Here is a 144179-nt window from a genome sequence, read left to right on the forward strand (position 1 = left end):
AACACCTGCCTTAGAAGAATGGCCTAACACAATCAGTAACCTGGAACTGTGGCAGCGAACAAAGACGCTGGTGATGGATTGGCCACACCCTTCGCAAGCCTGCTGTTCTGGAACCCACAAGGGAGAAGGAAGAGGGGCAGACCAAGAAACACCTGGCACGCAGCGTGAACTAGATGCAGATGTGAGATGAGAGATCTGGCCACACATAGGGACAGCTGGATGCCTGGAGAGTTCTTATTAATGGCATGTATCCAAGGTTGGGCGATAGGCGTACCGGTAAGTAAGTAATTGTTTAAATACATTTTTGTTGTGTAAGCACTATAGAGGGTATGCGCATGCATAAAGTGAATGGGAAATTGAGTGGCAAAGTGACTTGGCAATTGCAAAGTGAGTTTAATGTCGATTAACGTTGTTTAATGCAATCAGATAGGACTTTTCTGTTTGGATGTATGAGCTGTCAAGGCCAGAAAAGTATTTTTTTTGCCACTCAGTAGGCATTCCCGCATAACTTCCGGGTATGATGATGATGTCACGTGCATACCCTCTATAGCTGCATAATGTGTGACGTACTGCTTAGAGCACATGGAGCTGCAGTTTCCACTCCTCTTTGGGATTAGGGAGTTAATGCAACGATTCAGACACTGAGCTCTGATCAGCTGCTTAATACTGTTTCATCCTCAATAACTCACACAAGCCTATGTATAGACGGAGACACACACACGCATGCACACACACACACACACACACACACCATGTACAGTATTTTGAACTGTACTGTTGTTTCTCTGATAAATAACAGATAATAGCAGCTGCTCCCAGGCCAATGTTCACATGCACAATTTGCACAGTGTGTTCCCCACAAGTTGCTTCCAACATCCAGTTTTTATCAGTGTGGTCTGGATGCTCATGTCACATATCTAGTGGAGAAATCTAATGATGATAATACTGATTAAATTGTGTGTCAGGAAGAAATACATGCTATAAATGACAGACAACTCAGTACACACAAATGCACACAGAAATACACACGGTATAAATGTGCACACCAAAAAACACGCACAGGATTATGCTAATCCATGTAAAAACAAAGCAATATACTTCAGCCAAGCCAAGTCAAGCGTGGGATGTCCATCAGAGATTTATCAGGATTATCAACATTTTATCCATAATATCGCCCCTAAGGCCCTAACATTACCCAACGGTTATCTAATGCTCACTGTTTTAAACAGTGTCAAAACACACCATGAGACACGTTGCCCCCCCCCCCCCCCCCCCCCCAAGGTCATACTACCACTGACTGACCACCATGGTGCTGCTAGACCATTCCCACCAGTGACCCAAGGTGACCTTTTGACCCCTAACAACTGACCTCTCAGTGGGTGGCATTCACTTCTACCAGTGAGGCGCATTGGGCCAACAGAAGCAGTGTTGACCACACTGTTTACTCAAGCACTTTTATCTTCTTCGCTGTCTTTTTTTTCTCAGCTTTTGCTTTCAGAACTTCGCTTCTTATTTGAATGAATAACGTACATGCGTTATACTTCTAGCTCGGTGATGTTGGTTGACTCCTTTTATGGCGTTCCAGTTTACAATTTGGGCTTCCCCTCTCGCCACCTGTAGGTTTATCTATGTCTTCGTTATTTACTGATCATTCTCCATGGCTCCCCATTTCTCCCTGTCAGCCTTCATCATTGGGCAGGAACAAGAGGGGTCATGGAGGTCACAGTAAACACACCCCACTCCCACAGGCCATTCTTAGTTTTTTTAACCTCTCACCCCACCCCAACTACTATTCATCCTGATTGAAGTACTCTGTGTGTGTGTGTGTGTGTGTGTGTGTGTGTGTGTGTGTGTGTGTGTGTGTGTGTGTGTGTGTGTGTGTGTGTGTGTGTGTGTGTGTGTGTGTGTGTGTGTGTGTGTGTGTGTGTGTGTGTGTGTGTGTGTGTGTGTGCGCGTGTGTGGTAGGCCTGTGGGTATGTGCATATGCATGTGCAAGTGAGTGCATTTGCAGGTGTTGGGGCAGGTCTAGGTATGCAGAATCGTGTATTATGTACATTATGTGGACAGCAGTTTGGTTGTGGTCTCAGGGAGGACCTGGGTTTAACACGATGGGACTACAGCAGTGGTTCTCAAACCTTTTGGTCCCCTCTAAATAATATAGAACCTTACATTTATGTCATATTACGGTACGTAAATATGTAATGTCTTTCCCCCTATAGACACAATATGTGTCACAAGGAAAACTTGAGAGAATATATGTTTCCATTACGACGGATTGAAAATAACTTCATATTTCACATTTAACCACTAACCATCCCAGCATCCCTATTCTGGGGGGAACATTCTCCTTTAGCTGATCTACAAGCTGATCTACAAGCTCACAAGCCGTCACAACGTGACGCGTTGTGAGCTTTAGACCTGCTATTTTTGGCGACAAGATTTAGTGGTCCGTCTTGCTAAGAAGTGATTAATTAATATTGATTAATTCCAAATGATTCCAAAGTATTCTGAGGCACCCCTGGACTTGCGTCACGGCACACTAGGGTGCCACGTCTGAGAACCACTGGACTGCAGTATATCATCCCAGTTTGAGAACCTCTCCCAACCCTGTTGCCGTGCAGCCATTTTAATCACAAACCTTTATCCTCCAATCCGGCCTCACAGCATCCACCCTTTCATTACAAGACAGCCAAAGGATTATGCGGCTAAAGCACAAGATCCAGGGAGAAAGATGAGAGATGAAGTAGTGGGTAAATAGGAGTGGAGGGGAACAGGTTGCATGCCACCCCCTCTCCAAGAGGTGTTTGGGATTTATCAAGCCATTGTTATGTGGGTTCATGTTCATAATATTATGCCATTGCAGTGTTGATTTCGTTGACTAAAACTATGGTGAAAAATGTTAGGGAGGGACTAGTGGATAAGAGATCCATTACAACGAAAAGACAAGTAATTTTATGCTTGGTTGCGATTTTCGGCTCTGAAAATAGCAGATCTACATGCTGACAACTCATCGCAGCGTGACTACTTTAAGTATGCAGCCAAGTGTAAAATCAGGCATTTCGACGCCATCAAGACACTGTTGACAAAATAAACTGTAGATTTAGTCGACAAAGTCTTATGATATTTAGTCTACTAAAACTAAACCTTTTGAGATGACTAAAATATGACTAAAACTTAATAGAATTTCATTCAAAAGACAAACTAAATCAAAATGTGCTGTCAAAATCAACACTGCTCTGCTCTTCTCCGTGTCCCTCGGCCATCAGAGACACGTCTTTCCCTCCTGGTCCCCAGAGACACCATGACATACACAACAATGGAAGGTCAGGGGTCAAGAGAAGGGCCAGACTGTGTTGATCGTGCAGCCTCCGTGGACTTTCAGCCATGCATTCATCATGTTTATGCAAATTAATTTACCCATCATTAATCCTCCATCATTCATTTATCATCGCCTATCATTTCGCTGGCCCTTGTCTGTCCCTCTGTCTGTATTCTCTATCCTTTTCTATGTGCCCGGGTTTGTCCTTTTCTCTCTGAAGGGGTGTGTGTGTGTGTGTGTGTGTGTGTGTGTGTGTGTGTGTGTGTGTGTGTGTGTGTGTGTGTGTGTGTGTGTGTGTGTGTGCGCGCGCGCGCAGTACCAAAGATACTCTTTTTTTTTTTACACCAACCACTTTTGACTGTTTTAACTAAGTTAACTTTAACCCAATAAATACATAAATACAGAATCCTGCGTCAACCATGAATTTAATTTCCGTGCTGGATCCATTTCCATATAGGTTTTATCTGAGAATGTCTTAATGTGTTAATTTGTTATGTTCAATTTATCAACATATCCTATCGCTATCACTGATGTCATGCTAGCAAAGTTCATCCAAACGTTTTTTTAAGTGCAAAACAAGAATGAATCGACAAAAGAGTAAAATGGAACACAAAAGAATGATGAGATATACTAACACAGGTCACAAAGAGAGAATACCACTACTGCACAGTATATACAAAATTAAAAGACAACTAAATAAACAAGAGCTCATATAAATATTTGAATAAATAAAGATACCTGCAATATCTGCATGAAGAAGTACGCATGTAAGCGACAATAACATCTCATCTGTCATGACTGCCAATACGGTCACAATGACAAAGTCTTCCCATTAAGACCTGGAAGGGTGTTCAATCATTTGGTAATACATTTACAAATCAAAAATGTTATCAAGCATTTGTTGATTCTCACAAAGTAAAGCACTATTCTACTGTAAACAGTGCAAATGCACACACACACACACACACACACACGCACACACACACACACACACACACACACACACACACACACACGCAGACATGCTATCTTTGTGGGGACATCAAAACCATTTTGTCATAAAACAAAATGCCACCTTAACTTAATTTAACCTAACTACAACCTGAATCTTTTCTTAAATGTAACCCTACATTTTCATGAATGTCCATACAATGTCGTCTGGTTTTACTATCCTTATGTTTCCCACAAATAGTAAAACACACTCACTACTACTGCTATAGCAGCTAGGTTCACTGAGATAGTCTGACTCAGTCTTCAAGTCCAAGCATCTGACACCAAAGTCAGTCCGTGCTGCAGGAAAAAAAACCTCTTAGTCTCTGTAGACAGTGGCCATCTGTTGGGGGACCATTTGCTGTGGATGGTAGGGGTCATAGGGCACGTCTAGGTGCACCTCATAGCCGGCAGTCTGATAGAGGAGCTGACCCTGAGGCCCAGCCTGCTCCATGGAGGGGGGAGTATAGTGGTGTGGGGGCAGGTAGTGGGGCGAGGACTCCTGCTTGGAGACCAGGTTACTGCCGATGCTGAGAGGCGGTGTCGGGGGGCCATCGTATGGCGGGGTGCCAACGCCACCGCTGTGGTCGTTTGAGGAGTGGTTCTCGTATATGACCCCCTTCATGGCCCTCATGTGAAGCAGGTGAGCGGAGTCCAAGGTGCCGTACGGGGGGCTCGGAAGACCCGGCGACGAGTACCCCAGGCTCCCTACCCCCATGCCAACCCCATTTAAAGCAGCAGATCCCCCCCTGGCCCCTTGTAAATCTTCGGGCCTAGCTCCTGCTCCATGAGAGGGGCCCAGCTGCAGGCAGCCAGCCACCAGGTTGCTTGTGGGCTGAGAGAGGCCCTTGCACAGCGTCTCCATGAAGGCCCTGCTATCCGTGGACTGGCCGCCCTCCAGCGCCTCAGACAGAGCACAGATGTAGTTGCGGGCCAGTCGAAGGGTCTCGATCTTGGACAGTTTCTGGGTCTTGGAGTGACAGGGCATGATGGTGCGCAGGTTCTCCAGGGCATCATTGAGGCCGTGCATGCGAGAGCGCTCCCTGGCGTTGGCCTTCACGCGGCGTGCGCGGAAACGCTCCTGACGCGCCTTGGTCATCCGCTTTCTCTTTGGGCCTCGTCGCTTGGGTTCGTTCTCGTCTCCCTGTGCTTCCTCTTCCTCTTCCTCTTCGTCGTCCTCCACATCCTCGCTCCCCTGTTCGTGGGCTTGGTGGCTGAGGCCACTTGTTCTGTAGTGTTGTGAGGCCATGGGTATTTCCCCATCAGGAGAGCTCATATCTTCATCCATCCACTGCAGAGGACTGACCTCCTCTTTGCCTTCATCTTGTCTCTCATATGGCTTGGTCATTATGCCACACTGGAAACAAGAGGATAGTTGTCAAACATTTACACAGAGGAGTAAATAGCCATAAAAAGTAGAAGAGCTTATAGTGCACTGCATTTACTGTGGTACAAGGTGTGCTGACCCCTGCAAGACTGTAATCCTGGAAGATAAAATGAGCCACAAATGAGCCCAGTGAAGCAGCAAGCAAAAGGCATTGCTAATGCGGTCCTGAATAAACGGGCTTGAGAGTGGGTAACTAGAAATGTTTGATTACTTTTTCTTGAACAATAATAGAGTCTTGGTCTTTGTTAAAACTATTCAAATTGTTTTTATTTGTATTTAAAAATACAGTTTGTTACGTTGCAGTGTCTTTCATCTTAACACTTTGACGCCATACTACGCGTTCCCCGCATTTTAATCAAATATCCAATGCTGCCGACATTGTTTTATTACCTTTGGAGCATACGCTGAAGTATCTGGGCTTTTGATCGGCGAAAATCCGCTTAAAATAGGTTCCCTGGTGTCTTGCGAGCAATCGCACCACCCGCCATCTTGGTACGCCACAAGCCGGGTGCATAAAACCACATTCCATGAAGCCGTGTCTTCCGTTCACTTGCATTGGACTCAATTTCCCAGAAGCCCTAGCAGCCCAGCGAATGTGTCGATTTCCGGTTTCGAGATCATAACAAGAAGCTCTCTCCCCCTGCTCCGCGGCAGAGACGGACTTTCGTTTTAATTATTAAAATAGGGCGATTTAGACACATAAAACAAATAGCGGGAATGTCGTATTATGCAGCGGCGGAACACTGGATCAAACAATTAGCGGCAGGAGAACTGTTTTAATATGCAATGTTGTTTACATGACTTGACTATATTGGCTTTGCACTTGACTGGACCAATATAGTTTCACAAGGCAGGGCTGGGAGACCTAGTCCTGAGGCTGCCTATATATAGCAGTCTTATCCTTTGTGTGGCCCACTCTGTGTGTCAAGGTGAAACTAGGTTAAACCTTCATTGCTACAGTAAATAAATTCAGGACAACTATTCCCTTAACTCCACTTCAAATGGAATGGATGGAATTTTATTTAATTGGAATTGTATAGTGACTGATCGATCACATTTTTCAATGAATCATACAAATAGGCAGCAGGCCTATGTTTGTGATTAAGGAGTCCCTCCAAATCGTGGCTGACAGATTCAGCACCGGACAGCTCCCTGTATGCTTTCTGCTGCGCTCTGCATGTAGTCCGGCAGCCGGGGGTGTGGAGTGGGAAATTTGGTGACTTTTAAAAAAAAATGTATTGGCCTAAAATATTGTCTATATATACATTCATGAATCCACTTGCTGACCGGCTGTCGTTATTGAGCAATTCTTTTTTATAGGGGTTTATATGTGACCATACCATTAACAACCTATATTATAAGGCAATAATGTGCCTATAATAAAGCATAAGGCAATAATAAGGCATCATTTCATTATGCTGAATGAAAAAGATGTACACTCACACACAACGTTTCGGACAGATAATACTGCCTTCTTCAGGGTGATGCTAGCTACTAGTAATAATTTCATTATGCTTCATGTGACATGTCAAACTATAGGGGTTTTCATGATTCTGAATCCATTTCCAAGCATTAGTCTTGCACAAAAAAAACACTCCTTGGGCTAAAGACGACCATAGCCGTCATCACAAATGTGATGAGGTCAGCACATTTTGGGAACATTTGGCCAATCTTTCGCCCAAGGAGTGTTTTTTTGTGCAAAACTAATGCTTGGAATGGATTCAGAATCATGAAAACACCCTAGTTTGACGTACATAAAGCATAATGAAATTTTGAAAATCTTGGCTTATATAGGTTGTTAATGGTATGGTCACATATATTCCCCTATAAAAATAATTGCTCAATACCGACAGCCGGTCAGCAAGTGGATTCATGAATGTATATATAGACAATATTTTAGGCCAATAAAACATATACCAAATTTCCCACTTTAAACAAAAGAAGCATGTTGGCTGCCGGTGCCAGACTAACGGTGCCACAGGTGTGATTGGGTTTGTAGGAGTTACATAAATGTCAGTCCTGCAAATCTCATTAGGGGTGTGTGTGTGTGTGTGTGTGTGTGTGTGTGTGTGTGTGTGTGTGTGTGTGTGTGTGTGTGTGTGTGTGTGTGTGTGTGTGTGTGTGTGTGTGTGTGTGTGTGTGTGTGTGTGTGTGTGTGTGTGTGTGTGTGTGTGTGTGTGTGTGTGTGGTCACATAATGATAGTTCTGTTTACCATCGCGCCAATCTCAGCAAACCCTCCACCCCCACCCAACTCCCATAAAACGGGGTTAGTAGACGACTAATCCAGGGAACTTCTAAAGTAGTAATTCCACGAGTAGCCTAGCTAAAGTCACACAACGACAGGATGCGACTCCAATCTGGGCCATTGCAGGATTTACTTGGATGAAGCGACGAGCAGGGGATTAACTCAAGGTTAGACATCCCCAGATCACTGACAGGGAACTCTCAGAATGAATTAGAACAGGCTTGACAACATTTGTTCAAAATGCTGTAATAATTTCATTCGTTCTCCACTAGTTGAGTAGCACTGCAGCCATAATTTTCTATCCAAACTTAACATGTCGCTGACACATTTACAGTAAATATTTTGTCAAAATAGTCAAATTTTGTTTGATATGGTTTGATGAAGGCAAAACAAATAGTTTTAAATACATGATGAGAAACCTTTAAGCCTATAGGCTTTCATTTGAGATTCATGCTTCCAAAATATAGAATGTCAAGCAAAGTGAATAAAGAGTTGTTGAGTCAGTTCATTATAGTTATGTAGGCTATGTTGGTGTGTCTGTAAAAAAAGAACTAATTTGAATGACAGTGATATCTTCATATATTGACGTTCAAACAAACAAACGAACAAACAAACAAAAAAACGCATGAGCCTACATACCTGAGTTGATGTGGCCAAAGACTTCGAAAGAAATAGCCTACTAGGCCTATCTGATAGGCTGCTTTTCTTTTTGATCGATTGAAATTCTGTTTGCCAACCAGTAGCCTATAAAAGATTAGCCTGAAACTTTTGTGCCGTCCGTCCGTATAGCCTGTTGAATTTGTCCCTTTTGCAGAATATGAGTTGGTCCTATAGCTCCTAGTCCAGATAGTATCACTGTGGGACACTCTGGAGGGGCTCATGCATGGTTATAACCTACGTAAAGCTCCTCCTCCTCCCACTCACTTCCAATTCATCCCTGTGTTGAGTGAGTGTGCGCGTGGCCGGCCCGTGGCCCATGGAAGCTCCACTCATCCTGACGTGAATCGTGTGTGGGGACTGGGGGGTGGCAGTGGGGGCTAAGCTCACTGTGGCAGGGGGTGGGGGCTTTGTTGCTTTGCGCAGGGCAGCCGCCAAATCCACACTTTTGCATTAAACGGTGGGGAGACGCGCTCACTCGTGTGTGAGCCTAACTGTATGTGACAGCCTGAAGATGCGTGTGAGCAGGTGTTCCCTCATCCATCCAGCCACCCATCCTTGCATTTGAGCACATAGGTCTGTTGGCAGAGAACTGCAGTCAGTCAAACAGTGCATCCAGTTCCACTCCAGTCCTGCATGGGACAACCCTCACGAGACAGAACAAGTGTCCTCACATGATGAAACTTGGTTTCAGTTAAGTGGTGTGACATGGGGGTCATTTACCCTCCCAATAGATTTGCTGTAGTCTAATACAGTGGTTTCCAATCATTTTAAAGGACCACTTTTCAACCTACCTTCATATAATTGGTCCTCATTAATGTACATGATAAAATGCCACAATGTTTTCATCCTCATTCTGTGTATCATAGGAGGGCTGTGGGCAGTTCAGAAATCCGTCCACCAGTGACATCATCAATCCAAGCTAATAGAAACGGCAGGCTTTCTATTCCTGAAAAGATGTAATGCGATAATGGAAGCCATCTAAATATATATAAATAAATATCTGCCTAACGATGATGTCACTGGTGGACGGGTTTTTGAACTGCCAACAGCCCTCCTGGAAATGGGATTTACTCGAGTCGTGACCTATATATATATACTATAGATCACATAGGTTAAGGCCCAATTAAATACGTGTCAGCACCAATGAATGTACAGACTAAAACTCTTTGCACACAGAGTCCAATTTTCTTTTGCAGGATCATTTTGACAAAATAATAATCGTTGACCAAATTGAAAAGTTCTAGATCTGCTATTTGTGTTAAGTATAAAAGTGTTTTTATAAAAGTATTTTGCATCAAAACAATTCCTTGCCTCATTCATGCAGATTTGATGCCTTTATTTGCGAAAAGCCCTACCTCATTCTGAATTAGAATTGCATCACTTAATTGGCACATATTATTTGCATTGTTTGGATGTGCTCATGACACAAACAACAGTTAAAATTTCTATTTTAAAAAACCCTGGTGTGTAAGGTAACCACTTTCAATTCTAATTCTCTAGTAAATCGGACCTGACTCACAACTGTACTTGGACCGCCTTTCTGTCTACACTAAATCGCTTTGCCAAAATTGGTCGATCTACAAGCTCACAGCATTGCGAGTTTGCTATTTTTGGCAAACTTCCCCCCCGGAATATTCAAGTGGTTAACTGTGCAGCAAAAGGATGGGTTCTATGGCCACACACTCCCAAGCTGACTGCCCTATCAACTGCGTCTCCCCCCTGGGTCTCTGCACTTTCCTATTCCACACCTGAAGCCCAAAATGGGAATAGCCCCAGCCTGTCACATCCCCTGAGTCGGAATAACTAGGGAATATCCTGACAGCTTATTATATAGTTATTCTCAGGGTAAATGTAATGATATTTAGTTGAGCCTCAAAGTGATGCATGTGTGTCTTTGTCTGTCTATAATGTCACTTTGTCTGAAAATGTGTGCACCAGAGTCAAGTATGCTGCAGCTATCCACATCTCTTGCTCGTTACTAAACTAACATTTCATGATGTACATGTTTTACTTGATTGGATTTACTGTGTCTGACTTTTGTTAACACCAAATTACACATTAGGATAGCATCTTATATATATTTTTTTGCACAGCACAAAGCAGTTAGATAACTGAATGTTCATGCTCCATAAGTTGATGCTGAGGGATCTCGTACAGTATACAGTTGGAGGCCATCGATATTGTCCTTTTCTTTTTGCTGAGGTTTGCGTGATCTGCGCAAAAGGACAGTTAACCCATTTTGGGCGGGAACCCCTTTTGGTGTTTTAAACATTATAATTTAGCTATTGAAAAATAGCAGATCTACAAGCTCATAGCGCGCCACCGAGTGGCGCGCTACGAGCTTTGTAGGTCTGCTATTTTAGAAAAATCGTGAAAATATTTATTTCAGAAAACTGGAGGATTTAGAAGGATTTTTTTAAATTGAGGTCAGGCCTAAATGGGTCAAATGATAATGGACAATATCGGTGGCACCCAACTGTATGTATGCCATACAGTGACTGCAGGGTTCCATAGTCCGGTCCATGGAGGATGATTTTCACTGGCAGACTGTCTTACAGTACATGAAGCAACCCCCTTGTTTCAAATGTCCAGTGGCTCAGATGCTCAAATTCTCTACGGAGTGCATGCATACTGACATATTGGTTAGGCAGTGACCGCTATGGGTTATACTATACTTACCTATTGTGTTACTATGTGGTTTGTTAAAGGAAGCATTTAACTAATGTTCTCACATATAAGAACAGATCATTTTTCTTCCCTTCACATATAGTACACACAAATCAGATGACCTTTCCCAGCATTCCCACTGTTCCCCAGTGTTTGTGATAGTGGGGATAGCAAGTTTTGTCCATCTGTCACACTGGAAGTCCTAGGAGAGATGCCAATACCTCAGCATAAGGAGCATTTGTATGTGTATGTGTGCACATGTGTTATGTGGGAGGCTGGGAGCCAACACATACAGTAGAGTGCATGTGTAGCTAGCCTAAAATGGGCATTTTAATATCGTAAACAGAGTGACCTTGGATTTAAACCTGTAACATTATAGCTACCTATCTTCTTCAAAATGTATGCAATGATCCAGATTTTCAGTGTACTGTAGCTTTAAGAGTCTTCATGAACCAAACGTGAACTGGACAGGGGTGTCATTTGGGGCATCAGGGCCTGGCAATTGTGCCCCCGTCCTAGTCTTCACATTTAACCTCGTATTCACTTATTTTATGCATATTGTTGCCGACTCTGAATTGTTTTTGCAGATTAATTAATATTTCATCGCAATCGATGCCCGTCCATCTACATGTGACACTTGTTATAATAAGCATTGTATCTGTTTTATTGTATGCAACCATTCTTTTCACCCCAAACAGAAAATAGTTGATCAACTATTTTTGCTATTTTAGAAATGGGGCTTAAGCGGTAACCTATTTCTTGCCAACCCCTATTTCTTTATGAAATTACGCCTCTGGAACTGGAGAGAATGAATGTTGCTCTGCGTTTCATGGTCTGCCATCAAGTTTTGAAATGACCAGCATCTCTAAGCCAAACTTGAACCTCCCTCCAGCCCAGTCCCAACCTTGGGGAGACCAGGGTGATGTGGGCCATGTGTCCTCCACCTAACAATGTCATTGATGCGACCCCTTCATGGAGTGACCCCACCCGTCCACCCCACCCGTCACCACCAGCATCAACCCCTAAACCCTTTAACCCTTCCCTAAACCCTCCGTTGGCCCCCTGATGTGCGTGTTCATTGGCTGACCGCCTTCAGGCGTCCCCTTTCCACAGGGTCCATTGTCTGGCCCCATAAGCAGCTTTGTTTCTGCATGTGCAGCTGGGGCAGCCCGCGCGGCCATTAGCTGCAACATGCTAAAGAGAGAGCGGGATAATATAATTACAAAACAAAAGTCAGGTGGCTCGCCAAAACTGCCAGGAGAAGCCCATTTGGGGGGAGATGAGGAGGGGCTGGCGGGTGGCCAGCCATAATTCGATTATGAAGTTGTGTGAGTGACAAAAGAAACAATTGAATCCCTTTCTTTCATTTTCCCTACTGTGATTTAATTTGATTTCATTTTGGGTTCCAAAGGAGGGGCCTGTGAAAAGGGAGAAGATTTACTCTTCTAATTTCAAGAGTCAATGGCACAGAACATTTGATATGGTTTGACAAAATCGCAAGGGGGGAATTCTTTGCTGGGCTAACTTTATTGTCAGGCTGCCATGAGATTCTGTCCGCTATGTGAGGGCCAAATCAGATGAACCACTGAAAGGGCCTGGTTTTCCTGTGAAGTGATGCTTTTACACTCCCAGTTTGCATGAATGCACACACAGTCGTGGACAATGGGATCAGTGGCAGATCTATCTCCGGTAATACTTTCTTTCAACAGTGGTGCAAGTGTGTCCCCCAGTTCAGTCGGCAGACCCCGAGTTTATCCCGTTAGTCACCCTAGATGAGTGAAAGAGTAAACGAAACCCCCATCCCAGCTGGAGACACACACACACACACACACACACACACACACACACACACACAGTCTTATCCCCAGCTGGGTTGGTAGTACACAGCGCTTTATAGACATGCTGATATGACCAGGTCCGGCTAGTGGCTACTGTTCAGAGCAGGTCAAGCAGAACAGGATCTGTTAATGTCATTTAGTGTCTATGGCTTAAAGTGCAGGACACTGCATTTTGTTTTTGTTTTGTTGTTTGATAAGCCTGTAAGCGACTGTGTCAAACTCAAACATGCACATGCTGCTGATGGTGGGGTGTCCGCATTCTGCCAGTTAAGGGGTGTGTAAATGCCCGTTCTTTTTCAGATCGTGCTCTCAGGAGTGGATTTTCATTTATTCCATTTTATTGATCTACTGTATGTATTTTCTGACGTGGAATTGTGAATTTCTGAAAGTTGTGATTCAATTTGATAGTTTTGGAATGGAAAAAAATATGCATAACAAGGGCAGATCATTGCATATTGCTTTGTTTGTTAAACAAATAATACATTTCCTCATACCATACATAACATATTATTTCCTTGTACATTGTATCAATGCAACCTTTTTTATTGTGCATTTCAGTTCAATTTCAGAATATTTTATGTACTACAGTAGTGCTACTGAGTGATGGGACATTTCTAGACGTCTAATTCATCTGGGCGTGGAAGGGAATGCGGAGCCAATGAACTTCTTCCCATTGCCATAGCTGGTCTTATCCCAGGTGTAAGTCTGGAGAATCAGCTCCTTCCTTCCCAGGCGTAGACTACACCTAAAGAATGCAGATCATGGGTCAAAAATGATGCATACGCAAGAATACGTTAAATCTTCATTTCAAGTGTACAGGTATGTACAGTATGGATACGCTTACCTTTTTCCAGGGCGGGTGATATAGCAAAGACTGTAAATGGCAAAGTCAAACTCAGGACTGCAGCCAATGACGGCAGAGCCCACCTGCTTGTAGTAACCGTCCCACTTAAACTGCATCCCCAGAACATCAGGGTAGGAGGTCCACTGATAGATATAGATATAGATACAGACAGACAGACAGACAATCATTAAAAGAAACCTACTGAAGCCTACAAAATTATGAGTTGATATTGTGGATGCTTACAGGCCCATCAAAGCTGTGGCTGTAGTAGTTAAGCAGGCCCCTTTTCTCAAGAAGGTAGAACTGAATCCAGTTGTGGAATCCAGACACCTTTCCACTCTTAACCTCTCCTGTAAGAGAATGTGTTCAACTTCAAACTACTTCATTTTCCTTTCGAAACTTTGTTTGTGCAGTGTTAAAAATAATATATTATCATTGCGAAACTAAAAACAAGTATAGTTTCATGATTGTTAACAATATCGATGGCATGTCAAACCTGCAAAGATGTGCTCAAAGCCACTGGAATCCATTTTGCCATTGTAACGGGAGTAGAGACCAAACCACATCATCTTGAGGTCCTTGATGAACTCCTCCTCTGATGAATAGCGACCTAAATGGTAAATGGTAAATGGTGCATTTATATAGCGCCTTTATCCAAGGCGCTTTACAGAGATTGTGCATTACATTCACCCATTCACACACACATTCATACACCGATGGCAGCGGAAACCATGCAAGGCACCAACTAGCGCATCGGGAGCAATTAGGCTAGGGGTTCAGTGTCTTGCTCAAGGACACTTCGACAGTAACTCTGTCCAGGCACTCTACCCCTGAGCCACCGCCGCCCTCGACCTAAGGACACATAATAACATTTAAGATATTTAAGCCTGATGTATGCTTTGAAAACGTGATTTTCAACTGAAAAATGATTACATTTGGCTTCAATCGGGCTTTACACTTGTCTACACATTTCTAGACCAATGTGAAGAGAACCAGCTTTAACTGGACCTACCCTTAGTGTAGAGGAAAGCAAATAGCTCCCTGCCCAGCTCAGTGTTGGACATGGACTCCCTGACAAAGGCATCCTGTTCAGCCAGCTGCTGTGGGGTGAAAGCCTCTGTATGTCCCGTCTCTCTCCGGTAGTTGTCCAGTAGAGCCACGAAGGCAGCATAGGTGGGCTTTGAGAACAGAGCCTCTTCATTCAGGTAGCGGAACAAGCTGGAAACCCAATGAAGAACAATTTACTGTAGAAAGGCAGAACGAGTAAGCACCAGTATACGAGAGGGAGACTATTATTACAATGGCGAAGTGAGCTTTAACCACTGAAGATAACCTCTAATCTAGACTCTGTACTAGGACTGCTTTAAAAACAAAAGTATACACCAAACCTCTATGCCAAAAATAGCCGATCTACAAGCTTACAGGTTGCGACGCGTTGTGACTTGTAAGCTTTTTGATCTGCTCTTTTTGGCTAACGTTCCCCACAAAACGTGGAGGCCTGGCGTTCAAGTGGTTAACCGGATCTCTTAAGCCCAAACCACACCAGTTGCAACTGGTTGCATTGGTGTGGTTTACCTTAAAATTAATATTGAAATATTTCCGCCTTACGGGCGAGGAGACAGGTCCTTCTGGGAGCTGGTCTGGGAGTCATGCACCTTGGCCTGAGGGTCAAGGATGACCTCTGAGGCTGAGGCCTTGTTTGAGTCCAGAGCGTAAAGAACCTCAGAGATGGCCTGAATCTCTGAATCAGTGATCACACTGCTGCCACCACCACCACCACCACTGTCCCCACCACCTGTAGAGTGTCACACACACACATATTTTAACCATATATTTATGTCCACATAAAGGAGAAACATGCAGTGACACAAATATTATAGGTGCAGTAGGGTTACATTCACTAAATCGTGGCATATGTTTTCATGATACAAACAGGCATGTCACTCAGTACTCTATGGGTATAAATAACAGTGTCTCTGCCATATATGGCGGCTGCCAATTATAGCAGAGACAGCAATCACAGCACAATACTTTGCCAGCCTTTTGCCTCCTTTTTGGAGGTTTTTTTCAAAACCTGTTGAAACCCTCTAACAACCATTCTGTGGGTATGTCCTAGACACACATGACACGTCGCACACACACGCACGCACGCACATACGCAGGCAGGCAGGCACACACGCGCACATGCACGCACACACGTAGAACAGGTAGTTGGTGCAGTGTGATGAGGTACACAAGAACACAAATTAAGCTTTAATGCATTACACAGCAGAACAGTGACATCTACTGGTCACAGGCTCAAGTGACTATACACACAGGCCTTCCTAAGTTTATGTCTGTACAGTCAGTGGGCCTACACATATGAGCCTCTTGACACTTGATTGAACTGGGAGGAGCATTAAACAGCATTTACAGGGTGGTAGATAGGCTGTAATTTTGTGTTTTGCCTTGTGGCACAAGAAAGGATAATATCTGACTAGCCAGTGTGGCCAGTGGCCACCATGTGAATTTCCACAGGTGTTGGCAAAAGAACAACTCTGTATAGAAGATAGTAATACAAACAGAGAGGGGATAGCTGATTAAGATTGCTGAGGTACTCTGCATGCAGAATCTGACCAATGGTCAACAAGGGACCGTGACTCGTGATCTATCTTTACTCACAGATGTTGGTGTAGTCATTGCAGCAGTTTTTGTGCTGCCCGCACTTGGAGTTGCAATGGCATTGGTTCTGAGAGTTGAACTTCTCATCACATCGACCCTTACAGGATGTTGAGTCTCCTGAAGAAAACGGTAGACACCTGAGTGAGTGGTCATTTGAAGCACACGGTAATACTATAAGGCTTTTTCACATCTATAAAAAGACACAATGGTCAGGGTTATCTTTACACATGTATTCTCATTTAACAACAGCCTAATAGTCATTCACCTTTGCAGAGGCTGACATAGTCAGAACAACAGTCTTTAAAGCGCTCGCAGTTTGGGTTACACTGGCAGGAGAATCTATTGTCTGTTCCGTATCCACATCTCCCCTCACAGGAATCAAGGGTGTCTGGCAGCCAACAGAATAGTTGTTACAGAAGGGCACAGTCACACAATTTACAACTTACAATTTAGGCATTTAGTAGACGCTCTTAATCCAGAGCGACCTGCAAGCAAGGTCAACACAAGGTAATACATCAAATGCATAGAAATAGTCATCTAGGATCATAGGTAGATGTAAACCAAGATCCTAGCAATCTAAACGTTTCGTGACAAAAACGAAAACCACACGTTTGTCTGTGGTGGAATGAGAGAAATGTCTTACTGCTGTATCCCTGACAGAACAGGGTCACCGAGAGGACAACAAGGAGGAGGATCTTCATGGTGCCGCAGTAACCAACCAAGAGTACTACACTCCCCAAAGTAAATATCTCCCTTATATTGTTTCACCTGGCCAATCCAGTTGCAAGACTCACTCTACGCCAGCCCCTAAAACAAGATGACACTTTTGTATTAACAGAATTGGTATGAGCCAATATTACTTGTAGACGTACCTAAAAAAGAAAATAAAAAGTACAAAAACACAACAAAACAGCTGTAATTGAACTGTTCCATACAGGTAGTTAGGCTACTAGGTAAGAATTGTACTGTAGGTCTTTAATAACAAACAAACTGTGTGTGTGTGTGTGTGTGTGTGTGTGTGTGTGTGTGCGCAAATTTACTCAGGATAAAAGGGGCTACACGCACGCACACACACGCACGCACGCACGCACGCACGCACGCGCACACACACACACACACACACACACACACACACACACACACACACACACACACAGTGAGAACCAACACACCTGAACACAGGTGGTGCCTATCAAGTGCCACCACTGTTTGAATATCGAGCAAGAGCTAGATAATTATGTGGAAAGCCTGGTCTGATGCAGCCAATAAATACAGAAAGAATATTTTTTCTTTTTTTGTGTAACTTTTATTTTTTGATTCCTTTTAATAAATGAATGTGTTTTGAAAACTATTTTCACAGTCATGTGTGTTGTGTTCCCATTCCTCTATCTTCAAATGTGAGTGCAGTGATAATACCTAACCCACAACAAACAGATTGACTAAACATATGGTACCTACTACCTCATGATATTGTCAATTCAATTCAAAGGAGCTTTATTGGCATGAGAAAACAAACGTTTACATTGCCAAAGCAAGTACAATACAATAAAAACATATTACTAACATATTACTAAACGTATGATATTGTCATGCTGATCAAACCATTCACTGCCTTGGGGATGGTGGCACTGACATTCTGTAATACTAAATTACCTAAAAAAACGAATCTTAGCCCCTATCCCCACCCAAGACAACATTGGTCCCCAGGTTGATTCTTAGTCAGGGTGGTACCATGGTCCCTGCTTCACAATCAGTTGAAAACGTTTGAATTAGAGATGTTATGTTTTTCTTCTTTTTTTTTGCATTTACCTTACAGTTTTCCCTCTCGTTAAGACATGTGAGTGATGATTCAGTTGAATATCGCAAGCTCTGAATAATGAGAATAAGATGAGAACATAGAGAGGATGAGAGCAAGATGATACCAGGAAACAGTATTACACGACAAGTTCAGAAGTTTATTAAGCGGAAAGAGCATGTATACATGTGCAGCGCAGAAGTGGCTGGAAGATATATGAGTCTTGACTGATAGAGATAGACAAGGACAGGAGTTAGGACAGGAACATACTGTGCTTGGCATGCACATGTGATAATTGAAAAGATAATATGTACATGACGTACAGTATTTGATGTTCTAGCCCAGTGGTTCCCAAACTGTGGTGCGTGCACCCCTTGTGGGGGTGCGCGACATGAAAAGTCTAATGGTGGTGCTATGGTTTTATTTTAAATATATTAATATATTATGCCATATTCAGGTTCATATATGTGCATATATGTGGATAAAAAGTAAATATATGTCTCTATAGCTTATGCAATTTATATTTCTATGTGTGTGTGTGTGTGTGTGTGTGGGGGGGGGGTGCATCAGTTAGGTCGGGAGGTAACAGGGGGGGGGGGGGGGGGTCACATGGCCAAAAAGGTTTGGGAACCGAATAAATAACTAGATGAGTTGTTCACAGTGACATCTCATTTGTTTGGGTCTGCCCTGCAGTATCTTTGATAAAATAGTGCAGGGTTTTTCGACTGATCGTGAATGAGGGACCACCACCCTGACTTATAATTAACCTGGGGACCACTGTTGTGTTGGGTGGGGGATATGGGCTAAGATTAGTGCTTTTGTAACACTTGCTATACATGCCATGTGTATACATCCCACTGTTTCTCTGCCAATGGTCCATGGACTAATACTTTTCTAATAATAATGACTCAACCAGACAATCTGGTGCACCTCCACCTCACCAGTGGTCCACGGACCACGTGTTGAAAATCCCTGAAATAGAGCATCATGGCATCCCACGCATACTGTATCTACATATACTTATACTGTAGCTAAAATGTATCAGCACAGTTCAGTACAGATGCTGGGTTGCAGGTCAAAGTATAACAGTAAGCAGTTACCAGTTACAGTATACACTATACAGTATACACAGGGTGGAGCTACAAGAAAATATATAGGCTATTACACGAAAGGAGCTAGAAGAACACTGCATTCACATCAGGGTACTACAGTAGCTACCAATTACTGGGATGTTTGCTTTAATTAATGTTACATTTAAATGTAAGATCAATCCTTATTGCAGGTGTCAGCAACAGCTGTGAGAATGAAACACAGGAGTGGCAGGAATAGGAGCCAAGATCCAAACCAAGATGAATAAGAATAAAAAAGAAGAATAAAAATTCTGATAGATATCGACACTGTGTGTCTGAATGTGTGAATGAATATAATATATCAATCTTTTACAGTATATCTATGAACAATGTCTATGAACAATCAATATCAGATATGTGCACTGTCTCAACATGAGACTAACAGTCTGACTTTAAATATATGAATGTACAAGTACTATTATGTACAATCTATAGGTGAATATAAATTATACAGTCTCTCTACAATTAGGCCTATCCTTAACTGGCACCTAGAAGCTGTCAATGTTCTGCAATTTAGTAGTCCATGTGCAAGATAGAGTCCAGACCAGGAGCCAGTAGTCAAGTACCGGTAGCTGTATTCAGTCACAAAGTAGCCTACTGTTTAATTTATCCTGCATCCATTCCAGTTGTTGCATTTCACACAGTTATCGAAGATAGCTCACTCAAAATAGCTTTCTGCTGACTTAGCTGGGCAGATAACATGCAAATTACAGGTGAATCGTTCACTTGCGGATACAAGCACCAAAATTGGTACACATACTCCTTAGTTCAATATGGCGGCCATTTTTCAAGATGGCCGCCATTGAATATACAGTAATATTGCATTTCGCAATAAATTCCCATAGACTTGTCCTATTTGAATGATCTTGGTGTCAAATCATACATTGTTCACTATGTAGAATCCACATTTGGACCCATGGACTTACTCACTGGCTTCCTTGTACAATATATCAGTCCCGGAATCCTAATATTCTGCTAAATTAGAGGTTTGTGTTATGCCTGACTCGGGTAAAATGGATGGTAGTGTATAACTTAATATTGTTAGAGGTTTAGTGTGTTTGTGTGTGTGTGTGTGTGGTGGTGTGTGTGTGTGGGGGGGGGGGGGGGGTCAATGTAGTAGCTCAACAAAGCGGATGTCAACATACAGCCAGGGCACACTGGTGGCACCGCTCCTGTGAAACTCAGCATGGGGTTCAGTATCAGCTGAGTAATTTGTTTGGTGTAGCTAAATAATGACTTCAGTGTCCCAAATGTTGTCTAATAAGCCCTGCATCTTTTAGCTGTGTAGTAGTGTACCATGTATGATGTTCAGTTAGACAACCGTGCCTGAATTGACAGGGTACCAGCACGGGAGAGCCGAGCCAATGGTAAGGGGGCTGTACATGACTTATTCATGGTCTTACCAACATGGTGTACAGATCGCACAGGACTTAAATGATACTGGATGAACGATCAGGCTAGGTGTAGATCAGATATTTTATTGTCAAACCTAGTCGTATCCCATACCTTATTGTGCATGATGGCGGTAAAAGGATAATCCCTCTGCCTTGATTCACTGAATACAGATAATGGTCATATACTGTGATACCTTGATTACCATTCACCAAGATTGCAAATATAGATACAGGACCGTCTAAATTCAAGACTGACTGGAGCAAGTGTTGTCTTTGCAAATAGAAGAATAGTAAAGAGCTCTCATCACCACATGCAAGACAATCACAACATGATGGCTACACTATGATTGCAACTAATATTCCCCTCTTTCACACAATGAATGAGATGCATATTAATACAATGTATCCAGACAGACTTGATGATGTGGTGGCATTGAAGAAAATCTGAGGAGGAACAAGGCGCAATATCACAAAAGTTGTTGCATTACGAAACTGGAGAGTGAGAATCACAAAACTAAAAGCAGAGTGCACTCAGCCAGTGGAATGCAGCTGGGTGTTGATGCATCTACTGTCAACTCCACAAGACTGAAGGAAAAACTGCTGTCAGAAATACCTGAGTTGGAGGCTCACAAGCAGGTAAGCCTAGGGATGTTCTTTTGGCTTTCCTTGGCTTGTCAGAAGCCTCTGACTCTTATAGTGAAGCTATTGTCCTTAGCAAAGCAGTTAACATCTTGTGAAGACATATGTGCTGGACCACAAGTCCCTCCAAATCAGGTATTTCTTACAGCAGTTTTTCATTCAGTCTTGTGGAGTTGACAGCAGGTGCATCAACACCCAGCTGTTCCAGGCACTGGGCGTACAGGTGAACTATGTCTGCAAGTCGGCGGACTGAAGGACCCTCACCAGATCTGATGGTCTCCACTAGATATGTGACTATAGCTCTGAGAATTCCTGTAGGTGGGCAACTGGGCATCCTCTTCGGTTGAATGTTCCTCTTCCAGTCTCTTTGTGGTTGTGAGGTACGACCTCTCTCTATTGTACAGGTCTGACAAGCATGCAGCATGGTATTGGTACAATCCTTTCTATATTAATATGTTAGATTCATGTTAATGTTTCAGACATTTAACCATTTAAACCCTCAAAACTTGACATTCAGCTCTGTAGTCTTGGGTCTTCTCTTTTTTTCCCTTGACACCTTGACACCAAACCTCTTTGCCGAAAATAGGCAACATGCTCACAACATGTCGCAGCGCGAAGCGTTGAGAGCTTGTAGATTGGCTATATCTTTGGCGAATGTTCTCCCCCAGAATAGGGATGCTATAGGGTTCAAGAGGTTAATGGTATTAAAAACATTGTTTATATATATATTATCATAAAAATCTTAGTGTGTTGCCAATTACGGCCCCAGACACATTGAGAACCACTTTCCGTCCTAAGCCACACAAACACATACACTTTAATTAACTTTGATGCTTCCTCGAACATCATTCATTCTTCCTGGCAAGAGACTGAAAATATGTTTCCTCATACCACAAATACACCAAGTGAAGATTCCCATGACTTCACCATTGTGAAACATCCACCATTGTTACATTCCATTATAGTTTTGCGTTTCTTCCGTATACCAACAACTCAATGTGGCTTATAATGACGGCACAAGGATGTCACGATGCAGCAGTACAAGCCAATAAAAATAAATAAATCAGTATCGGTGTACCCACCTGCTGTGTGTGTGTGTGTGTGTGTGTGTGTGTGTGTGTGTGTGTGTGTGTGTGTGTGTGTGTGTGTGTGTGTGTGTGTGTGTACGCGTGTGCATGCGTGTGCGCGTGCGTGCGTTGCATGTCTTTCCGACCAAGCAAGACGAGCAGGGTTTCAACAACATCACTTCATCATCCTACAATGAGAGCATGGATATTTCAATTACCTAAAACAATGAATGAGACTTATCTCTGCCAGTCTCTTTTCCAACAAAGATAAAGATAAAGAAAACTTTATTGTCCATTACATTGACATAAAACATAAAATGCATCAACACCCAGCTGTTCCAGGCACTGGGCGTACAGGTGAACTATGTCTGCAAGTCGGAGGACTGAAGGACCCTCACCAGATCTGATGGTCTCCACTAGATATGTGACTATAGCTCTGAGAATTCCTGTAGGTGGGCAACTGGGCATCCTCTTCGGTTGAATGTTCCTCTTCCAGTCTCTTTGTGGTTGTGAGGTACGACCTCTCTCTATTGTACAGGTCTGCCAAGCATGCAGCATGGTATTGGTACAATCCTTTCTATATTAATATGTTAGATTCATGTTAATGTTTCAGACATTTAACCATTTAAACCCTCAAAACTTGACATTCAGCTCTGTAGTCTTGGGTCTTCTCTTTTTTTCCCTTGACACCTTGACACCAAACCTCTTTGCCGAAAATAGGCAACATGCTCACAACATGTCGCAGCGCGAAGCGTTGAGAGCTTGTAGATTGGCTATATCTTTGGTGAATGTTCTCCCCCAGAATAGGGATGCTATAGGGTTCAAGAGGTTAATGGTATTAAAAACATTGTTTATATATATTATCATAAAAATCTTAGTGTGTTGCCAATTACAGCCCCAGGCACATTGAGAACCACTTTCCGTCCTAAGCCACACAAACACATACACTTTAATTAACTTTGATGCTTCCTCGAACATCATTCATTCTTCCTGGCAAGAGACTGAAAATATGTTTCCTCATACCACAAATACACCAAGTGAAGATTCCCATGACTTCACCATTGTGAAACCTCCACCATTGTTACATTCCATTATAGTTTTGCGTTTCTTCCGTATACCAACAACTCAATGTGGCTTATAATGATGGCACAAGGATGTCACGATGCAGCAGTACAAGCCAATACAAATAAATAAATCAGTATCGGTGTACCCACCTGCTGTGTGTGTGTGTGTGTGTGTGTGTGTGTGTGTGTGTGTGTGTGTGTGTGTGTGTGTGTGTGTGTGTGTGTGTGTGTGTGTGTGCGCGTGTGTGCGTTGCATGTCTTTCCGACCCAGCAAGACGAGCAGGGTTTCAACAACATCACTTCATCATCCTACAATGAGAGCATGGATATTTCAATTACCTAAAACAATGAATGAGACTTATCTCTGCCAGTCTCTTTTCCAACAAAGATAAAGATAAAGAAAACTTTATTGTCCATTAAATTGACATAAAACATAAAATGCATCAACACCCAGCTGTTCCAGGCAATGGGCGTACAGGTGAACTATATGTCTGCAAGTCGGAGGACTGAAGGACCCTCACCAGATCTGATGGTCTCCACTAGATATGTGACTAGCTCTGAGAATTCCTGTAGGTGGGCAACTGGGCATCCTCTTCGGTTGAATGTTCCTCTTCCAGTCTCTTTGTGGTTTTGAGGTACGACCTCTCTCTATTGTACAGGTCTGCCAAGCATGCAGCATGGTATTGGAGCAATAACATCTCCACCACTGAGTCTTGCAAGAAGTTTTTCGTCATTTAAAGTTTGGGCACATTCATTAACTCTCTTATTGAGATTCATCGTCATAGCTTTCTTGTGAGTTCAGAGTATGCGTCACATCTGAAACATCTTTGGCTTTTAATGCTGGTTCTACTCCACTTGGTCTGGCATTCCACTGGGTGATCACTCTCTGCTTTTCGTTTTGTGGTTCTCACTCTCTCCAGTTTCGTGTTGTTGAACATAATGCGACAACCTTCGTGATATTGCGCCTTGTTCCTCCTCAGAGTTTATTCAATGTCACCACCAGGGGAATTAGTTGTTGTTGTGATTGTCTTGCATGTGGTGATGAGAGCTCATACTATTCTTCTCTTTGCAAAGACAACACTTGCTCCAGTCAGTCTTGAATTTAGGCGGTCCTGGGTCCATATTAGACATCTTGGTGAATGGTAATCAAGGTATCACAGTATGATCATTATCTGTATTCAGTGAAGAGGGATTATCCTTTTACCGCCATCATGCACAATAAGGTATGGGATACGACTAGGTTCGACAATAAAATCTACACCTAGCCCATCCAGTATCATTTAAGTCCTGTGCGATCTGTACACCATGTTGGTAAGACCATGAATAAGTCATGTATAGCCCCCTTACCATTGGCTCGGCTCTCCCGTGCTGGTACCCTGTCAATTCAGGCACGGTTGTCTAACTGAACATCATACATGGTACACTACATGTAATCTAGCTAAAAGATGCAGGCCTTATTAGACAACATTTGGGACACTGAAGTCATTATTTAGCTACACCCAACAAATTACTCAGCTGATACTGAACCCCATGCTGAGTTTCACAGGAGCGGTGCCACCAGTGTGCCCTGGCTGTACGTTGACCCCCCCCCCCACACACACACACACACACACACACACACACACACACACACACACACACACACACACACACACATACTCACACACACACTAAACCTCCAACAATATTAAGTTATACACTACCATCCATTTTACCTGAGTCATACATAACACAAACCTCTAATTTAGCAGAATATTAGGATTCCGGGACTGATATATTGTACAAGGAAGCCAGTGAGTAAGTCCATGGGTCCATTTGGATTCTACATAGTGAACAATGTATGATTTGACATCAAGACCATTCAAATAGCACAAGTCTATGGGATTTTATTGCGAAATGCAATATTACTGTATTTTCAATGGCGGCCATCTTGAAAAATGGCCGCCATATTGAAATTTGATTTGGCACAATGGTTTTATCAAAAGAGCAATCCCTAAGGAGTATGTGTACCAATTTTGGTGCTTGTATCCGCAAGTGAACGATTATTTCCGCTATCTGCCCCGCTAACTGGACACTGACTGGAGCAGTTGATACCGCTTCATGGTCATTGGTTACTAATGGTATACTAGAGGCCCTTCTAGACTTACTCCTTTTTGACTGATGACAAATGACTGGCATGACTGTCCGCAAATCAAGACTGTTAAAAATACTTCTGTTTATGAATTGATAAATGAATGAATTAACATTGATGAATTAATTCATTACTTTTTAAATCTCGCACAGTCATGGGAGCTGCCTGTTTATCTACTTTTTTATTTAATTTAATTTAATGGTTGATTTAATCTGAACTTGAACAGTTTTTTGAGATGTGATTGTGGAAACTCTGAACGGTCTTAATGGTCAAGAGGGGATGTACCCAGGGGGCAAAGGGGGTTGACCTGCATTTGTCATAACATACAAAGTTGTCCACCAGAAATAATATCTATGACCCCATAGGATCACAACCTATATGGACAACTCGGTCAATTTTGTTGCGAAAGTCCAATATGGCCGCCCCCAATATTAGCCCCTATTAGTTATAATGGGTGGTGAATAGGGCAAAAATTTAAACTGAGAGATATTTCCACGAAACTTCTCAGGTTGATCAATGATATGAATACGAACATTTTTTGTATTGCAAGTTTCCATGAAATCCAATATGGCCGCCACAATATGGCCGCCACAATATTAGCACCAAGAAAATAGGTTTTGGCTCTAACTTCTGAACCAGATGAGCTATAAATGCAAACCTGGTGTCTATTTCATGGTTTCTGACCATGAGAGACTCAATGGAATACCTATTTTTATTATTGGGTGTGTCTGGACCCTTATTGTGCATATTTACAAGATGGTGGCTACCCGAAATAGTGCTTTACCATGATTTATACCATGATTGTTGACTGTTTTGGCAAACACAAGCAATATTAATCCATTGGCTAAGATTCATGGCACAGAAGGAACATATTTACTTGAGCTTGCATATTGTCAAAATGGCTGCAAACATGAAAAAAAACATTTCCTGTCAGATCCTATTACCCAGGGGGGCAAACCACCCCTTTTTGGATACCTGCATTTGCCATAACATCAAAGGTTGTCCACCAGAAATATCTATGACCCAATAGAATCACAACCTATATGGACACACCGGTCAATTTCTTTGCTAGAAATCCAATATGGCCACCACAATATTAGCCCCCATTAGCCTATAATGCGGGTGAATAGGGCAACATTTTTAACTGAGGGATATTTCCACGAAACTTCACAGGTTGATCAATGATACGAATACCATAATGGTTTGTATTGGAAGTTTCCATGATATCCAATATGGCCACCACAATACTAGCACCCAGAAAATAGGTTTGGCTCTAAATTCTGAACCAGATGAGCTATAAATACAAACTCATGGTTTCTAACCACGAGAGATATATAAATATTTTAGCCATAATTTCCCTCTATTAAGTATTATTGTTCTGGGGTGTTTCTTTGCAGAAAGACATCCCTCTGGCTGTATTTTGGTTTTGTTCTACTGTTTCTGTTGGCATTTCCTCTGTTTATGTTGACAATCATCCCTGGCAGGGACGTGCATCGCCAAGCCGGACATCCCTTCACTGAGTATGGATGGTCTCTCAGTGATGGTCCCCTGTCCATCTAGAGCCAGCCTGGCCTATGCCAGAAAATCTGTTCATGTGCCAGGGACTGGAGACAAGATGCAGCAGGAGCTTCACTCCATTCCTGACTGGGGATGCATCACCATTATCTTGGACTCTGGCTGGCATCCTGTCATGAAAGGACGCGATGAGAGAGATCAATGTCCCTGGACAGCCAAACTTGCCAGGGATCTGCCACAGGCTCTCACGATTGACTGTGTGAAAGGCCTTGGTGAGGTCGACAAACACCATATAGAGACCCTTCTGCTCTCTGCACTTTTCTTGCAGCTGGCAAATGGAAAAGATCATGTTACAGGTACCTCTGCCTCCGTGGAAACCACATTGGGATCCAGGGACAACATTCTCAGCATGGCTGATTAGCCGGTTGAGGATGATTCTTGCTAAGATCTTTCCTGTGATGTTCAGGACTCAGGAGGGCTATACCATGATGGTTATCGCAGTATGCCCTGTCCCCTTTCCTCTTGTAAACATGCACTATGGATGCGTCCTTGAAGTCTTGAGGGACTTCCCCCAATCCAGATTACCTGGTACAGGTGCCATGCCTCCATTCTTGTAGATGTCTGCGGGCAACCCATCACCTCCTGGTGCCTTTCCAGAAGTGGTTTGTTGGAGTGCTTTCACTGTCTCTGCACTGGTGGGGGGGGGGTCAGCCAGATCAGCTTTGATTGGCAGCTGGGGTATCGTGGCAATATCCTCTTCGGAAATTGAGGACTCTCTGTTTAAGACCTCACTGAAGTGCTCTTCCCAGTGTGCTAGGATGTCACTCTTGTCAGTGAGCAGGACACTTGTCAGAGGAGCGGACTGGAGTTGAGCCAGTGGTTTTGGGCCCATAAAGAGCACACAGAATGATGCATGCATCTGAGACATTCCCAGTCAGGAATGGAGTGAAGCTCCTGCTGCATCTTGTCTCCAGTCCCTGGCACATGAACAGATTTTCTGGCAGCCTTTGATACAGCTACATGATATTGTCTTGTTCATTGACATAGGCCAGGCTGTCTCTGTAGATGGACAGGGGACTGCATTCCCGTCACTGAGAGACCATCCAGACTCAGTGAAGGAAGGGATGTCCGGCTTGGCGATGCACGTCCCTGCCAGGGATGATTGTCAACATAAACAGAGGAAATGCCAACAAACAGTAGAACAAAACCAAAATACAGCCAGAGGGATGTCTTTCTGCAAAGAAACACCCCAGAACAATAATATCTGTCGTGGTTACAATTTAGGCATTTAGCAGACGCTCTTAATTGGTTAGAAACCATGAGTTTGTATTTCTAGCTCATCTGGTTCAGAATTTACAGCCAAACCTATTTGCTGGGTGCTAGTATTGTGGTGGCCATATTAGATATCATGGAAACTTCCAATACAAAAAATTATGGTATTCATATCATTGATCAACCTGTGAAGTTTTGTGGAAATATCCCTCAGTTAAAAATGTTGCCCTATTCACCCGCATTATAGGCTAATGGGTGCTAATATTGTGGTGGCCATATTGGATTTCCAGCAAAGAAATTGACCGGTGTGTCCACATAGGTTGTGATTCTATTGGGTCATAGATATTTCTGGTGGATAACCTTTGATGTTATGGCAAATGCAGGTATCCAAAAAAGGAATGGTTTGCCCCCCTGGGTAATAGGATCTGACAGGAAATGTAATGTCTTTTCTTTTTCATGTTTGCAGCCATTTTGACAAAATGCAAGCTCAAGTAAATATGTTCCTTCTGTGCCATGAATCTTAGCCAATGGATTAATATTGCTTGTGTTTGCCAAAACAGTCAACAATCATGGTAGAAATCATGGTAAAGCACTATTTCGGGTAGCCACCATCTTGTAAATATGCACAATAAGGGTCCAGACACACCCAATAATGAAAATAGGTATTCCATTGAGTCTCTCATGGTCAGAAACCATGAAATAGACACCAAGTTTGCATTTCTAGCTTATCTGGTTCAGAAGTTAGAGACAAAACCTATTTTTTTGGTGCTAATAATGTGGCGGCCATATTGTGGCGGCCATATTGGATTTCATGGAAATTTGCAATACAAAAAATGTTCGTATTCATATCATTGATCAACCTGATAAGTTTCGTGGAAATATCTCTCAGTTTAAAATTTTGCCCTATTCACCCCCCATTATAACTAATAGGGGCTAATATTGGGGGCGGCCATATTGGACTTTCGCAACAAAATTGACCGAGTTGTCCATATAGGTTGTGATCCTATGGGGTCATAGATATTATTTCTGGTGGACAACTTTGTATGTTATGACAAATGCAGGTTTCCTAAAAAAGGGTGGTTTGCCCCCTGGGTAATGGGATCACTGGGTGGAACTGTTTTACTTTTACTTTTCGTTAAGATTAACGAGTATATTCCCGAACTGTGGAGGGCAGCATTGCACTAGTCTGCAAGCCTGCCGGAAATCAAAAGAAGAAGAAGATGATGTGATTGTGATTCTCACTCAGTACTCAAGGACTGTCTAAAGAGGATGAGACGCGAAGACCGTACGGGCGACGCCATGTTGCTTATAGTGCTCCATGGAAGGAAAGAAACATGCGCAGTTGAGACCAAGGAAGCTGAACGCGGAAGTGTTGGCTGCATATAGCCCAAGGGGGCAGGCACATAGATATATATAAACACTAGATAGCTCACCCGCGCTGTTGGCCAATGGAGAGCGACGTCGTTACGTGGCGGCCGTCTTACCTCGGGACACATAACATTGTGTCTATGGGGCATGTACTCTTAAATGACCATAACTTGCTCAATTTTCAACCGATTTTCAAACGGTTTGGTTTGTTATAAACGTCGGAGACGTCCGCATACTTATATGATTTTATACGACGTTCATATAAAAAACATAAATTAAGCAGATAAGCGTCCTGAATAATAGCCACGTTGACAACGTTTGTAATAAACCAACCCGTTTGTAAATCCGTCAAGATTTGAGCGAGTTATGACTGTTTCTGTTTGAGCTGCCATTGAACATACTGTACTGTATCCCCGAAGTAAGATGGCTGCCGGGTGAACGACGTCAGAAACTCCGCCTTGAGCCATCTAGTGTTTATATATATCTATGGGCAGGCAGACTTTCCAACGTTGAAGCTCTGGGTCCTAGTGGTAGGAGGAGGTAGCCTGATTATCAGACTGTAGCTTTCTTGAAGCTTGATTGCGCATGTTTCTTTCCTTCCATGGAGCACCATAAGCAACATGGCGTCGCCCGTACGGTCTTCGCGTCTCGTCCTCTTTAGACAGTCCTTGTCAGTACTGTAGCGTCACTTACTCCCTTCATCCAGGCGGCGCTGTGAGAAACCAGTGCATCTGCAGGATTATGTTTGACCCTAGTCAGCCTCCTTCCACAGAGCTTTCACAGCGTGCATTTCAATGACATCCCCGGTTTATTATCTTTAATAAAAAATAAAGAATATAGGCCTAACTACAACGATGTCGTTAACCTTTGTTTTTAGAGCATTAAGAACAGAAGTTTCAAAGGTAGGCAAGTAAATACATATTCTTTGTTATATACGTGTGCCGTGTGCTGTCAATAAGAATTCGAGCTGCTGTCAGTCAGTTGATTTCATTCACTGACTGGTAACATTAGTTATGTGTGGTTTTCTAGCCTTGAATCAAGACAATCATAGATGTTTTCTTTCTTTTATCGGGTCTGACTTTTACTTTCATAGATATGCAAATGTGAAAAAATACCTATGATATATATATAATAGTCTTGATAGTTAAGTGGCTTTCCTTAACATTTTAACTGTAAATTATAATTTGGGAGTAGGACTTTAACCTTGAGCAAGTCTGGTATTTGAGGTAGCAACACACTACCTCAAATATAGTATACTAATGCTAATGCTAACTCTTCAAACTGACAGCCAGAGACATAATGACTCGGGAGTCTGTGATAACCACACTTTTCATCCAATGTCACCCTCAGGTGGGAGTTTGCCAGTATGTGCGATCCTTACACACAGGTCACATTCTGGCGGCTGAGAAAGCCCTACTGATGAAGCTGAGGAAAAGCACTGGCTATACCTTCATAAACTGCAAGAAAGCACTGGAGAAGTTTGACAATGACATAACACAGGTACCCTTTTTTTGTTCAGCACATTCTGGTTGTATATTGGGGCTAGCCGCAAGCAAGCGACTGTACTGTGCACTGGACTGATTTGACATGAACTGTAAAGGCTCATACATAGTCTGGATTTTCGGTGGTTCGGTGACCACCGAACTACAACATGACGTCAGGAGCCGCAGTGAAGAGCAAACCACCGCCCAGAAAATCCAGACTATGAATGAGCCTTAACCTTAAGTCTTAAGAGAAGGGCGGTGGCGGTGGTTTGCTCTTCACCGCGGCTTCACCGCAGCTCGTGATGGTCATGTTGTAGTTCGGTGGTCACCTCACCACTGAAAATCCAGACTATGAATGAGCCTTTACTCATCCATGTCATCTTCTCTGCCCCTAAGGCTGAGAATTGGTTACACGATCAAGCCCAGAAAGAAGGTTGGAGCAAAGCGAACAAGCTGGAGGGTCGGAAAGCAAAAGAGGGTCTGATTGGTCTTTTTGTAGGAGACAAAGCTGCAGTTATAGTGGAGGTAAGTCCAGTAGTGGCCGACTCTGGTCATGCACGTTCCTCCCTGCCAATTTTATGCTGTTTATTAAACAATATATTGTTCTGCCTACGTTCATATGGATATCTTATGTGTGGTCCTAGTATTCCATTCAAAAGTGTTTGTTCTGTTCTCATGCCTTTGTGAACCAGGTAAACTGTGAGACAGACTTTGTTGCCCGTAATGAGAAGTTCCAGCAACTGGTTAAGGATGTGGCATTTGCCGCCATGGCTCACCACCGGATGAAAACTCAAGGCCAGGACAGATATGTTAAGGTATGGATTGGACTTAATTGTTGAGCTATGTTTAGTGTATTTCAATTAAATATTAAAGAGCTCTGATGGTTTTAATGTTGGTTCTTCACACAGCTCCTTCCATATATTCATCAGAGCAGCCATCTGCTCGTGAATGCAGAAAAGTAATTTTCCCTCCTCCTGCAGCAAATGAATACTCCCTTTCCCATAAAGAGATAAAGTAACACTAGCCACCACTGGGATATCTCAGTGGTTCTCAAAGTGAACCCTTCCCAAGAAGAACATGTCCCATTACATTTTTTTAGCTATTCAAAACTAGCAGATCTACAAGCTCACAACGTGTCACATCGCGACACACCGTAGACACACTTGTAGATTGCTTATTTATAAAACCTGATGTTGACAAATCTTCTCTTATGGGGGTCGCAACTTCACTTCTTTTTTTTTTTGCGACTTACGCCTTTTATTGTTTTTTTTTTGAAGGGACAGACAGTAGGCTGACAGGAAACGGGAGAGAGATGGGGGAAGACATGCAGTAAAGGCCGTGTCGGGCTCGGGAGTCGAACCCGCGGCACACTGCGACTGGATTACCAGTCGGGTGCCCAGACGGTTACGCCACCGCCTGGGCCACAACTTCACTTCTAATGGGGGTCCGCAGCCAAATACATTTGGGGGTCCTAGACACAGGTTTAAGAAGCACTGCGCACTGCTCTGGGGTGCCCGCTGGCCTAGTGGTCCAGGCGCATGCCACGTTTAAGCTCTGGCCTGACAGCACGCCATGTGTTCGAGTCCCGTTCATGACAACCTTTGCTGCATGTCTCCCCCCGTCTCTCTCCCTCTTTACTTTCATTCTTCACTTGTATCTATCAATAAATAGGCAGAAAAACAAAAAGAAAAAAAAAAGAAAGAAGCACTGCTCTAATGCACCGAATGTTGTTGGTTTCAGAATATGCTGGAAGCTGATCAGCTGAGTAAGCTTAGTGTCACTGAAGGAACTTCACTGGCTGACCAGGTGGCTCTCACAATAGGTCAGGATTGTTACATGACCATATCTCATGTTGGGGCTGGGCAAAATTACTTCAAATTAGTATCATGATTATTTCACTATTTTTGTATTTGTACAACAAAGAAATATAATACAGGGTTACGAGGTTAATAACACTAATCGATTTAATAGATTATTTAAAATCTATGAGATTATTTTCATAGTGATAAAAAATAAAAAAGCTATGATAAAACTGCTTCTCAATTGGATAATCCAACATGAACAAGATTGAGTCGGATATTGGTTCTCAATATTGTCCAGCCCTAATCTTATGCATACAATTATTTGATTATGCAATTTGTTAGTAATGTAACCTCATTCTGTTGGCAGGTCGTCTGGGTGAGAACATGTCGGTGAAGCGGGCAGTGACCATGGGGGTCCCTGCCGGTTGGCACATTGGCTCTTATGTGCATGCTGGTGTGACTGGCCAGAGTGATATGGGCATGGGCCGCTATGGTGCCCTGGTGGTGTTCCATGGTGGAAAGGAGGGGTCTCAGGAGGCTCTGGGGCGTAAACTGGGTCAACATGTGGTGGGGGAGTCACCTCTGTCCCTGGGCAACATGGATGATCTGCCTTGTGGTGAGAGCGAGACTCGCCTGCTGGCCCAGACCTTCCTCCCAGACCCCAGCAGGACAGTGGCACAGTTCCTCAAAGGGCAGGAGGCCCGAGTCCTGGACTTTGTCCGATTTCAATGCGGCGAGGCAGCCGCAGGTGAAGGAGCAGAATGAAAGGATGGAATGATGTGCAGTGATTTGTTATTATTTCTTATGATGATACAATATGGAGATACCCAGAATCTTTCAAACGTTCAGTCTTATTGTCAAATATGTACTAACACTTGCTGTACCATTAAATCAATCTCCCAACCAGAATTTGTCAACCTATAAATGTTGTTAAATTACTTTTTTTTTTTTTTTACTTTAAGGATGTGAACTTGTGAAGGCTTCAGAATTTCTGTTTAAGGTCACTATGGAGATTTTGGGTCAGTTCTTTTATGGTATTTCTGATTAATATAGACTGTTTTTTTTGTTAATCAGTGTTGTCAATTGCCATACATGTTATCCAGACATAACTAACTTAGATGTTTGCTTGTCCACATGCTATAAATGTTATTTAGTATATTATGCTATTTTTTTTTTTAAATCTACTTACCATTAATTAGTTACTTTGTAGCATTGTTTGGCACTCACTGTATTTACTTCTGCTATTTATTTTCATGTTCCCCCCAGTTCAGACTTGATCAAACCAATCTGATTCCAATCTGGATAGGCCAAAAATCTGATTTGGGGTGCTAGTACTAGTGTGCACATAGCATAGCCTCAATGTAGGCCAGTGTAGTGAGTCAGAGATGACGCTCGGCAGAGGGGTGACACGAGCAACAGTGTAGCAGGCCTCCAGCTAGGGCGTCAAATGGAAGGTTAGGATTTCTAAAGTAAAGAAGAAATCACCCTGCAGGGCTGCTGAAGGGAGGAGGAGGTCAATTATTTGAACTCAACCCTGAAACGTCGATGACTCGCGTCATCACCAGGCTCCCCGCAGTACTCGTGGAAAGCCTGGTTTCTATTCCGAATTAGCCAGCCTGATCCGGCCTGATCCGATCTAGAGCCCGCCTACTGTATAAACACCAAGCCATAAATGCACGCTCATGATGCTCCGTTTCCGTATCCGCTCTAGACCGGATCAGCAACCTGCAAAGTGAATCGATCCCAGTCCAATTTCTTATGTAAAATGAACACACCTGATTGGCTGTTCCAGCGCCGAGGCAGTGACGGCACCAGGGGTGTTCCCAGTACTCAGGCTCAGTGGAAGAACAGTCAGGGATCTCTGAAGTCTAAATCGGTCAAACAAACCAAACACAAGACAATGGTAAGCACACATTTACACCATCATCAGATGCATAGGAATGAAGCATTGCTTTATTATTTATTTGAAGGTGCCAATGTGGCTGCCAGTGCCTAGCTAATGTCACATAGCTAAATACTGCTTTAACCGCAACGTTAGCTACGAGCTAAGCTAAAGTGTACCATTATCGTAATCCCACCACTAATATCTAGCCTTCTTTCCTTTTGCATTGTCTTCTTCGTGAACGCCGCTTCAACCAGTCTGACTTCTCAGAGGACCAAATTATTGGTGAGTTTAAACATTCACGGTCATGATGACGTGCGTCTCAACATCACGGTAATTTATTATTTGGCCACAGCATTTTTGAATTCCTTGTTCTGACTCTGTAGTGAAATACTCGTTTCATCACCCGCGGGCAGCTCACCAGGTAACATAAGATTGTGTGGTGAATATCTTGATCTAATTAACGCAAAGTTGATCTAACCCGAATGTTTGCTGGTTGATTTGTTTGTTTTGCGTGTCGATCACGACTCAACATAAATTAGAACTGGTAACACTAAGAAGTGTGATTAATGCTAGTGGAGGATGTGATGTGATGTTGCATGTCGACATCTAAAGTAAACATCACGATCTGCGTGACAATGCGTGAATGATCTAAACGTCTCAGGCCTAATGATGACAGATGTGTTCTACTTGGGATTTGTTATGGTATTTTGTTCATTTGATAAGCCAGGGTTTAGTTGAGTTGAGTTATTTCGTGGTCTGAAGAACTGAAGGCGTGGCCCCAAAACAACACTCCTCAAGAAGAGTTAAACTGTGTGACTACCGGATCGAGACACGAATTGATTCGTGGCTTGTTTGCTCTGTTTCACATGACGACAGTGGCCTTGTAAGGGGCTTTGTTTCGTGGGAGAGAGGGATGCTTTTTGAGCGTGTTTGCTTTCAGTGAAGATGGGTGACAGATTGCACGGTCAAAGGCGCTCGCTGACTTTCAATGCCATATAAGGGAAAATGGGCTACTTGTAGTTCTGTCTGTCCGTCGCTAGATGAGCTGCATGCCATCTCTAGTCTAGAGAGACCAAGAACTACAACTTTGGCTATGGCTATCATTTAAAAGTTTGGTCCTCTGTGTTCTATTAACAAGATAGTGTGCACTTGGTATTATTTATATAAATTTAAATATTTATATAAATATTATATAAATACAGGGCTCTCAAACGATAAAAGTAATCAGATTAATCACGTCTTAAAAAATAATGAATCATGATTAAAAACCATTCGAACTATGTCCAAAATATGCCATGTTTTTTGTATTGTTGTGGGAATGACAGAAGGTGGATATATATATATATATATATATATATATATATATATATATATATATATATATATACATACGTTTTTTTCTTTTATCTAGTATCAGCCATTCAGATACCAGAGCAATGATTAGTGCAGAATAGAGTGGATGGGATGTATGGGGCGGGTCATCTAAGCATGCATTAATTGCGTGAACATTTTTAATCTTAATTTCACAAATTAACCAATGCAGTTATTTTGACAGACCTAATAAAATGTGTGTATATATTAATTATGCAGCATACACAGGCACTGAGTTGCTCACTGTACGTGAATCATGTGTCTCCTTATCAGAGTTCAAGGAAGCTTTCCTTTTGTTTGACCGAACGGGCGATGGAAAGATCAGCTACAGCCAGTGCGGGGATGTCATGCGGGCCCTTGGACAAAACCCTGTCAACGCAGAGGTGCTCAAAGTCCTGGGGAACCCCAAATCAGAAGGTAAGCAACTGATGCTCAGACCAATGACTTGCAGTAAGCCACTTGACCTAATTGGCTCCATTTATCACGCTTGGATTAACATTTGGGTCGGTTGTCTTGAGCATTAACTCATTGTAGTCTAACGGAGTCGGTACATGGAGTCATTATTTGTCCTATTATGTCATTGACTTATCTCGTTATCTGCATATAAAGTGTTTCCATTTTGTGGGTTGACGATGCCTCAAACAGTCAAGTTCAGTCATGCTATTGACATGCGCACACATTGGCATGTCACGCTTACAGAATGCAGGTACCCGGTAAATAGATGAATGGCATTTTGTGCAGGCTCAACAAATTTCTTTAAACACGGATGTGTGTGCACACATTCCAGTTCACATTAACCTAATCCTTAAATTGCATACAACAGGTTTTCTTTTTTGGTGACTGAAGTTATTGTCATTGATTTCAAGTCTGACAAACTAAGGCATATGTCAATTCAGGCTAACGTCTGAACAATTAATTGAAACCCTTTTATAACATTTCTAGATCATGTTCTGATAAAAAAAATATATTGTGTGTGTATTTAATATATAAATAAACGCCTAAAATTGATCTCCAGAGATGAACCACAAGATGCTGGACTTTGAGCAGTTCCTGCCCATGCTCCAGGCCATCGCTAAGAACAAGGACCAGGGATCCTTTGAGGACTTTGTGGAAGGACTGCGCGTCTTCGACAAGGAGGGAAATGGCACAGTGATGGGAGCAGAGCTACGTCACGTCCTCACCACATTGGGTAACGACACGCACAGTATTAGACCACCGATTATATTTTGGCAAAACGTGCTAAACCAGTTAGAAATTGAATAAAATAATTCTAATATTAATAGAACATTCTGGATTGGGCAATAATTGCAGACACCTATGTCGTCAAATAAGTGATATCGGTCTGTCTGGCTCTACACAGTATGGTTTTAACTCTTGGACTTACCTAGCCCCTTTCGGGACCCTCGGTTACCTTTTCTGAATTTTGGCCGGCGGTACCCTAGGGTCTGTCCACGGAGCCCTGCGCAGTCGCTTGAGTGTTGGTGAGATGTTTCAAAGATGCATACGACAGCTTTAGGAGACAACGGAAATGTGTGCGAAGCGGCGTTAATCGGCGTTGCCGTTAAGTTTTTTTTAAATTATTTTGCTTTGCTGAACTTCTCTCCTCTTCAGTGACTTCCTTGTTGACTTCCCATTGTACCGCCTCCCGAGCGGCGACTGGCTAGCTGCACGTCCTAGTTACTGCCTCTGATTGGCCGACCGCGTACATGCAGGATGTTTATAATGCTGTTGTGTCGTGGGAGGCGGGACATGGGAAGTGAGGAAGAGAGAATTTCAGAGAAGCCAAAACTTAAAAAAAAAAAAACTAAATGGCAACGCCGCTTCGCACAAGTTTCCGTTGTCTCCTAAAGCTGTTGTATGCATCTTTGAAACATCTCACCAACACTCAAGCGACCGTGGTCTCCATGAACAGACAGTAGGTAAATCTGTGTCCTATGGAGGGTGGAAAAACCTACGAGGGACCCTAGGGTACCGCCGTCCACAATTCAGAAAAGGTAGCCGAGGCCCGAGGGTCCCGAAAGGGGCTAGGACTTACCAAGCAGCCACGCCTGTCTGCCCCTTGTCTGCTTGGTGCCAACTCCAGTACCCCACTGATTAGTGTGATTAGCAGTATCGCCCTTCATCAGTTGACAGTTTAATGTATTTCAATGACCTCATATCACAACATTACAAATCTTGATTCTGTTCCCTATTTGCCAAATCAGTTGATTCCTCATTGAATAAAAAATTGGATGCATTTATTTTCCTGTTATGTAAGACATGGAAGCTTGAAAGGAAGGACTAATTTGCTCTAATGTTGTGCTTCATTTCGGATCATAAATCACTAGTCACATTTTTCATACCTAGTGAAAGAGCACTGTTTTCACTCTGTTCTCCTCTATTATTAACCACATTAACCCTGCATTTATAAGTTAATAAAAGTGGTAGATCATCATTTGTGTGACACTGTCGTACGATTGTTGGCGGCTCTTGGAATAAAATGAACATTCCAATGGTCTTTTCTTTGACATAACTGTTAACAATAACAATATTTCTTTGTGTTGCAGGTGAGAAAATGACAGAAGAGGAGGTGGAAACTCTTTTAGCTGGACATGAAGACGCCAATGGCTGTATCAACTATGAAGGTAAAGCAGGAAGGGTTGTGTAACATGACTCGTGATGTGTTGCATTTAAACAACAAACAACTTGTATCATACTTCTTACAACGTACCAAATGGAATGTTTTTCATCCACCTACAGTACATAACTAGAGGTTGTATAAGCTTTTCTTATACAGATGTTTTGTATTTTAATCGATCATTACTTACCGTATGTGGTATGTCATCACTGACTCAGTGTTCACGTTCCACAGCCTTTGTCCGCCACATCATGTCTGGTTGAGCAGAGGGTATGAGCAAATCCCTAAAGCCCTGCCCACTATTATATCAGCTTCTAGCCAAGTAGTAGGGCCTCACCTAGTCATGTGGGGGTTCAGGGAAACCAGCTCAGGAATTCATCACTGCACAATGGCCTCCCGTAATGGTTACTAGATGAGTTAATTGTAAAGAGTAAAACAAGAAGGCTGTTAATGTTCAAGTAAAGTTAGATTGGCTGTTTTCTTTTGCTTGTTAATCTAAATGACTCGATACAAATATTTGACTAAGAACATTTAGAAAGGCAACATCTGTAAAACATACATTGTATAGATGCATTGATTTCCATGGCCTTTGTGCAATGATGGGATCACTACTATGACTGGGTGAAATGGTTTTCTCACCTTTAACTTTCGCTCCCTCCTGCTGAGCACTCTTCCGACAGTAGCATAGCCTGTGCACGTAGCGTCCCATGCATGTTTCTAGGTCCACCACTGACCCCCCCCCACCCCAACATGGGGTGCTGTACCAGAGTACAGGAGAATGGCTGATCAACTTGGAATGCAGATGTGGTGTTGGGGTTTTCCCACTGTAAAATGGTTCTTGACTAATGAGCCCAGAACGCTCATCTGTGTTCCACTGTTTGGAACAATCCGTTCGTGTGGTGTAGTGCAGACAGACGGTCACACTGAAGCAGAATTGTGATCAACTGCTTGTCTGATTTCTTGTCCTCAAACACTCCACAGAAGCTGCTGCTGGAACTGTAGATGTGCTAGAACTTCAAAATAGTGTATAACAATGTTTGTTTGGCATTTGCCAGGTCTCTGACCTCCCCTTTGTCTCTTTTCCCTACACTTGCCTTTGGTTTTTCTGTGGTACTGTAGCACAGTGTTTCTCAAACTATTAAATGTCAAGGTCTCCCCTTAACTCAGACAATATATTGTCAGAGTTAGACTTGTATTGGTCAATTTAGACCAACCCTGAAAGGAACCCACAGACTCCCTGGAATCTACTTTGAGAACCACTGCTGTAGTAGATATTTTCCAAATATGAAAGGGCTCGGTGACTGCCAATGTTCCTGTCATGGCTGGCCAGGAAAGCTTTCTTCTCTGTCCAACCGAGTCGCCCTCCATGCTACTCCGTTAGCTGCTCGCCTTTTTTGAAGTCTCTCCAAATGTATAATTGTTATTTATGACTTAACAGACTGGAATGGACACAAATTAGCAGCTTCTTGCTCTAATGCAACAGCATGTGACTCTGTGCTATATTTGATCATGTGTTTATGTAACTGCACTTGGGGAAAACCAGGTGGAAGGAATCCTCTAGCTTCCAGTGTTTGGAGCATGGATCGCTGTATGCCTTATGAGGCGAGGCGTCTGTGCAATGCTTGGGTCACTGTAACTTTGCTGTAGGTTGGTGGTGCTGTTCTGGAGATTCATCTGACTGTCAAGGCACTGTGCTAATCTTTTTTTTGTTTATGCTCTTCTCTTATTCTCAGAACTTGTCCGAATGGTGATGAGTGGTTGAAGATTTCAAGAACACACTTCCAGCTTAACTTTATTCCAAAATATTTTTGTATTATGTTTGTCATACACCCTGTCACAGCCTCTGTCACGCTGCCCTTAATGTGTCCCTCGTTTCTTTGTCTTGACATCTTTATTTTATTTCAGAAGTGCCTTTTCTGTGAGTGCGTTCAAGAGACCCTTCCATTTCACATGCCACATAAATGCATGTCCTCATCATGCCATTCCTATGGGCAGAATTGGCAATAACATTCCCTGGACCATTTTACATGTTTCTTTCCTGTCACTTTACCCCTGTGTCAATGTTGTACTTGCTAGCTATGTTTTTTTTATAGATGAGATGCATGCTAATTGGCTGAGACAAAACTGTATTGTAGAATTTACCTGGCCAAACAACAATGAAAGGGATAATGTACTGTCATCTAAAATTATTGAATAAAAAAACTGTTTTCTGAATTGCCCTTTCTTGTCTGAAGAACCCTTCATCTTTTTTTTTAATCATTTTTATGTAAAGAACTTTGGGCTGCATTTGACGTCATGAAAGGTTCTATACAAATAAAGTGTATTCTATTTTCTTGATCTTTCACATTTGACTTTAAATAACATGAACATCGTATTCTAAACAAACCTCAATAATGAATAACCATAGCAAGTATTGTCTCATTTCTCACATGGTAAAGTGTACCTCTAAGATGGTGCCAGGTCAGTCCTTTGAAGTGCAATGTTTGTTTTTGTTCCAGTTCCACTGGCTTTTGCCAAACAAGTGTGATATGGGAAGTGTAACTGCCAGTCTTTGTATATCGCAGTGATCTGATTTCGATTTAACTTAACTTTTTAACTGGTCAATATCAGTTTAACCCAGTGCTTGGATATGAGTCATTGTGGCAGTGGGGTGTAACTTGTCGCTGGCTGCAAGCTGATTGGTTGGCAACCTTTAACCCATTAAGACCTGAGGCAGGTAATACAAATTCCTTATTTCCTTCTAAAGTAGTTCTCAACCCCCAAAATGATATGTATTTGTGTTGTGGACCCCTATCTGAAAATTTGGGACAGGGAACCCCAGAAGAGAAGATTATTTGTTTAAAAAATATATTTAACATTTTTCAAACAATTCAAAAAGAGCAGATGTACAAGCGAGATTGTAGATCTGTTATTTTTGAGAACCACTGTTATAAAATGTCCTAAATCATAAGAGTTAAAATCTAGAATGACACAGATGCATTCCAGGTTTTACTGGGTCAAAAGTCAGTCGGTCCGCTTTCTTCATCGTTCGTGATAAGGACCTCATATTAAGCATTTTATAGTTCACTTTACGGTGTAGAGTAACATTTACAGTAGCTCTCCATGCTGTTTAATACTATTGCTTGCACTAGCATATTAAGCTTGACTCGCCACAATAATGAACCACTTTTTTGCAGTGACTCCTTCACGTTTTCATTTATTTCCCCACCCCCAACACTTTTTAAGTAAACCTTGGACATATTTAAATTTTGCCATTCAATACAAACTGCAAGAGTTAACTGTCAACATTAATTACGTGATGATTTACTGAGGAAAAGTTGATTTCTAATGTATCATCAATGCAATTGCTGCTACTTTCAGCATAGTGAAAAACATACTCAAACAGAAACTGAACAGTCACACTTATTTTAAATCACAAAATCCACACAATGTAGTAATAACAGACAAAAGAAGTCCATTTATGATCACAACCGTGGTGGGGTCTCTAATACTGGCTATCTGGACTGGACATACTGCAAGTTTGGACATACTGCAAGTTTCATCACCGATTATATTTCAGGGCACTGATGTGATGTGCCATGTGTGCAATTAAGTAGTTTGTATAAGAACATCAGCAATCATAAAACTTCAGCCTCTGTTACAAATAATAAAACAAATGGCACTGAGCAGATAAAACTGAAGTATATCTGGGTTACAGATCATCGTAATGGCATGCATTCACATATTCACACATGCGCACACAGTCACGTCTCAAAACTTGAAACAGAATCATACACATGATACTGAGTGGAGAGGGTAGATATAGGCTACAAAGGTAATAACAATATACAGTTATAATGTAGACATGAAAGAAATAAGATGGAAAACCTGACAGTAAAAAATATAAAAATTGATAGGATAAAAAGTGAGGATATTGTTGCAGATACTAACGACAAAATTCTCCATTGTCAGCTGTTTAAGGTGCGAGATCCCTTGTCTTTTACAGCTGAATTATTCCTTTGATCTAACAAAGACAAACTACTTAAAATGCATTGATTTCCCAAGCAACCAGATTTGGATGTATAAAAAAAATAAAAATCACATACAACACTTGAGATCAACATGATTCTAAAAAGATTTTGGTTCAATTCATTAAACAAAACAAAAAAACTCAAATTGTGATTAGAGATGACTTTCGCCATTGAATTGCTATTTGAGTCTTTTAGACCTGTTCAGTCATTTCTATTGAGTGAAAGTACATTCCTCACGAAACTACAACCTGGATGCTTTAATGTTCTCCAGACCAAACACAAGTGACCTCATCTGACGGCCCTGTGAATAAAATAAAAACCGTGCAGTTGTAGTTAATGCTATGCCAATGTAATATTACTTCAGATGGTATCAGTCTGTTTAAAAGTGAACTCGTTACAGGGGTATCGCATACCAAAAGTAAAATCCTTCTAGGACACTGAACTGTCCCCTTGTGCGTCACTAAGGGCACATGGATATTGAACTATCAATACTATGAATGGTTTTCATACTGTTATTCAAGGACAAAACATTTGCAACAGGATTGTAACAGAAAATTCAATTTACACTAAATATTTTCGTAACTGTTGGCAAATTGAGCTTATGTCATTTTAAAAGTGACTCTTATTGAAATGTTTCCACATCTGTCAGACAGAGTGGTGAGAGCAATTGACCATATTCACATGGCCTCAGGGGGTGGGAAAACCCACCCTACGGGCACCATGTGAATATGGTCAGTTGGTTTCAGAAATGTGACCACCAGCTAAAATCTACTCATCACAGGCCATTATTTGAACCAAAGGAGGATGAAAAGTAACATGTCAAATTGAGTTTCCCAAACTCTAATTATGAAGTAATAAGACAATAACGGGACAATAAGTGCTTAAGTTCAATGCCATTAATGCTTCAAGTCTTTGAAAAAGACTAGGGGAAACATATACAAAGTGCAAATATACTTTTTTCCTTCCTTATCTTTTAGTTAACAATGGGAACTACAATGGGACAATATTGTAGCTACTGCTGGAAAAGATTGTTGAGCATGGGAACTCATGTAAGTTGTTGAAGAAATCAATAAAGCACCAATGGTCAAAACATAAAAAATATCAAATGGGGTCATGAACTTCTCTTTGTATCCTTGGGTCAAAGCATATTTGTAAGACTCTTTCCCAGTTCACCACACCTCTAGTGTTATGGGGAACATTAGAATGCATCATACGTCAGTGTATGAGCTAAGGGCGTGTTTTGTTTGAAACCGAGTGTTCTTCATTGGCATTTTCTTGTATAGACTGCATTTGCAGGGATTTCTTTTTTACTGACTGATAATTCACATAGAGCTGGCTTGACCTTAACAAAAATGCTGCTTTCTTTCTCGTCAAAATGTCCTGTCAAAAAAAATTGAATATGTCAGAAATGTGTCCTCTTCCTTCAGTTCATAATTTCTTCATTTCAGATGATACAGGCAGGCTTCAGAGTGGTTAGAGTCAGTCAGTTTCCCAGGACATTGTTTCTCTCTCTGTCTCTCACTGTGGAGGGGGCACTGGCGCTGAGGGGTGCAGTGTGTCCCCTCCTGGCAGAGGGGCACTAGGTTCTGAGGGGTCAAGGTCAAAAGAGATACTTGTGACTAATTTATACAACATACACATTTTTACAAATGCTTCCGTCATACAGTCTGGAGCACGGAAGCTCTGAAAATGATCAAGAGATAAAGCGGATATGACCTCCATTGATGTAAATAGGTTTTCAATGTAATTGGTCCCGGGACCCAGGGGTGGTCTTTTAGATGGGTCCCAAGGACATTGTATGAGTCCCACTTCAACAATGTTACGAGTCATATTTTGATGAAGTCTAATGCGGCCATGCAAAATGATGGTCCGTGGTCCGTTTATTTATTTTTTACCGCAAATTTTCACGAATATTATTTTACGTGGATTCTTGTTACTGTACAGTGCTGAGTACGGTAGTGCGTCCAGGCAGGGACCCCCGGAAGGGGACAAGGTTGTGCTCATTATAAATATTCTGCGTCTAGGGACGCAAAACGCAGCATATTTGCAACACTGGACCCCTCTTTCCCACTTCCGTTTGGTCTTTACAGTCGCGCAAATTTATCAGAATCAAAATCATATACAGTATAGCTTTCTGGTTAGCAGAAAAGGAAATAAAATAATTGAATGTAAAGATATTTTAAGATATATTTTTGTGAACGGATGACAGCTTCCTGTCTCTGGTTTCGAGAGGTGCAGTTCCAGACTATATGGCATTTGAGATTGTGGAATAGTTGTCTGGCTAATGGCCCCTACACACTGTAGGAGTTTTAAAGTTGTCGGCGAGTCATCAGATCGTTATTTATTTCACACTACAGGAGTCTTTTTTTTTAAATCGACTGTCATTATATCGTTGTGGCTTTCACACTAAACGATTGGTCGCCAACTAGGCATCACCCACTGCAAGAGTTCACCAACTGCGATCCAGACCTGACATACAGTAGGCTACATCATTTGTTTTTTATATTTGTTTTTTATTCCAATTCATTTTGACATCGCACGCACGTGCAGGATGCTGTGATACACGTGCAGGATGCTGTGATACACGTGCAGGATGCTGTGATACACGTGCAGGATGCTGTGATACACGTGCAGGATGCTGTGATACAAGCGCGAGACCGACACAGGATCGACGCCTCTCTTTTTGTTTCCTCCGATGCGGTTTTATCAACATTATTCAAGTGAAATGAGTTGGTTTTATAGACTATTACAGCAACATTGGGCTAATAGCTACCATGTTGTACGACACAGGACAGGGATTTACCCAAGGAATAAAGGTTATATTATCATCTGATCATCTATTGATACAGTCGACAGACAGACAGATAGTGGCTGTGAGCAGTGAGCACATGCAGCTGTCTTGTGAAGTTGTGCTCTCATTGGCTGTAATACAGGACTTCTCGGGACGCGATTGCAACCCATTTCATACTGTACGATGTCCATTCGGCGACAGAGCCAAATATCAAACCAGCTTGATATTCAGAAACGGTCAGGAAGGCGTCGGCGAGCACTTTTATCGGCGCTATATCTTCTCGCAGAGCCTTTCACACACAGCGAGCAAAACCTTGGCGATCAAAGCCCGATCTTGCGTCAGATCGGGAGTTTTGTCGGCGAGAGCCAAAAATGGTCCCCGACAGCATAATCGGAGCAAATATCGTGCAGTGTGTACGAGCCATAAGCGAGACTACATTGAGTGTGCAGTTGGGTGTCCAATTTAGCCACACACATTAAATAATTGTTGACATTAATATAAAGTCAATTAAGTTATTAAACAGTCCGTACACTCGAGTCATCACATAGGGTAATAATGTAGGTTTCAGAACGGCAACATACTGCATTGATTTTGCTATTGTTGTGGTAGGTGTGTGTGCCATTCCTCACCATGGAGTGCTGCTGGGGTAGTGCTGGAGCTGGAGCTGGAGTGGGTGGTGGTGGTGGAGGTGGTGGAGGTGGTGGAGGAGGCAGCAACGGCAGGGGTCTGTCCTGGGGGACACGGGGGTGAAGTGTGAGACACTGCGGAGGACGGTTGGGACTCGGCAGCCGCACCAGAGGAGGCAGGCGGCGCGGGGCTGGGGGCAGGCTGCGGTGTGGGCGTGCTGGGAGCCTGCTGGGCAGTGGGCAAGCCCGGAGGCGCTGGGGTGGCCGTGGCAGCCTGGTTGGGGTGAGGGCCGCCCGTCCCCCCCGTCTGGCTGTGCTGCTGGTGCTGGATCTGCTGGAAGTGCTGCTGACGAGCCCTCATCTCGGCGTACTTCAGCTGTTCCATGTGGAAGGACTGACGGTCCGCCAGCAGCTGCTGCCTCTGGTACTCCAACTAGTGATTGATTTTGACAGCAAATCTTTTATTTAGTTTAGTCATAGTCTTTTGAATGAAATTCCAATTAGATTTATCTGAAATCTTTAAGTGTTAGTCTAGTTTTAGACTAAATGTAATAACATACAGTTGATTTTGTTGACAAAAATGTATTTTGTCAGTGCCTTGATGCCGTCATAATGGCTGATTTTTCTCTTGGTTGAATGCTGAAAGAGCTTGTATTTTTTATTTATTATTTATATTTTCAGAGCGCACCACCTGAGCACAACCAAACATAACATTACTTGTGTTTTAGTTCTACTGGATCTCATCTCCACTAGTCCCTCCCGAACATTTTAGTCTAGTTTTTATTTGTTGACAAAACTGTCAATATATTTTTAATTAGTTTCCGTCAGGTAGTCGACGAACATTTGTCGTAGATTTAGTTGACGAAATTAACACTGACTCCAACTGTACATGAGTTACAGATTTTCAGACGTCTACAACACACACACGATAATCGGCAAGCTAGAACTACATGCCACACTCACCGCTTCCCTCTCTCTGTCCATGATGGTTTCCAGTTCTTCAAAGTGTCGTAATTTAATCTCCAACTTCTTCATCTGGGTTTCCACCAGCAGCGCCACCAGTGATTTGATTTTCCTCTCCTCCACTGCAGCCAGGTGCTGTGGACAATAATACAGGCAACATGAAGAAGATAGTATACATATAGACGTAGTATACAGATATGACAAGCTTTTTAACTACAGTTGCATTTTTGTCACCAGGTGTAGCTAATCACAGAGGTCTAGTTCCATTAATTAGAAGTACATTATATCATGTTGTGCACCCCCTTATTAATGTGACATGTCTCGAACAATCAGAATGGTGTTAGGTGCCCTAGATGGTCTGTTAAATAAAATGAATGGTAAATGGTGCATTTATATAGCGCCTTTATCCAAGGCACTTTACATAGATTGTGTATTACATTCACCCATTCATACACAGGAAACCATGTGTAATAGAGTTAGAAATATCTTTGTATTAATTTCTACAAAATCAATGTGCTTGCCTTTTAATGTATTGTAGAGTACTAAAGCCACCTGGTGGATGAAAAGCGCAGCTGCATGTAGTGTCCCTTTTTGTGCAGGTAGGTGCATTTTGTACTTTCTATAAATTATTTTCTCTCTTTGTTACACAGATGTGTGTACTGTATGCACTGTTGTGTTGATGAGCAGTGTCATCATCATGTATTAATGTCTTCAAACCTGGTAGGCTTTGTTGAATGGCAAACATTTTTGTGTTGTAATTCCAGCATTGTGAATTCCGGTGTTTTGTAAGGGATGAGGGTTTTTATTGTCTGATAATAGGCTTATAGTGTTTTATGATCTATTTGTGGATTTTTGAAATGTTCTGTAAGATAAGAAAATAGCTCTCAATGGGCTAGGTGCTCTATGAAAAAGAAGAAGAAAGAAATTAATTAAATATGATCCTATGATTGTAGTTTGCCTCAGCAGAGGAAATCAATTCCATGCTGCAGATGTGTGTACTGTATGCTGCTGTGCTGTTGACGAGTTGACTAGTGTCATGTATCAATGTGTTCAAACCAGGAGCTACAAAGTAAAGAGTAAGAGCAAGTCCTGTGTGGCCATGTCAGACAGACACAACCCGTTACAAATGCAAGGCACCAACCTGCTCATCGGGAGCAATTATCCGTGATCTAACTGGTTCCCAAGCGGCCGCTCTACCCCTGATCCACTGTTATTTATCGGTGTATATGAGGACGTTGTACCTTAGCTTTCACAGCAGCAGCAGCCAGGGCAGATGCAGCAGCCGTGGCCAGGTTCCCCTCTCCCACTTCACGCTCCACTTTAGCCTTCCTTTCTCCCTCGCTGTCTCCTTCTCGCTGTCCCTCCTCTGTTCCCTCCTTTCCATCTTTCTCCTTCTCTCCGTCACCTAAGCAGATCAAAAAGTTCTTTCACAAATTGGAGGAGAAAAGAAAAATCAAGCACAAAATGGACGCACCCAAAATGGACGCACCCATCTCCGAGTCTGTTTTATCGGTGTCCCTCTCCCCTTCGGCCTCTCTCCCTCTCTCTTCCTCCTTCTTCCCGTTCTCTCCCTGTTTCTCCTCTTCCTCCATGGCTCCGTCTTTGCTCTCCTGTGGGCCGACGGAACAGGATAGAGCACAGTGAGGCTCGAGGAAATGGAAACAAATCACCACCACAACGGGAAAGCACAGTTTCCAACCAACAGAAACCCTACCTTGGGCTCCCTCTTCTCCTCTTGAGATTGGCTCTCACTCTTGCTTTCCTCACTGCTTTCTTCTACAGGGTGAGAGAAAAGAGAAGTCAGAAGCCATTATTTCACTTTCTCTCTGGCTTCATCTCTTCCTGTCTGTCCCTCAATCAGTTAGTCAAGCATCTCTCCCCAGAGTCTGTTTAGTCTCCTGCGTAGCGCGTGCCTTCGTGTGTGTGTTGGTCCGTCCTACCCGGTTTGTCTCCGTCCTCCAGGCCAGTACCTGCGATGCCACTCCCCTCCAGGCCATAGAGTGGGTCCTGTCTGCCGCTGGCTCTAGCTGCCTCCTCCACCCTCCGCACATGAGCCTCCACCAGTGCCGCTGGAACCTCTTCCTTCATTCGTGAAAACTCCTCTGAGATGGAGACAGAGGTGTGACATTGTTAACCACTTAAGTCTGTCTTGGAATTCTGGATCAATCGGCAATCGATGCGGCAAATAGGAGTCAATGTTCTAGGTGGTGATGGTTATGCTTTATGTAACATGATATCATGGGTAGAAATACATAACACAGTGCAAGTGTTTATCACGATGATAATGATTATCGGCCCATCTAAGTGGTAGATTAGTGCTGAACAGCTTCTCACCTAGAGCAGATTTGGCTGCAGCAGAGGCAACGCGTGGGTCTACCACGGAGGCGAGGAAGGCCACGGTGCTCATCACGGGGTTTCCTGCCTGGCTAAAGGGCACTGGCTGGTAGGCCAGCGGCCCCAGGGTGGTGGAGGTCTCTTCCAGGTAGGGGTCCTCGATGGGCAACCGCAGGAAGTGGAGGATGCACTCGTCCTGGGTGCGACTCCCCACGTGCTCCGACACCTTGTTCCAGTCATCCTTGTACATCTCCAGGCCCTGCGTGGGGACAGGAGGGCCTATCGTTTAGCCAAGTGATTGCTTCTCAACCTTTTTCATTTCAAGGACCCCCAGTTTGATATGCATTAGGCCACAAACCCCCATTTGATATACATTAGGCCAGTGGTTCCCAAACATTATAGCCTGTGACCCTAAAGAGAAATTAGAGGCCTGGGCCATGCTCAGTGGTCCAGGCACCTTGGCTGGTAATCCAGTCTGGCAGTGTGCCGCGGGTTCGACTCCCGATCCCGACGGCCTTTACTGCATGTCTTCCCCCCATCTCTCTCCCCATTTCCTGTCAGCCTACTGTCTGTCCCTCCATAAAAAATATAAAACAAAGGCGAAAGCCGCAAAAAAAAACATGAAAATAGCAACTTTTCTCCCCGCTGTGAGCGCTTAAACATTTGTTTTCTGATTTATGGAATTTCTTAGATTTTTCTTTTAGTTATTCATGAAATTACTTCAATTCATGATTCGTTTTTAGCTTTTTTGAGAATGTTTATTTATTATTATTATTATTATTTTTAAATAATATTAATTCAAATCAAAATGTAGGAAACAAAAAATAAATGGACCCATAACAATGTGACTACAAATGTCCCCCTGTGTTATATTAGGATGAGGAAATCCTTGCCTCGAGTAGCAACAGTGTCTCCTGTTCAGTCCATTCTCTCATGGAGCTCGCCGTGTTCTTACTCTGGAAAAGAAAAATGCGAAGACAAGACAAAAACAAATCAGGTCATTGTGCAACAGAGCAGTCGGAGCTTCACGTGTACATCTTCTCTGACTTGTACCTTTGCAGAGGTTGTTTTCTTGCTGTACATGTCCGTCCGCAGGCCAAAGTTCTGCAGGTCTACCGGTTTCTCCTTCACCTTATCTGGGAAGGACAGCATCTGCTGGGGAGCAGGGGTCTACGGGGGAAATAAAGAGGGGGGGAAAGGACAGATCAAAAATACTATGGTCTAGCCACAACAGTGTCACACAAAATACTGATTTTCAAATGAAAAACACAATGAAACATTTGAAACATCATTCCATGTATGGTAAAGATTTACCATGCACAAGGTTAGAGGACTTACGGGAGAGATGGAAAGATGTATTTGAAATTTGAAATTAGCTTGCTATTGAGAGAGTTTAAAATTATTGGATTGAATACGTCTCTGTCGTCTTTTACGGGGAAGTTACATTACAGCACGGATGGTGAAAAGTATCAAAGAAATAACTTCTGGTATTTGGGAATATTACGGGTTTTACTCAGATGCCAAAGGTGAAACATTAAAGCGATCTATTTAATATCAATGCCTCCTCTATTCAAACAACCGATTTTCCCTTCAATCTAATTCAATCTAATTAAATCACCAATCAGAACGAGCGTAGTGGGTGTGTGTGTGTGTGTGTGTGCATGTGTGTGCTGTACGTGCATGTGAGTGTGTACCTACCTGGGAAGCCTTGGGCTGCAGGGGCACCAGGCTGGATGGAGTGTCTGCTAAGACGTGGAAGTGAGAGGTAGGTGGAGGACCCATGGGCGTGGGCCTGCTCTCAGAGTCCACCTGGTAGTTGATGAGGCCCCATTGCTCCAAGAAGGCATGGACCCTGCAGGTAAAAATAGAGGGAGGGGATCAGTAAAAGAAAAATTAGTAGGAGGGTGACCTGAGAAGCCCATGCCTCGTGCTTAATGGATATCACTTAACCTTAACTCTAACCTCAGTAAAACTATGCCTGACAGGGAGCCAATCAGTCACAGGTAAGGTAACATTGGTGGAAGCCATAACACGCCCATGCCCTATAGACTGAAGAGGAGCACACATGCATACACCTGCTAACAAATTAATTTGTAATTGGACATTAGGGTTGCATGTCCATAAATAATATGTTTTGTTTTGTGTAGTTAAACCATGGTCATTAATTTACTGTTGACACCACCTGTCCTCTCGACCCCGTCCCGTCTCCAATCTTCCAGACCATCGCACCTGATCTCCTCCCCTTCATCACCCCCATCATCAACACCTCAATAACCTCAGGCTGGGTCCCATCGGCCTTCAAGTCAGCCAGGGTATCGCCACTCCTCAAGAAGCCAACTCTTGACCCCTCAGATGTCAAGAACTACAGACCGGTATCACTCCTTTCCTTTCTCTCAAAAACCCTTGAATGTGTTGTCTCTAACCAGCTCTCTCTCCATCTCTCACAGAACTACCTGCTGGATCCCAACCAGTCAGGATTCAAGAAGGCCCACTTCACGGAAACTGTACTCCTCGCAGTCACAGAAGCACTACATGCTGCCCAGGCTGCCTCCCACTCTGCCGTCCTGATTCTTCTAGACCTATCAGCAGCATTTGACACAGTGAACCACCAGCTGCTCCTAGACACCCTAGCTGATCTAGGCATCGGCGGGACGGCACTGCAGTGGTTCTCCTCCTACCTCTCGGACCGGACCTACCAGGTTTCTTGGAAAGTTTTGCTATCATCCCCCATACCCTCCAAACTGGGGTCCCACAGGGATCTGTACTTGGTCCCCTCCTTTTCTCACTATACACTAAATCCCTTCTGCACTATCATCTCTGCTCACAATATATCCTATCACTGCTATGCCGATGACCCACAACTGTTTCTATCCTTCCCCCCCTCTGCCACCTGGGTGGAAGAGCGCATCACTGCATGCCTGGCTGACATCTCACAGTGGATGTCTTCCAACCACCTCAAGCTGAACCCAGACAAGACTATGCTTCTCTTCTTCCCAGCTAAATCCTGCGCTATGCGGGAGCTAACTATCTCCGTAGACAACGCCCTAGTAACGTCTGTCCCGACAGGAACCTTGGTGTTGTCCTGGACAGTCAGCTCTCGTTCAAAACACACATCACAACTGACACTCGATACTGTAGGTTTACACTCTATAACATACGACGAATTAGACCGTTCTTCACCCAGGAGTCAGCCCAGCTCCTAATCCAGACAACAGTCTTGTCAAAACTTGACAATTGTAACTCCCTCCTTACTGGCCTACTGGCATGTGCACTTAAGCCTCTCCAACTGATCCAAAATGCCGCAGCTCGCTTGGTCTTCAACCAGCCACCCACACACGTCTCCCCCCTTCTCCGCTTCCTCCATTGTCTCCCGGTCGCTGCCGGCACAGAATACAAAACTCTGATGCTGGCATTCAAAGCAACCAAAGGCATGGCTTCCCCATATCTCACAAGTATGATCGAACCCTACAAACCCTCCCGCACACTCAGAACAGCCAACGCAGGGGAGCTGGAAGTACCTTCACTAAAAACGCCGGGACAACGCTCCACACGTCGCAAACTCTTCTCCCTTCTGGCTCCAAAACTATGGAATGCACTTCCCATTGCAGTCAGAACTGCAGCCTCACTCCCAATCTTCCGCCGTAGTCTGAAAACCCATCTTTTCAGACTCCATCATGGCCCGTAGGACTTGCCCTAGCCCCTTAGATAGCACTTTATGTAGACTTAGATAGCATTTTATACAGACTTATAGCATGTTACGTAGACAGCACTAGAATTGCATTTTATGTAGTCATAGCACTTTATAGTACATATGTATAGTATAATATAGTATAGTATGCATAGTTTATATATATAGTTTCATTATAGATACTCCACTGTTACGCTCTTCACTTACCCATGTTTCATGATAACTACTTTTTATGTATGTGTTGTATGCCATGCTTTTTTGTTATTGCTTATTGTAAATCGCTCTGGATTAAGAGAGTCTGCTAAATGCCTAAATTGTAAATTGACAAGGTTTGATCATAGGGGGAGCTGTGGGGAAAATCATGTTAGCAATAGTTCCAGGAAGTGTGGTACCAGGAATATCTATAAAAGTACAGGAAGTGAGGCGGCCAGGGTTTCCATTTTAGGTATCATAAAGAGTGTTTGGTGGTGTTTGTTTGTCAAAGAGACTCTTTTAAGGCCAATACTAAACCAGAATCAGAACTTGTTAGACCACTGAGTAGTTTGACCGAAGAACTTTGTGAAGGGGAAGAAAGGAAGTTTGGTCAAACATTTCTGACGGTAAGCTCGGTACCAATTAACATTAACATTAACATTAACATTAACATTAACATTAACATTAACATTTGTATTTGGAAATCTTGATTGTTCATTTGAATTGAATTATTATTTTTGTTTGATCCAGTTTAAGTCAGATAAAGATATTGCAATTTAATTTCAAAAGCAACAGCTTTGTGTTTTCCTTTTGGTCTGCAATACAGTTTTTGCCATTTTTTTCACCCAGTGTCAATACAGTATAAAGAATTACTGACTAAGTACAGGACCTTACGACGACATACAATTTTATGGTTCTGACTGTTATACCTGACTATGCATGGGTTTTAACAGCATTTCTGTTTATTGTAATTATTATATTACACTTCCCGTTCAGATATTCCACTGACCTCATGATGGCACACACATCTCCTGCCAGATTCCTGCGGCATGCAGTGGAGGTCAGATACTCCTGGGGGTTCAGCCGGTAGGTGTCAATCATGAAGTTCCTGTAGGCTAGGTAACTGTCAAAACACAGAAATGATTGACAAGATGTCCACAGCAGGATTTACCCCACAAAACTGAATCTCTGTGATTAGATAAATATCGTCACTGTCGGGTGGGAAACCCTATATGTTAAACGCTTTTCATGGAATGGAAATAAGAACCTGTGTTCCAGTGGACCTAAAGTAGTTATTTAGTCACAACTCACAAGCTCTTGTTAATACTTTCCATTGGTTCAATATTTATAGAACCCCACAGACAGACTTCACCACTTTCAAAGTGGTGTCTCTGTTCTGGCCTGGGCATTATTGGCGAATAAGTTTCATACCGACAATAGCTGTTCATGAAACATAGCATCGTGATGCACTGTGAACGTGTAGATCGGCTATTTAAGGGACCAAGCAGTCCCGACTTGGTCCCTTATTATTTATGACTGTTTTTTTCTTCTTCTCCTTCTCCCACCAAAAATAGCAGTTTTGGTGGAACCGTGCAGTCGGTTTTCGCGAAGCCCATGACAATTGCCCAAGCGGTGGCACTATAGCACTTAATGGAAAATGCAAAACTATGAAACTTTAGTTTACAGTATAGTAGAGGGTCATGCCAAATAGCACTGAAACCAGTTGGCCAAAGGAGGTCACTATAGCATTTCTTTTTAAAATGAAACCTTTGAACAGGCATAACTCATGCCTCGTTTAGCCAAAAGTCATGGCACTTGTTTCCACATGTTCCTTGACTCATGGGGAACACATCTGTCACTTTGACCAGTATGCTTATACCTGATTTTCTGCCTGCAATTTGCATGAAACGTTCTACACACAATCTATGGACCATTATCTGAAATCCCAGTTGAAGAGAAGTTTGTACATGAAAACATGAACAGCAAACACACTATAGTAATGGATAATGACATGTAAAAACAAACGGGAGACACATAATTGTCATCAAAAACACTGAATGATTTTGCTGTTAACAATACAACAACTGATTGTGTCCGGATAGCTCAGTCGGTATAGCTCTTGCCTTTGGAACACAAAGGCAAGAGCCCCCCCCCCCCCATAATTAAAACCGACCCTGTCACAATTACATGGTCTTCTTTTTCTCAAGTTCAGTCTTCCATGTTTCTATGGCTTATTGTGTATATTGTTCTTATTGCTTATTGCCTTCGTGCTTGGCTTGCAGCTATATTTTCTTTATTACTTTTGCTCAACACTTCGTCATAATGACAAAGTAAGCCACTAATTTAGGAAAAAGACTAAAGATTGGAGACAAGATTTTTAGTTGTTAAAAATATGTCAAAGAGAAGTGATACAAAATGATAATAGCAATTGTCCTAAAGAATACTCACATCTCCGGAGTTTTGGATTTGTTCTTGCCATTAAAGAACTCAGGGAGTGCTCTGCGCTCGATTGCATGAACACTGAGGGAAGACAAAACTTTACATCACAAGTCTGTACACCCGATCAATTGATTTGTAGCTTTGCAACTCCATATTATCCGTGCGGGTGACAGAGCTTTATTACCTGTTATAGTCGAACCACGCAGCATAGCTGGGGATGATGATGTGATGGGTCTGTTCAGTGACATTGTCCTCATGGAGGTCTGAGCCTTTCACTGGCTCACCCTTAACACTTGGAGAGCCTTCTTCCTCCTCCTGTCGGTACAGAAGTTCAGAAGCAGAGTCATACCAAATGTATGCTCTGTCACTGTCACACAAAGGGGTCGCCCACTGACAATAGGCGACCTATCAGCCCACGTGCTTGCCTATTGTCGGCCGGTGATGCTGTCTTGCGACAAAGTATGAATCAGGCTTCAGACTTCTGCAAGATTCAAAAGCATCACTTTTACAACTTTTACTTTCCACTTTGAGCTTACCTTTCCTGCCGTCTCCATAGACTCATCTTCTTGCTCATCTACACAAGTCAGAAAAACACATGGGTACATGAAACCTGGTTTAACTATACTATGATCTAATAATGAATGGTTCAATTCTACTATGATCTAATAATAGCAGTTAAACTGAGCAGTTTAACTCTGAATGAAAAGTAAAGTAATCAGATTAAGGAACTCACCCATGTCTGTTCCTCCTTTTACTGGGGTGGAGTCAGAGTCTCTCTTAGTGTTATCTATGAAGATAAAGAAAAAGCATTACATTCCCTTTCACGCTAATCTCTTTTTTTTAGTAATGGGTGTTCTTGTTATATTAAAGTTATTGTGCATGCGTTGTTTCGACAGAGCTGGGTTCATTGTTTAGCTTGTATCTTATTTTCAAAATAATCGAATATCGATTATATTTTATAACCTACCATAAATCGATTTGTTTGAGTAACTGTTGTTGCCGCCCTACTCGCACTTGTAAGTAAAAGCGTCTTCTAAAAGCCTACAGTTGTAAACTGTATTTGTTATGGATGAGGGTCTACAGAGGGTTCCCACACATTCTTAACAATGCATTTTCAAAACTTTTCCAATATATTTTACCCCATTTCCAGGCCTATAGCACATATATCATATGTTGCAATAATGAGGCTTACACAATGCATCGAGACAGACTCGAGCTAAGCTGTCAAGTGACAAACAGAACAGATCTACAAGCTAACAACATCACGGTGCAACATATCGATGTATGTTGTAGATCTATTATTTTTGTCACGTGACGTCCTGTATACATTAGGCATTTCACCTAATGCTAAGACATGTTTTTTGGTTTGTTAAAAAAAAAATCAATGGCCAAAAAACTGTAAATTATATTCCAAAACATTTGATTAATTCCAAACCTTTTCCAGGCCTGGATTTTTTTTATTATTATTATTTTTATTATTCATAATATCTCCAGGAATTCCATGACAGTGGGAATGGGAACCCTGTACATATACAACACAAAACACAGTGCTGTTTACTTGTATTAGCGTGGTTGCCCTCCTCTGTTACATACAACACAGTGCTGTTTACTTGTATTAGCGTGGTTGCCCTCCTCTGTTACATACAACACAGTGCTGTTTACTTGTATTAGCGGGGTTGCCCTCCTCTGTTACATACAACACAGTGCCGTTTACTTGTATTAGCGGGGTTGCCCTCCTCTGTTACATACAACAACACAGTGCTGTTTACTTGTATTAGCGTGGTTGCCCTCCTCTGTTACATACAACACAGTGCTGTTTACTTGTATTAGCGTGGTTGCCCTCCTCTGTTACATACAACACAGTGCTGTTTACTTGTATTAGCGGGGTTGCTCTCCTCTGTTACATACAACACAGTGCTGTTTACTTGTATTAGTGGGGTTGCCCTCCTCTGTTACATACAACACAGTGCTGTTTACTTGTATTAGTGGGGTTGCCCTCCTCTGTTACATACAACACAGTGCTGTTTACTTGTATTAGCGGGGTTGCCCTCCTCTGTTACATACAACACAGTGCTGTTTACTTGTATTAGTGGGGTTGCCCTCCTCTGTTACATACAACAACATAGTGCTGTTTACTTGTATTAGTGGGGTTGCCCTCCTCTGTTACATACAACACAGTGCTGTTTACTTGTATTAGCGGGGTTGCCCTCCTCTGTTTACATACAACACAGTGCTGTTTACTTGTATTAGCGGGGTTGCTCTCCTCTGTTACATACAACACAGTGCTGTTTACTTGTATTAGCGGGGTTGCCCTCCTCTGTTACATACAACACAGTGCTGTTTACTTGTATTAGCGGGGTTTTCCTCCTCTGTTACATACAACACAGTGCTGTTTACTTGTATTAGCGGGGTTGCCCTCCTCTGTTACATACAACAACACAGTGCTAGTGTTTACTTGTCTTAGCTGGGTTGCCCTCCTCTGTTACATACAACAACACAGTGCTAGTGTTTACTTGTCTTAGCTGGGTTGCCCTCCTCTGTTGCAGGTACAGGAGAAGCTTCGTCCAGGTCCTTAGTGAGGTCCTCTTGCTCCTCCTCTCTCTGACCACGTTTGGACTTGGTGTATGGAGTGGTCGGCCTGTCGTCCAACAGATAAAAGGTAAGTTATGTACAACACTGGTTCTTCAAAGGAGGGGTCCATGGATCCCCCAGAGGTCCTTGGCATTTAAAGGGATAGTGGTTCCCTATGGAGACACAAAGAGTCTCCTTTGTGTCTCCAAAGGTAACCACTATTGGCTTAGGAATGTGACAAAAACAAAAAATAATATCCATGAATTCAAGCCTCCATGGGGTGAGTAATAGGAAAATAAGTCATTTTGGGGGTGAACTATTCCTTTAAGCCCATTTGATCTTTCGTCTATTCAAAAATAGACGATCTACTCGCTCATGACGCATCACATCGTGATGTGAGCAATTGCCATATGTCGAGTAGACAAATCTTCTCTTATGGGGTCCCTGGACTCTGGCACCAAATCTTTTCAAATGGTGTTTTGCTGCACAAATGCACATCCATTTAGGTGTCCTTGACATGAAAATGTTTGAGAACCACTGATGCACAGACTCTGACACTAGTGGTTTAGCTGTGACAGCAACACAGGGTTCTAGACGGGAACATTGTCGTCGTACAGATGCACCACTGACGACACACAAAGTTCACACACCCTTTCTTGGTGTTCTTCTTCTTGCTCTCCTGCGGGGGAGGCGTTGGGGACGGCGACGGGGACCGCTTCCTCTTCTTGGCGCTGCCGGGCTTCTTGTCGCGCCGCTCGTCCGGCGTGGTCACCTCGTCCGTCAGGGTCTTGGCCGAGATCCTCTTCCTCTTGGGGCCCGCCTCTCCCACCTCGTAGTCCTCCTCGTTCATCCACTCGTTGTACTGGTCCAGGTCTAGGATCCACTTGGCGTGGACCTGTGGCGGACAGCAACAGCAGAAGACATGGAAGTTATTGTCAGTCACACACGTGAACTCATAGATTCTCTAACCAGCATTTCAGTGACATTTCATTCAAGTCACAAACTGAGCTGAGAAGCCGTTTACATTAGGGCTGCATATAGATTGTTTCTTAGCTATTATTCAATCAATTATGTTTTTGATTACCGGTAATCAAATAATCAAGACGTTTTTTTAAATTATTTTATAAATCAGTTTTATCAAATGGAACACATCACGCTGCAATGTGTTGTGAGCTTGTAGAGCTGATATTTTCATCTTTTTTAGGGATAACGTTTTGAAACAAACGTTTTATTCAACAAAATCGATTATCTTTATAATACATTAGATTAGTTTGTTGCATGTTTTTCAAAACAAGGTTACAAAGTTGCTTTACAAAGAACAGCCTAAAATCAAACGACATGCAAGACAGATAAAAATACATCTACAAATAGGACACCATGAAATAAACCTGATTAAGATCTAACCAAGAGAGGAAATAAGGTAATACTAGGGAACAAACAGGAGAGTTAGGACACAGCCAATATGGAAATAAAATAGTTAACGTAATTAGATTGTCTAGAAACTAGAGCTTAAAATAAATATAATACAATAGTAAAACTATTAAAAATAAAGCAACAGAACAGCGTGTACTACTGTCCATATAGAGATACTATCAGTATTCAAAGACTGGAACTATAATTCACAGCAGTGACATCCCAGTGTAAGTTCTGGTAGTCAAGCTGGCAATTTGCAATTGTACTTCATATTTGAATGGAGTAATATAAAAATGTAGTGCTTATCTACAGTATGTATACTACAACAGTGGTTCTCAAAGTGGGGCCCGGGGAACCTAGGGGTTCCAAATAGGAGAGAGCGAGTGCATTTTCCGGCACCAGCCCAGGCGCCAACTGTCGATAGTAGCCGCGGCAGGAGAGAGAGTGAGTGCATTTTTTCCACCACCAGCGGCAGCAGTCCGACACCCTACCCAGCAAGCCAAATGGCGTCATGATAACGTTATGATGACGTCCTCCGGTGACGTTCAGGACTAGGCAGATCACAGCCCATATGGGGATGATCTTTACATCATTTCCAGGACGTCTTCACCAGTTGAAATAATATAGCTTATTCTGGGCCAGATCTGACTAGTTATGATATGACCTCGATCGGACTCTCCGATTAATCCAGGGTGCGCATGTCATCCTGGCAGCACATGTCAGGAGCCACAGGTGAGTTTTAATCAGCAACACTGACACCCTACCCCAAACCTCACAGGGAAGACACGAGGGATTTTTAACCAGCAACGCTGACACCCTACCCCAAACCTCACAGGGAAGACACGGATGATTTTTAACCAGCGACGCTGACACCCTACCCCAAACCCGAACCCTAAATTCACAGGGAAGACACGGGTGATTTTTAACTGGCAAAGCATGTCGGGAGCCACAGCTGTTATCGGCAGTTGCGGCGTTGGCCGCCGAACGGATGGACACTCCCGTGGAACAGAGCGGCAGTGGAGTATCACCTTACACACACACCGGAGAATGCACTCGCTCCTTCTGCCAAATGGAACCGTACAGGTCTGTAACTCTGACAGTGTACACATGGACCCAAATGGACCGTTAGTGGTCCTTGAAATTTAAAAAAAGGTTTGCGAACCACCGGTCTATAAAACAACAACATACAAAAGGCACAAAGATATGTGCGGCGGGGGATGAGCTGTGATGATGATGCTGACCTTCCTGGGTTTTTCTGCGCTGGGAGCGTCCTCCACTGCAGCCTCCACCTCACTGGCCGAGATCCACGTGTCATAACTGAACAAACAGAGGAACCAGGTCAGAGGTCAGATGAGGGTCAGATGAGACAGAGGAAACAAGTGTGGGGGAAGAAAGGTCATGAAGGACAAATACAGATTGTAAATGGTGCATTTATATAGCACCTTCAGCCAAAGAGCTCTACAACGTGGTTTATATTCACCCATTCACACCGACGGCAGAGCGTGCAAGGCACAAACCTGCTCACCGGGAGCAGTTAGGGGTTAAATGTCTTGCTCAAGGACACTTCGGCAGTAAGCCAAGGGGAGCCGGGGAATGAACAGGGAACCTTTCGATAGGCACTGCCACTGCCACCCCAAAGGACATACTACAGTAGGATACAGTGCAAATACTGTTGTACAGTAAATTACATGTATGTGTGTGCGTGCGTGTGTGCGTGCGTGTGTGCGTGCGTGCGTGCGTGCGTGCGTGTGTGCGCGTATGCGTGCGTGCGATGAAGCTCTGTTACAGTGCTTAATACATAGATAATAGAAAACAAGTGTGGGCTTGCTGCAATATCACAGGAACAAAATATGCAGCTTCAATGTATAGAAAAGATGCCATACTGCCATAGCAGCTGAACAACACAGCAAAGCATTTGACACATTTTGGTTTGTACAATTAAAAAAGGAGACAGCAACTGTCACTCAAGTTATTATGGGATGTGGTGTTCATGTATAATGTGCTGGTGTTCTGTGCTTTTTCTCAATTTCTTTTAAATAATTTCCAACTTTTCGCCTACAATGACATGACCAAAACTGGGATCAATTGCTAATTACTACTGATTATGTTTTATTATAGATTACATCGTTTAGTTTGATTACCTAGTAAAAGAGGAGCGATCAGGGCTCCTCTCAGGACTTCATACTTGCCCTGATGAAGACCAGTTGCTGGTCGAAACATGTTTACGCCTTCTACTCCGTTTATTATCCATACTCAGAACCCACCTGTCTGGATAATAGCCCCAATGGAGCAGCACCTGCTTGTCTCTCTTCATCACAGGACGCACCCACTCTTCTGAAGCAGGACAGAAGAGAATATTATCTCAAAGCTGGACAGTTACTAATGCAACATAATTCACAATCAAATCTCCAGTGAAAAAATAATTAAGGCAATTCCTCAAGTTAGCCTCACCTTCCTCCAGACTGGTAGGAATAGGAACCACCACATGGGAGCTGGTAGTCTTGTCCTCAGTCACTGAACCCTGCAACAGAAAAGTCAAGTCACAAATAATGGAAAGGCAAGGTGAAAGCCAAATGGAACGGTTTAATACAGTGGTTCTCAAACCGTAACTGATTTTACTGATAGACTGATGATAGCTTCCTGGTTTACTCATGATCCTAGATTACTATTTGTATGCATTTGATGTATTACCTTGTCCTGTTCTTGCTTACTGTAAGTCACTCTGCTAAATGCGGCTGCCTAAATTGTAATTATTGAATTGGACACAATACAAGTACGTTTGAAAACCACTGGTCTAATAGATCAACTGGTCGAGCCTACATTCATGAATGTCATTTTAATGATTGGATATCGCCACTTGTTATGAAAAGTTACTTTTTAATCTGGGATCCTCTGTGAAACAAGAAAGAAGGAATAAAACTCCTACCTGATGTCTCTTAATGATGTCCTTCAGTTTGCCCAGTAGCTTGGGCTCTATGTCTGAACCCAGGCAGATGACGGGTCGAGTCAAACAGTTGTTCTGGTGGTGGAGAAACACAGAAAACGAGAGAAGAAGAATTAATTATAAAAATAATTATGCTGTGTGTATAGTGTGTACACAGGAGATTAAAAAAGGAGAGAGAAAACACTAGCATGTCTTCTATTGGAGTGACTAATGACTCTTGGCAGAATCTGCAGTGGAATATAAATTTGGTCTCTGCTAGATGTTGTTTTTTGGCTGCTTATGAAAAGGCTTCCATTTGAAAATTGCTTTGTCAAATCACTGTTAAGTGATGGAGGCCCGCAGTGCAGGATTACTGGTTACTGTAGTAGGTCACATGATTGGATGATGACTTTCTGTGAGACTCTAGCAGTTTTCATATCAGCAGATCTACTGTTGATTTTGACAGCAAATTTTGATTTCGTTTTAGTAAAATCTTTTGAATAAAATGTCATTTAGAATTAGTTGTAGTCATTTTAGTCATCTAAAATGTTTTAGTCTACTTTTAGTCAACTAAATATCATGTGATTTTAGTCGACTAAATCTACAATTGATTTAGTTGACTGAAATGTATCTTGGCGGGCCTTGATGGGCGTCATAATGCCTGATTTATACTGCTGTCGAAAATCGCCTATCTACTGTACGACTACAAGCTCACAATTCGTTGCTTTCATCATAGTCGATGGAATCAACACTGATCACTGACACTCAGTCAACTATGTAAAAAACCCTACATAAACAATACACCTAAAAACAGTAAGAGTGAGAGAATCATTCACATTTTAACACAGTTTCAAAATTGTAGTGTAAAGAAGTGATGTTCCACAAGAAAGGAGACTTACCTGCACTAGAGACTTCTCTATGGTCATGAACATCTCCACATTACGGTCCATCCTCGACGGATTCTGGAAGTCAAACCTGCGCCTACCAGGAAATTAGACTGGAGTTACACATGAAACAGCAATACTGTATACTTGATACTGTATAGTCAAACACCCAGCTAGATCAGTGGTCTCCAACACATAGGTCATGATGAAGACAGGCAAATCAAGTTACTAACTGGCTTGACAAAGAATGCTCACAGAAATACATTTCTGCATGCATTGTGCACTTTCTAGTAAGCGTGAATTATGCAGTCTCGTATGTCTGTTCTTGTTTATGTATGTTTTACTGTGTTTTTAGAGGGGTTTTTTATCTGCTGTAAAATGAATTTCCCAGTTTGGGGCAAACAAATAAACTTGACCTTGACCTCTCTAGTTAGCATCACACATTGTGCACTCTCTCTAGTTAGCACACACTGTACTCTCTATTTAGCTGCTAAATAGAGATTTAGCAGCTGTACTGTATCTGCTAAATAGAGATTTAGCAGCTGTACTGTATCTGCTAAATTTTAGCAGTAAGTGTTCAGTCATGGTGGATAATACCAGTTCCAAGAAGAAAACACCTTTTCTTCACAAACGTGAAGAGAAAAGTGGTAGCTTGATATGTGGAGCCAGCATAGCGGACAGTAAGAAAACGTGGTGTTTTTAATTTTCTATTTATTTTGTTTTCCCAACAAAACCAGCTTGTAAGAGTATTTGGTAGGAATGTTGCAATGTCTGTGAGGCAGACTAGCACGAATACGATTTTATTCATAAGAATGTCGCACAAACATACACTTGTATGGCAATGAAGTAGGCAGTAATATATTGTATGTGTTATTGTGTAACTGATTGAATTGTTTTATATCAAACAAGTCGCTGCCATATTTTCCCCCTCAAAATAGCTCTCTTAATAAAGTTGGAGACCCCTGATCTAGACATAATATTAAATGTGTCTCTCCCCACTTCAACGAAGATGGGATCATATGCATTTCTAACATTAGGCGAGCTAGAATGAAACTCTTACCATCCCTGGTCGCTCTTGAACTTGTAGGCGGCAGCCAATATGTGGCAGAGAGCCCCTCCAGATTTAAAGTCCAGAAAACATTTCATCTGTGGACACAAAATAATGAAGAAAAAAGTGGTGAGTCACGTAGTTAAAGAGTGTGTGTGTGTGTGTGTGTGTGTTTGTTTATGTGCATGTGTGCCTGCGTGAGTGCGTGCGTGCGTGCGTGAAAATACGTGGGACGAATGAATGAATGAGACCTACTGGTAGCTTAGTGAGGGGTGGGTTGCTGACATGGCGTCCAAACACCTCCTCCTGGAACTGAAGCAGTTGGACAACCAGGCTGGACAGAGACTTGTTGGTGGGGGGCTCTGCCTGGATGTACTGTGGAAGCCAGAGGACAAGGAGACATTAACAGGCTGGACAGACAGAGACTTGTTGTTCAAATAGTATATAGTATCTACCAGACATACCAGTGGACTCATAATGTGCCATACATAGTGTTGTACTACATTATTCTGAAGAAAACCTGGAGACTGACATTCAGTAATTGTTATGATCAAATTAAGACAACATTTGCCACAGACCAGGCCAAGTCTTGCCTCGGCCGTGTAGACATATTGATGACCCCTGTGTCCGAAAGACTGTGCTTTGTGATTATTATGAAAATTAAAAATAAAGTAATAGCAACGTAATAGCTGAGTAACGCTGAGCTGAGCCTGCTATTTTCACTACTTGTGTGACAATATATACATGTATATGTGTGTGTGCGTGTGTGTGTGTGTGTGTGTGTGTGTGTGTGTGTGTGTGTGTGTGTGTGTGTGTGCTTTATTGGGGTTAATATTTTTAGCATAGCATTTTAGCAGTATTCAATCAATCAAAAGCAATGCTGCCTCGGCTGTGTTATAATTTTTCCTCTGTATAGGCTACTGTGAGTTAGGTCACACATGATGACGCAAAACCATTTGATCTGATTTGGGTTCTATAAAATATGAAGCTCTCACATCTAAGTAAGATCTTTCTGTATAAAACAATTATGAACAAAGAATGTTTTTTTTTCCTTCTTGTTTTTGCAATTTTGCATCACTCGCAGTGTCTCCCCCAGTAACAGGCCATGATTGCAGACAGATAAGCGCGCCACAGAAAAGGCAACATCTGGATTTGGGCACCGGGGCCAGCCAGCAGCAGCAGCCACTATTAACTGTACACTCAAATTACTGCTAGCTGTCTGGCTAGCTAGCAGCAGGCAGGCAGGCTATTATGTACCCCCCTTTTTTGCCATAAATACATATTCCCGGATAAAATATGTCCTAGATTTGCGTTAGATCATACATAAACGTGCATAGCGACAATCTCATTGACGCATGCATCTACGGAGGACGTCGTCGCCTCAGCATCCTTTTGTATTCCGGCTCATGTGGATTAAAACAGCTGGACATTCTGCAACCCATCATCATCTCACACCCTCCCTCCTCTCTCTTTGTCACTCCTTTTCGCCGAAGGAAGACATGGAGAACCGCACAGCTCATTGTAAAATCATACAGTGCGTGAAACGCAACGGTAAAGAGTCAAACGAATCGGTACCTTTTTGTAATTCTTTCCCAGCCACACGCGGACATTATCGAACTGCGAAACGGTGTCAGACGCTTCAAAATATTTTACATTCGGGCCGCCGTCTTTCTTCCGCACCGCCATCTTTGCCTGCAGACAACTTGCCGACGTCGACTGCCGCGCAGCGACGAAGAAACGCTACTGCGACCTCTCAAAGGCTGCTGTAATAACAGTGAATGCACGCGAGGTGGCGTAGTTGTGCAAACAATGTCATTACAAGATATAAAAATTGACTATTCTGTAATAATAATGTTTTTTAGTAACATTGGGGTAAGGGGCCACATCAAAAGTTCATCAAAAGCTAAATTCCAAATGTTTAAAAAAAAAAGGGAGCATATCCACTACTGTTGCCTTGGCTTGTCTAATTCTAAAAACCTTTTTTTTAAATGACTGAGTAGATGGACACCTTTTGATTGATTGATTGATTGAAATATTTATTCACAGTTTGCAGAATTACAGTACATTTCAAGCACAAACTCAATACAAACACTAACTGTGAGTGGACGACCCAATTAAGCATTACACTTGTTTACAAGAGGGTCCACCATGTTCAATTCATCAAAACATTTAGAGACTTACAAATAGACACTTCTATGATGTATTTTCCTATAAGCTAAACAGTCTAAGTCCAAATTTCAGACTGACCCCTCCACGAAAAGGCCTCGTTGTCCTGAACCCTTATCTATCATTTATATATTATGGATCAATAGTGTGGACTTAGACTGTTATTCGTCTGTGGTACTATTTTCAATTAATTTAATTTCTTCAATGCATACAAAGTTAGACCTCAAAGATACGTTTTCAATAACATCGTCCTCTTGTTAATCTTCATTACTAGAGGGAGAGAGAGAGAGAGAGAGAGAGGTGTGAAGTCTATTGATTATTTTAATCCTTCTATTTGTAAGTCTGTGATCCTCTCAGCTCAGGGTTCCATGTGGGGATTGCTAATGGGGCTACACGCTTCCCTCTCCAGCCCTCTCCCCCGTCCAATTAACTCTACACTGGAATCTGCTAGAAGTGAGCACAGGGACACAGAGAGAGAGAGAGAGAGAGAGAGAGGCTGCTGAAGTTAAAAGAACCCCCCCCCCCCATTAAACATCTCCCAGACCTCCCCATGTGCACCAAATTCAGCATAAACCTTCATATTCAGAATATAGGCTTACCTCTCACATTTAATTAAAGGTCTGTCTCCTTGTTTTTATTTCATCGAGCTGAGACCTCTGTTCAGCCAACGCTTTACCTGGGGGTTTGCTGAGGGCAGAATGGACAGAATAGTGGCACGTCTTAAAGTGGATGTCTGCTCTAAAACTAAATTCATGTTATTCCTACAGTATACGACCCTAGAGGCAGTTGAATCAATGTTTCTGAACACGAGTATCTCTCCCCTGAAGCTAGAATACCAATAACTATAAACTTCCAACAGTAGTATCAAGCTTAACACTTGGGAGCTGCTTTAGCATCAATGTTTGCTATGTTTGATTGATTAAATGTATGCTTACATTCTTGCTTTTTTTCCTTCTTACACCCTAATGAACTTTATTTTCTAGCACTACTAACAGATCTGAATGAGTCCTCAATATTTACAAAATCAACCTCCTGTTTATATGTACAGTAGGCTATAGGATATATTATGAATATTAATATCAGTGGATCAGCTCCCAAATGTCAGAATATGAGTTTTGGCTTTCTTGTTTCCAAGAGATATCTAATCTGTCTGATGGTAACCAGGTTCTGTTCACCATAGATATCAGCAGGTAGTTAAATCAGATTTTGGTTTGACGCAAATGCAAGTGGTAAAGAAAGCAACGTTACTCAAACTCACTGGCACAGTAATAGTCCTGACATTTTTATTGTGTTTCATGGTCTTCTATGGCAGAGTAAATCTATGCTGATAATCATATATAATATAACATATACACACAGCTCAGCTTGCAAAGGTACAATGACAACAATCAATCCATACTGTTGTAAACAAAGGATAACGGTGCCAGGGAGCACCTGGCAGTGTTAAATGTCAACTGAATTACTGCACAATAATGATATGGAGGTGTGGCTTTGTCAAGTTCCAAAGTTCTATAGTGGAGCTCCACTGGAGACAAGCCATACAGTGGTCTGCCATGTTTATTTTTGTGTCTATTTCCGCTAGGCATATTCAGTAGTATTATTATCAGAGTATTATTATTATGACAATATGATACACTGAGCCTATCATTTCATTGTCATGGTAACAGTAGGTGTGTTCTGAGAGAGTTTGGGATTTCCCCTGTCCAGGGCAGGCATAGCATAGTGTCAAAGCAAATAAACAGTATATATTTCTCTATCATAATTTAGGTACATCGACATATTGCAGTGAAGGAAAATCTCAATTACAAAGCAATGTGCCATTATCATCATTGCCACAGGTGGTTTTATAACACATACTCATTTCAACCTGAATCCATACATTGGAACACCTTTAGAATTACAATAGTTTGCTACATTCAGTTACAATACATATAAAAATGCCAGTATACTCCATTTGGGCTAAATCTCCTATCTTTACATTAATTACATTAATTTGTATTTGTTGAAAGGCTTAAGAAAGACTATTTGTAGTATTAAATTGTGATCCCATTTAAAGCCTAATTTATACTTTGTCACACAATGGTCTTGCTCACCAAAAATCAACTGATATGTTACTGTGACACATTGCATTAGTATAGATTAGGCTTAAGTCATGTCATGTCATGTATACTACAGTATGTTGCCATATACTGTATATTGATGTAGGAGTACAGTCATATACTGTATATTGACATGAAACAAATCTCCAGTAAAGGAAACATATGACACAACATAAAAAAAACAATTTCAAAAACATTTTAAGTGGGTATATTTGCCTTTGGTTCTAAATTAAAGTGTAAATAACATTAAAAGAAAATAAATGGGTATACTAAGAAACAATATGATATTCATCTTTACAATGGTTCTACATTTATTTGTTGTGAATATGTGTGTAGCCACAAATAGAAACTGAGCTTGCAAACGAGGATGTGCCTGCTCATTAACTGGAAGTGGATGTCATATCATCTGTGGCTCAGGGACCATCTCAAACTTTGACCTGCATGTATATTCAATGAGTGTGTTAAATGACTGTTAACCAATAATACCAACACCTCTCCTTTAAGCCTGATTTATCCCGGGCCATACAATGTTTGATATTTTTGGCACGTTACACCATCATAGCTGTAATCAGAGACCATGTGAGTAACACACAAAATAAAAGCACAAAATGCACACATGCACACACACACACACACACACACACACACACACACACACACACACACGCGCACGCGCACACACACACACACACACACACACACACACAATCCCTCGCATGTCCATACACAAACATACACATACAGTAAACACATTTCACATGCTCACAGACACACTGGATTATGTTCATGGTGTTGGGTATCAGCTGCGATCAATATATTCATGACTTTTCTCATTGGGTGTCTGTCTACAGCCATATATTGAAAATCCATCTCAAGCAAGGCAGAAGGCTGTGGGCAAATACACATACTGTACTTTACTGTACTGTACTTCATTTTACAGTCCACATTCTGAGATCATTTTACTTCATTCCACACTGGTGGCCAAAAATGTCAATGTAAAAACTGATGGGGAATGTCAATTAGCGTGTGTGTGTGTGTGTGTGTGTGTGTGTGTGTGTGTGTGTGTGTGTGTGTGTGTGTGTGTGTGTGTGTGTGTGTGTGTGTGTGTGTGTGTGTGTGTGTGTGTGTGTGTGTGTGTGTGTGTGTGCGTGCGTGCGTGCGTGCGTGCGTGCGTGAGTGAGTGTGCACGTGTGTGTTGTGTGCGTGCGCATGTGTGAAAGAGTAATTAATTGGGTACATTAGCCATGCTTAGACGTACTGTGCATGATACAAATTGTATCACAAGGAATATTATGTACAATAATACTTTTTAACAAATTCTCTCTTCAGTTGTTTGTAATATTACTTACATGTGTCATCTACTGAACAGATAGATAGTAGCACTGAAAGTTTGCATTTAACATCATTATGCAAAAAGTAAAGTACATTTTTCTCCCTCAGGAAAACACACAAGGTGTGTGTGTGTGTGTGTGTGCGTGCGTGCGTGCGTGCGTGCGTGCGTGCGTGCGTGCGTGCGAGAGAGAGGGAATGAATGAGTGAGGTGTGAATGCACTGAATGTCAGTCGGGGTAGATGAGAAAGCCAGAGAACGTGCTGTATTTGTTGGTATTTCCGCCGTGAACTTTGCCCCCATCAAGCTGCACGCACACTTCATCCCCGACGTCCAGATGTAGGATAACGCTGTTGGATGCGTAGTCATAATTCTGATCGGCATCCTGGGCTATCGCGCTGGCCCTCACCTGGGAAAACGAGAGAGAAAGGGCATGGTACACTGTAAAAGCCTTAGTTTTAATTTAACCGCACCCACACCAAGAATGTGCAATGTGCAAGAGATGGACAGTCATGATTTCACTGTGTGAGGTTGCCAGCAACAGAGATATATAAATAGGTAAATGGCGTCAGTAATAATTCAATTATACCAGATAGCATTGGACACTGTGTCACAAGATTCGCACCTGCTTCCGTCGCTCTTCCCGCTTTTCACTTTTCTTTTTCTTCCTGCAGCCACTCATTGCCCCCCAATCAGTTTCTAACCAAACTAACTATGTCTCTCCGTGTGGTCGCAGGTCTCTAATCATGGCCTACCCTTGAGGCCTGTTCATCATATCATCTAAATGTTAATCACATAGTTGAAGAGGGAAATGGATGGGTATAGATTCCATATGTGCTCCATATCACCCCAGCAATCAAGCATTAAAGGAACATTTACCCAATTTTCAAACATTATTTCCATTTTTTGATCTTGGCCTTTATACCACGAGGACGTGATGAATAAAACAAAAATACTGTGCAGTAAATATGTTTGCAACAAATTGATTCTCATTGTATAACTTGAATTCACAGTGCGGAAGTTACCTTTTTTCTGAATAAACGTTGTGACACTATCACCAGGTAATAAAACAAACAACAGTTCAAAAGATATATATTTTCTATTAAATTAATCACAGAAAAAGAAAAACAAAGGCCATCATAGCTATATGGCTAATTGGCTATCCACTGTTATCTGTATCACTGTAGCATCCAGCATGATGTAATACCATTACAACACTGTTCTCAACATTGCTAGTTTTTAATCATCATAATAAATTACACCTCTTGTTGGGGGTTTTCCTCTACCATGACACAATTAGACCTGCTCATCCACCTTCCCGTCTCCATCTCTGGTCTACAATCACTTCACTCTATTTGCTGTGTATCACTCTGAGTTCATGGTATAATGTCATCGGTATAGAGGCCTTCCTGTCCAGTGGGCACGTATCAGCCACAGAGATGAGGTGTGCAGTGATCTTTGACCTCAAGTCACCGTTCAGAGCCCACCCACCTCATCCCCATCCACCTGTTGCAGAGGAGAGTGTGATAGGGAACGATGGTGTGAGAGAAAACAAGCTTCACCATATAACATTCCCTTGTTCATTTGTCAAACATGGGGAGAAGTTGCTATGGCAAATGCACACACTGATTCCACGCCGCAATGAGTATCAAATGTACGTACTGTAGTATATCGTCACTTGTCGTATGCAAACCTTGTATGTTCAAACCAGTTACTTTTCATTGGTTTCATTGTTTGTTAATTTTCTTTTGATGTAAAGTGTCCTTGGGTTTTGTGAAAGCCACTATATAAAGTCAAGTTATTATTATATTATTATTAAAAAAAAAAAAAAAAAAAGAATCATCTGTCTGCCAGTATCCAATGTAGTTATTATTTAGTCACAAGCTATTTTTAAATAAAACCCACAGACTAACCCTTGTGTTTGTCATGACTCGTGTCAAAGACAAAGATTTTGCACACAAAAAAACAGATCTACAAGCTCACAATGCTTTGAATTGCAAAACTACTTTTGAGCAACACTGTCAACACTGTCAGAAGTATAAAATTGGGCATCTAAAAGATGTATTTTCCCTGCCCTCTGATGGTCATCAATCCCACCCATTCGTTCCCTTGTTTTTGTTTTGTTTTTTGTGTGCGTGTATGTCTCTTGTAGTGTTAAGTTTACTTTACCTGTCTGTCATTTCTGTCATAAATTTTCTGTCATGTCTTGTACTGTTGTGCTGTGTCTTGTATTTGACTGTATTTCACTTGTATTTGAAAAATCGAAATAAAATATGTAAACATATATATAAAGATGAAATACAGAGATACAAGGTTTCTACCCAACAGTGAAGATATACTGTACGAGGAGTGTTATGCACAAGCAGATTCTCAAGCCGAGACTAAGCATTAATTCTGTTAACACATGGCAATTTGTTTTCTTCTCTGTTGAATCCCTCGCATTGCTTCTGGCTCATCGATCAACAATTTGCGACTATTAAGCCATCGCCTTGGAGGTATTCAACCACACAATGCTGTGTTCACAGTTGATCTGTAAAACACGCACTATATCGAATGAGTTGTGAATTATTCCTGTGCCTAATAAGCATACTGGCTTATAATAAATTGCACCATCATTGGGTTAGTAAGCGACTATTCAGGCAGAAGATCCATTTAATGCTAGAATAGAGAGAGTACACAACTACATCCATATTAATGAATGCAAATATGATACCCTCACTCCATCCTTGTCTCTTCCCGGGTGTGGGCCTAGCTAAGGATATGTTCCATCATCTCCAGTTGTCACGCAGCCCACCCCTCCTTCCTCATGATCAGTTGAACATATCAAATAAGACTCAACCAACCATCTCGCATCATCTTCCTCTCCATAATGAGATTTTGTCCGTTTCATCAATTCAATCATTATTCAATATTTCCACATAATATGAGAAATGTTATGTTTGGAATTGGATCCATGGCTTCCTATAAAGACTCGATACACCCCCTTTATTTTAATTCAACTCACATCACACCATTAATTGTTGTCTCTCCCTCTACACCTCACCCCCCATCATCACCCATCTCTCATTCGCAGCCCCCCTCGCTTTCTCTTCATTCTCCATCTATCCATCTTTTCTTTCCTTTTTTGTCCTTTACCACAGAATGAGATGCAGGTCACGCACACGTTTCCTCTCCCCGCCATGGCAGTGTTGGCGGGAGCGGCGGCTAAGCGTGTCCCTGTCCGGTCTAAATCGGATTGATTAACGGCATGCTGCTGTGGCAGGTCTCCTGAGACCCCCCCCCCCACACACACACACACACAATCCACCTCGCCTCCAAAACTCCAGATGCGTCAGGGCAAGCTACAGGGCTACGGTAATTGGTGGTCGAACAGCCATGGCAGCTCACTCCCTAATAGCTCCTCCAACTCCTCAATAACTCCATACAATCACAATAAATGGGGAACAGCAGGATAGGTCTATACAGTCGTCAAATGGGCCCATGAAGCAGTAGCAGCTGCAGCAGGTCAGTATAAGATCCCGACACTATATGCTCGCAGAGACGGCCATACACACGTGCATGTCTATACAAAACAATGTGTTTGTCTTTGCCTGTTTAGTAAAAATATGCCGTACATTGCAAGAGTCATAGACATTTTACCACTGTATCTAGTATGAAAGGAGGCTGCTGCATCCAAAGGAATTCAGCATGCTGGAGTGCATTCAGTGTGTGGAAAAGTCAGCTGCTGTCTAAAGAACGACTGTCAAAAAGCATCATGGGAATACTATCCAGAATGAGAATAAGGAGGCTTTGTGGTCATAACATAGCCTGCAATGTTTGCTGGTATTTTCTGGAGCAATCTGGTGGGCGATAGATCAACATAAGCTTGTTGTATTTGCTAACAATGGTGTGGCTTATTTTCTTTGAATTAAACCTGTGCAGTTAGCAAAATAATATATTCTGAACGTGACAGTAGGCTATAGACTATAGGCTAGTCTAGGGTGACCATATTTTCAAAACCCAGCAGCACCCTTAATCACTGAAAGTCTGTAAATAGCTACAAGCTCACAACTTTGTAGATCTGGATCTCCTTTTTACAATTGTATTTTTCATTTTCACCTAGTGTTTTCGTCATGTACTGTAAGCCTTGCCGAGCCATGAGGCCCATAGGGCAGGTGTTTTTGTTAAGATGGGGAACAATTATTTTAGCACTGCACCTTTCAACCGAACAAATATGATGGGCTAAACATCACTCAAAACAAGTATTATTGTCTCCACCACCAGGCCGAAGGCATGGGGAGAGAGAGTATGTTTTGCACTCCGTCCGTGTGTGTGTGTGTGTGTGTGTCTGTCCGTCCGTCCTTCCGTCCGTCCGTCCGTTACCAGCTAATCTCCGGCACCGTTAACCCGGTCGATGCCAAACTTTGCACACACACTCCCTGGATGCCAACGATGAACCTCTGCCCCGCATTTTCCAGAACGGCCTGTTATAGCGCCACCATGAGGCAGCTTTTCACATTTTTTACCTAAAACTGCACCGATCTGCGTGAAACGTTGCATGCACACTCCCTAGAGGCCAAGGACAAACCTTTGACCTGCATTTTCCGCATCTGCCTTTTATAGCGCCACCAGGAGGCCGACTTTTGTAAAACAATTTTTTTGATATTACTCCTCCAGATTCTGTCCAAAAATCTCACAAATCGTTACACAGTATCTCTATGGTCATGTGCTCAAGTCGGATCTGTCCGATATTTCATATTCCATCCTAATTGGCTATAATTGGCTTTCACAGTTTGCAAGATTGCCCCGTTTTGAACAAAAGCCTCAAATCATGAACGCAGCATGCAATTTACGTGAAATCTTTCACATATTTTATTACTAGGCTGAGGAATATATCCCACCCTTTTCACATTGGCCTGTTATAGCGCCACCAACAGGTTGATTTTTGCAAAACACATTTTTGGAACAAAATGCCTCAAATCATCCAATTGCCATCAAAGGCAAACATGTTTATATTACTTTTTCTAGTTATTACTGTGGTCGGCTGGACCGAAAGTGGTATGTATGGCATGCATGCATGGTTATAATTGTCTGTTGATGGTGACGTAATTAAGATGTGTTTCAATGTTGGGTATGTATGTATGTATGTATGTATGTATGTATGTATGTGTGTGTGTGTGTGTGTGTGTGTGTGTGTGTGTGTGTGTGTGTGTGTGTGTGTGTGTGTGTGTGTGTGTGTGTGAGTGTGTGAGTGTGTGTGTGTGTGTGTGTCGGTAAGAATGGTGGTCCCTTATTGGCTGTTGATGGTGACGTAACTAAGGTACGCTTCAAGGTTGGTATAAGGTCAATAATGGGTCTAAAGGATTTAGAACAGCAGTTGTAATAGACATTAGTTAGTAGCCATGTATGGCCTACGACGTGTGCAAGCTGGCGCAAGTCTGCACCTCGACAGAGTGCATTTCTAGTTTTAACTGTGGAAAACTGGGACTATGGGCTCCATTTTTGTCTCATCTTTCTAAAGCCACTATTTCGTGATTTAGGAGTGGGGAAAGGGTGTTCCCCCACTAAAGTTGGTATTTTGGTTACCTGTCTAAATCCCTTAAACACCTCTGTTACCCGTTATATTAGGTGTGGTTTGGGCGTTACAATAATTAAATCATATTTAACCAATCACCAGTCCACGTGCCATTGCCTTTAATAGATCCCTTATCCGTTGCCCGTTAGTGCTATAGGCCTATTGCTTCATAGCCTTACGTTCTATAGCCCATGGAAGAGTGTTGCGTTGCTGCCGAGCGTGTAGGCCGTCTCTACGAAACGGTATCAAGCGGAAAGGAAAGGTCTGTCAATTGGATTAAACGCCATTTGCTGCGCTATGGGATGATGAAACTGAACGAACAAATACCGGTGTCGGCAAAAAAGATAGCGGGTGACGCTGGACGAAAATACCATTAAGGGACAGAGAAAGCTCCTATATTCGTAATTTTCGGGCAGCGGCTGAATTGCGGGCCGCGCTGCGGGTAAAGTCGGAGACAAAATTGGAGCCCATATATGTTTGGTAGGCCTACAGGTGAATGTTGAAAACTGGGACATTTGAGTATTTTAGAGATTGTCGGGACACAGGACACCCAGCTTGAAAAATATGAGTGTCTTCCTTGGCGTACTTGTCGCCGAACGTGCATACAAAGTTTCACACTGATAGGTCCAAACGTTTGCAAGATTAGCTCCAGGCTCTCTTTTTCTTGCACACACACAAAATCAAAATGTATATCTGTAGATTTAATTCATGAAACAGTGAGTACTGTGATGCATAATGTTCAAGCATATTCCGATATAAAGTGAATCTGCTAATGTGTAGTGTGGTAGGCCCTATACTACTAAACGGAGCAGGAGATCTCAGCAGTGGTATTAAGTAACTAAGTACAATTTTGAGGTACTTTTACTTTAGTTGAGTAGCCTATTTCCATTTTGATATTTTTGAGTGGTGCAAACCACTCCAACAACTGGCTTTGTACCCGTGTACCCGTGTTCGTACCAAAAAAACGAGCATGGTTGCTATGGTTAGTGTGTGACGTCACTGCACCACTCAGTTCACACAGGTGTGATTTTTATACTTCTACTCCACTGCATCTCAGTGGAGTAGAAGTATTATACTTTTTACTTTATTATTTGACAGATTAAGTTAAAAGTTACTTACCAGATTTAGATGATTATTAATTAACCACTTAAGCCCTACTTAATAGGCTATTCAAAAATCGCAGATCTACAAGCTCAATATAGCATGTCACGATGTGATACATTGTGACACATTGAATTTGTGACACATTGTGAGCCTGTGGATCTGCTGTTTTTCAAAGATTTTGAAAACTTAACTTTTACTTGTTCACAGAGTATTTCTCCATTGTGGTATTGCTACTTTTATGTAAAATTGGAACACTTCTTCCACCACTGGATCTCAGCTTGGGATTTCAATAACAATTAGAGTGAACCCTGTTTTCCTCAAGAGGTGAGGGGAACTGGGCCCAGCCAAGTGAAAATGAGAGAGAAAGACAAATCAGGATTATTGTCAACAGTGGTGGAGATTGATAGTGGCATGGGAGTGAATTTCTGTCTGTTTAACCAATGCTATCCGTGTTTGATGTGCTACTGTTGGAACCAGCTAGGCCCCGCGGGACAATAGACAAGATTACTCTGCCAGCACTTTTCATTAGAGGGGCAACATTTAATAGGGGAAGAGTGAGAGACAGAGGGAACAAGAGAGGTTAGAATTTAGATGGTTAGAGGGAGAACAAGTGATGGAGACTAAAATAAATCCACTAATTCTATTGTGTATGTCCTTGAGTTGTAATAATTTAGTTGTTGTTCTGTACATACGTTGCCTTCTACCTTACCTATCCTAACTATTAGGAGCAGTGGCTGCCATTGATACAGATCCCCATGGAGCAGTTAGGGGTTAAGTGTCTTGACAGTTTGACACAAAGATTGGTCGAGCTAGCATGCAAACCTCTGACGTTCCCATTCCCAGACGGCCTCTCTCCCCACTCAGCTTAGAGCCGCCTCTAAAAACATGTGTGTCGGACCAACGTATGTCGGGAGCAACAGGTGATTTTCGCATGTCGGACTTTTGGTGTGTCGGATAAGCGTGTGCACCCAAAGGGCAGTGCGGCCTGTTTGATTAGTGGATGAGGAGAGACGTCACAGCATACAGGACATATAGGAGTAGCTGGAGGCAGCATATCACCTGTGTGTTGGTTTGGTGTTTGTAGCATTCCACCTGTGTGTTGGTTTGGTGTTTGTGTGCATGACTAGCTGGTTAATGTGATTTCCAGGCTAGTACATGACATGCCACAATAAAAGTATTCCATTTAGTTTTTAGTTTTAGTTTTCAATTTAGTAGGTTTCATCTTGAGAGATGTGAAAAATGCTTTATTCTTGTTTCTTACTAAATGCAAAGACCCAGGAGAGGGTGCTAATTATATTATTATTTATAGTATTATCTAAAGAATCACACCCGTGTGAAGTGAGTCATCATACATCTTCACATTCCGGCCAATCACAATTGGCGTCCTCACTTTTCTGTCCTCACTTTTTCCGTGCTCAGCCAATCAAATCATCAATCATCTGGGGTACACACGTACACACAAAGCTGGGCATAGGAGGGGCTAGCGCCCCTCAAAAAAGAAATCCAGACTGGCCCCATGCAGACAATGTAAGGAGGCTGTTGTATGTCTTAGATGGTGCCCCAATTTCTTTATTACATGCAATGAAGGCCTATGATCGCCTAGAATATAGCATTTTCAAAAATGTTGATGGTCATGCAGTGCTTGGGTCGATTTTGAGTACCCCTTTATTTATATGATGAAGGTGTTACATAATCGATTTATAAAATATACACACCCGACAAAATAATTTCTATTTAGATAGTCCTTGCTGCCAGCATCAATATTTTAGAAAATCTATTTACCGGTAGTTCAGTTCAATTCAATTCAGAGGAGCTTTATTGGCATGAGAAAACATTTATAGAAAATGTTTACATTGCCAAAGCAAGTGTCAAAATACAATAAAAAGTAATGGGGAAAGTATACACTGACACCACGCTAGACAGTCAGGATTAACGCCCAAAAACGTCACATCCGGGGTAAGAATTTACCCCGGAATGTTCTATGGCTGCCAATGCAACTTGGTCCAATCCTTAATCACATACGGACAAACATCTATGCCGATGCTATCTAACTTGCGGAGGTAGCGTGCCTTGTCCACGGGCAACAGATCTTTCAACGTATGGCATTGCAAATACGTTTGATAATCGCTACTCTGCTCAATATTGTTTTGAAAATGCCGCAAATTGCATTCCCCCGTTTGTGGGCGGAGTCACAGTTTGAGGCGCTGTGGTGTCAGTGTATATACAGTTCGCAACGCAAGGGAGGAATTTCTCTCACCCAGCGTTGCTTATGTATTCTTGCGTCGATTACGTTCGACTCTGTCAAGCACTTTAGAGAGGGTACAGCATTTTGTAAACAGAGCTATGTCACATTGCATCGTTATACATGTTATACAGGGTATAAAGCTTTTTTGGGACAAATAGCAGCATTTCTTCTCAAGACTATTTAAATAGTATACAAAACAACTCTGATTAAACATATGTTTAAAGGTAGCAGCTCTGTTTACAACTTTACATGTTCAGTAGGTCTACAGTGTATACGCAACAGTTCACAAATCTTGCTGCTGTGTTTGCACATTGTTGTATTTCTCCCTATAGTTTATAGGAGTTTTTTGTCATTGGTCATAGTTTAAAACTCGCTTTGGGTGTGTGTAATCTGTGGGAAGTATGTGTCTCTGATGCCTTGGTATAGTGGGCAGGTTTAGAAAGTGTAGCTCTGTTTCCACCACATTTTGTGTGCAGTGGGTGCATACTAGTCTGTCTTCCCTTGGGAGTGGGGTCTGTCTGTGGCGGCATTTCTTTATTGCAAGGCTGTGTTCAGACTCTGTACTTAGTCAATGCTTTCCTAAGTTTTGGGTCGTTTACCGTGCTCAGGTATTCAGCCAATGTATATTCTCTTTTTAGTGATAGATAGCATTCCATTTTGCTCTGGTTTTGGGTAGTCTCTTAATTATTTCAATGCTCTTGCCCGACCAAACCAGTACTATCGTAAGGCACAGACAAGCAATTAACTACAGCATAAAGTTCTATGGATAAAGTTCTCTACAATGCAGTGGAATAGATGGTTTGCTCTTTCAAATGTGCCTTTAGGCATAGATTAGACCCGTGACATTGCTTCAAGTTCAGCATGAGTCACAGGTGTCGAGGCGGACTCTGGAAAAGGGTCTAGAGGTAGTACATCCTTACTCCCTCCAAGATGTTCTATATTCTAATCTGCCCATTACTCAGTGTCATTGTAAATTCTGCATTGTTTTGCAATTACTCTCTGTATGGATATTTACCGGCAACAACATTCAGAAAATATAATAATAAATTATAGTTATGCGGATGACCTGCCCATTATAATGTGCTGATGAAAGATGGCCTCAACCACAACACGGGCGTCTTGGCAGCCAACCTTTGCAGGTGGAAACTGCAGGCTGCAGCCACATTATTGGTAAGACAGTGCAGAAGCGAAAAGAGAATTAGATGTTTTTGATAAAAGTGCCTGGAGTTCCAGCAGGCCCCAACGTTCCTCTGCGTATGCCTGAAACAATGCTCTCAGGCTCATAACTGGATTGTCTGAAGCCCTGTTTTCTATACCTGCCATACTGGCAGGAATTGCCCCTTGCCGTTCCTCGCTCTAGCAAGGAACGTCCAGACACATGCCTAGCATATCCTGCATGTCGCCACTATGACAGTGTTGTCTCCAAACAGACTGAAATCCTACCACCCATACAACAAGGAGGAGGAACAAAAGATGCTCAGTTCTATCCCTGAGGACCTGTCTAGAAACGCATGGATGGCAGCATCCTGGACGCAAGTCCGTTGGGCCCACATGTCCCACCGCTACATCTGGGACCCGGGAGAGAGCGTCAAAGAAGAAGATCTAGCTAGCAGCACACCAACAATGGACCCTAGTGACCCGCCTGCATACTGGGGTCAGCTTCTTCAAAACATCCATGAAGTGGGGCCTGGCAGACAATGCACCATGCGAGTGCGGGGAGCTTACGTGGGCTGGCTGTATGTTTTATGATTTTCTTTTCTACCTTTTTTCTTTCTTCACTTTTTGTTAGCCGTATGGATGATGATTTGTAAGGAATTATTAGGAAAATTAGGCCTGTGCCCACCCAGCTTACTCAGGAATGATCCAGGTTGACATTGTCACATGCGGCGAGTTTGAAGTCAGTCGGTGAGACGGTTCTAGAGATACGTGAAGTACAGACACACGTGCACAGATAGACATTTTGTGCATTTATAGTGAATAGTGAATAGTGGATAACTCAAATATATGACCACAATAACCTTTGTCTCAGAGAGGCAGAAAATAGAGACCATTGTGTGAGTAGAAAGGAAGGGGACGTGGTGTAAGTGTTGCTTAATTTTATACTCCATCATGCGACATTGATGGTTGTTGAAAATATATTAGTATCTGCATACTCAAAATGTGTCGAGACGTGTTGTGAGCTTGTAGTGATTCTGTCGAACAATGAACTATATATCAGGCTTGATGGGTGTAGTACTGTAGGTAACACAGAGCACACAGCTGCATGCACTTTTAACAGTCTGAGCACAGGATTTGGGTGAGGGAAGCCAAACTAGAGGAGGGACTTTGAGTGATGTGGGGGCGGGGGGTGTCTGCTGGATAACAAACTGATCAGCCAAGCCTATTTTCAGGGAACAGAAATGAGATTGGGGAGGTGGGCGGGCCGGTCCATGTCTGTTTTTCTTTTCTTTTCTTTTTTTCTTTGTTTTGTCTTGCAGTGTTGCCTTGATCCTCTGGTAATAAAACTGACAGGATTCATTCACCGTGATGCACAGACCTCTCAGAGCGGAGCGAGACAATTGAGAGGGGTCTTTTAAACTCACCTGAGGGACCACTAAGGGTGGACTGGGGAGAGCGCTCTACAAAAAGAGGAATGGTAATGGAAATGGCACATTTTTATAAAGGCTAGCTCGGGTTCCCTACCCATGTGTGTCGCAGGCTTTTTGTCACTACGGAATTGAACACAAAACCTTTAGCCAGCATTGTAGATTTACGGCCTAATTGGCGTGGCAAATGCTAATATTTTTCCACGACACTGTGGTGTCACAATGTTGATTAGAAAGTCTTTAATTGGCTTTAGACTGAAACCTTTGAGGGCATGATGTCAGGCAATCTAATTGGATATAAAGGGTTTCTGTGGACTGCTCTACCTGCAGTGCATAAACCAAAGCATTGCCTGAGTTAATCTAATTGAATATTCCACTATCATTGTCTGGATATTTTAATTTATACTCCCTGAATGTAGATCATTCTCATGCCGTATTTTGCAGTCATCCAAAGCACACTATGCACAATATCCTCCATACACACATACACAGCACATACTATGCACTCTCAAAAATACACACATTTTACATGCAGCACAGCAGTCTTCATTTTACTCTAAAAGTTAAAATAAGACTTTACTGTGAACAGTGGAAATTGCTTATCGCTGCCACATCATACACTTTTCTTCAAATGTCCACTTTTGAAAACACTTTTCAGACTCAGCATTCTGAGGGAGAGTAATGGCCGGTGCATGGAGATGAGAGATTTCCATGTCTATGTAGGATAAACTAACGGCGAGAAAATACTAATGTCACTGCTGCTGAATAAGTACATTTGTATTAGTGTTAAATATGAGTGACTGACTATCGTAAACGATACAGATCAAGGCACCTCCCCGACAGATCTTTTTAAATGAACCATGATGAAACTTTTTTTTAATTGAAGAGTTAATGAAATTGTATTGTTAAATTGATTGTTAAATTATACATTTTAAATAGATTACTTTTTGACAATTAATTACTTACAGAACTGTATGTTCCTTCTATATTTTCCTTTATTTTTTTAAAGATGGGGTGCAATATGGCTTTTTGGGCATTTTATTTTGAAGTTTCAGTCTAAAACAGAAGGCTGTGTGCTTCTGAACCAATCCCTTCGGGCTATGGGATGTAGCTCCGCGATGCGTGAAGTTGCTTGTTTACAAAACTTTACAATCAGAAACAGACAGGCAGCAATTGGATATTGCTTATTTCTAACCTATAATGTTTTCAGTCTTTCAGATACATATTTTAGCGTGCTGAATAGGTTTAAAATGAGTAGCCTACACACTGTCTGGATGTCATCTTGAATGAGATTAAAAACAGAGTAGTTCTGTAATTAAAACCATGCTGTGTTTGGAGGAACGCTCAGCTATGGGAAACAGGTGAATGAAATCAAGATTATTTTTAAGTGCCCCTTACGGAGCTATGTGTGTGGCTGGCTGGGTGTCTGGGTATGAGCACAAAAACAGCATGGTTGTTTTTCACCACCTGTGCGCAACCTAACGCACACACAAACACACACGTATTAACTGTATATATGATGCTTTCGGGTGTGCCAGTACAGTGACAGTACAGTACAGGTTTTGAGTGGTGCAACCTCTCCAAGGAACAGCAATGTCCGTGTTAACCTATGTTTGTGTGTGACACCTATGTTTGTGTGTGACTCATGTGTGACTCATGAGTACCAGTAGGGGCGCTGTCGTGCCAGAAACAGGGAGAGAGAGATAGTGCTGCACTGTTGCCTGCTAATGAGAGAGAGAGAGAGAGAGAGGGGTGTGGGGGGGGGGGGGGGGGGGGGTGGAAGGGGGGGAGTTGCACCACTCAGTTCACACGGGGTGTGATTTATGGACTTTTGATATAAAATACACACCATTTTAAAGTTTCCCATTGTTTTGGCATCTATTGTTAAGTAGGCCTATGCCCATGATGACCACGGATATGGTTCATTTCACTTTCCCACTATTTTTGGGGCCTCTGCCTTTATTTGATAGCGCGACAGGAAATGGGGGAGAGAGCTGGGGAGTGAGTTACACGCAGCAAAGGTAGCATCAGCAGTTGAACCCTCGACACACTGTCAGGCTGGATTAGCAGCCTAGGTGCCTGCATGGACCGCTAGGCCGGCCTGGGCCCTATCTTTTCCTTTCTTAACTTAAATGAATGAAGTTGGCAAATTAAAGATGGCCCATCATTAAACATAAGCCAAGCAATTAAACTGCTCAATTGAACTACAAATTTTATTTCCCTATTAGTTGCACCCCACGACTGACACAACCATGGGAAGACAACCAGCCCGGTGGAGATCTGCCCTCAGAGGAGCGCAATTTTCTCGTTTAATTCTGACCAAGCAAACTGTTCTAAATAAATAAAGCCTATAGCGACACTGGAATACAACGTCTCACATTGTATTTAGGATGAGATGTTTATTGCTAGCTTGCTGAACTCAACACCATCAAAGTAAAAGAAAAGGGTGTAACTGACCACATTCCCCATATTGAGCCAGTTATAAATATTCATGATCTCATCCCCTGCTCATCATGGTAAAGGGCAAAGTACTGTATATATCAGCTGTGAATTATGAACCTTTTGAAAAGGTCATTTACTTAACCACAAATCTTTTGATGAGTTATAGGACATGAAGCAAAAAAGGTTTTTCTCATTGAGTTCATCGATGCATATTGCGTCCCAGATTACTAGTGTATTAGTCATACTGTATGTCAATGCATCCACTAATGGTTAAGGACATCAGAACCTCAGTTGTCTACTAAAGGAACATTTTATTTGTTTTATGTTGGACAGTTTTTTCTTCATTGCATTCATTCATGTAAACCAGGGGTGCCCACACATTTATGACGTGAGATCTACTTTCAAAATGACCAGCTCAACAAGATCTACCCACTGAAAAAATAAGTGTACCATTGCTGAAAATAGTTTAAATATATAATGTACCTGGGGGGGCTTTGGAATAGGGAGAAATTATGACAGGCAGTTTCTGCTGTCAAAATATGTCCCCCCCGTATTTAACTTAAACGCCCAATGCATTCTCAATGGCAATAGCACAAACTTTGGCATGCTACTAGTCCTACATACTTACACCTAGAAACCCCATTCAAACCTATTTAGGTTCATCTTATGGTGGACATGTTTGCCTGAAAAGAAATCTTTGAAATGTTTCATAGTTTTAGAAATATAGTGCTGGCGTTACATAGGCTACAGTAAGACATAAGACAAACACACTTGGAATGGGAAATAGAAGGAAAATGGAATTGCTAGTTTTTTTCTTTCTACCGACAGTGTGTACTGTAATATTTTGTATGTGGAAAAAAGTGTAACTTTGTAATGCTACTGACGTTTGTGCACAACAATCTTGAAAACAAAGTAATACATTGTGGGTTTGAGCTGACAGGCCCTTCTAAATGTCAATCAAGTCACCTTAATTCAAGTGGCAAAATTTAAATTAAATATATATTTTTAGGGGCATGTAATGTGTTCTACCTGCACAGCCCTTGTGATCTACTGGTAGATCGCGATCTACCTTTTGGGCACCCCTGATGTAAACCCTGTTCACCCTGTGTGTGCTTTACCTAGATCTGCTCCAGTTAGAAATCTTACAGATTTATGGGGCGCCCGCTGGCCAAGTGGTCCAGGTGCATGCCACATAGGCTCTGGCGTGTTCGATTCCCGTTCATGACGACCTTTGCTGCATGTCTCTCCCCTTCTCTCTTTCCTGTCTATCTTCACTTGATACTATCAATAAAGGCAGAAAAGCAAAAAATAAATCTTGTAAATTTATCTCATGTCTGTCTGCTCTCTGAATATCCATCTATCTTGACTTCCTCTCATTGCTTGATCTCTCTGTTGTTGGCCCACGTGTCTGTGGCCTGTCTACCTTTACTGTAATCTCTCCTCGGACTGTGTCTTAATGATCAGCTCCCTTTGACGCCTTGTGGATCAAGTGTCTGTCAATGCTTATATTGCTTGAACACACACCGTTGCACGTATACACGTGTGTGGACAGGAAACACACCAATAGATGTTGGTTGACATTTGGTTGACATTTTATATTAATTCTCACAGTGCCAATTGTCTTGAGGACCATCTAGCAAATGACTCATCGTATTGAGTGGAGTTGTAACTGGTCACACTTTACAATGTTCTCTCAAGGCTGTACTTTTCTCATTGACCCGGTTCCTCACAGTCTGCTAACAGCACTTGTCTATTCACAGCAGAGAGCCACTATGCAGTGAGTGGAGTGAAACTGAGGGCAGGATCAGCACTGAATTGGGTTAAATAATTTAGTTGAAGGAAAAGATAATTAATGGGCATGAAGCCAGTGGCTAAGTTAGAAGGCAGAGTAGGTGTGTGTGTGTGTGTGTGTGTGTGTGTGTGTGTGTGTGTGTGTGTGTGTGTGTGTGTGTGTGTGTGTGTGTGTGTGTGTCTGTGTGTGTGTGTGTGTGTGTGTGTGTGTGTGTGTGTGTGTGTGTGTGTGTGTGTGTGCGTGCGTGGGGGGGGGGGGGGGGGGGGGCAGGTGGAGGGGGGACAAGACCTCATCTAAAGGCTATGAAAGATTTAACAGCAGGAGAGCACAGGAATGACAATAACTGTGATGGCACGCAACAAACCAAGTCCCCCAATTATATATCTGGAATCTTCTAGTCTGTTCCCTTTACCATGCACTTTGTATATGGAAAGTCCTGTGGATTTGTGAGCCAAATCAATCACTATTCCTTTGTAGACCTGTTAAGTCATACCGTATCAGGCCCGGGTTCAGTTTATTAGGAGATTTGTCAAGAATCATAGCAGAGGGGAAAATAATCTGTTAAGAATGACTAAAGCCTGAATTATGAATTTAGTTTAAGCATATTAAACATAAATCCATTATGCAATTAGCACAAATACCTTTCCGAAATATAACAAATATAACACGCTCATATCTGTTGCTGTTTGGTTTCCTTTGAAAAAACATTCTTACACTTAAGGGGGCGACGCATACTCAAGTTTTTAGGTGATAACCTAACCACTGCGGTGGTTGGGAAAACTACAACATGACGTCACTTTACCCCAGCACATCTCTCTGTTTTTACTAGCCACCGCGGTGGTTAGGTTATAACCTAAAAACTGGAGTATGCGTCCTACTTCACACTCCATATTTTCAGGGATGGTTGCCATTCTGCCTCTACAACTGTTCATCCATCTTCATTAACCACTTTCAACCTGGCAGTCCCTATTTTGGACATCATTACAGACAATAATTTCTTATTTTATATTTGATTATAGACCATTTTAAATGTTAATTCTTTAAAAATTGCAACAATTGCAGATTTACTAAATGTACCCATTATACGATGAAGGTCGTATAAAGTGGTTAACCTTCAATCTATCTCTCTTTTTTTTTTACATTTTTATAACACAAATCTTGTATGGGGGTATCTGGCACCAAATATTTTCTGATGAGGGTCCATGGCTAAATACATATTAATTTGGGGATCCATAATGATAACGTTTGAGAACTAATGCTGTATAGACTGTAGAGGACGATTGAAACAGCAGTCTTGAAAAAAACAGTAGCCCAGTAGGCAGGGTCATTGTCAGCTCAGTAACATTCCATATCGCTGTAGTTCTATGTAGCGTCACTAGCATGTAAGTTATGTGTAGGGGAACATGCACTCTACCGTCAAACCCTCTGCCTGACTTGACTTGGCTTGCAACAATGCACAGTGAGTTTGTCATCTTCTCTGGTAATCCCCAGGATGTCGCACGTTGTGCTGTGCAATATGTGCATCGCACATGTCAGAATCAGAGCTCCTCAACAGAGTGAAGCTTTAACACTCTCAGCTTGTCATGAATCTCCAGATGGAAGCTTCCCAAGGTTGTTGTTTTCAGACATTTGTTTGATTCCTTGTTTATTTATTAGTGTTAACATCGGCGATCCTCAAGAGGACAGTAGCCAGCTGTTGCGTTTTGACTTCACTCCACTGAGACTGGGGGATCGTTATCCTCCTGCTTAGCTGTCAGTGCCTGTGTGTGTGTGTGTGTGTGTGTGTGTGTGTGTGTGTGTGTGTGTGTGTGTGCGTGCGTGCGTGCGTGCGTGCGTGCGTGCGTGCGTGCGTGCGTGCGTGCGTGCGTGCGTGCGTGCGTGCGTGCGTGCGTGTCTGCGCGTGTATCTCTGTCTATCCATTTCTCTCTACCCCCACTCTCTCTCTACTGCTGCCCAACTCAGGATTCCACGTCCACTTAGAGGAAGCACTTCTCCTCTCTGGCCTTCACGCTCCTCTTTGACCCCAAGGACAAATCACTTACTGCATTTGTGAAACTTTATGAAAGGCTTCGGACAATATCCAGAGAAAATCGATGTTGCATTATTAATCAGGGGTTGATAGTTCTTATCCAAATCTGAATTGAGATGTTATTCTACGCTGACTCTAGGCTACTCTCGCCGAATAGAAATTTGTTGAGTTACTTTTCCATGCATTTTTATGAGTCATATTCCTGACTCCACATTTATCTTAATTATTGCACTGTTAATGTAGTGTTGTTTAAAATATGTTCTGCTCACATATTGACGAATAAATAAAGTATTTTGTACTTATATGGTGTGCGGGATACATCCATATACTGCTCACATATTGACCCATATTAATACTTAACAAACGGCATAAAAATATTGAAAGTAAGAGATGGCACTTCACATCCACACGCACGCGCGCACACACACACACGCACGCACGCACGCACGCACGCACGCACGCACACACACACACACACACACACACACACACACACACACACACACACACACACACACACACACACACACACACACACACACACACACACACACACACACTATCTCACCTGCCCGTTCTTCTTCAGGTCAGCCCACATGCTGGTGCCATCACCCCCCCTCATGAGGACGTGGTAGGTAAAGTAGTAGATGCCTGGCAGAGGGCAGGTGAACTTCCCAGTACTTGGCTCATAGTAGTTCCCTACGTTGGTGACGACGTCATCAAACTTCAGCACTTCGCTTCCTTCGTGCTGTTTCCGGAGGCCAGCGTAGAAGGCAATTTTGGGACTGTAGAAGGAGGGCACGTAGCCGCCCGGCCCTGGGCCCGGGGGGCCTGGCGGCCCTGGTTTTCCAGGCTCCCCAGGAGGGCCTCTGGGCCCGGCGGGCCCAGGAAGTCCGGGGGTCCCGCGGAACCCGGGCTTGCCCCTTCGTCCCGCGAAGTCCGGGGGCTGAGGGGAGACGGAGGACAGCTCTCCCTGTGGGGGGGTGAAGGTGTCGCACACCATCTTGCAGCTGCCGAGCATCTCGTAATGGCTGCCCCCTCCTCCGGACCCACCCCCTTTCGTGGTGTGGACCAATAAGGGGATAGCCACCAGAAGAACCAGTACCATGGCCACGCCGACTCCAGCCCCGATGACACGTTTCTTGCGGCTGAGCCGTGAGGCAGCCAGCGTGAGGAAGTCTTCCTCCCCCTTGGCTGGGATGGTTGTGCCAGCCAGAGTGAACTCTGGGTAGGCAGTAACTAAACAACTGAGGTGGTGGGTTGATGGCGTGGGGTCACAGGGGAACACCACTAAGGATGTGCCAGGATGCTGAGGTGGTGGGTTGATGGCGTGGGGTCACAGGGGAACACCACTAAGGATGTGCCAGGATGCTGAGGTGGTGGGTTGATGGCGTGGGGTCACAGGGGAACACCACTAAGGATGTGCCAGGATGCTGAGGTGGTGGGTTGATGGCGTGGGGTCACAGGGGAACACCACTAAGGATGTGCCAGGCACGTCTCAGGCTAAAGTCAGTACAAAAGTAAATTGAGGTGAATGAGAGACAGGTTTTTCCATTCCTTATAGTGTTCAATGCACTCAGTTTGTCAATAGGGTTAACCTATTGGTTTTGGTGTGGTTTATCCTTAACACTATACACACATTTGTTTGTGGTTTCTTAAATGTTTGAAGACTTTAAACTTATAAATCAAAGACTTGTTTGTTTGTTTTTCACAAAAACAACAGGTGAAATGTATGATTCCACGATCAAGATTATTTTTTATTTTTTTCTGGCTGTGTAATAGCACAACCTCCACTGAGTATCTTTCACTTGCTCAGGCAGAGAGCTGTCAGGTGGGGTCTACAGAACTCCCACAGGAGTCCATCTCACCCATGCACCACACAGAGGAGAGGGCTGAACTGTCTCTCCAATAATGAGAGAGAAACGGTCAAATCTCCGGTCCTTCCTTTTCACCTCCTTGCTTATGATTATGTTCAAGGACTCATCCGTCCATCCTTTCCTTGTTGTTTGGAGAGCGTTAAATTTGATATCTCTCTGACTCCTTAATTCCACTTACAGAGGGATTTATGGCATAAATATCTAACCTCTGACCAGGAAGGACAGAGAAAATTGTGACTGTGTGCATTCCATTTGAAGAGCAGATGATCTTGTTGTTTTGTATTTGATGAAATGTGGAACATCTCTAATCACCGCCTCAATGCATAGTCTGAAGGAAAAGGGAAGACACACACACAAAAACACACAATCACAAAATCAGCATTGATGACTGCAGGCTACTAACAAATCAGCTCCCTTTATTGTTTTATTCAGTTAATAAATTATCCATAAAGATTTTGTCATGAAATATCAACATATTGAATCGATTGCACATAGGCTGCATTGTAAATATGTATTCAATTAAAGTCATAAATTCCAAATGTATAAAATAAAAACATTTTACATATAAACTTTTATCTTACCCTAACCCTTAATTGAACTCATATTTTGTCGTCATCATCATCAGATTCATTAGGTTATAATTGTCTGTGTTGGAAGTGCGTTCAGACCATTAAATAGTTGTCTATGCATATTAAAACGATCACTTAAATGTAGGCTATTCACGCAAAATTGGAAGACAGTTTAAAGACTTGATTTGAATTTACTGAGTTTTAACATGCAAAGAGATAACGACTTAACGTTCCCTCGTTTCCCTCCTTAAAAAAATAAAAATAAAAGAAGAATACAAAGACTTACCAGTTAATTCTGCTCACTGCTCAGTGATGTTATTCATTTATTCATGGGCATATATAGCCTCCATGCCGTTTTTAAATGCCGGTCTTGTAGCCTATATATATCCTTCGTCCTTCGGGCAAGTTGCGCTGTAGGCTACGTAACAAATTTGCTAATGAAAATCTAATTATCATCCCGTTATTAGTTTTTTGTCTTCCAGCCAAGTCTTGCGTAGGTATGATGTCCGTGTATCAAATAAACTGTGCGGTCACTTAAACACCCTTGTCCAATTAAGCAGCAACATTGACGAAAATCGAGTGTGTATCCACTCGGTGATATATTAAAATATCATTCACCGCGTCCTTGCGAACTTTTACGTATTCTAACGAGGACTTTTGTTGAGTTTCGCGGTCCCAACATCATGCGAAGCGCGACTTGATCGCCACATGCAGCAACAGTTCTCTCACTTGTTGTAGGCTATTCTGTTCTCCTCTCTCGCAGCATCTGTTGGCTCCCCCGCCCTCCCTTCTCTCTCACACACACACGCGGCGTCCCATATCCCATCCTATGCCCGTGGTGACCTTTTCACAAATCAACGGACTAAACCTGCTATAGCCTAGTTTAATCAACACTCCCCCAACAGCCCCCCCCTCCAACACACACACACACACACACACACACACACACACACACACACACACACACACACACACACCTTTTTTTTACCCCAAAATATACTTATAACATTTGTTTACGAGGTGGCATTAAACTGTGTATACTATCTCGGGATTTACATAGGCCTAATTGTTTTTGGAATTTAGAGTAGGCCTATAGGCCTATAAATTAGGCTATAGGAGCCTGGATAAGAGCTTGGATTAAATGTTACTTTCTGTGTCAGATGAAGACATAGATTGAATCATATGATATCTGATAGGCTACTGATTTGAGACAGACAGACATCATGCAGCCTGACAAAGTGAGAGTAGAGATTGAAAAGGAGAGCTGTTTTCAGGGAGGTTGTCAATGTCTATGTTTACCAGGCAGCTTTCAGACCTCATTAGTGCTGAAAGACACAATGCAACTGACAACCTCTCTCTCTCTCTCTCTCTCTCTCTCTCTCTCTCCGTCTCTCTCTCTCCATCTCTCTCTCCCTCAGCTCCTGTCTGTCTGTCTGTCTGTCTGTCTGTCTGTCTGTCTGTCTGTCAGTCTGTCTGTGCCTTACTTTCTTTACATTCATTGCCGTCATCATTGTATTTCAACCATATTAACCAAGTTTTAATATAATATTTTACACCTCAAAATATTGTATCTACGTACGCTACTCCGATAATACCCTGCTGCTTTGTAAATATTCACCAGTTTATGAACAAAGCATCTATCATCAGAATGTCAAATCAATTTCAATCACACCTTAAAATGTTTTGGGGGCATTTAGGTGCAAGTAAGCAAACGGTTTCAGTCCTTTGTGGCAAGTCGGCTCCAGCTACACCATGGGTACTTGGATGTCCTGTCAGCTGTCCTCTTTATTTATTCATCTCCCAACTTTACAGAGCATGGAGAGTGTAGCAGATATTGAATATGGATCAATAGATCACTCCCCAGGATGCATACTGTCAACCGGCTCAGCCCGCAGGCAGACGGCAAGCCTCTGGTCACATTTGCATTCGGAGATAGAAAATAACTGCTGCTTGTCAGAAAGTCTGCCTTGCAGAAATTGGCAGATTAAAGTTGAAGAAAAGGAGTATTCTGCATTTTTGCATGTGTTCGTCTTTTAATATGTATGTATGTACGTGTATATGTACGTGTATATATATATATACACACAGTATTTATACGTGTGTGTGTGTGTGTGTGTGTGTGTGTGTGTGTGTGTGTGTGTGTGTGTGTGTGTGTGTGTGTGTGTGTGTGTGTGTGTGTGTGTGTGTGTGTGTGTGAGTGTACCGTGTACTGTATATGCACCGTTGCACACTGTACTGAATATAATATCTGCTTGTGTGTACCGTATGTTATATTGTGCCTGTTTGTGTGTGAGCATGCAGCTCATGTGTGCTTGTCCTGCATGTGGTTTAATTTACATGTATACTGCATACACTGCTGACTCTGAGCCCTCTTACGTTTAAATTATTATCGCCAACAGGGGAGGACAGTTTAGAGAGAATGAGGTTTTTAGAGCCCTATAAAATATTAATCAAGTCGATGAATATATAACCCCTGATATACAGTAGTAATATCCATCTATGAGCATTTGAATTTCCAGTTACATTTCTGTTTGAACAGAACCGTGTACCATCATCCTTGCCATCTACGTAGGCGTATATGTTTTGGTGGAAAAACGGAATGTTTTAATATTAATGCACAGCTTGCCTTTACTTGCAGTATATGTTTAATTATTTCATAGGTTCTCTGCCCAATTAAGTGCTGTATAGGCTAGACCTTGCCTCCTTACGTGGCCAGTCTCTAACATCCCTCAACCGCTCAGCTGACCTTCACATGTCTGAGTTAGTGTGTAGTGATTGATACGGGCGCCTTACAGCGAGGCGTATGGATGGAGGAAGGTTGCTGGGTTAAGTCCCAGGTGGAGCACAGCTGTTGTTCATTTACATCAGTGGTTTTCAACCCCTTCCACATCAAGGTCCATTATTTATTCGACATTTGAGCCACGGACCACCATTTCATGAGTTTTAGCCTCTCAGACCCAAAACTGGTACCACATTGATCAAAATGACAATTCTTCTACTTTCTCTAATTGTATAAACTTCATGCAAACTAAGTACTTGATATCGTAAAATCATCATAAAATCATTATAAATAAAAAATAATTTTACGCTCTCAAGAGTTAAAGATTTAAGGGTCCATTTGGTTATAAACTGTTCCATCATTTAGCTGCAGGACCACCTGGAACCTCATCAAGGACTACTGGTGGTCCCCGGACCACTGGTTGAATAAACCACTGATTTACATGCAGGTCCGTTGAGTTGACCCAGCCACATATAAAAGCTATTGCCCAAGAGAATGTGAACTGAACGCACATACCGTATACAGATTGAGTTTGCACTCACAGTAAAGACAGCTTTGTAATTCGGGTATAAATGGATAAGGGTTAAATCGCACAGAATGAGTCATCCCCCATGTATTAATCACAATACACTTATATAGAGTACAGTATATAAAGGTAATCATCGAGCATGGAGGTCCTTTTATAGAGCAGTTATTATCGAGCAGACAGTAAACCAATCAGGCCATGAGCAGCAAGGCAACATGTGATCAGAGAGGTTACCACCCTATTAACCAGTATAGGGCAAGGGAGAGGATCTCGGGAGAACTATCTGCACGGCAACATGCAACAGTGTGCCAAATCAATGACCGTGGAAAACGGCTTAAGCTGACCCAAAAGCTCATAGGTCACAAACAGAGAATGAGAGAGCAGGAGGGAGAAATTGAGAAACATATGGGGAAAGATGGAGGTATTGAGGGCAATTGAAATATTGATGTCATGCATTCATGTTGTCAGACTGTCAGTGCATGTACACTGATAACTGACACTGTATAACATGGCACTGTGTGTGTGTGTGTGTGTGTGTGTGTGTGTGTGTGTGTGTGTGTGTGTGTGTGTGTGTGTGTGTGTGTGTGTGTGTGTGTGTGTGTGTGTGTGTGTGTGTGTGCGCGTGTGTGTGTGCACACTGCATGTGTGTGTATGTGTGTGCGTGCATGAGTGCGACGTGCGTGCGTGGTGTATCAGTCTGCATGCATACCCCACACACACATCTGCACATGTTACACTGTCTGTGTGCAGATCTGATTATGGTCCTTGATTGCAAGTGACAGTGTGCAGATTGAGTTGCACAGCCTCTCTAATTCTCTCTATTAATGAGTAACGCTCCACACTGCTGCCCCGGACCCCATCTATTAATCACAATTTGTCATCTGTCCTGTGCTCTCCACATTCTCCCTCCCTTCCTCTTCCTTCCATCCCTTCTTCCCTCCTGGTAGCAAGTCCCCCCCCCCCCCCCCCCCCCCCCCCCACCTCCCCGGCCCTTATTCACCAGCGGTCCACCTAGTCCTCCTCACTCCTCCATCCCACTGACTGTACACACTGTAGTGTACACGCACTTCACATAAAATCTGAACCTGAACATTACCTTTACCCTTCCCTGCACCCTGCACATTCACTTCAACCTTGCCCTGCACATTTACCCTGCACATTCCCTGCACATTCCCTGCACATTCACGTCACCCTGCACATTCCCTGCACATTCACGCCACCCTGCACATTCCCTGCACATTCACTTCAACCTTGCCCTGCACATTTACCCTGCACATTCCCTGCACATTCACATTTACCCTGCACATTCCCTGCACATTCACGTCACCCTGCACATTCCCTGCACATTCCCTGCACATTCCCTGCACATTCACATTTACCCTGCACATTCCCTGCACATTCATGTCACCCTGCGCATTCACTTCACCCTGCACATTCCCTGCACATTCACTTCACCCTGCACATTCCCTGCACATTCCCTGCGCATTCACTTCACCCTGCACATTCCCTGCACATTCCCTGCGCATTCACTTCACCCTGCACATTCCCTGCACATTCACTTCATCCTGCACATTCCCTGCACATTCACTTCACCCTGCACATTCCCTGCACATTCACTTCACCCTGCACATTCCCTGCACATTCACTTCACCCTTCACATTCCCTGCACATTCCCTGCACATTCACGTCACCCTGCACATTCCCTGCACATTCACGTCACCCTGCACATTCACGTCACCCTGCACATTCACGTCACCCTGCACATTCCCTGCACATTCCCTGCGCATTCACTTCACCCTGCACATTCACTTCACCCTGCACATTCACTTCACCCTTCACATTCCCTGCACATTCCCTGCACATTCACGTCACCCTGCACATTCCCTGCACATTCACGTCACCCTGCACATTCACGTCACCCTGCACATTCACGTCACCCTGCACATTCACGTCACCCTGCATATTCCTTGCACATTCACTTCACCCTGCATATTCCCTGCATCCACTCTGCACGCAACAAGAGATGTAGTGGAGTAGAAGTAAAAGTATTGGAAAAAATCGCACCCGTGTGAAGTGAGGGGCGCTCTAAACATCGTACATCATCATGACGTGACGTAACATGTCGATTTGCTCAGACACATATGACGTAAATTCTCCTTTCATTGTCAAGGGCATTTACTGTTTGTGTTGGCACAAAAAGCAGATTTGCTCAGACAGATGACGTAAATTCTTCGTCATTGGCATTTAACAATTTGCTCAGACAGATACTGTATGATGTAAATTCTCTTTTCATTGTCAGACACATGCTGTATGACGTAAATTCTCCTTTTATTGTCAATGGCATTTAATGTTTGTGTTTTGGTACAATATACCGATTTGCTCAGACACATATGACGTAAATTCTCCTTTCATTGTCAATGGCAAATGACACGAGTTATGACAAAAAGCTGTATATATAGGAGGGGCTAGCGCCCCTCAAAAATTGGAAATACTCAAGTAAAGTACAAATACCTCAAAATGGTACTTCAGTACTTAAGTAAATGTACTTAGTTCCTTTCCACCATGCACTGCTCCTCTTTGGCCTGCTTCTCTTCAGCCTGTGTGTCTGTCTTATACACTCTTTGTGCTCATCCCTGTGCTCCCTTTTCACCACTGCATGGTCAAGCATACTGAGAGGCAACTAAACCCCCAAGTTTCACATTCTCATTCTGTTAACACCCCAAGGTTAAGTAAGCCCCTCTCATCAGTGTCACATTGATTTTTCTTTTATTCCACACAAATTCATACGTATTCTAAAAACAATTTTTTTTATGAAACATTGTATTTATAAATCCCATGCCTTGAGATCTCTGCACACAACAATATATTATTGCAGGTACATTTGTCCTTGACTAAGTTTTGCCAAGAGGATGGTTTATAATAATAATAATAAAACTTTATTTGTATAGCACCTTTCATGACATGAAATGCAGCTCAAAGTGCTTTGCAGAGCAATGGAGAAAAAAATAAAAAAATAATAAAGAAAAGCAAGGCATAAACATAAAAAAAAACAAGAGCAGTAATGCAATACAGTGAGGACATGAATAACAAAAAAATGAAAAGATCAATTAAAAGCAAGAGTGTAGAAGTGAGTCTTGAGCTGCGCTTTAAAAATGTCTACAGAGGTTGCCTGTCGAAGGTACAGTGGGAGTTTGTTCCACGCCGTTGGCCCGTAGAAGCAAAACGCTGCTTCCCCGTATTTTTTAGGCAAAGCGAGCAGGCCCGCAGTGGAAGACCTTAGGTGGCGGTTTGGGACATATTTAGGCAGGCAGTCATGTAGGTAGGAAGGTGCGAGACCATTGAGAGCTTTATAAACAAGTAAAACAATTTTAAAATCAATCCTAAAAACAACCGGAAGCCAGTGCAGTGCAGCCAAAACTGGAGTAATATGTTCTCTCATCTTAGTTCTAGTTGGCTGCTGCATTTTGGACAAGTTGTAATCTGTCAGTTGTTTTCTTAGGCAGTCCAGAAAAAATTGCATTGCAGTAATCAAGCCGAGAAAAAACAAAGGCGTGGATTAGCGTTTTTGCATCGTCCAATGACAAATAGGCTCTGATTCATGCAATATTTCTAAGGTGAAAAAAAGCAATCTTGGTAACATGATTAATGTGTGAATTAAAATTCAAGTCAGGTTGCCAAGTCTGCTTATTATTGATTCTTTCTGCTCACTAGAACCGATTATGAGAACTTCTTTCTTATCCTCATTTAGCTTGAGAAAGTTCTTTGATCCGTTTTGATACAATACTGATGCATGAGCTTCAGTAATTGATTGAATACCTTTTTAACAGTTTGCAAAGACAAGCACAGGAGAGTACTATACAAGGTCTTTTTTAAAGGTAGGATTTTAAACCCAAGAAAGCACTGCTTTTTTCATTTGGGTCCACTCCTTTGTAGGCTACTCGATTCATCAATTCAATTCACTCAATTTCATCAGGGGGTCTGGGACCCCTAGGAGGTCCTCAGAGTTACTATAGGGGTCTGTAAAATGTTTGTGTGAGAATGTTGGAGAGGAACATTCTGTTTTACAATAACAACCAGCATCCCTATTCTGAGGGGAACATTGTCAGAAAAGCAGATAGCTCACGATGTATACATTTTGAAGGTATACGTTTGGCAAAGAGATTGATGTAAAAAAGGTAGAAAAAAAGAGTAAAGTCAAGTTTAAGTGGTTAACTATCTGTATATATTCATTAGCATGACTTCAACATATTAATATAAAAGATGATGTGTGACCAACCAAAAGAATATAAATTTGAATATTTGATGATAAAAACCACTGATGATAGTGCTGTGAAACAAGTCTATGAAGCAATCTATGAAATCTATTGAAAAGTTTAATCTAACTCATAACACTGACCCTACTGTAATTTGTTTTTATTTATTTCATTTTATTTTTCACTTTTTGTGTATTGTTTCTTTTTATTTATTAATCCCTTATATATTTGAATATGTATATTTGTATGTGCCTTTATTTTAATTTGTTTATGGTACGAGATACCGGGGTTATGGCTCTGGGGGGTGGGAGGGGTAAAATACTATTTTTTTTGACTCATGTGTGACTTGCACATTTTAATAAAAAAAAGTTGAATCTGCAACCCAACTTTATTGCAATTAATTCACCCGTATATTTCTTTCAAACTGTATATAGGTGCAGAACGCATATTATTTAGCAACAAAGTGACAAAACTTGTATTTGGAACAAGATTGCTTTTTCGTTTTTCACCACGCATAAAGGCATCAACTAAAAGCAACAATATGAACCGTTTTAATGCAAAATACTTGCAGTTGATTATATATTTTTTGTTTATTAATCATGCCCCCTTGTGTTTAAAGGCCTTTAGAGTTAAATTAGCACTCAACATGTAGAGTATATTACTATATGTAGTAATATGGTACCGACTTTTGGGGGGAAAGTGTGAGTAATTTAATTACTGATGCAGAAAATACGAGACTGTACAGTTCATTATCCATTGATCCAAATCTCCAGAGCGATTGGTTAAGAAGCACGCGCATGCATGTGCAGTTGCATTGTTAATTTGTTGTTTTTATTTTGGTTTCAATTAATTATTTTCCTTTTAGTTTTATATAAAATCCCGTACAAGATTACAACATCACTTAAATTGCTTTCAAAACAGATCCAACAATCAAACAATAAAAATAACTTTCAACAATGGTCAGGGATAACCAGCCTACAGAAAGAAATGTTGGATGTACAGTAGCCTATAATTTATGAATACTGTTGATCATGATCAAAGTAAACTAAACTAAACGTTATTTGACTTAAATTGTCTACCTGGGCGACTAATAACAGAAAACGCAACACTATGTGCAATGATAGCCACGATGTTTATAAATAATATGCTTCTTTTTTTCCATAGGCTATGTTCTGGACTTTTTGGTAGAGAACGTAAACTCACATTTGTAATGATTATATGCCTTATAGGCACGTAAAATGGTGCATTTATATAGCGCCTTTATCCAAAGTGCTTTACATAGATTGTGCATTACATTCACCCATTCACACACACATTCATACACCGATGGCGGCGGAAACCATGCAAGGCACCAACCAGCACATCAGGAGCAATTAGGGGTTCAGTGTCTTGCTCAAGGACACTTCAAGACTAACTCTGGGACTAGCCCAGGTTCGAACTGGCAACCTTGCGGTTACCATCCGGCCACTCTACCCCTGAGCCACCGCAGCCACATAACCAGACAGTGGCCTTGTGGTTAGAGTGTCCGCACTGAAACTGGGAGGTCGAGGTTCGATCCCCGGCCGGGTCATACCAAAGACTGTAAAAATGGCACTCAGCATCAAAGGGTTGGTGCGTGCTGCTTCTGAACTACCGGGGCGGCGCCCTGGGCAGCCCTATACCGCCAGCTCACCACTGCCAGGCATGAAATATGCTGTCCCAGAAGAGAGAGGCAGTGTTCATGCACTAATTTCATGCACACGCACATTGTACACGCACACCCACAAACATGCACGCACGCACGCACGCACGCACGCACGCACGCACGCACGCACGCACACACACACACACACACACACACCACATCAGTGGAGGAAAAGTGTGTGGTGAATAATTTAGCAGTGGTGTTCCTCTCTGCTCCTCAGAGGTCACAACCTCTTTAAACGATGACAGGAGATGGATCTGCTAACCTCCTCCCACAGTGGTTCCTTCCCAGTATGTCTAATTTACTGGGACGAAGAAAGAAAGAAAGAAAGAAAGAAAGAAAGAAAGAAAGAAAAGAAAAACAAGGACGAGTCTGGGTGCCAGAATCAAGCCTCCCATTCAGTCTACAAAACACAGCTCTCTCTTTTCCAGGTTTTACGGTTATCTCCTTGTTGGAAAATCGGTGCAATGGAGTTGAGTTCAGTGGTGGAAACTAATTATGCAGAAAAGTGAATGAATAAAATGTATAAACATTTATAAATAGTATACATTGTGAGTTTTGGCTATTTTCAGATGGCTATTGTTTTGTAATATTAATACAAATATATTAAGTAACTATAGTAACTAAAGTTTTCAAATGATTGTAGTGGAGTAAAAGTACAATATTTGCCTCTGAGATGTAGTGGAGTAGAAGTAAAAGTATTGGAAATTCGAAAAAAGTCAAGTAAACTAGGGTACAAGTACTTCAAAATTGTAAGTACACTGCCCTACAAAGGCAATAAAGTGCAGTCTATGGAGAAAAAATTGCTGATGGTTTAAAAGTGTTTCAACTGGTCAGCCAAATGAGATATCGGCAAATAAGTGATTACACTAAAATTGTTCTTGAGGTAATTGTTTATCCCCCAAATTCAGAAAGGCTAATTTGACCTTTGGGATATTAAGTCGGTGTGTCCAAAAACATATTTACTGTACTTTGGCTTTGTAGGGCAGTACAGTAGCCTACTTGAGTAAATGTACTACTATAGCTACTTTCAACGTAGTACGGAGCAGAATGAATGCAGAAGGAGAAAGAAAAAAAGGACAAACAAAAGGGAACACAGCAACCCGTGACGAGGGACAGAGAGACAGCCGGGGTGGAGGGGAGAGCGAGGGATCATCCGGCAAGGATGACAGGAGCAACGGAGAGAGGAGAGAGAAAGGAGGGAGGGAGAGTGAAGCGAGACATCAATGACCCTCTTTTAGCTCTTAAACCAATGCTGTCCACGCCATCGCATCACTCAGAGACAAGACCACCCCCCTACACCCCACATACTGCGACATGAACATGACAGCAGCTGTCTCGTGCACAGGACGATCTTCACCAACGCTTGTACGTGCACATGCACAATTTCAGCGCATTCACGTGATGTCATCTGTAAAATCTTAGTTTTACTTTGAGAAAAACTATGAAAATCAGTGAGTGAGTTGAACTGGCTTGAGATCTGCACACAAATATCTGACCCTGCACAACTAATAGATCCCATCATGCAGTTTAGGCCTACAGGTCAAAAATTAGTTAACGTTAATGTTAACTTAACTAACATTCACAAGTCAGATCTGGAATGGTTCTGTAATTACAAAAATATTGCATATCAAGTCGAGTTTAGTCGACTTGTGGAATTTGTGGAGACAAATTAAAATGAATGTAGGAAGTAACTGACAATAAAACAAAATAAAAAAATAAAAAGATCCTATTTTGAAATCAAAAGCGTCTAGTGTACAAGTCAAATAAAATGTTGGTGGAGTACACTTTATTACTTTGTTGGGTATATGAATACAAACCGTCATCATGGTCATGTCACTGCATATATGGGACGAACCGACTTCAAACTCGGCGTACGTATTGGCAATGCATTGAAGAGAGTGCGGTGCCCACCGTCCAGTAGTTCAGACTCAGAGAGATGCATTGAAGAGAGTGCGGTGCCCACCGTCCAGTAGTTCAGACTCAGAGATATGCGGTTGTCCACAACCGCCGATCCCACTAATATGCCCATAGGCATATTTAGATATCCAGTTGCCCAGTACCGCCGATCCAGCCGATATGCCCATATCTCCATCTTTGGGCATAAAAGGGACAAGGACAGATACAGAGATCATAATGGGCACGAAAGGGACACAGATAGACGGGGACAACAGGTCCTCTGAGAAAGCCCTGACACTATGACTGAGACATATTGGTCGGATCAGCAGTGTAGCGTAGGTGTGAGGACCACGTAGCAGCCCGAACACACACACACACCGGCCCGGCCTTCCAGCTGCCTACCTCTTGGTACGAGCAGCAGGCTCCATTCAAAACATTACTTCCGGTGCTACAAATGTCTATCTACATCCTTTAAGTAGACTTAGAAATAAAACCAGTGTTGACTAATCATTACAAGTGGCTCTTATTTTGAAGAGGGAGAGGAAGTCTGTTTCGGTCGAAGCCAAGCTGCTATGAGAAGTTGTTATGATGCCCGCAACTAACCAAGTAGTAAACAAGAACCCATGTGGATTAAATAAAAGGTTTTAGCCAAAGTTAATATATTTACATATATTACAAACCATGCATATGTGAAACAATGTACACACTTTCGAAGTATGTTAAACATGGAAGTTTGGAACCAGTCAGTCGGCAGCATAAGTAAGTAGGTAAGGTAAGGTAAGAAGGTAAGTAGGCCTTAGTTCATTCATTGTTTTAGTCTCATGCTGGCTCACGCTGGTAAAATCATCATCAACAGCTGCCCAAAAATACATTAACAGGTAGTACTGTTACTGCCACTGCCTGCAAGAATGTGATGTTATTAAATTGAAGTTCATCTAGCCTGCTTATATCATGCCCTTTAATAGTGCTTACTGCTTAGTGCTTAATTGGAACTGTTTGGCAGTAAACATTTTAGTTCATTAGTTGAAGTGGGTCCGCTAGCCCTGCTGTGCACTGTAGGTGCTGATGAAATCTTAACTCTCAAATGGTTTAGATTGGTGTGAGAGAAAACTGCAGTAGCCGAGGCTTGTAAGACCCGCAGTTGTGGAGATACAGTATGTGTTTAAGTGATGTAACGGCAAGCTTTGAGTTGGGTTATTATATCGCACCATAATGCATCTTGTCGTACAGTGTGTGTGTGTGTGTGTGTGTGTGTGTGTGTGTGCGTGCGTGTGTGTGTGTGTGTGTGTGGGTTAGGGGTGTGTTCCATGTGATAGAGGGGTCAAAGTTGAACGAAATTTGGCTAATATTTTAGAAATAGGTCAACAAGTTAGTTAGTTTTGTGAATTCATTTACTTTTACTGCGTGGCCCCAGTGCCCCCCACAAAATGACCGGAACTACTTAATATTGACCAAAACCAGAGCAGAACTCCCACCACAGGACTCAGGCAATCAATTAATACAGTTGCACCCACTATATTAATGGCAAGTATTTCATACAGCTTAAGTTAAAAACAATCTGAACTATCCCTTTAATGACTTTGGAGAAGATCTAATAAACCAACACAAAATCAACCAAATGTAGCCTTTAATGTGAAATATAGTCTATGTTTATGTATGATTATGGCTGAAGCTGCGAGAAGACAATCTGCATTGACATTGTTATGGTCCTAAAGTTTCCTTGTTGTACTCCTAATTAGATTTCTCTCATTAGGCCAGCAGCACACTGTGGCCATTCTGGCCAAGCATACAATGTTATACTAGTGTAAATTCAGGGGTATTGGCCTGGATCAGGGCCCACGCACCCCACTTGTTTCGAAAGTGCAAATAGCTGCTGTGTTAAGTGGTCAGGTGGTGTGTGTGCATTTCCAGAGCATGTTTATTTTAATGATCAATCAATTGTGTTCCAGTTTAGAACAACGGAACTAACATATACTTTAAGACAGTTATTATTTATTGGTATCACTATGAACACATTTCTCAAAGTTGTCACAGTTTCAGTCATATTTAAATGTTAAACCTTAGTGTTTAGCCAATTATTATTTGGGGGCCCACTTAAAAATATATATATCCTCGAGGCCCAACAGTGGCCCCCGGCCCACAGCTTGAAAACCGCTGTTATAAACCATGCTAGATGATGTCATGGGAAAAGTCAGTAATTGGACACCACGTTTGCATATATGATCAAATGCACCTGCGTGTATGCTGTACAGCCAGTGGTACATTGTTAATTCAAATGGATATCTTTTTCCTCCTCACTGTGATTTCCAACCAAAAACCCTGTAATGATTTGCAGGCTAGCACACACACACACACACACACACCCACACACACACACACACACACACACAACGCACGCACGCACGCACGCACGCACGCACGCACGCACGCACGCACGCACGCACGCACACACACACACACACACACACACACACACACACACACACACACACACACACACACACACACACACACACACACACACACACACACTGATCTATCCATCTGTGTCCTTAACATGCTGCCACAGCCTGTCTGGTGCTGCTGGGTAAACAAGAGCCCTGGACACAATTACAGTAACAAACCTCGCCCCCACAAGCGTTTTTTCCCCCCCTCTCCTCCCACACATCAGGCTCGCCCAGTCTCCATTCCTCTCTCACCTCCATCTTTACTTTTTGTTATGTCTCTATCTGTGTCCACGCACCACACACTAGTGAGTTGGCCTCATTTGTTTTTATCTGTCTCACTAACGACCGCGCTCATTTAGCCTCTGCTGCCTGGAGAGGGCAAGTTACAGTAGATAGACACATGTAAACAAACAATTCTAGACATTTCTCATACAGAAACGATATAATGGCTGAGAAACAGTTGAAGGGAATTCAAGAAATGAATATATGAAACTAATGTGAATCGCGTGACTGCATTTGTTTCACCCTGTGACGTTACCTTATTTGGAGATTTTGTATTTCCCAAATCACACTAAGAAGCACTTTGACCTCGTCTTTCTTTAATTCATTAATTCACCACTACACTGGTGGTAGTAGTGTAGTAGTACGCCACATTGGTAGTGGCGTCTGCTAAATGCCTGAATTGTAAATTGTACCATTCCTCAGAATAATTTTATGTTAATGTTTAATTATTACTTTGTCGTCAGCTGCAGCTCATATACAGTATTGTATCTCGGCCTGGGCATGTTTGGTAAAAGTGTGTGTTTGTTGTCTCATCAAACAGTGCATTTTGATACAGTAGATCATCTATCATTCATGTTCATACATACACTATACAATTCTGTGTTAATCTAACTCAGTTTGCTGCAAACACAATTGTTCATATACTGTCTGACCCCCACGGGTTCACATTCTTGTCTTTGCTTCTACTGGGTAAAGCCTATCTGTACTTTTAAGAACTATATCCTTAAGATGGTTGAAGCTCATTTTGTCTAAAGGGTGTGGAGGGGGTTGAAAGATCGGTAGAAACAGTGGAGACAAGAGAGCCATGCAGGATTTTAAGGATATATTGAAGTCGCTTTACAGCGTGACTTATTATGCTCCACATTCATAGGCAACACAGTAAATCTCAGTTGACCAAAGTTACTCCTTCTCTCCTTTTCTCTCCATCTGTCTTCCTCAGAGACCATAACTCTTTAGGTCTTCTACTCTTTTTGCAGAATAATGAGTTTGCATTACGGTAACTTTGTTTCCGTAAAAAGGGCTTTATAGTCATAATCATTTAGTCACTCCCTCTCCCTCTCTTTCTCCTCATCTTTTCAGATATGGTTCAAATCATAGCAAAGCAATCCAATGTTCAGTGTCAAATATATTTTCCAATCTGCTGCATCTTGTAGCAAAACATAGTATGATTAGAGGCAACCTTAAACATTAGGCAAAGGTAGGGAACCGACTTCGGCCTCCAACGGCCAAGGGCTCTCAAGGGATTCTTAAAAATACAAATTGATATACATATGTACATCTACAGAAGGTATGCCCAGCGGCAGGGCTATAAGGATGGTAATGTCTGTCCTGTCGGTTGGACAGGTGGTCTGTCAGTGACTGTTATTAGAATAACTATCATTCTCAGCGGTGTCACTAGGCCCTGAAGAACTGAGAGAGAGTGGGATGTGTAATGTGCAGACTGAACAGAGGTAATGTTACCTAAGTTGAGCAGAAAAAGAGGAAGAAGAGGAAGAGAATCAAGTTTATTTCCAACGCCGGAAAAAGTTCACAGCTGACTACTATGCCAGCACTACTAGAACTAGAAGACGATGAGAATTGATATTGAGGGGGGGGGGGGGGGGCATACTGTACATGTCCTTGTCTGCCCCTGACTTCATGCACTTTAGGCTCTTTTAGCACCTACTGTGTCTGCGCTGCTAGGTACTTTTAGAATCAGATAGGAGCTGAATTATTCATGACTGGTCTATAGCTCCATTCACGTGTTTTAAATATTGGCTGTAGATCATGAAGCCATTAATCATTCATTGCTGGTGATTAAACTTTGCTGTTAATTAATTAACCCTTATCCTCTCACAGTAATATGGAGGATAATGGCTGCTCCTTGACCTGGCCTCTACAAACCACTGATCCTTTACTGTAAGCAGACAGTGACAAACCTCACTGGTGTGGGACTGGGAGGCAGTCAATGAGGTACAGTATGGGTGACCAGAATGCTCGCCTCAAAACACCCTCCCCCTCTGTTTCCCCCCATGTCGACTGCGGTGGGGCGGTTCTTGTATTATATTGTATTTGTTTTTAACGAGGACAAGGTTAGAAATACGTTTAGGTTTAGGCATAGTTTACTGACTTTACTTTTAGGAATACCAGGTATAGACCGCTCAGAGGTCGCCAGAATTGAACCTGCAGGGCGACTGTGGTTTGAGGCGAGCGTTTCTGGTATTCACATGTACTGTATTTCGTATAAGGTTATATCTATATGTATATTATTCAAAGTATGCCTCGATGGTTTATTTATTTGACAGAATATAAAGCTTTTATCACTCTAACATTTGTTCTTGAACTAAATAAACAAATGTTGACATCACTTTCCAAATTACAGTACTGTATATAAGTGGATACAACACATTCTACACCCCCCCCCCCTCTGTGTGTGTGTGTGTGTGTGTGTGTGTGTGTGTGTGTGTATGTGTGTGTGTGTGTGTGTGTGTGTGTGTGTGTGTGTGTGTGTGTGTGTGTGTGTGTGTGTGTGTGTGTGTGTGTGTGTGTGTGTGTGTGTGTGTGTGTGTGTGTGTGTGTGTGTGTGTGTAATTGCCGTGACGAGACAAGATGTTGAGGACTCACCAGTGCGTGTCGTCAGAGTGCTTGAACGCTCCACGGACGGCCCAGAGAGAGGAGGGATGAAGGAGAGACAGAAGGGGTAGAGAGAGAGATGGTAGAGAGAGGTAGGGGTAGAGAGAGAGGAGGGATGAAGGAGAGACAGAAGGGGGAGAGAGAGAGATGGGAGGCAAAGAAAGGAATAATGATGAAGGAGCACGTTGGCAAAAATATATATAAACTGTTGCGAAAACGCTTACAAAGACATGAGAGTTGATTTAGTGTGATGTTACATGTGTGTTTAGGGGTTTGAAAGGGCAAGTTATATTGGCTGGGGAACATTTGATTGAGCTGGCCAGCATATATATAGTTAAAGTCCAAAATCCAAAAGTGCAAAATTGGATCATATACAGTATGGGTAATGTATCATGTATCTTTTGTCCTACAGATTTGAACTGTATGTATACCACTCTTTCTCTTTCTCTTTCTGTTGTGTGTGTGTGTGTGTGTGTGTGTGTGTGTGTGTGTGTGTGTGTGTGTGTGTGTGTGTGTGTGTGTGTGTGTGTGTGTGTGTGTGTGTGTGTGTGTGTGTGTGTGTGTGTGTGTGTGTGTGTGTGTGTGTGTGTGTGCGCGTGCGTGCATGATTCTGTGTTTTGTTCATCTATATGAGAAAGAAACGAGGGAGGGTAAAAGAAAGAAGATTGGAGTGGGTAGGAGAGACGATGCCTCAGAGGAAGTCTGTGTTGTCAAGTGAGGAGCTTTTTTTAATTCCGTGTGCCAACTAACGCAACAAGAGATGTACATATTTGATACAGTCTATGCACAGGCCTTTATTTTGCCTCTCGTTCCCCTCTCGTTCTCCTACCTACGTTATGATATCGCAGTTACAGTAATAGACACGTAAACAGTATCCTGCATAAACATTCAGCACTACCCACATTCAGACTGAACAGCCTTCCTTAGCTGGGTCCCAATTCGTTAAAATCGTGCACTTGGTGACAAGTTTTTGATTTTTGTTAGGTATGGGCATAGGGTTTTCAAAAACCATCGCAAACGAGTTGGGCTCGCCCCCTAGTGGTCCGTTTGCAATTAATCTAATATTAAATGGGTCAGTATATGGTTACAAATCAAAATAATTGATACAAGAGATTTTCCAATGGATTCTATTCGTATTGGGTATGCTAAATAACATACAAAAAATCTGAGGAAAAATAATTCTGGAAAGCAATCGTTTTCAAGATGGTGTCCACGATGGCTGCATTGAGCTTAAAATGCCTATAAACTGGGATTTAATACATAAAAGAATCATAACAATTATGTACTTGGTGACAATTTTTTGATTTATGGCATGGTGTTAGGTATAGGCATAAGGTTTTCTTTTTTTTAAAATATATAATTCTTATCCCACGATTTTGTAACCCATTTTTCACCCCTGTGTCAATTATCTAATGTGATCCTGGGCTCTACACACCCTCCGCCAACCTGGGGAGAGCAACGGACTTGAACTCATGCTTCCTTCATGCATGAGTGTCCAAGTCACTCCTTTACACCTGACAGGGGGGAGTTTCCCTGGTTGGACGTAGCGCATGGAAGGAACACGTTATTCCAACCAGTTCCTTTCCCCTCCATCAGGCGTCCCGGCTGGCCAGGGGGAGGCAGTTTAGAGACCAGGATTACTGCATGTTTTTGTGAGGGTACCTACCCTAGGGGACACGGGGAGAACATGCAAACTCCACACAGAAAGGCCCTTTCACCAACCCTGCCTCGGGTATGGGCACTGATGACACGGAGGAGAGGACACGCCGCCAGCGCCCACAGCGTCCCGAGCGGGAATCGAACCCAGGACCTTCTAGCTGTGAGGAGACAGCACTATACCGACTGTGCCACCGTGTATACCCTATACTAATAGAATCCATTGAAAATGTTGTTGTATTAATTATTATGGTTTTTAACCATATACTGGCCCATTTAACATAGGATTCATTGCAAACGGACCATGGGAGGCGAGCCCAACTAGGTTGCGATGGTTTTTGAAAACCTTATGCCCATACTAACACCATGCCAAAAATCTAAAACTTGTCACCAAGTGCATAGTTGTTATGATTTGTGATGTATTAAATCCCAGTTTATAGGCATGTTAAGCTCACGGCAGTCATCGTGGACGCCATCTCGAAAATTATGCCTGACCAGAAGTTATTTTCCCCCAATTTTAGTATATTACCAAGTGCACGATCTTGTTGATTTTGGACGAATTGGGACCCAGCTATTTGACTCGGGCTGTTAATTGTGTTCCCTCAGGTCTTTAACTGCAACCTATAACCCAACACACGTGCTCTCTCTTAGTCTCTTTCCTCTAACTTGCTGCCTTCTATTCTAACCTTCAACGCTCCCATGAGGAGGAGGAGTGAGGTGGAGCATCGCATTGAGAAGCTGCTTTAGCAGAGGAAATGGTGATGCGGTGGTGTCTGTGTGTTTTTTTTGGTGACCAGTATATAAGATCGTTGACAAGGGCTGGGACCGATGTCGCTAGGTGTGTGTGCGTGTGTGTGTGTGTGTGTGTGTGTGTGTGTGTGTGTGTGTGTGTGTGTGTGTGTGTGTGTGTGTGTGTGTGTGTGTGTGTGTGTGTGTGTGTGTGCGTGTGTGTGTGTGTGTGTGCGCGTGTGCGTGCATGTGTGCGTGCATGCTGTGGGAGTGACAGACAGTGACGGCCCGAGTACACAGCATAACCTTTAGAGTGGAGCCACAGGAGCATGACGGCCAGACTCCAAGGTAACAGAGAGAGGGGGGGAGAGAGAGAGAGAGAGAGAGAGAAAGAGAAAGAGAGAGAGAGAGAGAGAGAGAGAGATAGGGGGGGGGGGGGGGGGGGGGTCGGGGTGAATAGGGGGAAGTCGACAGGAAGGGACATAGGGAGTGAACTTGTTTGTGTCATCTGCTCGTCTGCCTGGTTGTTTTTGTGTGCTTGTTGGAAAGTATCTTTAGCACATGTAACAAGATAAAGATGGCTTAAGCCTAATTTATACATCACTGTATGACTGTGTTGCTTGCCAAAAAACATGCAACGCAGTCGTACAACGAAGTGTGTGTGCGTGTCCGTGTGTGTGTAGAGTAGACGGGGTACTGAGTTTGTCAAAGTCGTATCTGCCGGTGTGATTTATACGGCTGTGATATTAGTGGATTCCTCCTATTCCACCATGACTTAATTAGACAGAGAAACGTAATGATTCCTCTCATCCAGCAGTGTTGTTGCTAATTAGTATTTCTGGATACCGGAAACATGAAAGGCTGACATCTCCACCACACCAAATAAGTGAACAAATGCGCGCACACACACACACATGCACACAAACGCGCATGCACACAAAAACTAAGGGACTCATGCACGTGCATATTTTCACTTGCACACATACACGTACACGCAAACGCACGCACGCACGCACGCACGCGCGCACACACACACACACACACACACACACACACACACACACACACACACACACACACACACACACGGCACACATCCAGGACTCAATTTTCTCATTAGGATTTCCATCCCGTCAATCTACTTACTGATGAATAATTCATAAATATTGGGTGGAACAGTGAGTGTGGCCAGCTGAAGTCCCTGGTGTGAGTTTTCTAAAGCTTTACCATCACCAGGGTCTCTCTGTCAATACTGTCACCCATCTACGATCTCCTGTTCACTGCATTGACAGGACACGTCCACCGCACCCACACACGCACGCGCACACACACACACACACCCACACACACACACACACACACACACACACACACACACACACACACACAGACCTAGGCCTGTGACTATGACAGGCCCTCCTGTCTGCCTCCCTCCATCGTCTCGCAGGCTTCTGAGGAGAGGATGGAGATGGAATGTTAAGGAACCAGGAGAAACCAAGCATACAGTTCCACTCTGCCAGGGAGGGGGGGCATGAGGCGAGACCTCATGGCTAATTTATGCTTCATCGCTCTCGACCACACACTTCTCGACGAAAGCCCTTGGATTTTCGAGTTAAAAACGTGATGCGCATGATGCTCGTCAACAATCAAACCTTTTCGGCGAGCGGTGTTGTCGTTCCACAAACATACTCTGTATCACTTCCCCTCTTCTTATCACCATCCACTCCTGTGTGCGTGTGTGTGTGTGTGTGTGTGTGTGTGTGTGTGTGTGTGTGTGTGTGTGTGTGTGTGTGTGTGTGTGTGTGTGTGTGTGTGTGTGTGTGTGTGTGTGTGTGTGTGTGTGTGTGTGTGTGTACCTGTCCTGTATCCGACAGAATCAGATTTGAGATTTGAAATATTCGACGATTCGTCTTAAATAGGTCTTTATGACAAAGTAGTAGGCTATACAATATTATTGTTTCAGTGCATGCTGATTTAGGGAACCTTAGTAAGTATACTTGCAACAGAGCTATATGAATAGTTGGTGACCAATACATCTGTTAAAGGGATTCACCCCCAAAATGACTCTTTTTAGAAATAAATTGACGACATAAACAGAGTAACAAAAGCAAGACAAAAACACAAGACAACTCAAGACAACCAAAGAAACAAGGACATATTAAAGGAAAATAAAGTGATAAAACAAAACAAAACAAAAACTCAAAATCTCCAATACAATCTATATGCAAATCAACTCGTGGTCATCATCCAGGCAAGACAGGCAGGCTAGTCAGGTAACAGCTGATCAGGTTCAGTCGGGTGCACGAGTGTAAGGCGGTCAACATGCGACAGAAAAGGCTGCCATACTTTACTGAATTTGGGAATTTGGACTTTACTCAATTGCGATTGAGCCATGCAATGTATATTTAATTTTTTCCAATTTAAAAAAGGATAGTAGGCTATATCAGATATACGGCTCATTTTAATTGACAACAATGCATCAGACTCCAGAACGTGTGTAGAACTGTAATATCTATAGTTCTACTGGGATCCATACAGTGGTGTAAAAGGTTCTCAAATATTTTACTTAAGTAAAAGTATCAATACCGCAATATAGAAGTACTCCGTTACAAGTAAAAGTATGTGAATGAAAATGTACTTCTTACTATGAAAACCTGCATCTCCCATCAGTCAGTCAGTCAGTCAGTCAGTCAGTCACGCCTCGTGACACACTCCATTATGGCCAATACAGAATTCATTCCATGTGTTGATCTGACCTCATCAAACCCCTAGATCTCCATATATGGAGCTGGCCTTTTCTTACATCACAATGTGTTCTGACATGACATGACAATGATGACTCGACCAGCTCAACAGAATGATTGATCTCCAGAATGATAGATCTCCAACTCTACCTTCAAAACTCTTCACAGCAAATGCATCACCGGACGTAGCGGTGTCGCGATTCTGCAACTTCTCCTTAACCTCCCTGAGCGTCTCAGAAGGCGGCTCGTGCTTGGTGCAGTACTTGGTGAGGTACTGGACCATGTCATGGCGACTTGTCTCCATTATGGTAAGGTCCATATATGGGAAGGTCCATATATGGGAAGGTCCATATATGGTAACCAGTGTGGTTGCCAGTGTGAGTGGTTGCCCCTGAGATGTACAGTAGTGGAGTAGAAATAAAAGTACTGAAATTTAGAAATACTCCGGTAAAGTAAAAAATACTTCAAAATGTCACTTAAGTCCACTTGAGGAAATGTACTTATTTTACACCACTGGTTCCATATGAGACACAAAGCCAGCATGAGATAGAGAAAGAGTGTGAGGTGGAAGGGGGAATGAACTTAAGGTCAGGAGGTGGGTGCGGGGGCTACAGAAATAGAGGTGTGGAGAGAGGAGAGAAAGAAAGTGAGCTTAATTGGCTCAAAGAGATGGTTCTAATAAGAGAACACACAAAGTGTGTGAATTGTTTAAGTCAAAGAGCATGGCTTTCATATCGTATATGAACTCTGGCCAAAGTCTTGCTTTCGTCCGTTCTTTTGTTTACTTTGGACCAGCATTAAGTAAGCAGCAGTAAAATAAGAGATGTTTTTATTGGAAAACGTGCAATACTGGTTTAATTGTGTGTGTGTGTGTGTGTGTGTGTGTGTGTGTGTGTGTGTGTGTGTGTGTGTGTGTGTGTGTGTGTGTGTGTGTGTGTGTGTGTGTGTGTGTGTGTGTGTGTGTGTGTGTGTGTGTGTGTGTGTGTGTGTGTGCGTGCGTGCGTGCGTGCGTGCGTGCGTGCGTGCGTGCGTGCGTGCGTGCGTGCGTGCAAGAGAGAGTCAGAGACAGAGGTGGAAGGGGGATGAAGGTCAGGAGAGAGAGGGGGCTACAGAAATGGAGGTGTACATGAAGAGAGAGGAGTGAAAGTGAGTTTAATTGGCAAAGAGATGGTTTAATAAGAGCCAGCAAAGTATGTATAGCATTCCAATAAAAAGAATGGGCGAGAATGGGCACTGTGTGTGCATATGCATGTATGTGTACTGTGTGCCTGTGCCTGTGTGTGGACGTGTGTGATTGTAGCTAAGCATGTTTCAAGATTATTATTGAGAAGCTGTGATTGAGCTGGGAGCTGTAAACTGATCCTTTGGAGTCTGGAAGCTAAGATTCTGGACTGAATTGAGGATTTCCAGTTGGTGTGTTGTCCTGTACACTGCAGTTATTTTTGCACTGTAAAAGAAGCCATGTTCTGACTGTTCCTCTGCACTGTAAAACAATAGTCTTGCTCATTGAGCCACAAACAGACAAACACAGAAGTAGGTATTGCCAAGAATAAAAAACCCATTATTTTAGTTTGTGTCCGGTGCTTATCTCATTTTGCCTGGTTACATATAATCAATTTCCATGCACATGCCCCGATCATGCCCCAATCAAAGCAGGCATCAGTGGCGTGCACAGACATTTAGAGGAGCAGGAGCTCACGTGAAAAAAGGGCACCTTGTGTTGTGGCATGCATGCAGAGATTGCGACAAGATCGTTTGTTGCTGATGATTATATAATCACAAGGTGCAGCACAGAAAGTTGCAGCAGTTGAAAGTGGATGTCTATGAATATGAAAATATGAAAATATCATTACCAAAACAAACTGCAGGGACCAAGGAGCTGTGTGTGTGTGTGTGTGTGTGTGTGTGTGTGTGTGTGTGTGTGTGTGTGTGTGTGTGTGTGTGTGTGTGTGTGTGTGTGTGTGTGTGTGTGTGTGTGTGTGTGTGTGTGTGTGTGAGTGTGTGCATGTGCACGCATTTGTTTACTGTTAAAGTTCTCCACAGGCAGGTGTCAGCAGAAGAGAGAGTCTTGGAGTGGGAGACATGGTGGAAGAAGGCAATTACCCCGGCCAGTGTGGAGCGTTTTGTTGTGTTTGTGGAAGCGGTATTGTGTGGCCTGCCACTAACGAGGCCCAGCGAGCTCGTTAATAATGAATTGGGGATAAGGTGATGGGGGGTTGGGGGGGAGGGGGGGGGGGGGGGGGGGGGGGGGGTCAGGGCGGCGGTTTGACATTCTCTCTGATAAGCCCCCAGGCTGAATATGGCATCACAACACTGTTTGATATTGATCTAGGCATGCACACATTCTCTTTCTCTAGCCTCTCTCCGATATCGACATACCATTCCGCCGCGTGGTTATGCTTTTATGTTACCTATTTTCCCCTCTGTGTAGGATAATGGCATGTTTTACTATATGTATGTATGGACGTTGGACTTGTTTTCTCCTCATTCTTAACCTCTGTCTTTAGTGTATCATCGTTCATTTCTTCACCTCCTTCATTTGCCACAACTCCAGAGCAGGACAGGAGATTTGTGCCAGATCTGACCTGATAGCTGACCACCATGATAACAGCATTCATTCCCACACACCCTACAATACTATGCTGAATGTAACTGTCACTTCTCTGTGTGTGTGTGTGTGTGTGTGTGTGTGTGTGTGTGTGTGTGTGTGTGTGTGTGTGTGCGCGCGCGCGTGCGTGCGTGCGTGCGTGCGTGCGTGCGTGCGTGCGTGCGTGTGTGCGTGCGTGCGTGCGTGCGTGCGTGCGTGCGTGCGTGTCGGTGGCCAGAGAGAGAGAGAATGATTACTCCTCTCACTGTGGTGTCCAAACGAAGCCCCTTGGATTTCTCCAGACTAACACCTCCCTGAGGAGAAAGGATCAGACAGTCTGCCGGAGGCAAGGATCTGTGTGTGTGTGTGTGTGTGTGTGTGTGTGTGTGTGTGTGTGTGTGTGTGTGTGTGTGTGTGTGTGTGTGTGTGTGTGTGTGTGTGTGTGTGTGTGTGTGTGTGTGTGTGTGTGTGTGTGTGTGTGTGTGTGTGTGTGTGTGTGTGTGTGTGTGTGTGTGTGTGTGTGCGCGACTGTGCGCAGTAGTTTGTCCTATAGTGTGAATGTATATGTGGTCACACATGTGGGCAATGTATTGGCAACTTGTACAGGTTAGCAGAGACCAGTGACAGGATGAATAGCTCACCCTCAAGCCCTTCTCTTGTTTCTCCTCTCATTCCCACTCTGACTTTTCTCTCATCCTTTCCATTGTGAATACTGCATCCTCTCTTTCTCTCTCTCTCTCTCTCTCTCTTTCTCTCTGACACGCACTGACATTTTGCCATTGACAATATCATCATACATCATGAAAATGTATGATGGTAAGAGCGCCCCTCACTTCACACGGGTGTGATTTTTTTTCTATGGAAATAACGGCACAATGCATGGTAACTACGGTATGTACGAAAACAAATTGCACCCACCTTGTAAACCTGTGATGTGACAATAAAGCTCTCTCTCTTTCTCCCCCTCTCCTCTTTGTTAGTGGCCCCTGTCATCACCAAAGTTTTATTTTTTACTCTTTAAAGGGTGAATATTTCCAGAATCTTGCTTGTGTGTAAAGTGCTGTATGTACTGTAGCTGTCAGTTTTTGACACGTTCTCAGATATGCTTTCTAATCCCTCTCTTTTTCTCCGTTTCTCTCTCTTTCATTTACGCCTCTGCAGTGACCATTAGCAAACTCTATGGTCTTATTTTAAGAAAAGCAGCTTGTGGTATAGACCTATACCTGCCTGCAGCCATTTAGATGCACACTCGTATCGTGTCTCCTTTGATTTCTCTCCTTTCCTTTTCACTTGTTCCCATGCATCCAGTTAAGGCAGACGTGAGGTGCATTCTGCTCCTATTTTAGTGCTTAATTTATTTGGTCCCAGATTTGCCTACATCCACCTCTCTCTCTCTCTCTCTCTCTATCTCTCTCTCTCTCTCTCTCTCTCTCTCTCTCTCCTCTCTCTCTCTCTCTCTCTCTCTCTCTCTCTCTCTCTCACACAATTTTAAAATGTCTTGATACATACACATATATGCTTTAGGCTGGAGCTCTCATCTCTGTCTGAGACCAGTGGGTCCCTGTGGTGTGGGACAGAGCTATAGAGTGTAGACCAGGTCAAATGCTGTCTATTTGTATCCTCCTCTCAACATGTCCCTCCGTAATGACACTGGCGTTCCCGCTGGTACCCAGTATGACCTGACCAGTCAACTCTCATCTGTTGGACTGACAGCTGTCAATCAGCTTCCGGGTCGCTGTGTGATAGGGGAAGCGCTGATGGACAAGTCTGCTCTGAACTTACTCATGGAGTGTGTGTGTGTGTGTGTGTGTGTGTGTGTGTGTGTGTGTGTGTGTGTGTTGTGTGTGTGTGTGTGTGTGTGTGTGTGTGTGTGTGTGTGTGTGTGTGTGTGTGTGTGTGTGTGTGTGTGTGTGTGTGTGTGTGTGTGTGTGTGTGTGTGTGTGTGTGTGTGTGTGAGCGCGTGCGCAGTTGCGCACCAGCTAAATCGCCATTATAGAGGAGTAATGCTGAATGATTTAGCGGCAGCCTATGTAGTCTAAATTTCTATTAATCCAATCAAAGTTATTTTAATTACCAGCCACTTGATTTGAATCAATTGTATAATATGTATAATATGTTCCAATCATAATGATTGAGTGTTCAGTAAAATAATCACTTACTGTACAGCACTTTCAAGTAGGTTTACATGACAACGGTACTCAGGACTGGATTACAGATTATACAGGATAGCAAGAAAACAAATACTATAGAGAAGATTCCATTAGGAGGAATTGGCACAGCTCTTGTTTATGGCCAGAGACTTAATATGAACATTGTCCGTGTAATATCAACAAGTGTAATGCTACCAGTTGCATTACACTTGTGATCATTATGAACTCATTGAAAACAGTTTATATGGAAAGGGAAGCCACCTAGAGTTAAACTCTTGCTGGAGACAGCAGTTACACAACTTTCATCATTGGACCACCTAGATGAGGTGGTTGTGATAGGGAACTCTTTTTGGAACACATGTACACAGGTGAGTAAGCCTTGCCGAGCCATGAGGCCCATAGGGCAGGAGCATATACCTCCTGTTTCTGTAGTGTGAGGCAGCTACAAGTACAAGTACACTCCCTGGACATGATGTACAAGAGTCTTTGGTACTGTATGACACCCTGACCTCTCCGTCTCAGGGCAGACACTCTAACCCCAGGTCACTGAGCTGGTTAACATGTACACAGGTATACAGCATTGCATTACTGGTGGAGATGTGAGATGTTTCCTGTAAACAAACAGCTTCATATATATACTGTATATTGATTGATTGATTGATTGATTGATTGATTGATTGATTGATTGATTGATTGATTGAAAGCGCAGAAGTACAGTTCCATATAGGACGCTAAAAGCAAGGATAAACCCACAAAAGCACTATGGCTTGTTTCCATTGGAGTTGTGTGTATTCAATTCATTGTAATATGTAAAGACAAGCAATAATACACACAAATATGCAAAAACATCATATAAACGAGTAGTAATCAAAAAGAAAACTATAAAATGTGCATGCAGTAAACAGTTGGGAGGTGGGGAGGATTCTGGTGAAATTTTGCCAAATTTTAGTATCAGAGGAGCTTGAAACAAAGAATACATTGAAATAGAAAGGTGTTTTTTTTTTATTGATTGAAGAATGTATTAACAGTTTGCAGAATTACAGTACATTTCAAGCACAAACTCAATACAAAGGCTGTTAACTGTGAGTGGACGACCCAATTAAGCATTACACTTGTTTCCAATAGGGTCCACCATGTTCAAATCATCAAAACATTTAGAGACGTACAAATAGACACTTCTATAGACAGAACAGGAATTCATCATAAAGGAGGTAAAAAGGGAAAAGAAACATATACAGTGAGGGAAAAAAGGGGTGGGCGGTGGGGGGGATTCACGTTCAGCTCCGTTAATTTGTTTGTTTTCCTTGGAGGAGCTGCGTTGGGTCCCCAAGTCGGCTCCGTGGCCGTACCTTGAGTTGGCTGTGTGGCCGTGACCGTCTCTTGTGTTGTCCTTGTGTTGGGTCCCCAAGTCGGCTCCGTGGCCGTACCTTGAGTTGGCTGTGTGGCCGTGACCGTCTCTTGTGTTGCCCTTGCGTTGGGTCCCCAAGTCGGCTCAGTGGCCATACCTTGAGTTGGCTGTGTGGCCGCGACCTTCTCTTGTGTTGTCCTTGCGTTCGTGTTTGAGGGATTCCGATTTTACAGGGGCCAGTTTCGAATTGCAGCCGTCCGTAGGTGCCCTTTGAGAGCGGTTTTGAAGGAGTCAAGGGATTCGCATGTCTTAATGACAGTTGGTAGGGCGTTCCACATTTTGGTGGCATAGGAGCGAAAATAATTTAGTCCCTTGTTTGTGCCGAATCTGGGTTGTACATGGTTCGTTGCACTCCCTCTGGTGTTGTGGGTGTGGACTTCGTTAACATTAAGGAAGTATCTAGACAGGTACATGGGTATCTTGGTGTTGTATCGAATCTTGTGGACCAGACCCATTGCAAGATGCTGTACTCTGTCGTCGACCCTAAGCCATTCCAGCCTGTCGAAGTGGGCAGGGGTGAGGTGGGTTCGGGGGGCGAGGTCAAGTAGGAGCCTGACCAATTTGTTTTGGGAAGTCTGGAGCCTGGTTTTAAGGGCCTTTGAGGTGCTGTGGTACCAGGAGGTGCATGCATAGTCAAAGAAACCCTGTACAAGGGCTCCTGTTAAGGTCTTCAAGGTGTTTTTGTTGACCAGTGAGGAGATCCTGTAAAGGAATCTTGTTCTATGGTTGACCTTTTTGATTACGTTGGTGGCCATTTTATCACCGGAAAGATTAGCCTCCAGGATGGAACCTAGGTAGGTAATTTCATCTTTACGTGTGATAACATTGTCACCCACTCTAACCAAGAAGCCATTTGCCTTGCTGAGATTACTATTAGAGCCAAAGAGAATGGATTCAGTTTTTCCCAGGTGTAAAGATAGTTTGTTATCAGCGAGCCAGGTGCAGATTCTACCGAGTTCAGAGCTGAGGGCCTTTTCAACCTGCAGTTTGTTCCTGTCCGAGACCAGCAGTGCCGAGTCATCTGCGAACAGGAACAAGTTGCAGTCACAAGCTGATGTGTGATTCATACATGCAAAATAGCAGTTGGCATGCTCATTCACATGACTGGTGTGTGCACATTTTACACTCTCAAGCTCTCACAATAACTATAGGTGACCTTGTAAAATATATTTCTATATGTTTATTTGTCTATTGAACAATATTAAAGTATATTATGTCCAACCTTTATTACTGTATACATTTATTTATACCCGTTTTCTTTGTATTAGTCTTCATGTATTGTGCTACTTGCCATTCCTATCATGACAAACATAGGACAACATACTGTAGGTACAGTAGGAGAACCATGTGTGGATGAGTTGGAATCATAGAGTATATAAAAGGATAGAGACTGATCTGGCGGGAAGCTCCGCCCCCTCCGCTATTCATGTCAGTTGAAGTTGCTCAGTGGCGTTTTGAAGCACCCGGAAGGACCGTCTCAAAACGTCTACTTCCGCATTTGCCAACCAAATTTTGGTTGGCAAATGCGGAAGTGCAACCGAGCGCTCAATGTTAAAGCACAGCTGCACGGGGTTTCCCGGTCATGAATCCACGGGTCCGTCTGTAGTCCCTCCTCTTACCACTAGGGCCCAGAGCTTCAACGTTGGAGCGCCTCACTGGCCCCTTGGTTGGAATGGATGGCAAGGGGTGGAAGTCTATTAAACATAAAAAAGATGCACGCACGCACGCACACACACACACACACACACACACACACACACACACACACACACACACACACACTATACAGTATTATTTTTAGACTGATTTCCTTCTACACTGTCCACGAAATATCTATAATGAATTATCCATAAATCAACAGGCAGTTGAACAATCAAATGCAATGTAAACCTGATTAGGGGAAGGCAGTGATATTAACATTTTGATTTACATGACTGCAAATTAACACATTAATAAGCCTTATAGGAAATGTCTAATTAATTACTCATACTTTAATTGGCTACAAATGCCATCAGCATCCGGTGAGTATGCATGTGTGTGTGCACAGTGTCTTCATTAATAGTGCTACTGCATATGATCTCTACCCGCATGAGCAAATCCTGATTGCTTTTACTGTTGTTGCCTCTGCTTGTTGCTAGTGCTGTACACTGATTATGAATGTGATTCTCTCTCTATCTGTGTGTGTGTGTGTGTGTGTGTGTGTGTGTGTGTGTGTGTGTGTGTGTGTGTGTGTGTGTGTGTGTGTGTGTGTGTGTGTGTGTGTGTGTGTGTGCGCGCGCGTGCATGCGCGCGCGCGTGTATATGTGTGTGTGTGTGTGTGTGTGTGTGTGTGTGTGTGTGTGTGTGTGTGTGTGTGTGTGTGTGTGTGTGTGTGTGTTGGAGAATAAAATGACACCCATGCCCATGCTGATCCAATAGATGGTTCTGCTTTGATCAATGGGGCCTAGCGTAGGGAGGAGGGAGGCAGAGAGCAGAATGGGAGGGGGCAGGGTTGGGGGGAGGGGGGAGAGGAGATGTGGTCCGAACCCTCCCACTGGTGCTGATGAAGACGAATGAGCTAACAAGACATGACGGAATTGCTTTTTCGGAAGGGTGGGTGGGTGAATGGTGTATTGTGAGATGGTAGAAAGGGTGGCTAAAGGGGCAGGTTGATTTATTGTTTCAGCATGAGGATAGCCACCGTTTTACACCCCACATCCCCCTACTTATTCACAGGGACCCCTTGGTCTTTAATTACAGCCCCCGGCCTCCTCCGTTCTCTCATCCATGTCCTTATTAAGATTGTCATACCACCCGTCGTACATCATTGCTAGCGGTGCAAGGTGGTCGAGAGAGCAACACATGCATGGGTGAGAGCCTATTATTTTGTGTGTGCAAAATGTCACACAGTCATGTTGATTTTGCATTCCATTACTATATTATGGTCGGGAAAACGGGGGAGGAAAACACAGGGTCAGGAGAGGATGATGAAGCTAGGGAACTGAAGGTCAAACGAGAAACATGCTGGATGAGGATGAAAGCGGGGAGGAGAGATGGAAAATGGGGTAGATTAAGATGATGGGAGAGAGGGATGGGGGGGTGACAAATGGAGAGATCCACAGAGCGATACCGATAGGGAGGAGAAGAGGGGTAAAAAGTAGAAACATGTTAAATGGTGTGAGGGACACCCACCCAGGTGTATATTGGGTGGAGCCCAACCTGATGAATTAGACCATGTGGAAGGGAAAACAATGACATGATAAAATGGGGATAGGTGTGTTAGAGAAGAAGGAAAATTATACTGACTGCTAATTATGCACTGCCTTTGTTATAAGGTAAACCATTTTGCCACAATTTACATTAGTTGAACCAGAGGAACCCAAGGTACTAGTGATGAATACAATTAGCATAATCCCATCCTAAAACAATGTTGTTTTTAGCCCCGACAGGTGCGTCGGTTCCTCTGTCTGTCTATCCACTACTTTACATCTATAACATATTATATCTTGAAAAAAGCTGTGGAATTCACTGGCCAGTGGGCACTGGTGGTGATGTATTGCCATGCATATATTTTCACTCTGGATTAAGAGCGTCTGCTAAATGCCTTGTTGTGGCCCTACTGATGTTTGTGAACCCATGGTCTTTTCTTACAGCGCTATTTAAGGCCATAATTTCCACTTCATGATATCACAATTTCGCACACATGATATCTCCAAATCTAATGGGCGGATTGCCGTGGAACTTGCAGAGCACATTCATGCCTCCCAGACCCAGAGGATGAACCCGACTGAGGTTGGTTTCCTATGGCCTTTCCTCTAGCCGCTAGTGCCTCCCTTACATCAACCTTTATTTTAGAACACATTGAGCGCCCTCTATAAGAGCCAAAATCTGTTTCACTTCCGCCCATAGGGAGCACCACAGATGCATTGTTTGTTGCTGAGATGTGACGCCCCCACTAATGGTCTTGACTCAGTTAACAACCGTTGCTTGCAATTGCCTTCAAAGATTTGTGGGCACGCTCGCTGCCAAAGACGACTTTGATGACTTTTTAGGTTTTTGTTCATTTAGAAAGATCGCCATCTTCATTATCATCTGGTTAGCACCCGGGTGCTATAGCTAAACAGCCACGGACCGGAAACAAGATGGTCGCACTCATAGAATTCCATGATAGCTGGATTTTTAAATCCATTTAAATATTGTGGCAGGGAACGTACATAGACGTGGCATTAAAGAGTTTTAAGCATGCCGTCCAAAGAAACAGGACCCCCACTCGGAACGTCATGTGGCGGCCTATGGACATTTAATGTTTGCTTTAAGCAGAGACGTTATGTGGCAGCCACAGTGGGTGCCCCTCACTTCACACAAGTGTGTAAGAACTTTCAATAGGACCGTTTTTGTAAGAAAACATGGTGATGAATCTAACAGCATGATGACGTTGGATGGCAACATCGAATCATACCCAAATTGGAATCGCATGAGGGGCCATAGAGCGCACCCTCAAAACCACTTTCACTTCTGCCAAGGGGGCACCACAAACACAGTTATACTGTATCTGTCGTACAAACCATATTTTTCCCCCACAGTATCGTTGTGTCCTAATGGCTGCATGCACCCCCGACCGTAGACGACACAATCCTGGGTAGGCAGGCAACCAGAAACATTTCTAGTTTGGGATGCAGATTCGGCACAAACAAGGCGCAAACAAGGGACTAAATTAATTTCGCTCCCATGCCACAAAAATGTGGAACGCCCTACCAACTGTCATTTAGACATGTGAATTGACTCCCTCAAAACCGCTCTCAAAGGGCACCTACGTACGGCTGCAATTCGAAACTGACCACCCACCCCTTTTCCCCCTCACTGTTTATGTTTTCCCCCCTTTTACCCCCTTTATGATTTCCTGTTCTTGGCTATATAGAAGTGTATATTTGTACGTCTCTAAATGTTATGATGAATTGAAAATGGTGGACCCTCTTGTAAACAAGTGTAATGCTTTATGGTGTCGTCCACTCACAGTTAACAGTTTTTGTATTGAGTTGTGCTTGAAATATACTGTAATTCTGCAAACTGTAAATACTTCAATCAATCAATCAATCAATGCAGGAAGAACAGAAGTTCATGTGGGTTCAAAATATCTATTGTTTGTTGTGTAGGCCTATATAAACAGTGTTTTACAAAACCAGGGAACAGTGACTAATTGGGTTTTCTGAAGACAAACTTATTCTACATAGCACAAGATATCCCAAATAACATGCAATTAATCCAGTCACAGATATTTCTGCAATGAGAAGGCAAATAGGGGGGAGGGGTGGGGGGCCAGCTCACCCAACAACAATTTATCACTGGATTGCCATTCGCACTCTGAAATATCAGCCTATTAAAACATTCATTGGGCTGATTAAACTGCAATAAAATCTAACAAAATCTGCACAGACGTTTCAGGCACATGATTTATTAGGGCCAAGGCTTTGCATGATTAACAAACACTGAAAGGGGACATGGAAGGATCAGGCGCTGCTGCCCCCTATTGGGTGCTTTGTGTGCTTGATGGAAAATTGCTCAAGTCCTGACTCCTCTTCCAAATTTAGGAGGCCAACAGACACATGCTGTGCATGGTTTCTTTTTGAGCAATCTAACAAGCTATTGTTACAAAATATATGTGGTTGCATATTACTAAATATTACTGAATAGTTGAGTACTCTATGGCCAGATGCAGGATGGGTGAGCAACTTCAGCCAAAGGCTCACTTCCCCCCCGAATATGCATTCTGAGCGATACAGACTCTTTCATACCAACTGCCATCAGCCTGGCATGCATAAGAACTCTCTCCATGGCCCTGTGGTGGCCCTGCTAGTCTTAACTCTCTCCATGGTCCTGTGATGGCCCTGCTAGTCTTTTTTTTTTTTTTAAGATATTTTTTTGCGGCTTACGCCTTTTATTGGTTTTTTGAAGGGACAGACAGTAGGCTGACAGGAAACGGGAGAGAGATGGGGGAAGACATGCAGTAAAGGCCGTGTCGGGCTCGGGAGTCGAACCCGCGGCACACTGCGACTGGATTACCAGTCGGGTGCCCAGACGGTTACGCCACCGCCTGGGCCCGGCCCTGCTAGTCTAACTCTCTCCATGGTCCTGTGATGGCCCTGCTAGTCTTAACTCTCTCCATGGTCCTGTGATGGCCCTGCTAGTCTTAACTCTCTCCATGGTCCTGTGGTGGCCCTGCTAGTCTCTCCATGGTCCTGTGATGGCCCTGCTAGTCTTAACTCTCTCTATGGTCCTGTGAGGGCCCTGCTAGTCTTAACTCTCTCCATGGTCCTGTGGTGGCCCTGCTAGTCTTAACTCTCTCCATGGTCCTGTGATGGCCCTGCTAGTCTTAACTCTCTCCATGGTCCTGTGATGGCCCTGCTAGTCTTAACTCTCTCCATGGTCCTGTGATGGCCCTGCTAGTCTTAACTCTCTCCATGGTCCTGTGAGGGCCCTGCTAGTCTTAACTCTCTCCATGGTCCTGTGGTGGCCCTGCTAGTCTTGTGTGATTATGTCCATGTCCAGCTGTGTCTGTTGTGTTTCTGTTTTCCTGGTATGTTATTTATTGAGGGGCGCTAGCCCCTCCAACATCTGGCTTTCAGAAATGACGTCATGTAACAGCCAACTATATGAACTTTTAATGTATGTTTTATTCATGCACTACCCAAAAACTCAGGCCCCCACTCGTGACGTCATGTGGCAGCCAAGTCTATGGATTTTTAATGTTTGCTTTAAGCCGTGATGTGGCAGCCACAGTGGGCGTCCCTCACTTCACACAAGTGTGATTTTTTGAGGGGCGCTAGCCCCTCCTATATACACCTTTTGTCCCCACACCTCTCTATATTTGCCATTGACAATGAAAGGAGAAATTAGGTCAAATGTCTGCCAAATATATGATGTAAGTCTTGTCCCCACATGTCTCAATATTTGCTATTGACAATGAAAGAAGAAATTATCCCCACACGTCTCATATTTGCATTTGCCATTGACAATGAAAGGAGAAATTTGGTCAAATGTCCGCCAAATATGACGTAAATTTGTGGTAACACAAAGCGCCCCTCACTTCACGTGGGTGTGATTTTTTTTAATCACATGCTTGTTGTAACGCCTTGATTTCCCTTCAAGATAATAAAGTATATTTCTCATCTACATTAATTTCAGTGTACTGTATCTCTATTTGGCCACCTGCTCGGGCTAACTTGCACCTGTATGGCAATCCATTTACATTAATGCATTTATATGATCCGTGCCAGCCTTATACTATAGAAGTCCATCCCCATTTGTACAGTATGTTCGTATCACGAGAAGTTGAGAGATCAGAGCACAACCGTCTGGGCTCCATATTTCATCGCATTAGCTTCCTCTGATTAGCAGTGGAAGTGTTTTGTGTAGAGCCGGTGTTGTATTGATCCCAAATGGTTTATTACAGGCTGTGTGAGTGTTAACACTGTCCTGGAAGATAGGGGGGGATTACCTGGAGATGCTGGTATTGATCTGGCTTGCCTTGGGAGAGGACAGCACACAGCTCTGGGGACACACAGGATCGGAAGGATATGCCTGATTTATACTTTGTCGTATGACGGCTATATTCTCCTTCTACAGCACTGCCACCCAAGTGTGGAATGCCCATAGCCCTTCCCTCAAAAAATGCAAATCACTGGCTTCCTTAACATTCATTCAAGTTTTGTTTATTCTTGAAATTACACTGAGTAATTAAACTCATTTTCAGTGTCGTCGAGTAATACAATATCATAGAAAAACATCACAATACATCAGAAGATCAGGAAAAGAAAAAAACAAAAGGTATACATGTGAATTACATAGGTTTACAAATAAAAAGCTAAGACAAATTTCAAAACAGTTACATATTGTGGGGGTCTGTATACTCACCAAGGTTTTAAAACGACTCAAGGGTACCAATGTGGTGAATTTGAATGTCGTTTGCTGGTCATTCCATGTATTAGGGCCACAGAAGCTAAAAGCAGATCTACCAAGTTCAAAGTTAACTTGGTACCTTGAATTTGGGGAAATTACTTGACCGGGTGTGGTAGGGTTCAGAGTCCCATTTCAGAAAAGATGAGATGTATTTAGGACAATCTCTTTTTTTCTTTTTTTTTTATCCAAAATGAGTTAATAGCACAGGCAGACTCTTGAACTATTCACATATTAAAGCATGAGTGAAATATATGTCAGAGCTGAAATCGACATGTAAATATGAAATAATTACTTAAACATGTACAGTAGCTATAGTGTAATGTTAAAGTCCACAGAAGTGAACCTTTCAGGCCTGTTTTTTCAATGCTGTTTTCTGCAAGACATTATACTCTATAACAGGGGTTCTCAACCCCCGAAAATGCTTTGGCAACGTCTCGGGACCCCCGCCCCGCCCACTCCTGACCCCCAATATAAATTGACTGCTACAATAACCTTAATAATAGAGACAATACACCATAAATAATTACTGAAACCATATATAATCATTAGGGAAGGTGTATGCATGTACTATGTGTACTATATGTAAACTCTTCATTTACATTTTCCAGCCATTCAGTTAAAATGGCTTTTCTTTTTTTTCTTTTTAATGATTTGGGGACCCCCCAAAATAGTTTGGCGACCCCCCGAGGGGTCGCGACCCACAGGTTGAGAACCCCTGCTCTATAAGACATAATGCATTAAAACTGGTGGGTCCAACTGAACAACAAATATGTCAATTTGAAGCTATGATTTATTTTATTATTTTTGAGGGGCCCCTCCTATGTCCAGCTTTCCAGGTTTGTGTGAACTGAACACAAACATTGGCTAGAGATTGAAGCGATTACTTAGTTGTAATATATTGGTAGTGAGGTCTAGTTCCACTTCCACTGCCCGTGATTATCTAGCGGTGATATCTTGGGAGAGGAGGACTGCACGCAGCTCTGGCATCAAACAGGATTTGAAGGCTATGCCCAATTTATACTTCGTTGTATGACGGTGTTGCACACAAAAATAGCAGATCTACAAGCTATTCACACTGCTTGTAGAAACATGTCTTCAACACCGCTCTATAATAACTGTACAAAGCGACACCCTCTCGTCTTTTGTACAAAGTGATGTGTCTGCTGTACACTACAAATCATTTCGCTGACTGGGAAGCCGTGGTGTTGATTGTGGAATCATGACCTTCACAGATGATGTGACCTGATGAATCACGTCATTAGTGAGCCAATTAAGATAGGATGGCCTTTTTTCATCATCATCATCCTTCAACTGCCTTCCAGATCTTAGATGTCTTTCCACTGGGTCTTGTCAGCCATTGCTCGTCCCAGTTCTTGGAGCCTATATAAGTCCTGTGTTCCTGGAGATTGTGTCAGGAAATGTATGAGTCTGATTCCTCTAGTTGATTGGGGAAGCCACCATAGCAGGATATCATATTATTTGATCATTTTCACAGTAGCAGTGACCAATGGAGAGTGCTCTTCAATAAAGTAGTTGCTATACACTGACACCACGCTAGACAGGAACGCCCAAAAACGTCACATCCGGTTTTAGCCTGGGGTAAAAAATGTCTATGGCTGCCAATGCAACTTGGTCCAATCCTTAATCACATACGGACAAACATCTATGCCGATGCTATCTAACTTGCGGAGGTGGCGTGCCTTGTCCACGGGCAACAGATCTTTCAACGTATGGCATTGCAAATACGTTTGATAATCGCTACTCTGCTCAATATTGTTTTGAAAATGCCGCAAATTGCATTGCAGTGAACGAGCGCAAATCACAACTTCCCCCGGTTGGGGGCGGAGTCACAGTTTGAGGCGCTGATTACGCGCCATGGTGTCAGTGTATAGTTCACTATATGCCTTTTTTACTGCTACTGCCCTGGCATGAGTGGCGCTTCAGTGTCAGTAGCCTTCACAAGCCTGAAGCAGTAAAAACAATTTCCTGGCGTGAAAATACCCGCTTTCCTTTCCTTTCCAAGTTCCTACCCAAGTAAAAAATCCTCAAAGACAGATTTGAGTCCAAGTCATATCTCAAGTTGTACTCATTACTCAAGTCAGAATGAGTCAAATTTCTGGACTCCAGTGCTACAATTACTGTCCTCTGTAGTGATATAGCTAACAGTACAGAGAAAATTAATATCATAATGTATTTAGATACATGTATTTTTATGTAATTAAGATAGCATTTAATGTAGCCCCCTATAGTGTATACACATATTTTCATTATATAAATTCCACAATTTACACTGTAGTCAGTGTATACGCATAGTTTCATTATATAGATATTCCACTGTTAGACGGATGTTAGGTGCTTAGCTTACTTATGATTCTTTGACTCTTTTTTTATGTATTTGATGTATTACCAGTGTTGTTCTTCTGCTTACTGTAAAGTTGCTAAAGTTGCTCTGCTCTGTAACATGTTTTAAAAATGTTTTTAATTGGTGTGCACTGAAATTTCTGAACAGATTAAATTAAAATGTCTGGGTCCCCACCTACTCACTCAGGGTTGACGTGTCAGGAGGGGCACCAAAATCTGCAAATAGACAAATTTACGACATGATGATGTCGATGCCCCCACTTCACACGGGTGTGATTTTCATCAAATCAAATGCTATTTCAAAAATGCGTTTTGGCCCAATGGAGTGAATGGACCAGTCCATTTGTACACTGTATCGGAGTGAAATTCCAGTGTAGATTGTACAGTGTAGAGTGGGGTTCCAGAGATGTATCAAATGTGCATAGGTCAGTCGCCTAATGCCTAATAATCAAGCTCAAGCTGGGGGTCCTCGAAATTAAAAAAAATGGACAATAATTTATTATAGGAGACTGACTGAGCCTATGTGGTTGCTGGCCTTGGATGATGGCTGATTATGCTGGCATTTGTTTATTGAGCGTATTACGTGGTTCCACCATCCTTTTAAAATATATCTAGAAGGAACACAGAATGAATGAAACTCTATTTTGTACTGCACCTAAATTTCTGGATGTGTGGGTCTGGTAGATATAGCTTAAGTTGTGCCATTCATGCGTTTGACTCTAGGCGCTGCAAGCGGTGGTAACACGAGAAGCTTTCCAACAGCCAAGTTTAAGACGTATATGACACTGTAAAATCTGGAGTGTTAATATAACTCTGAGAGAGTAAAAATGGACCCTGCAGGATGCGCTTTACTCAATGAACACTCTGGAGTTTTAGCTATCAGCTCAGCTGTGCGCAACCACGCGTACCATAGTCCAGGGAGAATTCCTGTAATGTGATATTGTTTCCCTAATTTCCTACCACAGATTGCGATGCCCCGTCAGCTGCTGAATACAACAAGCTGTCCCTGGACTCTGTCAGCCCACCAGCAGAGAATGCCGGTAAGCTATATAATGTATTTACAGAACTGTCACTGCACACTGAGTGTAGGCCTACAGTAATGTAATGGCACGCAGTGTCATATGAGGACTGCCAGCTCAGTACAGGAGACATTTTGAAATTTGTATTGTTTTTTTTAGGGATGCATAATTTAATGGTTCATTAATTGTATCAGGGTGGCAGTATCGGCATTACCTTATAATTCCATATATGGAGCTGACCTGTTCTGACATTCCATATGTTGATCTGACCTCATCAAACCCTGTACACTCAAGAGTCAAGACACGCTCCATATATGGCCAGTACAGAATTAATTCTATATGTTGATCTGACCCCACCATGCCAAAGCGCCAGTGCTTGCCCAGCAGTCTGATGAAACTCAGGCGGATGCGTGCACGTGACCTCGCCCTTTAGCGAGGTTGTTTCTCGCCCTCAGGGCATTTTACTCATGGTATATTGGGTTTAGCCGATATTTTATTTTATAATATTTATGTTTGAATGTGAAGCTGAAAAAGCTTTTTGTGATGATGAAGGCTGCAGATTCAATCAGTGTTTTCTGGAAAAGCTTTCAAAAGGTTCATAACATTGTTTGAACTCATGTGTTACTGTTACTGTATAAAAGGTGGGGGGACGTCCTAGTGTAATGGTTAGAGCATTTGCCTTTCATGCGGAAGGTTGTGGGTCCGATGTCAGCAAGTGCATGCGGTCGCAACGGATTCCTAACACCAATTCAAATGGGTTCAGATCTGAGACTGAGGAGGCACGTCTAAAACCTGCACTGGATGGGGTCACCGGACGCAAAAACAAATCTCTCTCACTGTATAAAAGGTGGAAGTTTCCCTACTGGAACCTTGCATTGCCTATATGGGTATCAGTCGATTTGACCATGCAATTTATCAGTCTTCGGATATCGGACAAAAGTTCTATCTCAAGCATCCCTAGTTTTTATGTTGGTGTTATTTGTAAGTATTTTATGATCAAACGATGATGATCTACTTTTCAGTCACTAGCTAAATACTTATGTGGTACCCTACTGTAAGGTCAGGTAGGTGGTGCTATGGGTTAGTTGTCACATTAGCCCCATTTGGAACCTAGCTCTCCCTCCGCTGTATAGCTCCGAGCTATATAGTGGAGGGAGAAGGTTCTGATCTGAGCTATTGTCACATGTGAGAGTATGAGCACATTTGTTTTATGGATAGTGTTTTTTTCTTTTCTTTTCATTTTGAGGGGCGCTAGCGATAGCCCCATCTAGATCCAGCTTTTAGTTACCGTCCACAAACTTCGTCTTAAACAAACAAATTAAATTCCCATTGACAATGAATGGAGAATTTTACGTCATAGTGTCTATTTTACGTCATGATGATGTACGATCATAAGAGCTCCTGTTTTTCTTTTTAATGACTTCAATTGAATGACTTCAATAACTTAAAAAGACAGACAGGGCTAGCAGGCTGCTGTGAGGCAGGTCAAAAGCAAGCAGTAAAAGCATAATACTTTAATATGATTTACAGCACATTGCCAAAAAATGACGAGGACATAGAGGTCAGGGATAAGTAACACACCATCAGTGCATTTGCTATAGTGTATATGCACAATTACATAATTTAACCTGCACTGTGATATTTTGTATGGACATAAATCTATTCCAATCTCACTGTTTCATTAGATGTTACAATCTTACGGATTTTTTATGAAACTATGGTTTAATGAAAGCTAAAACAACAACTCTGTAAATACCTTAATTTTACTTCTCATTACAGAGGATAGGTTTATGAATAAGAAGAATGGTTTACATTCCTGGTTTAAACAATTCAACTATTATAATTATTATACAAAAAATGTTATACAAATGGTGTTTCGCTACATTTTAAAACTTATTTGTAAACCTGCAATTACCTGCAATCACTCCCACAAACTCTGTCTGTCTGTCTGTCTGTCTGTCTGTCTGTCTGTCTGTCTGTCTGTCTGTCTGTCTGTCTGTCTGTCTGTCTGTCTGTCTGTCTGTCTGTCTGTCTGTCTGTCTGTCTGTCTGTCTGTCTGTCTGTCTGTCTGTCTGTCTGTCTGTCTGTCTGTCTGTGCGCAAACTGCGCATGCGTGCGTGTGTGTTACCCAACTGCACCTGCCTCAGTTTATGCCAAGAGGATAGTTATCTTGTGTCCACTTGCCCCCTCTCTCACTCTCCGGAGCAGCCAGCGAGGAGTAGTGGACAAACTGGACAGCAGTGGCGATAGGGCTTATAATACGATCAAAGCCAATCTTCTTCCCTCTGTATTTCAGATAGGAACAGCTCCAGGAACATGGCAGAGTCAGCTAAAGTGGACCCCACCAAGATCGGGGTGGGTCGGGCAATTGCTGTGCTGACCTCAGGAGGTGATGCCCAGGGTAAGTAGACGGTTTCCAGGGTGATGTGTGAGTAGTGATGCCCAGAATAAGTAGAGGGTCTCCAGGGTGATGTGTGTGAGTGAGTGCACTCTCCCACTGTGGGGGACTCTGATTAAGTCTATTTCTATTTAAACATGACTCGGAGAACTTGGAGAACAATTAACAATTAACAACAATTAAGAACAATTAACCCACAGCAGTCAAAAATCAAAGACAAATCTGTCAAAGATAGACAAAGAAGATTAGCTTTTGATGCTTGTAAATGTCAGGTAGCCTGTTTGGGAACATCATGTTGGTGGCCAGCTCCATAATCTCTAAAACATGTAATGTTTCCTATAATGATTAATAGTTATGGAAAGTTTGGATAAGAAGGTGCCAACCATTATAATTGTTTCACTCAGTTTGGTATACCACTTTTTATAAACACTCAGGCACACAACTGTCATGACTATGGCATTGCAGAGCTATATAACGTAAATAAAGAGTAAGCTGAACCTGCTGAAGTCTTGCATCCAGACCCAGGGCAGGTTGAACCACAGAGGCAAGGAGACTTGCCCTGCTCTGACCTTAAAGTTGGTGATGAGTATATCCATACTTGACCTTTTAGAATGTCTACTGACCCCACATGACCTTCCAGTGGGACCGTTGAGTGCTACGTCCGTTGAGCTTCACAGAGCTATGGGACTATGCCCCATAGCTCTGGGAGTGGTGGAAAAGACACGCATTGACATGTTCTGCCTCCTCATTTGCAATTAAATGTTGTCCATTGCATTGTACCTTTCCAGACATCTAGATATCATGTTCTTTGGCTTCCGTCTCCCTTTCCTCTCCATGTGTATCTGTTGTGAGAGGGCAGGGGGGCTAATTTTAGCATGACCTTTCTGTCACATGCATGTCTGTGACATAGTGAGGTGGACTGAAGTGAGCCCCTCTAACCGTCCAATCCCACTTCTCTTTAGGAACTTTCAACTTTGCATCACTCTTTTTGGCATGCAATTATAGAAACTTTAAAACAAAAGTTAAACATTAAACATTTTCTAAAATAGCAGATCAACAAGCTCACAAAGCGTCACATTGTGAATCCGTGATACATTGTGAGGTTGTAGATCAGTTAATTTTGCTATTCGTCATGTGATGAAGTAGCCTGGTTAACCACTCCCCCTTGAATAGATTTATTTTCATTCTGCAAGAGAGAAGTGCAATGTGATTTGATTTCAAGGGGGAGCGGTTTACCAGGCTAGCGATGAAGTACCGTATAAAGGGATTAAATGGTTAACATGGAGTTAGTGAACTTCACTGTTTATCTGTCCAAATGTCTTGTCCTTTAAGCTGATTTGTTATGCTTGCAGATAAATACCTTTATGTCTTTTCTTTCTCATACTGTTCAATCTGTAATACACATACATTCATATAGTTATAATGTATGGTGTGTTATTATTGTCAGGTTGTTTTGATATTATTTCTTAGCCTCATGTAACCAATATTGGAAAAGTACAAAGTTGGGTCAAATATTTATATACGTATCTTTTTCTGAAGTTTATTAAAAACAGTAGTTGGAGGGGGGCGGTGGCACGCTCGGTAGTGCTGTCACCTCACAGCTAGAAGGTCCTGTGTTCGGTTCTTGCTGGGGACGCTGCGGGCGCTGGGGGCGTGTTCCCTCCTCCGCGTCATCAGTGCCCATACCTTAGGCAAAGGGCCTTTCTGTGTGGAGTTTGCATGTTCTCCCTGTGTCCCCTAGGGTAGATACCCTCACAAAAAACATGCAGTAATCCTGGTCTCTAAACTGCCACCCCCTGGACAGCCGGGGCGCCTGATGGAGGGGAATAACGTGTTCCTTCCACGCGCTACGTCTGGCCGGGGAAACTCCCCCGTGCCAGGTGAAAAGAAGCAGCTTGGACTCCTCATGCATAGAAGGAAGCATGAGGTCAGTCCGCTGCCCCCCCAGGTTGGCAGAGGAAGTGTAGCGCCCAGGATTACATTAGAAAATTGGGTGAAACACTGGGTGAAAAAATGGGTTGCAAAATTGTGGGATAAAAATGTTAGTTGGTGTTTTGTTCTCTTTGTCCTAAGATGATTAATTTCATCTGCGGCAAGTCTTTGTTGTTTCTATTGTCACAGACGTGACACGCATTTGAAGTTTCCAGAGCTTACAGTATGTTTATTAGTATGTGTCACCACAGTTATTAAATGCACAACACTCATCATTGTGTCTACAGGAATGAATGCAGCTGTGAGAGCCACAGTCAGAGTAGGAATGTACACCGGAGCCAAAGTGTATTTTGTCCATGAGGTAAACAACAATGGCCATGGTCCTTCTCTACTGGTTTTTTCTATGCTTTTATCTGCACAGAATCGTGCAAACATTGCTCCAACATACTCAGTGTGGCACTATTTATACGACACATGCCTAAGCCAGCACATACAGTATATATATATTTAGACTGGGACTGATATTTACAGTAAGTGTTTTTGTGTGGTGCAGGGATACCAAGGCTTGGTGGATGGAGGAGACAATATCAAATTGGCTACCTGGGAGAGTGTGTCCATGATGCTGCAGCTGGTGAGAACATACAGTACACACACACACACACACATGCACGTATTAATACACACACACACACGCGCGCGCACGTGTGCGCGCCCGCGCGCACACACACACACACACACACACACATACACTTCTTTTCTGACCTTCTCAACGTTTTGAACGTTGTGGTCAAGAGGTCCTAGTCTAACCTTTTCAGAAGACGGGTGGGCCATGTAACTGGAGCAACTCTTTAGCCCCGCCAGTGAAGTTCTGTAGGTCAAGTGGTCATTTAAATGCCAAGGTTCATTAAAGGATTTAACTGACCTTAGACACAGAGGCCGGAGTGTCATATAATCTTACCACGATCCCCACAACCACCCCATCTCCATTCTATGCAACCTTCATGCAGTTAGTTTCTTGCTTGCTCGTTTAGGCTTCTCTACTCCTAGTGTGCTGAATATCGTACAAACATTTGTTATTGGGTCCTGAAAATCATTCCTCCATCCTTTTCATCAGGGTGGCACCGTGATTGGCAGCGCCCGCTGTCAGGACTTCCGGGCTAAGGAAGGACGCACCAAAGCCGCCTGTAACCTGGTAAAGCTGGGAATCACTAACTTGTGTGTGATTGGTGGCGATGGCAGTCTGACAGGTGCCAACCAGTTCCGTACAGAGTGGAGCGAGCTGCTGGCTGACCTGGTGAAAGCTGGTGAGAGTTCCCCGAGTGTTCAGCATTACCCAACAGGCACTGCTCTAAACAAGAGTGACAAGTCGCTTTTCACATCTGACTTCCCTACTGTCACATAGTTATAAAACTGATGCTATAGAGATTCAAGATTCAACTTTACCTCACATGTTCAGGTGTACACGTAAAAACAAAACAAAACAAAAATACATAATGAGATTGCAACAGATTAAAACACAAATCTCTTAAATCCAACACCCTACACTAATGCTCTTTCAGTTGAGTGAATTCCTACTCACCTTGTTGGAACTGGCCACTGCAAGAAATTAATTGGATAACATGGATATTTTAAGTCATCGTGATGAAGGCTGTGTTTGCGTGTGCACCACTGCTCAGGGAAGATCACAGCAGACGAGGCCAAGCGATCATCTCACCTGAACATCGTTGGCATGGTGGGGTCCATCGACAATGACTTCTGTGGCACTGACATGACTATCGGCACAGATTCTGCCCTGCACCGCATCATAGAGGTGGTGGATGCCATCACTACCACCGCACAGAGGTACAAAGACACACTGACAGTTATCTGAGGGACGCCTGACTCCAGTGTGATGTCAAAATGCCTGATCTCAAATTTGTATACTGTATGTGTCTTTCTGCAGTCACCAGAGAACCTTCATCCTGGAGGTGATGGGCAGGCACTGTGGGTGAGCAAACCTGGTCTGTGCACGAAGTTTAGGCGAATACGCGTGCATGCACATCTATGACATCTATGACAGTATGGTTTATTGTCTGCCTACAGTTACTTGGCCCTGGTGACTGCCCTGGCCTGTGGCGCTGACTGGGTGTTCATCCCAGAAATGCCCCCAGAGGATGGATGGGAACAACATCTCTTCAGGAGACTAACAGACGTACATCTCTCTCCCGCCATGCCATCACCCACTGCATGCATTATTATCTCAGTGGTTCTCAAAGTGGGTTCCGGGGAGCCCCAAGGATCCTTGAGGGAGTTCCAGCGGGTCCCCAGCTAAATTTGTTAATATAGCATCAAAATCTGTTTAGCCACCTTATAGCCTATTTCAAAATAGCTGTTCCATAAGCTCACACATCATGTCGCATTGCTATTTTCAAAATAATCTTGAAAAATGTTGAAACATTTCAACAACACAAAACTTCTACTTATTTAATGTATTACTGATTTACTGATTTCCCCCTGCGGGATAATAAACATATCTATCTATCTAATGACCAAATACACATTCATGTGGGTGTCCTTCCCATGAAAAGGTTTGAGAACCACTGATCTATCTCTTTCCATATCCTTCTACTCTCTCCCAGAGAGCATGCTTGCCGATCTTTCATGTTTTTCTCTATCCCACACAGCAAAGAAGCCGCGGCTCCCGTTTGAATGTCATCATTATTGCAGAGGGGGCCATGAACCGCAATGGAACACCTATCACCTGTGACTATGTCAAAGACGTTAGTAATGAGTAATGACAATAATCAGAGGGAGGCATACATACACTAGTCGTGTCATACAGACAAATAATATCGTAATTTCTTATCACCTGTCTTATTTAGATCGTATCTAAAAACCTGGGCTTCGACACTCGGGCTACCATCTTGGGACATGTACAGAGAGGCGGAACCCCCTCTGCATTCGATAGAATTCTGGTAAACATTCACTTTCCCCATATACATATATTTATATATATACACACACACACACACACACACACACACACACACACACGCACACACGCACACACGCACACACGCACATATACCCTTTTACTGTGTGTACCAATTGAGCTTTCTCTCTGTCTCTGTCTGTGTGTCATGTGTTGTTACAAACAATTCCGACTTTATCGTGTGATGTGTGATTCAGGGTAGCAGGATGGGCGTAGAGGCTGTGATGGCTCTGCTAGAGGCCACTCCAGAAACTCCTGCGTGTGTGGTGAGCTTGTCAGGAAACATGGCAATCAGGCTGCCTCTGATGGAGTGTGTCCAAGTGGTGAGTTAAAACACATCTCCAATACACCACCACATTGCATATTAACTATATAGATCTGTCCTAGTAAGAACCATACTTCCGTGTTCACAACCACCTACATTGCTGGGGGACTTGATGGCATACTCTATATTGCTATCGATACCATAACAATTTACAAATTACAATTTAGGCATTCAGTAGATGCTCTTAATCCAGAGCGATTTACAATAAGCAAGAACATAGAAATAGTCATCTATGATCATAAGTAAACTAAGAACCTATCCTTGAAATGGAGAGTTCAAGCCCTCTCTGTATGAGTTTGTGTGACTGCTGTCACAACAGTTTGTCTGAAAGGTAACATGCATACATTTGACATGCAGCAGAGATTGTATCTGTCTGTCTGTCTGTCTGTCTGTCTGTCTGTCTGTCTGTCTGTCTGTCTGTCTGTCTGTCTGTCTGTCTGTCTGTCTGTCTGTCTGTCTGTCTGTCTGTCTGTCTGTCTGTCTGTCTGTCTGTCTGTCTGACTGACTGACTGACTGACTGACTGACTGACTTGACTCACATCCATCCATTTTTCTGTTTGACGTCCCCTATCTCCTTTGATTTCAGACTAAAGACGTGACCACAGCCATGGGAGAAGGGAGATTTGAGGATGCTGTGAAGCTCAGGGGAAAGTGAGGCACACCGTTCAGTTATTGCTTTCGATGTATAGTTATGTGCTGTAGCCAGTTTCATATGTCTGTACATTTCCATTAATGTTGAACTACAGGAGCTTTGAGAACAACTGGAATACATACCAAATGCTGGCCCATTTGCACCCTCCAGAGATAAAGGTAGGGCATTGTGCCTCTTATACAATTGAAGAGGTCTTGAAAGCACATGACATTAGTTGCGACTGCAGGTCGCATTTACTATGAAATCATGCATTTCCCGTCAGTCAGTCAATTGGTTGGTCACCCCAGGCATACCTCGTGACATCACGTGACATCATCAGGGATCCCTGTTGTCATCAATATTAAGGCATGCCCATATATGGAGATCCCTCATATCATCATCCATATATGGAGCTGACCTGTTTTGACATTCCATATGTTGATCCTTCCCCATCCATCCTTCCTCTTCGATGTTTCACCTTTTGACTGATACCTGTCCATTTAGGTCGCATTCACACCAGCATGCTTTACTGCGATTAAAACGAATCCTGCTGCACATTGTTGGAAAGTGCGCTTCGTTTGGCAGGTGTGAAGGCTCAATCGAATCCTAATGCGCACCAAAGAACCGCATTTTACTCCGCCAAAAAACGAGGGTTTCACTTCACTTCAAAACGCAGCAGAGTGCGGATCACTGCAGGTGTGAATGCATAGGGAGTGAATGTACCATTGTGGGATGAAATAGTTGGTATTTGGCACACTAGAAGGAAGGAGAATCGAAGGTATTACGCAGCGAGGCGTAAAGATGTGGACACACGTGGTCTAATGAAGAGATAGAAGCCCTTATTGCAATATGGCCTGACGATCATAGGCTTATGCTGAAGCTATAGGTATACACACACGAACAATGCAGTGTACAGGATATTGCAAGAGAATGGAGGCGATTGGGTTCCATCGCACATTTACACAATGTTGCAGGTTGCATAAAGTGTTTGCGCTCGTAGTACAGACCTGGACCGGGAATCCTGCGCTGATCTGGAGTCAGAAAAGTGGTATGTGTGTGTTTGTGTAGACAGTAGGCTACTCCTATTAACCTACCAGGTTTAATGTATGTAGGCTTTAGTAGGCTAGCTGCTACTTTATAAAACAAGTTGGTGAAGTTGTAGACATCCGTTATTGCGCACGCACGCACGCACGCACGCACGCACGCACGCACGCACGCACGCACGCACGCACGCACGCACGCACGCACGCACGCACACACACACACACACACACACACACACACACACACACACACACACACACGTGTTTATAAATTGAACACATTGATAAAGGTCCCTGCTGAGTCTACCGAATTAGAGGTGTGAATGCGACCTTAAACTCTAGACGGGCCTGCGCCAAAGTTATTAGCAGCCCGTTCTTAACAGGCCCGAAAATGAAGGCCCGGCCCTACCTGGGCCCTCATCAAACCCTTTACACTCAAGACACTGCCCCCGCTGCCACCCTTAGATCTCCATATGGAGCTGACCTGTTCTGACATTCCATATGTTGATCTGACCACATCAAACCCTGTACACTCAAGACACGCTCCATATATGGCCAGTACAGAATTCATTCCATATGTTCATCTGACCCCCCATGCCAAAGCGCCAGCGCTCGCCCAGCAGTCTGCTGTCACCTAGGTGGATGCGTGCGTGCGACCTCACCTACCCTTACATCTCCATATAGACGAATTCAGAAACGGGTCTCATGGTCGCAGCTTACGTATTTCCTGTAGGCGGAGCCGACATAGCTGCGGGGTAAACCCGCACCTCTTCTACTACAGTGAACTGTGGCGTGTTAGTCTGCCTCAAACATTACTCTTTTACCTGCTTTTTACTAACACTAACATTACAAAGATGTCCAGAACATCGGGATGAACCTGTGTAGTTTATGGCTACTCCAACAGTAGTGGCAACATTCCAAAAAACGGAATGTCATAATATCCACCGCGGTGGCTGAGAGCAGAGCCATAGAGTAATGGTTGAGACGAAGCAGTGAAAGGTCCTGAAAGATACATAACGTCAGTCTTGCCCAATACCCAATCTTTCTGTTTTAGGAACACAAGGCTGCTGTACTTTATACCTCATACTAAGCATTTAAAGTATGAGGTATAAAGTACAGCAGCCTTGTGCTTCTCACCATCAGGCGTCTTACTGGTATATACTGTAACATAACATTGATTTATTTGGCTATAATAAAATGTTTAGATTTCAATTAGAGTTAATTAAAACATTTAATTTAACACATTTCTCTGTGTGTGTAATGAATTTTCCTCTGGGTGATACATTTATCTCTATACATCTTTTCCTCTTTCCAGAGTAACATCAACGTTGCTATAGTGAATGTTGGTGCTCCATGTGCTGGGATGAATGCTGCCGTTCGTTCAGCGGTCAGAATAGGCCTTCTTCAGGGTCACCAGATGCTTGGTGTTCATGATGGCTTCGACGGCCTGGCTAATGGAATGGTACATCCTAGCTGTACAAGCTCATGAAACCAATTTGGAGTATTTTATTATGATTAACATTTACGTGAACATGCCTATGAAAAAAGAGTGCTGAAAACAAATGTTTACAGTCTTTTTGTCCTTTCCCAGGTTGAGCCTATCAGCTGGGGTTATGTGGGAGGGTGGACTGGAAAGGGGGGTTCCTTGCTGGGCACTAAGAGGTAATCTATCTCCATATGGACTCATCTGATCACAAGGAATTTATGACACACAGATTATATATGTGTGATTATTTTTGTTCTGTCTGATGAAGGTCCGTGCCAATTGACGTTATGGAGCAGATTAGTCTGAGCATTACGAAGTTTAACATCCATGCTTTGGTCATTATTGGAGGCTTTGAGGTGAGGAGCTACTTTATAATATTACCCTACAATATGAAGTGCAAATGAACACAACATTGCAATTTCTTAACCACTTTAAAACTGGCATCCCTATTTTGGGCATGCCATAGCCTATGTGACATTTATTTAATAGAAATTGCAGATCTACTCACAATGTGTCTCGATGTGATGCGTTGTTGATCAGTATTTCCGCTATTCATCATGAGGTTCTATGGCTTCAAATTGGTTAAACTCATACTTCGTCAAAGATTTCAGTGAAATTGATAGTGAATGTTTTTCATGAAGGTTTTACACTTTGTTTTGTCTTCACCAGGCATTTTTGGGTGGTCTGCAGTTGGTGGAGGCTAGAAATAAGTATGAGGAGCTGTGTATTCCCCTGGTAGTCATTCCTGCGACTGTCTCCAACAATATACCTGGGTCAGACTTCAGCATTGGCGCTGACACTGCGCTTAACACCATAACAACGGTCAGACAGACGCACATGTCGCACACCCAAATGACATTCCATCATAGTAATACACCTCAGTGTTCATTTTGTGTACATCTCTTTTGGTTCATGTCTATGTCAGACATGTGATAGGATCAAGCAGTCTGCTGCTGGAACAAAGAGAAGAGTGTTCCTTGTTGAGACTATGGGAGGATACTGTGGCTACTTGGCTACCATGGCTGGCCTGGCATCTGGAGCTGATGCTGCATACATCTTTGAGGAACCTTTCAACATCCATGACCTGGAGGTCTGAGCTTTTATGTTGATGACATAGAATGACTGCTGGGTGGTTGGTTGGTTGGTTGGTTGGTTGGTTGGTTGGTTGGATGGATGAGTGGATGTATGTTTTCTCAACTTCATATTGTGAGCTGATGGTTGCTTTGTTTGCAGGTGAATGTGGAGCATCTGGTGGAGAAGATGAAGACCAATGTTAAGAGAGGTCTCATTTTGAGGTTTGTGGACATGTCATACAATCCATACTATTTTTTTTTTTTACTGTTCCTTTGTTTATGTAGATTCTACACAACTAAAAAGAGTCACCTGTGCGCCTTGTGGTTCATTTGGGGATTTGAGACAGATGATTATCTGTTATCACATACAGATGGGTTCATTCAACTCATATGATTTCTTCTTTCTTTACAGGAATGAGAGATGCAACGCTAACTACACCACAGACTTCATCTTCAACCTGTACTCAGAAGAGGGCAAGGGTGTGTTTGACTGCAGGAAGAATGTTCTTGGACACATGCAGCAGGTATGCCAAAGAATCGAGATCCCCAGTTTTGTGTTACAATCTTTCAATCTAGTCTCCCTATCGTGACTTGTTGCTATTTGTCATATTACAAAGTCCTTTGAGTTGTTAAATCAGTGTTTGTCAATTCTATACATAGCATAAGACCCAAGTGAATACATTGTCTTCCTTCTTGTTTTACTATAGGGTGGAACACCCACGCCCTTCGACAGGAATTTTGGCACCAAGATGGGCGCTAAGTCTGTCCTATGGCTAACTGACAAACTGAAGGAGTGCTACAGACATGGTGAAATTATAATGTCCCACTTGCGGAATACAGGATGTGTTATAGAAGTGTGGACTGCTGTATCATTGTGTGGCCCCCATGTTGATATGTTACATTCTCTTTATGTACTCTCCAGGTCGTATCTTTGCCAATTCCCCAGATACTGCCTGTGTGTTGGGTATGAAGAAGAGGTCTTTGGTCTTCTCTCCTCTGGAAGAACTCAAAGAGCAAACTGATTTTGAGTAAGAGTTATTCTCTCTGTATGTTGTATGTATGTATGTTACGGGGGGACAGACAGTGTTCCGTTCACCTCCACCATCTGTGCAGTATTTGTTAAATTTCCGTATTTATGTGGACACGCCCACCAGTTCATTATATGCCTGGTTTGCCTGGTGGCACTGGTGATGGGTGGTGATCCACCTGAACTGAAGCAACACCCACAGCTGTTGTTGTATGATAAAGGGGGAGGGGATGATAGTGTGATGTCACTATATCACTGTTTTTGAGTGGTGCGACCACTCCTATAGACAGCTATGCGGGTCCCAGGCTGGCTGGGTCTGTCCGAGCACGAAAATAGCGTCTGTCACTGTCACTGTTGCACAGCCTAACACACACACACACACACACACACACACACACACACACACACACACACACACACACACACACACACACACACACATACATTAAAACAGGATAAGTGCCATGGACGTATAGCCGAGGTGAACTTACCTTTGTCCGGGGTGCCTAAAACGTAGGGCCGAGTTTTGTTTAATCCACGTCTATCGGCGAATCAAAACCATCAAATTAGCATGTTTGTTGCATTTTTAGCTAGCTACAGATCCCGACCACGTAAAAGCGGCCAAAATCCCCGCGTGCACGCGCACAAGCCGTCTTTATATGAATTATGGCTCATAATCTGGTCAAAATGCGATATTCGGGGCTTCATAATCATAAGACCCTAATTTGAGATCGGACGATCATAAACGATTTTCAGACACGCACACACCCGGAGCTGGTAGCTGATCCGTAATGGCCGACTTGATGACTTCTACTTCCGGTAAAAACGGAACTAGAGCAAGAGCTTCTTCTTTCACTTTTTGTTCAATTTGTCTGGCATCCAGCATCCCTACAGGCTGGCGGTCTCCTAGGAGTTAATTGGGGCGGTGGTGGCTCAGGGGTGGCTGGATGGTAACCGCAAGGTTGCCAGTTCAAACCCGGGCTCCCCCAGAGTTAGCGTTGAAGTGTTCTTGAGCAAGACACTGAACCCCTGATTGCTGGTTGGTGCCTTGCATAGTTTCCGCCGTATGAATGTGTGTGTGAATGGGTGAATGTAATGCATAATCTATGTAACGCACCTTGGATAAAGGCGCTATATAAAATGCACCATTTAACTGTATATGATTACAGTACAGTGTACTGTACAGTTTCTGGTGGCGTTTCAGAGTATGGGTCAGACTCCCATTGGCTTAGGTGGCGTTTAAGGGTATGGGGTCAGATTCCCATTGGCTTAATAATAATAATTATTATTATATGACTTTGATGACTGGGTCGCTTACATTTCATGAGCTTTCATTAGTCAGGCTAGGCAAAGTAAGCTTCGGCTTCAGCCTAGACCTTTTCGGTGCACCTCTGATTATTGTAAATACAACTTAAGTATTTAACATGTAACTGTAAAGCACCGAATAAACTATTCATTCACGCACGCACGCACGCACGCACGCATGCACGCACGCACGCACGCACGCACACACAAACACTGTATATATATATATACCCCTAACGCAATCTCCTCTATAGACATCGTATTCCTAAGACACAATGGTGGCTGAAGCTGAGACCCATCCTGAAGATCCTGGCCA

At 42.8% G+C, this 144179-nt stretch overlaps 7 protein-coding genes and 1 long non-coding RNA gene across 8 annotated transcripts in view; 4 read left to right on the top strand and 4 right to left on the bottom strand.

Annotated features, from left to right (window-relative positions):
- Positions 1 to 4628: 4628 nt before the first annotated feature.
- LOC306929935 (neurogenic differentiation factor 4-like) lies at positions 4629 to 8935 on the bottom strand (the record flags this gene model as incomplete). The annotated part of the gene is made up of 2 exons (XM_079510673.1): positions 4629 to 5666; positions 8867 to 8935. The coding sequence occupies 2 exons, from the start codon at positions 8933 to 8935 to the stop codon at positions 4629 to 4631; spliced, it is 1107 nt and encodes a 368-aa protein (XP_079366799.1).
- Positions 8936 to 13714: 4779 nt separating this feature from the next.
- endou (endonuclease, polyU-specific) lies at positions 13715 to 17365 on the bottom strand. Its single transcript, XM_079510286.1, has 9 exons — positions 17256 to 17365; positions 16878 to 17000; positions 16613 to 16729; positions 15560 to 15746; positions 14964 to 15169; positions 14448 to 14561; positions 14195 to 14301; positions 13952 to 14094; positions 13715 to 13852 (listed from the first exon to the last, which is right to left on the bottom strand). Exons 1-9 carry the CDS (start codon positions 17311 to 17313, stop codon positions 13735 to 13737), a joined length of 1173 nt encoding a protein of 390 aa, XP_079366412.1. The 5' UTR covers positions 17314 to 17365; the 3' UTR covers positions 13715 to 13734.
- Positions 17366 to 30647: 13282 nt separating this feature from the next.
- tsfm (Ts translation elongation factor, mitochondrial) lies at positions 30648 to 34182 on the top strand. The gene is made up of 6 exons (XM_079509544.1): positions 30648 to 30889; positions 31338 to 31487; positions 31868 to 31996; positions 32164 to 32286; positions 33212 to 33293; positions 33641 to 34182. The coding sequence occupies exons 1-6, from the start codon at positions 30842 to 30844 to the stop codon at positions 34036 to 34038; spliced, it is 930 nt and encodes a 309-aa protein (XP_079365670.1). The 5' UTR covers positions 30648 to 30841; the 3' UTR covers positions 34039 to 34182.
- An 841-nt stretch (positions 34183 to 35023) lies between these two features.
- Positions 35024 to 41360, top strand: myl6 (myosin, light chain 6, alkali, smooth muscle and non-muscle). Its single transcript, XM_079509578.1, has 6 exons — positions 35024 to 35176; positions 35413 to 35440; positions 36803 to 36946; positions 37545 to 37718; positions 39076 to 39153; positions 40880 to 41360. The coding sequence occupies exons 1-6, from the start codon at positions 35039 to 35041 to the stop codon at positions 40906 to 40908; spliced, it is 591 nt and encodes a 196-aa protein (XP_079365704.1). The 5' UTR covers positions 35024 to 35038; the 3' UTR covers positions 40909 to 41360.
- A 965-nt stretch (positions 41361 to 42325) lies between these two features.
- On the bottom strand, positions 42326 to 66510 carry smarcc2 (SWI/SNF related BAF chromatin remodeling complex subunit C2). Its single transcript, XM_079509915.1, has 26 exons — positions 66385 to 66510; positions 65065 to 65184; positions 64822 to 64907; positions 63777 to 63858; positions 62881 to 62973; positions 62406 to 62475; positions 62219 to 62288; positions 61196 to 61271; positions 59192 to 59436; positions 58484 to 58608; positions 56704 to 56757; positions 56507 to 56544; positions 56155 to 56285; positions 55980 to 56051; positions 54541 to 54654; positions 51569 to 51722; positions 50924 to 51040; positions 50764 to 50826; positions 49871 to 50129; positions 49477 to 49638; positions 49251 to 49312; positions 49026 to 49146; positions 48778 to 48941; positions 47537 to 47671; positions 46577 to 47006; positions 42326 to 44742 (listed from the first exon to the last, which is right to left on the bottom strand). Exons 1-26 carry the CDS (start codon positions 66493 to 66495, stop codon positions 44675 to 44677), a joined length of 3222 nt encoding a protein of 1073 aa, XP_079366041.1. The 5' UTR covers positions 66496 to 66510; the 3' UTR covers positions 42326 to 44674.
- Positions 54527 to 62350, top strand: LOC306929398. Its single transcript, XR_013790780.1, has 3 exons — positions 54527 to 54617; positions 58517 to 58629; positions 62212 to 62350. It is a non-coding gene; the product is annotated as an uncharacterized lncRNA (long non-coding RNA).
- Positions 66511 to 70632: 4122 nt separating the features above from the next.
- Positions 70633 to 89262, bottom strand: c1ql4b (complement component 1, q subcomponent-like 4b; the record flags this gene model as incomplete). Its single annotated transcript, XM_079509973.1, has 2 exons — positions 70633 to 70812; positions 88723 to 89262. 2 exons carry the CDS (start codon positions 89260 to 89262, stop codon positions 70633 to 70635), a joined length of 720 nt encoding a protein of 239 aa, XP_079366099.1.
- A 42589-nt stretch (positions 89263 to 131851) lies between these two features.
- The window catches only part of pfkmb (phosphofructokinase, muscle b), a 12757-nt gene continuing 429 nt past the window's right edge, over positions 131852 to 144179 (top strand). The window contains exons 1-22 of the mRNA XM_079509579.1: positions 131852 to 132073; positions 134290 to 134363; positions 134556 to 134633; positions 135117 to 135306; positions 135679 to 135844; positions 135945 to 135989; positions 136085 to 136193; positions 136666 to 136761; positions 136864 to 136956; positions 137171 to 137296; positions 137885 to 137949; positions 138045 to 138108; positions 140288 to 140434; positions 140564 to 140634; positions 140727 to 140814; positions 141128 to 141280; positions 141384 to 141548; positions 141692 to 141753; positions 141944 to 142055; positions 142239 to 142338; positions 142454 to 142559; positions 144118 to 144179. The exon at positions 144118 to 144179 is cut by the window's right edge and continues 429 nt beyond it. Of these exons, the coding sequence (XP_079365705.1) occupies positions 131989 to 132073; positions 134290 to 134363; positions 134556 to 134633; positions 135117 to 135306; positions 135679 to 135844; positions 135945 to 135989; positions 136085 to 136193; positions 136666 to 136761; positions 136864 to 136956; positions 137171 to 137296; positions 137885 to 137949; positions 138045 to 138108; positions 140288 to 140434; positions 140564 to 140634; positions 140727 to 140814; positions 141128 to 141280; positions 141384 to 141548; positions 141692 to 141753; positions 141944 to 142055; positions 142239 to 142338; positions 142454 to 142559; positions 144118 to 144179 (2257 nt within the window). The 5' untranslated portion in view covers positions 131852 to 131988. The remainder of the gene's footprint in view (positions 132074 to 134289; positions 134364 to 134555; positions 134634 to 135116; positions 135307 to 135678; positions 135845 to 135944; positions 135990 to 136084; positions 136194 to 136665; positions 136762 to 136863; positions 136957 to 137170; positions 137297 to 137884; positions 137950 to 138044; positions 138109 to 140287; positions 140435 to 140563; positions 140635 to 140726; positions 140815 to 141127; positions 141281 to 141383; positions 141549 to 141691; positions 141754 to 141943; positions 142056 to 142238; positions 142339 to 142453; positions 142560 to 144117) is intronic.

Source organism: Electrona antarctica (assembly GCF_951216825.1).
Source record: "Electrona antarctica genome assembly, chromosome: 9".
Classification (NCBI taxonomy): Eukaryota; Metazoa; Chordata; class Actinopteri; order Myctophiformes; family Myctophidae; genus Electrona; species Electrona antarctica.

Coding starts and splice junctions, on each gene's coding strand:
- endou (XM_079510286.1), bottom strand. CDS start 17,313: ATGAAGATCCTCCTCCTTGTTGTCCTCTCGGTGACCCTGTTCTGTCAG. Junction 15,747..16,612: donor CAATGACTACACCAACATCT/GTGAGTAAAGAT, acceptor GACACTCTACAG/GTGGTGGGGACAGTGGTGGT. Junction 14,095..14,194: donor GCCACAGCTTTGATGGGCCT/GTAAGCATCCAC, acceptor TATATCTATCAG/TGGACCTCCTACCCTGATGT.
- tsfm (XM_079509544.1), top strand. CDS start 30,842: ATGTCGTTAACCTTTGTTTTTAGAGCATTAAGAACAGAAGTTTCAAAG. Junction 31,488..31,867: donor TTGACAATGACATAACACAG/GTACCCTTTTTT, acceptor TCTGCCCCTAAG/GCTGAGAATTGGTTACACGA. Junction 33,294..33,640: donor CCAGGTGGCTCTCACAATAG/GTCAGGATTGTT, acceptor TTCTGTTGGCAG/GTCGTCTGGGTGAGAACATG.
- myl6 (XM_079509578.1), top strand. CDS start 35,039: ATGAACACACCTGATTGGCTGTTCCAGCGCCGAGGCAGTGACGGCACC. Junction 36,947..37,544: donor GGGGAACCCCAAATCAGAAG/GTAAGCAACTGA, acceptor ATTGATCTCCAG/AGATGAACCACAAGATGCTG. Junction 39,154..40,879: donor TGGCTGTATCAACTATGAAG/GTAAAGCAGGAA, acceptor TCTTATTCTCAG/AACTTGTCCGAATGGTGATG.
- smarcc2 (XM_079509915.1), bottom strand. CDS start 66,495: ATGGCGGTGCGGAAGAAAGACGGCGGCCCGAATGTAAAATATTTTGAA. Junction 59,437..61,195: donor GCGCAGAAAAACCCAGGAAG/GTCAGCATCATC, acceptor TGTCCGCCACAG/GTCCACGCCAAGTGGATCCT. Junction 44,743..46,576: donor TACCCCAGCAGCACTCCATG/GTGAGGAATGGC, acceptor TTGACCCCTCAG/AACCTAGTGCCCCTCTGCCA.